The 144,179-nt window shown below is 38.7% G+C and overlaps 1 protein-coding gene, 1 long non-coding RNA gene and 2 other non-coding genes across 4 annotated transcripts in view; all 4 read left to right on the top strand.

Annotated features, from left to right (window-relative positions):
- LOC128737101 (homeobox protein six1b) overlaps window positions 1–66,448 on the top strand; it is a 69,860-nt gene extending 3,412 nt beyond the window's left edge. The window contains exons 2-7 of the mRNA XM_053831665.1: window positions 30,132–30,342; window positions 49,720–49,847; window positions 50,147–50,251; window positions 50,956–51,014; window positions 65,962–66,179; window positions 66,222–66,448. Of these exons, the coding sequence (XP_053687640.1) occupies window positions 30,132–30,342; window positions 49,720–49,847; window positions 50,147–50,251; window positions 50,956–51,014; window positions 65,962–66,179; window positions 66,222–66,448 (948 nt within the window). The remainder of the gene's footprint in view (window positions 1–30,131; window positions 30,343–49,719; window positions 49,848–50,146; window positions 50,252–50,955; window positions 51,015–65,961; window positions 66,180–66,221) is intronic.
- An 8,849-nt stretch (window positions 66,449–75,297) lies between these two features.
- LOC128739023 (U1 spliceosomal RNA) lies at window positions 75,298–75,461 on the top strand. Its single transcript, XR_008412167.1, has one exon. It is a non-coding gene; the product is annotated as a U1 spliceosomal RNA (small nuclear RNA).
- A 3,140-nt stretch (window positions 75,462–78,601) lies between these two features.
- On the top strand, window positions 78,602–78,765 carry LOC128739034 (U1 spliceosomal RNA). The gene has a single exon (XR_008412172.1). It is a non-coding gene; the product is annotated as a U1 spliceosomal RNA (small nuclear RNA).
- An 8,767-nt stretch (window positions 78,766–87,532) lies between these two features.
- Window positions 87,533–140,744, top strand: LOC128737038 (uncharacterized). The gene is made up of 3 exons (XR_008412021.1): window positions 87,533–87,759; window positions 88,317–88,703; window positions 140,665–140,744. It is a non-coding gene; the product is annotated as an uncharacterized LOC128737038 (long non-coding RNA).
- Window positions 140,745–144,179: the final 3,435 nt, after the last annotated feature.

The following is a 144,179-nucleotide window of genomic DNA, read 5'->3' as shown; positions in this document are numbered from 1 at the left end:
TGGAGCTCCTCGTCACAGCCACATTTACTAACGTGGAAGTTGTAAGATTCACGTTTACCACTTCTTCGTGGGCCATAGACGCACCAGCCTAGCCTAGTTTTTACTGCCACTGGAGCCGCGCTGTTGTCTTCTCGTATTTTGAGTGGGAGTGCTAGCCGTAAATTGTCAATGCCTATGAGAATCTTAGGCTTAGCATTCCAATAGCTGTCGATAGGGATGCCCGTTAGATGCGGATGTAATTTCACTGCTTCCTCTATTTGGAAACTTTGGTAAGGGAGTCCAAGATTGTCAACGGTCCTTGCATTGACTACCCTACTAGCACGGTTGTTACAAAGTTGTTGTGGTAACCGAAATATGACTAATTTCAGTCGTAATTCAGTTGCATCAACTAAATGTACCTATAGTGTGCTACTTGGGTAATTTGTGTCGCTGGCTCAGTCCAGTCCCAGCAATTTCGGAGTGATGAACAATTGCGCAGAATGAAACACGTTATTTTAACGAACAAGAAAAACGATGTATTTCGAACAAAGGTTTACATTGAACTGAATAAAAGTAAAGTTAAAAACGGAAACGTATTTTACTACTTTAGATTGGTACGCTTGAGACACGTTCTCGAACGATCAGGATCGAACGATCAAGGCGTCAGGATATATCGATACGGGGGGCGTACGAATGCTCGTTGATTACTTCATCACTCCTCCTCAACGGGCATCACGTTGTTCTATTCCTGAAGATAAGCCCAATCGATCACACAGCATATGCAGCCTTGTAGTACCAAGAGGTTTTGTCATCAAATCAGCTACATTCTCTTCCGAAGGACAGTACTTGAGTTGAATTTCCTTTCTATCATAGAGGTCCTTTACATAATACTGCCGGGTCTCGATATGCTTCGATCTCCTAGAACACCTTTCTGCACTAACAAAGCTAATACAGCCTCGATTATCCTCGTTGATAACTGTTGCTTCTTCAGGCTTCCCACCAAAGTCATCTAAAAGCTGACGCAGCCATGCTACTTCCTGGCAAGCCTCACTCAGAGCTACATATTCTGCCTCCATCGAAGATAAGGAAACACAATTTTGTTTACGGCTGCACCACGAAATTACTCCATTTCCGTATAAAAATGTAAATCCACTAGTAGATTTTCGCGTTGCTATATCGCCCGCCCAGTCTGCATCAACGTAACCGAGTAGGCGATCACTTTTTCCACCGAACGTCAGTTTCCAATTTCGTGTGGCATACAAAAATTTTATTACTCGTTTAGCAGCCGACCAGTCCGCTTCGGTTGGACCTGAAACCTTTTGTCCAAGGATGGACATACAGATTGAAATATCCGGACGACCATTTACTGCAACATATAGAAGCGCACCTACAAGACTCCGGTATTTTTCGATGTCTTCAAGTGGTTGGCTTTTTCCGGGATCCTTGAAATATCCAATGTCCATCGGAGTTTTAACAGATTTAGCATCAAGAAGTCCATATTTCTCCGCAAGATTGGTTATGTACCGCTGCAAGGTAATTGAATAAATTCCATTTTCGAAACCGATTTCCATTCAAACTTGGGACATGCAATACACCTGTAACTTTAATGTTATTCGGTTTTCCTTTGCCATCGATTGCCACTAGACGCTTAATTCCAGATCCGCACGAAGCAACACTTCTACCATCTGCTAAGGTTATGGCTACATTCCTTGAGCTCACCGATTCCAGCATTGAAGCATCGCCACACATGTGAGAGGTTGCTCCCGAGTCCAAACACCACGTCGTTTCACTACTCGTTTTGTTCGCGCTAACGGTAAAACACAATTCAGCCTCTTCGGTAACAACTTTTGCCTTTTCTTCCCTCACTTTTCGATCATTCAACAACTTTCGACAATCTCTTCTAAAGTGTCCTTCCTTCTTGCAGTAGTGACATGTTTTCTTCGACTTTGCCCCTTGCTTTTCAAAACTTCTTGCTTCAAACTTCACTTTTAACGCCTGATCACAACCAGAAGCACCTTCTTCGCGGCGTCGCCATTCATCTAACAACTTTCCCTTCACATATTCCAGATCCAGTTCATTATCCTTCCGGCTTTCTAAAGCAACAATCAACACGTCGTAAGACGACGGTAAACTCGAGAGAAGTATTGCTGCTTGCCAGAAGTCACTCAGCGAGTCACCCATAGCATCCAGCCGGTGTGAAAGCTCCACTACTTTCGCAATATGATCCGGCATGCTACCACCCTCCACCAACTGTAACCTCAACAGTTGTCGCAATGTATGGATCTTATTCACTAGAGAACTTCGATGATGATAGCTTTTCAAAGCTGCCCACATTTCAGCCGCAGTCGTAGCCCTCATGACGTGTGTAAGTTGGCTATTCTCCAAGGACAAGCCAATGATTGCTCGAGCCTTCGCATCTTTTGCCAACCAAGCAGCATCCGGATGTTCTGGTTTCTGGCAAGAAATCATCTCGAACAGCTCCTCCTTAATCAATATCAATTCCATGCGGAATTTCCATGTTGCATAATTGGCATCACCCAATTTTTCCACAACAAATTTCGCGTCCGCCATATTGAATAATTTTAAACCACGCTTTTACAAATTGTCCTTTAATAGTCCCGGTACACACACTATTCACGGTTCAACACAATGCAATTTCAAGCAATACGACTTAATTATGCTGGGCCCATAACCTGATGAACAATTGCGCAGAATGAAACACGTTATTTTAACGAACAAGAAAAACGATGTATTTCGAACAAAGGTTTACATTGAACTGAATAAAAGTAAAGTTAAAAACGGAAACGTATTTTACTACTTTAGATTGGTACGCTTGAGACACGTTCTCGAACGATCAGGATCGAACGATCAAAGCGTCAGGATATATCGATACGGGGGGCGTACGAATGCTCGTTGATTACTTCATCACGGAGGTTATCTGCTGTGACCCTTTTCCATTCGTGATGTATCACCAGCCCATCGCAGGCACAAGGGACGTGGAGTTCCGCTTACATCAAGCGACGTAGCTACATCGTTCTCGACCAACGTTATGTCCGATCCCTCGTCCAGGAATGCGAATGTATTGATCGACCCGCGCTTTCCGCATCCTGTACCACAGAAGCCATATAATCGCCGAAGATTTTCAGATCGACGCATTCGAAATCTCGTTTGTACTTCGCCCACGACATTCGTTGTTCCGGGGGAAGCTTCTCCACGAGTTCCTGTAATAAGGACGGATTCGATAAATGAGCGCGTTCATTCGCTGCTTCGATATAGTCACATAAGGTCTACAGCGCCATTCCAAATCAAATTCCAGAAGTCCTTCCAGTTTATCGGATTTAGGCGCTGGAATATCGCGAACATTACTTGAGGAACCGCTGCTAGCAGCACCAACCGATTTCGAACCATGTCTAAAGCTGGACCATGTGGGAGATAAGAATAATAATAATAATTAACGATGAATAAACATCATGAACTAGAAAAAAAAATAACAAAGCGATTCACATCGGTCTGCTCTAACAACACTGTCAATGCAACGTATTATAGTCCAATATGGCAACGGTGCGTCAGCTGCCGAGCGATGCTATATAAACGGACGTCATCCATGTGAATCCTCATTCTTGTGACGGATTTCGGAGAGGAAGGATCTCACCCTCATGGACCAGCAGCAGGCAGCGAAACCAGTGGCCCCTTTGAGGGTAAGACCACTGCTCAACCGAAGGAGGCAGAACCACACCGGCGGCGCGGTACTCTGGAGTGAGCAGCAAATCTGTCTCGGAGCACGACAATGGCGCAGTCGGTAGGATTGTAGGCACTGTCGTGCTCCGAGACAGATTTGCTGCTCACTCCAGAGTACCGCGCCGCCGGTGTGGTTCTGCCTCCTTCGGTTGAGCAGTGGTCTTACCCTCAAAGGGGCCACTGGTTTCGCTGCCTGCTGCTGGTCCATGAGGGTGAGATCCTTCCTCTCCGAAATCCGTCACAAGAATGAGGATTCACATGGATGACGTCCGTTTATATAGCATCGCTCGGCAGCTGACGCACCGTTGCCATATTGGACTATAATACGTTGCATTGACAGTGTTGTTAGAGCAGACCGATGTGAATCCTCATTCTTGTGACGGATTTCGGAGAGGAAGGATCTCACCCTCATGGACCAGCAGCAGGCAGCGAAACCAGTGGCCCCTTTGAGGGTAAGACCACTGCTCAACCGAAGGAGGCAGAACCACACCGGCGGCGCGGTACTCTGGAGTGAGCAGCAAATCTGTCTCGGAGCACGACAGACCAGTCAAGCATCGTTGTAGATGAAGCATGTTTTCAGCTTCCGAAAAACCACAAGCTTCAGTTGTATAGTGGTAATTCGAAATGAAGATCGGCCGCTCTGCGAGATCACCGGAGAATCGAGGCAATTCTTTTGCGAGAGACGGTCTAGCTTGCTGCTGTGTGGGAGAACTACTCATCCTTGAGGGGGAATACGCTTGGTTTTTTTTGTACACTTTTCTGAGTGACGAGGGGGCTGAGACCAATCAACCATCAACGTATTCAGTATATTCATTTATTTGATCAAAGGCTTGACGCTTACCTGGGGATTCCAAATTGTCTTGCAATGTTTCAATCGATGTGACTGTCTGACTCACCAAAGGCAAACCTGCTTGGCTTACCACTTCCCTCGATCGACTATCGGTAACAATTCTGGTCGTTCATGTTGATGCCAACCCTCTTCCGGTAGAGTTAGCACAGTTCGACGAGTTTTCGGGATAGCTCTTGTCTGCTTCTCCAAGCGCGGTTTGTTCGCCAGCATGTTTGGTAGCAGATCCTCTTCCGGGTTGCTTGCACTCTCCGGTTGATGTGGCACACCAGCGTCTGTTTTCGATTGAAAAACCTTCCAGAAAATTCCGACACACCTCCAGAGGGGTTTGCAGCGTTGACAGCTGCTCAGAGGTTGGTTTGGTGCGCCTCTCGCACTGCTCGACACGATTTTTGAGTTCCAGAAGGGCAGTTTATGAATCGGTGGGGGTATTTTTCATATTCTGTCGAACTTTTACTTCAAGTCTTCCTTAGATTTGACCTCCTTGAGATGCTTCCGTAGTGCGTGCTTCATAGTAGTCCAGTACTTTTGATGGACCATAGTTCCGGTGCCTTGGGCACGAAAGTGATTCCGGCCAGAAGATCGTAGGGCCCTCGTGTTGCTTCAACAGAGGAAGCAGACGCTATTTGAGGTAGGTCTGCACGTTTACAGTTCCGGTAGTCACGAACGGTGCACTCCGTTTGCCACATGAGCAGGTCTCTTGCTAAATCATGTATTTCTTGGCAAATTTTGAAAGTTTCTGCTCCCCTACTTCCTCCGGAATATTAAACTAGTGATGCGTGGTAAAGAACAGTAGCCCGGGAAGCTGCCGGAAGTACTCTATGATGAGATAATGAGGCTTCATCAGCATGTTATGAAACAGGTTTTGTTTTTTGGCCATTTGATCGGATTATCCAATTTTCAATCTTTTTGAAGCATTGGAAAGTTTAAACGTATACCTATCTTGTTGCCAAAGGAAGTATATGGTATTTGTTTAAAACACAAAAGTTATAGCAAAATTTCAAAGCATGGTTTTTGACATAGGACTACGTCTTACTGTAATAGGGTGGCATGCTGCGAAAACAAAAATGATCGTGACACGAAAAACTGATAGATTTTGAATGGTAATAGCTCAGTCAATTCAGAACGGATTTTGCTGGATTACATACCAATCGATTCACAAAACGTGTGCCTTTTCTGTGGTTTTCACGAAAAGATGGATCTTTACTGCAAACTGCTGGAATTTTTATGTAAAGTCAAACAATTTTCTAGAATTTACATGATCTTCCAGTCAAACACGTTTAAGACACATTCCAGCGTTACGGGACACAATTAGCACCCATTTTAGCTATGTGAAATGCTTCATGATTCACCAATTTTTTGGCAATTACCTTGTAAAATAATTGATTGAAGTCCATTTTATTTTCCACCTGATTGCCAGGGATTTGATGAAATAGGAACTGATTTGCATAGTAGGGATAGTGTCCCGTAACGCTACAGTTTCCGGGCCAGTGAATTTCCCACACTATTTTACCATTCGTAACGATTTGGAGCCTTCTGCACTTTGTACATATGCAGTCCCTCCCGGTCCTTGGCTCTCTGAAGGAATAACTTGGATAGATTCAACTTTTTGGCCACATCCCTGACCGAAGCATTGGGATTCCGCTTAAACGCTTTCACGACACATTTGTGATCATGATCACTTATAGAACTCTAGGTGTTTGCTTAAAATCAATTCGCGACATTGATTTTCAGGTGACGCCATTTTTTCCAGTTTTCAAAACATTAACAGCGATAAAAATACCCAAGAAACATTTATGTGCTGATTAAGCATTTTAGCAGCCATAATTATTCAGCCATTGCTGAATATGCATCGAATAAAATTTATGTAAACAATTCTACAATACTTGTTCAGCCGAAATTGGAGAACTTATACAACCTATTTCATTTGAGGCAGAAAAACACTTATTAAGCTGTTAAATCGCCTCTGTGCGCCTTGTTTCCAGCTTTGCGCAAATTGGTTATTTAAAAACGCGCAAAAGCCTCTATTAAGCTACATTACAGCTTCAAAGCAGTTACTAGCAAGCCCTAAGCTTGTCTTTGATGTTTAAGAGCTGAAAAAAGGTTTTTATTTCTAAAACTAAACCATAGTTCAGCCACAGGTTGAATAAACTCAGCTAAAAAACGTTTGATCAGCCTGAAATTAAGCTGCAATGGAGCTTAATAGAGGCTTTTGCGCGTTTTTTAAATAACCAATTTGCGCAATGCTATCAATTCTATTTTTAGAACGAGAAATAGTTTTGCAATGCTCTTTAGTCGCTTAATCAACATCTCATCAACCTTTATGCAGCCAAAAAATAATCTATTTTTAAATTTAAAAAAATGGAACGCGTCATATTTATTGGCGTCGTATGCTATATTTTTAATTTCGAATAACCTGAATTCGTATATGCAAGCTAATCATGTCCATTTTAATATTCGTATTATTATAATTTAATCAGAGACTTTGTAGGAAATCATTGGTTGACTCAAAATTCATCAAGCCCGCCATTATACTTTTTTCACTCACCTGGATTCGAACATACATCCTGTCGGTTGGAAGCCGTCGACGAACACATCTGAGATAATAAGACATATGATTAGCGCCGAGTTTTTAGCCGATGTAGTTTTACAAGTTTAAGTTTGTCAAGCGTAGAACAAACCTCGATTAAAATATATTTAAGTGCTGAAGAGTAGTTTCTTAAACCATGTTGGGCATCTGCTGTACAAGATTACTTTAGAAATATTTATTCAGCACATGTTAAGCATTCAATAAACCATTTGTACGAAAGTAATGTATTTCGCATTAACACATATAATCATTGTTCATTGATAATTGTTGTGGTAGTAAAGTAGTATTTTTTGAATTCTGCTTGCTACTTTGCCCATATTTTTTTATGTTGGAAGAAGTGAAATAGTAGCCGTAGCAGAAATAAGTGACATCGTAGTGTGTGGAATATTATTTTTCTCTGCTGCCGAAAACTGTGATCCGTCGTGTGCGAAAAAGAAGAGCAATCAGCACTAAGTAAAAAAGGAAACAAGTCAAGCGAGAGCATTTAGTTGTTTCGACCAGTAGTACCAGTGGAAAATTTCCTAAAAATGGTTATCAGAGTGAATATCAGAGGAATGTCGACAGCAAGCACATTTCCTGCAACGTAATCACTGAACCGGGCCAGGAGGCAGAGAAGGACTTCATGCAGAAAAACTCAGAACACAATACATGGTGCGACTATCGACAATCAGAACCCAAGACATCTTCTAGCTACTCTACATCTCAGCTGTTCAACGATGCGGAATATTGAGGCGATTATGATGATTTTGATTAGGTCAACGAGGTGGACAATCTGAAGGTATTTCTCAAGCACCCAAACCGCCAGCGGATAGCACTGAGGTGAGCGAAGATCAGCTGAAAAACGGTACTGGCGACGAGCAGGACCAGAGCCAGGTGACGGCGACGAAAATAAGACTGATGAGCGAATGAGGTTAAAATGGGCCTAATGTACATTTAAAGTATAAAGTGTGAAATATAAGGTGTCATTCAAGTTATTTGTGTTATTGTTTACCATCAAGCGCCTTGTATTCCACATTTGCTCTAAGTGGTGCTGCTGATACGTTTGTACGCCGATTATTCAACTCTTATTCCATAATTCCTCTTAGCAACGTTTGCGCAACATTCATTCCAATCTTATTCCACTCTTTCATCACACTTGCTCTCAGAAATGCTGCTGATACGTTTGCACAACGGCTATTCGACTCTTATTCCACACTTACATAACAACGTAACAACTGAGTTATAAAGCCCTAGACACAATGCATACGGATTTTACTACGTTGCGGAAATTTGACAGAAAACCCATGTAAAAACTGTCAAATTGCCGCAACGTAGTAAAATCCGTATGCATTGTGTTTGGGGCTTAAGCGTACAAAACGTATCCACTTTTCGTTATGTAGTAATTTATTTTTCGTATCATAAAGTGCATCCTAGGAACGTAATAAAATTAGATTTTTAAATATTTATAATAGCTTTACGTGATCCTACGTCAACAGGCGGCAGGGTCTCTGATGCAACCTTCCACTTCTTTCAATTTAAAAATAGATTATTTTTTGGTTCCATAAAGGTTGATGAGACGTTGATTAAGCGACTGAAAAAGCATTGCAAAACTATTTCTCGTTTTAAAAATAGAATTGACAGCATTGCGCAAATTGTTTTTTTTTAAAAACGCGCAAAAGCCTCTATTAAGCTCCATTCCCTCTTTGAAAGCAGCTACCCAAGCATCAATTTCAGGCTGATCAAACGCTTTTATAGCTGAATTTATTCATCTTGTGACTAAACTATGGTTTAGTTTTAGAAATGAAAACCTTTTTTCAGCTCTTAAACATCAAAATCTGCTGATTTTATCAAGCTTCGGGCTTGCTAATAGCTGCTTTTGAAGCTGCAATGGATCTTAATAGAGGCTTTTACGCGTTTTTAAATAACCAATTTGCGCAAAGCTGGAAACAAGGCGCACAAAGGTTGCAAAAAGGGCGATATAATTGCTTAACAAGTATTTTTTTCTGCCTCAAACGAAATAGGTTGTATAAGTTCTCCAATTTCGGCTGAATAAGTATTGTATAATTGTTTACGTAAATTTTATTCGATGCATATCCTGCTATGGCTGAATAATAATGACTGCTAAAATGTTTTATCAGCGCAAAAATCTCTTGGAAGAGCTTTTTTATTAAGATGACGAATCGTTTATTCAGCTAGTTTAGCACAATTATTGATAATATTGACGGGCTGTGGAGAAGTTGAAAATGCGCCTAATCTGCTTGTGACACTATTATGTGAAGCAGCTGATTTACAGCGCATTCGTTGGCTGCTTAAACACCTATAGAATACAGAGACCTTTGCTTAAATTTATTCAGCGCCTACCACCTGTATTCAGAGTTAAATCAGCTGTAATCAAATCAGTAGCAATTTAATTCAGCTTCGGTGTTTGTTGGGTATAGTGTAAACAATACACATTAAACTACTTCCACCCAAATTTTCAAGAGAAAATATCCAACGGATATTTTTCTACGGCGTTTTTTCTGTGATGCAATTTGATGTGGTACATTTTTTATGTCTGCGTACACTAGTGAGTGTATCTTGAAATCTCAATCAAATAAAAACATTCGGCGTAGCGGTGTTGAGTGCAGTAAACTCCATCTGAAACGATTGGAATTAGAATACTGTTGTTCATACTGTCAAAATTATATAAAAGGTAATTTGATCCAACCTAACTTGGTAATATTATCTTTCACCTTTTATATTATTCAAAATCGGGAAAAGTCATGGCCTTACTAAATCATTGTTTCAAAGTTGACATTTGTTTTTGACCTGCAGTAAAATTCTGTAGCCTAACGGGTGGCAACTAAAATTTTGAAATTTTTTCGAGGCCCAACTACAACAATAACAACAATAAACGACGTCAGAGAGAAATAAGAATGTGTATGTGTTAGCTCTCTCTTGGTTTTGCCAGTATTTCTTGCTTTGTTTATGCTTGCCAAGTTTTGTTTAAAACGGCATCAAAACAAGAAGTATTCCGCGAGTGCGTTGTACACTTCTATGAATTGCACAAAGTTTTCGGCAAAAAGTGTCGCTGGTTGATAAAAAATTATTCCGGTAAATGATATGTTTTGGACGAAAGTTACTTCACTCTTTCGAAGACACACATTCCCGGAAATGACCGATACTATTCCAAGGGATCAAGGGATCGGTCACGCGGCACAACCGTTTTTATGTTAGGCGACTTGAAACGAACCGAACTGTGCCGATTCTGTACCGAAAGTGCCGAACTGCAAGATTTGTTAAATTCGTTATAAACTGACAGATTTGGTAACCGTGCGAGATTATTTTGACAACTGGCTATGCTCCCATTTCATATGTAAAATTGAAGCGGAGGTGTGCCGCTTGATATCTCTGGAGTGCCGCGGCACAATGTGCTAAGGGTCCGACCGCTTGCCATGGATTGTTCTACTGCATCTCCGAACATAAAATACAAGTTTGAACATTAGTTTCAACATAAAGTGATGCTGTACATTGTCATTTCCGAGGAAGGTATTTCTAAGCCATGGTTCAAGCCCTCTGGTTTGACTATCAATCAAGATATGTAGGGTTTATTTTTAATTCCCGTCGTAGTAAGGAAAGCCATTCTAATTTTCATCATTTGTTGGATGGATTTAATGAAGACTCCAAAAGTTCTTGTGCTGATTTAACTCAAACACACTTACCCTCCGATCCGTGAACTTTAAAATCACTGAAAAGCGATTATTAAAGCATGTTATTGAAATTACGCAACTGACTTTATTTCTTAAATTCGTCGTACCGTTTTAAAATCTGTCCATCAAAATTTTTCATCGTCTGAACTAAAAATCACAACAATGTTTACGAAACTAACGCGCATGTATTTGTGTAGGACGGCATGACAAATGTTATTCTGCAAAATTTCTGCAGGTCAGGCAAGTTTTCCTGCCTGTAGAATAATGACAATGCCTTGCGTGAGTTATTTTCATTTATTAATGACGGAAAGTAAAATGATTAGTCGACATTTTCTTTTTCGTCGTACGAAAAACGTAAGAAATTTGGCTGGTAGGACTTCTTTAATGATAATAACTCGCGTAACTTTTCAAAAGGACCTAAGTAACATTGAGAGACTCTCTTTGGCGTCCCTCTCTTCAGATTATTATGGCGACATGTATGCATTCCAACAAAAAACTTCTTCACGTTTAGCTAGATAATGACGCTAGCAACCGATTCATGCAAAGCTGGTGTTTTAAAGTGTATTTGCATTGCCGTGGGAGGTGAAAGAGAAGAGGTACGAAGAGAATCTCTCATTGTTACTTAGGTCCTTTTGAAAAGTTACGCGAGATAAGCATTTAAATAGATCTCAGCTCACTTTGATTGATCGCGTATGATAGACAAAAAAACAACAAATTAAAATATTAAAGAATAACTAGTTTTGCATTGTGTGTCATAAAAATGCTAATATTTTTTAATAATTTGTGTTAGATAGGACGGGAATAGACAATTACGACGAAGCAACAACACACCCTACCAGAACGAATTTTTGAAGAAAATTTTGATTCCGTTTCTACAAAAACATACAGATGGACAATACGTGTTTTGGCCGGATAAAGCATCATCACATTACGCCAAAAAACACAATCGTTCCTAAATATCCATTCGATCCCATTTGTACTCAAAAAGCACAAACCCGACAAATCTACCTCAGTGTCGCCCAATCGAAGATTTCTTCGGGATTTTGAGCAATTGCAAACATTTGATTGATAGAATCAAGAGATGCATACGCAAAGTTGACAAGACGGCCGTACAACAACGGACAGCGTGCCTTTAATTTCAGTAAATCAGATCTTCTTCAAATATCGTTGCCTTTTTTGACAGCTTGAGAAATAAATCCCAAAATTTTATACTTGTCACCCGTTATATTTTTTGTTTTATCTTAGGAACCTCCCTAGTACTCAACAACAGTGCGTCTTTATATGTATTCAAATTCGAACCATTCAGAAGTTCAAACAACTCACTCGACTGTAGAAATAATGCACATAAATACAAACTATACAACGCAGTATGTGTCCATGTGTCAGCCAAATGATGAACATAATTTGGTTTGCATGTTTTGGCTGTTGTTGTTGTTTAGCTCGTTCGAATCACTCATTTTTGTCGGGTTTTCACTCTTCCGTGTTCGCTCTTATTCATCGACTAATTTATCGAAACTTTAAAGGTCTTTTGGTTCCTAAACAATCAGTCGATTCCATTCATCTTTGCTGTGGTATGGTAAGTGCAAGTTGTAGAAAGGAAAGGAGAAAACAGGAGACCTGTTGTAGGAAATGATGCTTTATTCTGCATTAGATCTCTTTTGTCGTCATAATAAGTAGTGAATAATGATCGAATTGACACTTCAGATGATTGAGGTGACTGTTGACAGTTGACGTGTGCTGAATAGGGCTTATCTCACACAATTTTTTATGAGTGATTTGATTACTATAATTACTTTTTATTATGGTTGTCCAAATTGTCCTAAAATATCACATAGAAAACTTTGACACTTTTGAACAAAAAAACGTAACTGTATCATAACTAAAGTGGCGTTGATTAACACATTCTCACTATGACGAAAATTAGATCTGAACCCAATGCTATTAATATAATTAATAGATGGTAATAGTTTCATGTTCTTAACATAATCGGTACGTAATTTGAAAACTTTATTACAGCAGAACTCTATAACTGCCGGCGGCAGAATATTTGCCCAAGTCGAAGATACCTCCGAAACATTACGAAGCTATTATGGAACTATTTTTATCGCCATTCGCACCGCGTAAATAGAGTAGCATCTCGTTGGAATTTACGCCGGCTGTTGGCTGGGTCGCTGCACCAGCAAAGGAAAAGCGAAGCAACCCAATCCACGGTGGAAATTAATTTCAATAATAACAATAATAATAATCCCAAAAATAAAAATAAAGTCGGCGAAGCGTAGAGAGCCGTCACCGTCATCATCGTCGTTCGTCGTCGTTGTTGTCGGTTGGATGATGAATTTTCTGTGCTGATGTGACGGCCGTGCGGGATGAGATGAGAGTTTGATTGAATGCTCGGAGTGAAATGTGTAACCCGATCCGGATCACCATTTGGCGATCGTCGACCCAGTTGTCTGCCGCTTTCCTTCGGATGTCGAGCAGGGCAGGATAGCTATCTCGTCGACCGTCCGCGGGCGACCGGCGGCGGGCGGGCGCGGCATCACATGGTAACGGTTCCGCTCTGGGCGCGCAGAGAGGGAAGCTGAACAAATGCACGTCATTCCGGTCAACTTCGTTAGAGTGGTGTACACAGTGGCTTTGTGTACCACACACATGCTTGCCTAACTGCGCTTTTGAGTAGTTTGCTTCTTTTTTGAAGTGCTCGCAGACGCTACGTCACAAAAGGGTTCCCGTTTTTCGCCTGCCTTCCGAACGGCTTTAACGGCTTAACTCCTTGTAGAGAATGAGGGAAAATGCCATGAATTGGAAAAAAGGATTCGAGTGGTAAACACGGTGAATATGGTCACGGCCTCTTTTCGAATGCTTTATTCTCACTATTTTGTACTTTACTTGTTACCGACATTTCTTTACCTCTGTTATGTTGTTGTTTTTTATGGTTTCGTATCCCGGAATTGGCCAGATCATAGGGTGGAGCTGAATTTCTGAATGAAACCACTCATTTGATGCGTTGTTAAAAAAATATTATGAGGCATTATATTTTACGTGTCGGTTATTATGAAATATGATCGTATTTTTTAAGAAAATGTAGAGGGTTAATTATCATAACATAATTTAAGAAGTATACTCAAGTGTGCTAAAGTGTTTCTAAGTCATATATTAAAGTACATTTACCCCTAAAGCAACAATCATCATGATTATTCACTTTGTGGGTCACCGCGTTGGACTGATGAGCCGTTTCGCAACAGAGTGCTTCATTGCATATTGTCCATTTTTGTCGAAACCGCCTTTAGTTGCAGACATTTTGAAAAAATGATACTTTTAAGCAGAATTTTTCCATGTTGAATTTTTGATCTGGAAGAGTCTGTTCCGCAACATAGTTGTTGCAATACTAAGGATCAGTATTCGTCTATCTTGAATTTCAAAACTACGATTTTTTCCAAACTGTTGCCTGATGTTTTCAAGTAACTATGGCAACGTATCACAAATGCTCAAGTGGCGACAGAAGAAACATGGAACAACGGATGCTACCCAACAAACACCGAAGCTGAATTAAAATGCTACTGATTTGGTCACAGCTGATTTAACTCTGAATACAGGTAGTAGACGCTGAATAAATTTAAGCAAAGGCCTCTGTATTCTATAAGTGATTAAACAGCCAACGAATGCGCTGTAAATCAGCTGCTTCACATAATAGTGTCACATGCAGATTAGGCGCATCTTCAACCTCTCTATAACCCGTCAATCAATTCTCAATAATTGTGCTATACTAGCTGAATAAACGATTTGTCATCTTCATAAACAGCCCTCCCATGAAACATTTATGCGCTGATTAAATATTTTAGCAGCCATATTATTCAGCCATAGCTGAATATGCATCGAATAAAATTTATATAAACAATTCTACAATACCTATTCAGCCGAAATTGGAGAACCTATACAACCTATCGCCCTTTATATAACCTCTGTGCGCCTTGTTTCCAGCTTTGCGCAAATTAGTTATTTAAAAATGCGTAAAAGCCTTTATTAAGCTCCATTGCAGCTTCGAAAGCAGCTATTAGCAAACCCGGAGCTTGATAAAATCACCAAATTTATATGTTTAAGAGCTGAAAAAAGGTTTTTATTTTTAAAACTAAGCCATAGTTCAGCCACAGGTGGAATAAATTCAGCTATAAAAGCGTTTGATCAGCCTGAAATAGTTACTTGGGTAGCTGCTTTCAGAGCTGCAATGGTGCTTAATAGAGGCTTTTGCGTGTTTTAAATGCGCAATGCTGTCAATTCTATTTTTAGACCAAGAAATAGTTTTGCAATGCTTTTTCAGTCGCCGACGAAAGTCGACGTCTCATCAACCTTTATGCAGCCAAAAAATAATCTATTTTTAAATTTCAAAAATGGAACGCGTCATATTTATTTTGCTTTCGAATAACTTGGATTCGTATATGCAAGCTAATTAAAAATGCATGTCGTCATCTTTTAAAAACTTTCCAATTTTATTGCTGATTGCAAGGAAAATTGTACCATTCAAAGTGCGAAATCGCTCATAAAAGAGCGATCCTGCATTAAAGCGTTTCGGTATCTTCGGCGCACTTTTCCGTTACATTCCAAGCAATAAGTGCACCGAAGAGACCGAAACGATTTAAGCCAAAATAGCACTTTTATGAGCGATTGCACACTTATTGATTGAACAATCTTCCTTGCAATTTATATTTATTCGTGACAGATGCGTATTTCTCCTACGACATGCAGGCTTCATCGTCTGTTTTCGACCAATCTTATACACTGGATCGTCTTTAACCAACTCGTAAACAGCAAGAGCAATTGCTGTTTACGAGTTGGTTTAAGGCGATTCAAGATGCATAAAGTAAGCACTCAAATAGTGTTTGACCAAGCGATGTTTAAGCTACTTTAAGTTTTTCCAAACCAGTTTTCCTCCAAAGCTGATAAATAAGCTTAATAGCGGATTTTCCATAAACATAGAACCGTTTTACGGTTGCTTAAAGGTGTTAAAGTGGCCTTATAAACCAGTAGACGCTTTCATTAGGCTCACAGCTTTCAAACTACTTTAAAGCTGCTTAAGGGTGTTAAACTAATACAAACTAGTACCAAGCTTTTATTCGGTTCGCAATTCGACTGGCGGCAAAAATATATGTCAGTTATTGACATTATCGACATTGTAAAGATATTTCCACTGTCTGTTCTGCAGATGCAGATGGGGAGGATCATACGATGAGTGCTTATGGATCAGAAGATGGCGATTCAATTCCCGAAAGACGACGACATACAATTTTAATTAGCTTGCATATACGAATTCAAATTATTCAAAATTTAAAACATAGCATACGACGCCATAGCAAAATAAATATGACGCTTTCCCTTTTTTAAATAAAAAAAGAGATTATTTTATGGCTGCATAAAGGTTGCTGAGACGTTGATTAAGCGACTGAAAAAGCATTGCAAAACTATTTCTCATTCTAAAAATAGAATTGACAGCATTGCGCAAATTGGTAATTTAAAAACACGCAAAACCCTCTATTAAGCTCCATTGAAGCTTTGAAAGCAGCTACCCAAGTAACAATTCCAGGTTGATCAAACGTTTTTTAGCTGAATGTATTCAACCTGTGGCTGAACTATGGTTTAGTATTAGAAATAAAAACTTTTTTTCAGTTCTTAAACATCAAAGTCAAGCTTCGGGCTTGCTAATATCTGCTTTGCAGCTGTAATGTAGCTTAATAGAGGCTTTTGGGCGTTTTTAAATAACCAATTTGCGCAAAGCTGGAACAAGGCGCATTCAGGCGATATAACTACTTAACAAGTGTTTTTCCGCCTCGAATAAAATAGGTTGTATAAGCACAGAGAACAGACAATTATGTTCATATAAAATATTACGCAAAAGGTGTGTAAGCTTTTAAACAAGACACTAGCGACATCTCTCTTAGGGTGCACCAGTTGCCCAACATCCACGTTGCCAAATTTATTTTATATGCTTGTCATAATCTACATAATCGAAACACTGGCACCTCCAATGTCAGTTACTGTAGCAACCGTAGCAACGGGTCGATTTTGTTTGTTATTTACCGAAAACGGCTAAACATTGAAAACAGAAATCAAAGCGCATTTTAAATTTTTCTCTTATTTTAGATTAGTATGGCCAAACAGGTATCGTATTTAAAGTTTTTCCACATTGAATCGAACCATTTCACCAGCATGACCCCACTGCAGAGGTACTAGATATGGATTTTTCATCTTTGAGCACCGAAAAATCAGTACTACCACAGAGAACAGACTACCAGGTAATCGACAAAAAGTGTGTAAAAGGTTTTTATGTAAACTACGAGTAATCCTTCAATAGAGCACCCCTCGAGCAGTAAGTGGCAAACTAAATCTTGATGTCGCTGCCATCGCTGCTATGTAACTCCAGCACAAAGTAATATTGATAAAGGTACATGGATATTTTTTGATGCGTTTGGCAAACTATTTCTGGAGGGCGCCACCGACAGCTTTTACACACAAAAATTCGATTACTTCCTTCGAGCCTGTTAATCTGTTCTCTGTGGTACTACTTCATCGAAGTCCGCTGTAGGACAAGCGTTTGGTTGTGATTCATTGACCTCAGAGGTGGCGACCACTAAAATCGCGGTATATTCTCGACATATATGCCAATGACTCGTAATTTATAATCAAAAGCACCCTTATCGCCATGAAATTCGTTTTAATTTCAATTAGCGAAAGTTATCTGCAAGCAATTCCGTTACACCCATCTGGTACGTTCGCAATCCGGTACAGATACACAGTTTCTACGAGGAATTAAAAACGAATTATTCAATAATTATTTACTATTTTTGATGAGTGATGTTTACCTTTATTTTGAGTCCGGTAGATTGGGTAAACAATACGTTAGTTGCTGTAGCAACTGTTAAAAGCTTTGGTGAAAATATGACGAAAGCTCAAATCAAATCGTTGACAGACATTAACAACCAAAGTCTATTATGTTAGTGATGTGAGCGCCACGTAGCGGGAGCATTACCACTTACTTTCGAAATGGTGGCTAAGCTTTTACACACGTTACGAGCTCATAGATGAATGTCTGTTCTCTGTGGTATAAGTTCTCCAATTTCGGCTGAATAAGTATTGTACAGTTGTTTACATAAATTTTATTCGATGCATATTCAGCTATGGCTGAATATGGCTATGGCTATGTTTCTTGGGATAGCAACATGTCGCATACCAAAGGTAAGTGTGATCACTCCTGACTTGGGCTGGTTCACAATCCCAGATGTTTCGGAGGCGAAAAATCCCTGGGTCATACCTTCCATCGCAAGTGGAAGTGAAGTGGAAGCAAATTCATGACGGGACGGCATTGGCGACGGTGGGCGGTGGTGTTGCGTAAAGTTTGCTACCCATCGCCTGCCGTAAAACCCGCGTACGTAGCTTTAAATGACGCGATCATGTTGCCAGCAGGCAGCAACACTCGTGAGTGATATATCAGCCTTATGACAGGTTAATTAGTGTTTATTCCCGAACGAAGCCAACGACTGACACGCAGTGAATTGTTTCAACCATCAGCTCTGCAGCTATGAATGCATATGGAATGCAACAAAAGTGCAGCAGCATACTTCGCTGAAGAATGCATACGGTTTTTACTGATGTTGTTGTTGTTGGTGTGTGTTTTAATATCAGTCAGCTAGCGACAACTGTCTAGGTGGAGTGAACTACCGAGGCGTCTGCAACTAAGGAGACTGCCATGGAAACGGGAAGTAACTACGTTCTGTACCAGATAGAGCTGCTTTTGCGTTTTTCTGACTGACGTTCTTCCTAGAAGTGCTACCAAAAATATGCACGGTTCGTGGTAATAGTCAACACATTCCATTACTTTACTCTACAGTTCGGTTTATTAAGGGGAAGAGGAAATGCCTATGTTACTGTTATTTATTTACTTCATACTCTCGGGAGAGTTGTTTAGACGCATATTGAAACGTTACAATTAACGTTCATTCATTTTGTCGAAACGAAATATGTTTCATTCTGCTGCTGCAGCATGCGATTATTTATGCTCTAGCGGGATTAGTTATGCAAGTGACCGAAAAAAAGTTGAAACATGTAATCGACTTGTTGAAAATAAACTTAAAATTGTTGAAAAAGTAAAATTATTCAAATTTGACGCCAATTGGACTTCCCCTCGATTGATGGATACACCCGTTTAAAGAAATCAAACCAAATTTAGCTATTTTGCTTACATCTCCGGAAATATTAGGTTCAGGAAGACCTATTTTCTACAAAAAACTGTCTTATGAATTCGAAAAATATATATTTTTTCAATTAGATTGTACCAATAGTTGCGGTAAGATTTCCTTTAATTGGTCTTGGTGTTGCTATAATTGTGCTATTGTACGCACTCAAAGAATCGTCTCGTCAAGTTTACGTGAAAACATAGGTGATTCTCATCCATCACACTTTTCATGTAACATTCACTAACCAGTTTATGTGCGATCCCGGTAGTTCATGTAAGTTGCTGTACAGAAGTTGATACATGATTTTTCACGTGGATGTGACGTGCCGATTTTTAGGGTGTATATTTTACTTACTGTAAAAACGGTAAAGCGAAATCACCATCAGCGTGCCCAGACATAGACAAAAGGTGGGGCACACGACCTTTTAGAAGAATGTTTCGACCTTGAAAAACGAGTAATCGTGGGATGGCGAATCAATTATTACTTACCACAAAAACCGACCTATTCTGTTTTAAGCTTCGGACTCTTGGGTGCAGTTGAACTTAAAATCAAAGATGAAAATAGATTAGAGTTCAGATGTGGAACTGTACTAGAGATTAAAGTTGAAATTAAACTTGATTTTGGTCTGATATGGACTTGAAGCTTTACTTCCAATTAACCTGAAAATTGCATTTGGAGTCATTTAAACTGCAAGTTTTTCTTTGAATTAGACATGAAATAATGCTTAAAACAAAACGTGAAGTTTTTATTTGGGATAAAATTTTTTATTTAAATTGTGATTGCAATTGGACTTGGGATTACATTTGAAATTATACCTGAAATTGGAATTCAATTTTGTATTAGAAATGGGACTTATGAAATCGGAATTTTAATTTGATTTAAAATTGAATTGAATATCCGATTTAATTATCCTTGAAATTGGATATACACTTTAAATTAGATAGGAAATTTTACTTAACTTTAGGATAGGCATTTTCGTCTTTTCTTTTCACAAGTTTTACCTCTTTTCTGTTCCGTTTTTTCTCTTTTACAGTCCGAAGTTTTTTCACTTTTTGTTCCATTTTTTCTCCTTTTCTATTTCGTTTCTTTTTTGGTTTTTGCTCGCACTTTTCTTTCTTTTTCTTCCGTTTTTCCTCTTTTTTTTAACGCTTTTCCTTTTGCTGTCACGTATTTCCTGTTTCATTGTTCCATTTTTCTTTGTTTTAAATCTTATTTTTTCTCATTTTCAATCCTGGTTTTGCTTGTAATTCACTCGATTTTTTGTTATTTTCTGTCCCGTTTTCGGTCTTTTCATTTGCCCTTTTCCTTTTTTCATTTTCAGTTTTCGTTTTTTGTAACTCTTTTCATCTCCTTTTTTGCTTGTGTTTCGTCTTCTTCTGTTCCCTTTTCCTCTTTTAGATGCCCCGTTTGACATTTTTTCCTATCACTTTTATTCTGTTTCAGCTCCGTCATTCCCATTTGCTCTTCGGTTTTTCCTTTTTATCTCCTGGTTTTCCTCTTTTTCTCTACCATTTTCCTTTTTTTTGAGGAAGTACGGGCTTTTTGTGAAGTTTTTGTGAAGAGCGAACATCGAAAATAGTTGACTATCCAGCTGGGACTTTTGAAAATTACTATTTCTTTTTTCCTGTACCATTTTCCCGTTTTCGTCCCATCTTTCTCTTTTTATATTCCATTTGACCTCTTTTCCCCGTTTCTTTTTGGTTTCTTTATCGGGTTTCTTTTTCTCGCTACCGTTGTGCCATTGCCAAACTTTGCTAGACAACTTTTTAAAAGTTTGTTCAAATAGTACGCGTTTTTTCGATTGTTATTCACAGGCCCAACATTGATTTACAACTACGAACAACATTAACGTCCGTAATACACTTATGTGAAAAAATAACATAGAATGTTGATAATACGTTCATTATTTTGTGGGACAACTATATAAATTTAGTTTTTATCATATAAACTATATTTCAAAAGCGATTATTTAATAAATGGAAGTACTCCAGGAGCATTTTAACTAACAATAAAACATTTACATAAAATAACAACTATATCTGGTACCTAAAATAATAAGTGATATTTTAATAGTAGTTGGTGACTGTTTCACAATTGCTTTGAGTGAATTCCGAGCTAAAGTTTTTAAAATGAATGATTTCAGTGAACTGTGTAATTTACTTTTTACATGGAAAACAGAAGTATAGCAAAATATAACGACTAATACAGTGTACAGTATGGTTGAGACAAGCGTTAACGCATTCACGCCTCTTACGCCGAGCACCCGGGTTCAAATCTCAACCCCGCAGAAGTCACGAATGACCCAAAACTGGTTAAAGTGACTCTAATCTACACAAACAAAAAAGTGGTAACTAGCGTTGAATGATTGTTTTAGATACATATCTATTTATATAAGAGGCTTATGTCTGTACCGAAAACCAGGTCTCTGACAAGACGTCATAAGAGGCTTCTCGGTAACTGACGCTTTCGTAGCAATGGGTTGTATTCTCAGTCACCTTACCGGTCGACTGCTGGACCGCTCGATTGCTCAACTGGTTGACTAGATTGCTCGACTGAACTGTTCGATTCGACTGCTCGACTCAACTGCTTGATTGGACAGATCGACTTGACTGCTTGACTGAACAGCTCGATTTAACTGCTCGATTCGACTGCTTGGCACATTTTCTTAGCTTACTACTCGACCCGACTGCTCGACTTAACTGCACGATTAAACTGCTCGACTGGACTGTTCGATTCGACTGCTCGACTGGACTGCTTGATTGGACTGCATGATTCATCTGCTCGAGTAGACTGCTCGACTCAACTGTTCGATTCGACGCTTGGCTCAACTGGTCGATTCAACTGCTTAATTCCACTGCTGGGCTGGACTACTCGACTCGACTGCCCGAATGAACTGCTTGACTCAACTACTCGATTGGACTATTCGAATCGGCTGCTCGACTCAACTGCTCAACCTGATTGCTCGATTAAACTTGTCGACTAGAGTACTCGATTTGATTGCTCGACTCGACTGACAGCTTGATTCAACAGCTCGACTTAGCCACTCAACCCGACTGGTCGACTCAACTGTTTGACTGTTTGTATCCAAAGAGGGCCGGTTCGACGGTATTCATTTCTCTTTTGGGTTCACTTATTTTCTGTATCATTTCCCTTTCTTGTCTCGTTTTTGCTCTTTCTCTCCCCTTCTTCCACCTTCTCTGTGGCGTTTCTTTCTTTTTCTGTACCGTTTGCCCTCCTTTTCCTCACGTTTTTCCTCTTTTCCTTTTCGGTTTTAGGTCACTTTAGCCTTGTTTCCTCTTTTTTTAACTTCTTTACCATTTTTTCGTTGTTTCTGTGTTCTGTTCTTCGTGTGTTCTGTTCTTCCTCTTACTTTATCATCGTTTTCTGTCACGTTTTTCTTTTACGTTCCTTTTTGTCTTCCGTTTTCATTTTTTCTCACAATTTGCTTCTTTTTTTGTTCTCGTTTTTTCTGGTCTCATAATTACTGTTTTTCTTTTCCTCTTTTTCTATCCCGTTTCTTCCGCTTTTGTGTTCATTTTATTTCTCGTTTTCCAAGTTTTCTTTATCTTTTTTTTTCTTCCAGCATTTTTTTCTGTTATCTTCCCCTTTTTCTATCCGGTCTCCTCTTTTAGACGTTTCCCTCTATTTTTCTTTCTTTTTGTTTTATGTGCTGTTTTCCACCCCATTCTGTCACGTTTCTTTCCGTTTGTTTTCTTTTGACGTAGGACTTCTTCTTCTTCTTCTTCAGCATAGAGTCGGGATGGCTCGTGCTGTTTCAAGCACTCGTCTCCATTCAACTCGGTAGTGGGCCACTCGTCGCTAATTTCCTAGTCGTCTCAGAAGTAGCAAATCGCTTTCGACCTGGTCGAACCATCGTGCACGTTGGGCCCCCCTGTTCCTGGTGCCGGTGGGGTTGTTGAAGAGGACTATTTTCGTCGCACTGTCGTCCGGCATCCTTACGACGTGTTCGGTCCACCGTAGCCTGCTGACTTTCACTAGATGTACGATGGGAGTCTCAGTTTGTACTCCGCCAAATATCGTCCGCAGCATTTTCCGCTCGAACACGGCAAGAGCGCGTATGTCCTCCGTGAGCAGCGTCACGGCTTCAAGTCCATAAAGAACTAAAGGTCTAATAAGGGTTTTGTACATTGTTAGCTTCGTGCGGCGGCGTACGCTTCCTGTTCGTAGCGTTTTACGAAGGGCAAAGTAGGCCTGATTTTCCGCTTGGAAGCGCCGCTGGATCTCCTTACTAGTGTTGTTGTCCGGGGTCACCAGCAATGCCAAATACACGAACTCCTCTACCACTTCTAGTTCATTGCCGTCAATGGTTGCCGTCCGTGGGAGACGCGCGTTTGTTTCCTTTGAGCCTCTTCCTTTCATGTATTTGGTCTTCGACCAAATTTTTAGCCCAATTCCCCTAGACTCCGCTTTCAATCTGGCGTAGATTGCCTCCGCCGTCGCAAAGTTCCTGGCTATGATATCGAAGTCATCTGCAAAGCCTAGAAGTTGACTTCCCTTGGTAAAAATCGTGCCTCTCGTTTCGATACCCGCTCGTCGGATCACCTCCTCAAGAGCGATGGTGAACAGTATGCAGGATAAACCGTCGCCTTGTCTCAACCCTCGCCGCGTCTCGAAGGGACTCGAGAGTGTCCCAGAGATGCGTACGAAACACATCACTCGATCCAATGTAGCTCTGATCAATCGTGTCAGTTTGTCCGGAAAACCGTGTTCGTGCATTATCTGCCATAGCTTGTCTCGATCGACTGTCTCGTATGCTGCTTTGAAATCAATAAAGATTTGATGCGTGGGCACGTTGTACTCACGACATTTCTGCAAGATCTGTCGGATAGTAAAAATTTAGTCTGTAGTTGCATGAGCCCCCATGAAAGCCGCCTGATAATTCCCTACGAAACCTTGTGCTATCGGTGACAACCGGTAGGATTTGGGAGAGTACCTTGTAGGCGGCGTTTACCAGCGTAATACCGCGATAGTTAGAGCAGTCTAGCCGATCACCCTTTTTGTAGATGGGACAAACCACTCCTTCCATCTATTCCTCCGGTAGCTTTTTCTGCTCCCAAATCCTCGAAATAACCCAGTGTAGAGCCTTTGCTAGCGTTTCTCCGCCATGTTAATAAAGCTCTGCCGGTAGGCGGACTAGGTCTTTGATTTCTATATTGGGGTGCAATTTAGAAAAATGAATAGCGAGAATATAACGAACAGTGGTTTTAGTTTGCTCGTTTATAGTCATCTCAATAGGTTCTAAAGATATTGGTATCATCGATAGGAAATTTTACTAGGAATCTATTCCAGTAGATTACATGTTTCCCTAACAAACTTTTAAATAATTGAAAATGTTAGGTATTATCTAACTAAAAATCCGCGCTCGGTGATTGGTCGGCATGAGTAGTAAGGTACCCCGGGGCAAGTGGGACCTACAAAATGCATAGTTCGGGTTTATTTGACTGTGTAATCTGTACCTATGATTATTTAGAAATTCTTTCAGCACAGAAACTCTTCAGTGGTATCACTTCGAAGGTTTAATTACGAAAAATCCCATGAAATGAAACTGGAGGACAGTTTTCAAAATCATGGCGATAGGTCTCACTTGTCTCATTTACCGGGGCAGGCGACTTCACAATTAAGATAAAACACAGATCGTGAGCAATGACGCTGTAATGCATTATTATAATGAAATATAGTTGAATATGTAGCTGTATCCAATTCTTGTGAGATGTTATTTATGATTAACTTTATTTCAAAACTTTACTGATATTAATATTATGTAATTGAAATGAAAATGTTCGGTAGTGCATCTAAAAAATGTATTAACACTGGAAGTTTTGCGCTGAAACACTTTATTTTTAATAGGTCCCACTTGCCCCGGGTGCCGACCCTCTGAAGTGCCGACCTTATTTCGACCCATTTATTGATTGCCGTTTGTCAAAATGAACAACTAGTTTTCGGGTGTAACTCGTTAATACACTCATTATGTTTACCTATTGTTAGAAAAACATGTACTGTTACGAAAGCCTGTGGCCAAAATATCATTTATAGAAAGGTGCGTCAAACTTACAGCGCAAATTGAGAATAGCGCTCAAATTTAAAGTCCAATTTTGGTGTTTGGAATGCCAATTATAAATAATCTATAATTTTAATGCATGCGTTTGAGTTGTATCTTTCATTTCTAGAAAGGTTCGGTTGGAGAAAATGAGGTTGACGAGAGTTATGAGCTCCGTTCACACTTACCTCGTATTCGCACTTGCCCCGGGGTACCTTACTGATTTGACCTTACTGATAATGATGTTTCCATACCACAAGCGGTACGTGTGTATACAGCTGTACTTGAATTTACACTCATTCCAGTTTTTACACTTGCATTTAATGGTTCTCGTTACATTTTGACGTAGGACTACGTCTTACGGCAAGTTTTGAGATAGGGTGTCATTCCAAAAAATCAAAAAATGCAAGCGTCACGAAAAATGAAAGATTTTGAGCGCTAATAGCTCAGCGGTTTTCCGATCGATTTTCAATATTCTTACACCAATCGATCGAAAAATCTTCTAAGAATTGACTCAAATGAGGAAAAGTATGGATTCTTGATGTTGAACTATTGAAAAATTGAAAATAATGAATCTATGTTTTACCAGAATTCTCGCTTCGTGATTGGTTGGAAGATTCTTTACGATGTCTAAACCTATACCAATTTGATATCTGTGCTTGGGAAGTAAGCCAAAACAAGTGACAAAGTTTCCTCATTTTAACAAGATTTCTTAACACCGCGATTAAACCTAGACCATTTTGATGTCTTTGTTTGGGAAGTACGCCAGAAAGAGTGACAAAGCCCCCTCGTGCCAACAGATTTCTTACGAACGCGATTAAACCTAGTTCAATTTGATGTCTGTGTTAGGGAAGTGTGCCAGAAAAAATGACAGAAGTACGTCGCCCCATCAGATCGCAAATTCTTTACTGCGAGACGAATAAACCTCGGCGAATTTGATATCTGTGTTGGAAAAATGCGCTACAGCTGTAGTGTTCGGTTATAATACGACTCTGTATGAATACGCATGCTTGCCGTTTCATTAGAAGTGTAGTGAAAAACTGTGCTATTAATAAAATAGGATTGAATTGGTGAAATCCCTTTAACGTGGGGAACCATGGGTAATAAAAACAATCTTTAATTTCAGTAAGGTAGCTGGAAAGTAATAGTTTGTGTTATTAATTTTGTTAAATTGTTTTCAAATGCAATCTTTTGAGAATTGAACGTATGCAATGCTACTACTTTGATAAATTTTACATACAACGCATGTAGCATGTATATATGTTGCATATAGCACGTATAGAGTAGGGCGGGGCATAAGTGCGATGTTTGAAGTTGTCATCAATTTTCGCGAGATATAAAGAAGAACAACAACAAAATATATTTTATAGTGATGCAGCTACTCAATGTCTTTACATTCAACTATAAATCATCTGGAATAATAGTGTTATTGAAAATAAATTCTTCATTCTTCTGAACAAGTGCCGATTCGCACTTTTACCCCACTAGCGGGGTAAAAGTTCGATTACCGCGGGGCAAAAGTGCGAAGCTCGAATCCATGAAATTAGCACAGCAGTAGCTAACAAAACCATATTACCGTCAATCTGTGGTATGTTTCGGTAAGGAATATTCTCAATTTACACCTTTCCTATTTTCCGCTGGTGTATTGCAGCCTCCGACAGATCGAAACTTTCCCAAACGTTTGTTTTATGTTTCATCAGCGGAAAAACATTGTTTTTCTTCGACCAACATCTGTAGAGCAGTTTTCTGCAGATCTTCCATTTCTACTATCTGTAATATAGTGCCAAAAGCTGTATATAAGTTATACATTTTTGCCCCGTCTGTGAATCGCACCTTTACTCCGCTAGGCGCTTGACGGGTTTTGATTAAATTATGGAAAAGCGAAACTGTTATTTTCTTGATTCAAATAGAATTTCGTTTCGAAACAAAAATATTTTTAGGTTGTTATAAAAATTTCGTTTGAAACAAACGAATTTTTTCGCTCCGTGATAAAACTAGAACTCCTTTCCCCGAACAACCCCGTTGAGAATCGCGGCTATAACGCTGACGGACGAACAGCGTCGCCCGCAGTACCTTGCAAGTCGCAAGGACTTGCATAGTGTCGTCGTCCCGTCAGTAAAATGAGTTAGATTCTCGATCCATGAATCGAACTTTTACCCCGTCAATAAATCGAACTTTTGCCCCGCTAGGCGCTTGACGGGGTTTGATTAAATTATGGAAAAGCAACATATATTTTGCAAATTCTTCTCACCGCAATTTCAAGAGAGATATCTGAGTGATGTAAAACGCTGCTACAATTTGTGAATAAGTAATATCCTCCTGTTGATATCGTATTTGCCGTACAACGAAATATTACATCAAAACCGTTCTAAAATAACTTTTACCCATAACTCAGCAACTATGATTCGTAAACAACAAATGTTTATGATGGATTTAAGCTGTCAAAGTACTCACCCATCCATGCCAATGTAGTCAATTTACTCGGAATCCGCACTGATAAATCATTGAATCGCACTTTTACCCGCATCGTACTTTTACCCCTCCTTACTCTATATGAAGAATCGAATGATTACAAGCATGAATACATGCTACTATCACTACAAAGAGACTTATGTAGTCCTGCGTCACCTATATATGCGGTCGTGTCTTGTACACAACCCCTCTGATTTTTTCCTTTATTTTTATTAAAAAAAAGGGTCACGGCCCCTTCGTCCCAACAGGTCGAAGGCTCATAACAACGTCCAGACTTATACTAATTTGATATCTGTGCTTGGGAAGTACGCCAGAGAAAGTGACAAAGTCCTCTCGTCCAAACAAAATTTCTTAGGACCGCTATAAACCTAATCCATTTTGATATTCTGAAAGTGAACAGTTGTAAAACAGTTAGCGACCAATCCTATTTTTCGCCCGATTGTATCCACATACTGCAAGAATTTATTCAGAACTGATGTCTACATGAATATGAATATATATGAAACAGGAGTTGAAAGAATATTCGTACTTGTGACGTGACGCGGTAATTTTCAAAGTCAAAAAGAATAAGCGACTGTCTGGTCCGAAATAGGTTTTGGGCGTTTAATTTGTTGCTTTACAATTAGCTGCATGCAGTTGTTTACATATTTTACATTGTATTACTGTAAAGTGCGGAATAACCGATAAATAGAGTGTGAAAAAGAGCTATTAATGTGCAATTGACGTTAGCTAATCGATGATATTTTACCTGTCATAATTTTAACGCGTTGCTCGTATGTTAGTTAAAAGGCAATTATATTTCAAATCAATCTGTCCCAATGAATGATGCTATATATCAACTATTTGCAAGAAAATTGACGAATGTGAACCACTGGTAAATGATAATCCAGATTATTAATGACAAATATTTTATGTTTTGAGCAAGATTATTAAACCAGCTAATATTCGTTTCCTGCTACTTACCTACAGTTACCCAAAGTCGCCAACCGCCAGACAAAGTATGATTGTGGCCTGATGAAACTCTTCGTGGAAGTACAAACGCTACGAATCGGATAAAACTGATATTCAGAGCACGGGCATTTAAGAAATTTAAATTTGTCGAATTGAACCAGCATCCGTAGTCCTGCGTTGGTCCCTCGTTCGTGCTATGGACATTCGTACCATTTTGATTTATCATCCAAAGTTTCCTACAACATTTATTGTTTTAAAAAGGTGGAAAAACGAGTTGATTCGCCGAGCCTACTCTGTTTTGTTGTGCATTTTCATCCAGTTGAACAAATATTTGATTAAATTGATTGTTTTAAGTTTTTGTGAAGTGAAGTAATCAATTAAGCTATGCATTTCGCGCTTGAAAAATCATCCCGAAAGCATTTTTGCAACACGAATTTTCTACCGCGGATCGTCTAGTCTAGTCAAAAAACGATTATTCATATTTCTCGTCCCTGGCTAGCACGATCATCAACGTTTCGGTCTAATAGATTCAAATGATTGCGCCCTGCCTGCCCATTTGCCACAGTCAATTCGAAAATAGCAAAGGTGAGATTTGATACGTTGTAGCATTTTCCTTTCTTTTGATCAACCAGCTGCGTGGTGCCACCGTCGCGACGGTAGCAATGGCCAAAAACCAAAAGAAGGAGTTGCTGGCTGGGCGTTATTTTGGATGATGGGTCGGTTGGATCACCGCAATTTGTGATCGTGAATATTTAGCAACAGCCGCGAAATCCCGGTGATGTATGGGACTTAAATTAATATTATTACATTGTAGCAAACCCCGTTGATCGGACGAACATAATGTATTTCACTCCTCTATTTATAAGTATGAATCGGCATCAAGTGATGCATGTGGCCGGTGTAGGAAATGTGACAAATTAATGCAGCCAAGCATGCAATTAGAGAATCTACAGTGCTACCTTCGTAATCTGGACTTGCGGGAAATTTGTCAGTAACCGCCAGCGTAAGGGCTCCTCCCAACATTCTGAGTTTATTTATATATGTAATGATGCTTCTTTGAATTTGATTACACTGACTCATGTTTAGTTTTGGCATCAAAGTTAAAAGCCGAATCGCAAAGAAATGTCAACAAACTCGGACTCGTAGGCATATGGTTTAACGTTTACCGCTGCCAAGTGTTGAATTGCATTAATCAAATAACCGCACATTTTCAAGTAACTTGCATATTTGTCGTCATCAGCGGGCGTTTTTTTCCGCCAATGTTCGCGGGTAATTTGAGAGTAAAATTGCTTTGCTGAGTTGGGCAACCGAACGGTGCGTTTTGAAGGAAGTGTACTGCAATGCTTTCGATGACCGATCGAAACGTCGCTTCGGTTCCACTAACTGTGCGACTTTTTCGAGGAAAAATATTTTCCCACAGTTTCGTTTCGACGTGCGGCGGGGTTTCACGTTTCTCAAACTGTCGAAGCGACAATTTACGTGGGGTTTGCGTACCACCGCATAATTGGCGCGTGAGAAACGCATGTTATTGAACTTTTCGTTGAAGTGTACTAACAAATAATAAATCAGAGCACTTTTCTTCTGTTTCTATTTCTGATGAATGTAGGTTTTGCAGCAGGCGGGAAACATCGAACGGCTCGGGAGGTTCCTGTGGTCACTGCCTCAGTGCGACAAGCTGCAGCTGAACGAGTCCGTGCTCAAAGCCAAAGCCGTGGTGGCGTTCCACCGGGGGAACTTCAAAGAGCTGTACCGGTTACTCGAGCACCACCAGTATGCACCGCACAACCATTCCAAACTGCAGGCCCTGTGGCTTAAAGGTGAGTCTAAATTTGGTCTAATTTTTTGGATCATTTACTTTATGTCGTATGAATATATGTGATCAATTTGTTCAGACCGTGCCTTTCGTATTTATCCGACTTATTGCAAGGCAGCAAGTGTGTTAAATATAGCTTTTCGAGAAAGAACTCTGGCATTATGTGACTTTTGTATATGATTTGCAGTGGTTGTTAACTTCGTCTTTAGCGCAGATCGACTGTAACATGAAATTGGCGAGACCGACTAAGTCACGTTCCGCTTCAAAATAATGTGATGTCATAGTTATTATATATTCTCACATTGCCTGAGTCTCTAGGAATACCGAACCAATTTTTACAGTAAAACATTGTATTTTGAAATTCTTTTATGAGTTTGGTTAACTTCTGTGACCGGTGGGGTTTAGCCGCACAAAATTTTCAATTCCTCCATGAGGAAATAAAGTAGAAAACTTGTAAAAATATAGTTTTGCAGCGAATTTTCATTGGGCCTTGAGGAAAAAATACAAGAAATTTATATTATTCTTTGTCTTTTCTGATAAACTTTCGAACTTCTCGCTGAATATCTCCCATCATTTTCTGTACAGTAACATTGCCAATCCACCCCTTTTCCATATCAGATGATATTTGTAATATTTTGTCACAACCGTTGGGTGCGCGGTTTGTTCCTAACTGTAGTTCTCTGCTGGCTACTCTTACATCGGGCATTCCGGCCACGTGCTCAGCCCACCGCAGCCCACCACATTGTGTTAGCTCGTGCTTCGTTTTGGGAGTGTTAATGGTACATCTAAATCTCGCTGTTTTCAATTTAAAAGACCTAAAGGCCTCTTCCACCGCTCTGCAGTTGATTCCAATGATATCGACGTCATCCGCAAAACTAACAAGCATGTGAAATTTAGTGATGAAAGTCTCGTTAGGCTCACGAGATGATAGTTGAATTTTGTTATTTTGACATTTGAATAAATATAGTACCTCTCCCTGGTTGGTGCAAATTCCTACTTTTTTCCTTTGTTTAGCCATAAACAATATAAGCAATTTACGTTATTTAGATGACCATTTGCTCAGCTCGGAGCATCCGTTTCTGATGATGACCATGGGCAGCCAATCGTTCATTTTTTTCGTTTTGAGAACAACTTGTAATGTCAAGTCTTGCCGCTTGGTTTGCGATTAATCCTGCCACTAGCGTACCCGGACATAAGCAATAAGCGGGGCACCCGATCTTTCAAAAGAACGTATTAACCGAGGAAAAAGGAGGTATCGTAGTAAGGCACATCTGCCCATACATGAAAAATTGGCTATTATTCCGAACTTTCGGGTGCAACTGGATTTAAAATCACAGTTGAAATTGGACCGACAATTAGACTTGGAACTGGACTAGAAATTAGTGGTGGAATTAGACTCGAAATTGAATTAACGACAAGGTCGTTAGAGTTCATTTATGACAGTCAGTATGGCACCGAATATTCTCTTCCCTTCTTCAGTGTACCAACATGCTCCCGTAGACTCGGGAAACCATCTCAAAAAAATAAAATAAGTACAACTAACCTGCTAGCCTTAATGAGATCATGCAACTCCAAGCACTAAACATTGCATTCTATAGGTTCTATTACTTTTCGGGGCATAAATTACACTAAATACTGAGATTTGTGCCCAATTAAAATTCAATCACTATATTTTCACTTTTTCGCCGTCGATATTTCATTATTTTTTTCGGCCGTTTCAGTCGTCACACCACACGCGAAACTTAACTTGAGACACAGAAAACTTTAATTTAGCACCCGAACAGTTATTTGGTAAGATATTATAATGATTTTACCCAAACTGTTCACTTGTATTGTTATGAAAAACTTTACTTCGTTTCGATTGCAATTCCGAATCCGCGACCGTCGTTGTTGTACGTTACCAAGGAAACGGGTGTATATGTGGAGTGATGCTATATTTACGTTGAGCATGAAATTGAACAACAATTTTCGTTATTAAATTAACGGTCGTAGAGTGTCGAAAATATGCTTCACTGATAATAAAAATCAGCGTGTACAGCATTTTATTTGATAGAATTACTGTCGGATCTCGTTCAACAGCAAAAATAGATACGCGATTCTACGTTTCATAATTTTTCATAACTTATTTTATTACTTACAACTAGCAACTCTGTTCCTGTCGTGAAAGTACTGAAACCACTAAAAATGCAACTGGACTCTGACGACCTTCACCTCACCTTAAAGTTTAGAGTAATGGGGACTGCAAGATTTACGTGGAATTAGAAAAGAAATCGGAACAAAAACAGAGTTTGCAGTTTTTATTGGAAATTAGAATGCAAATTGAAATTAAGAACGCAATTGAACTTAAAATCGGACTTGAAATCGGAAAAAATTGGATTTTAATTGGACTAGAGATAAGACTTAAACCTATGCTGCAGAATTTGGGTAATTTGAACTTGAAGTTTAACGTCAAATCGGATATGTACACGAAATTGGATACGTTGTCCTACTTGAAACCAGAATTGACGCTTTATCTTTTTTGTGCTCCGTTTTTTCTGTTTACCAGTTCCGTTTTTTCTCCTTTTCTATATCGTTTTTTAGGGTTTCGCTTTCCCTTTTCTTCCATTTTTTCTCTTTTTCTCTCGTTTTCCTTTATTCTGTTCCGTGTTCCCTGTTTTATTGTTGGTTTTCAATCGTTTTTGTTATATTGTTTCTCGTTTTCTCTCTCTTCTATTTCCCTTTGTTTTCGAATTTAAGTCTTCGTTTTTTTAACTCTTTTCCTTCTCGGCTTTCGTCTTCATCTGCACTGTTGTTCCTCTTTTTACTGCCGTTTTTGTCTTTTCTGTCACGTTTATTTTGTTTTAAGCTCCATTTTTTTATATTTCTCCCTAGTTTTTCTCTTTTTTCTCCCATTTTACAATTTTTCTCTTACGTTTTACCGTTTTATTTAAGCTGCTTTTCCTATTTTTCCTTTATAGTTTCTCTGTCCTCTTTTCAGATTTTTTGTTTGATCTTTCTTTTCTGTCCGTTCTTTCCTCTTCCTCTGTTCCTTTTTTTATTCTTATCCGGTCCCGTTTTTTCCGTCCTTTCTGCCCTTGAGTCCTAATTGTTCATTTTCGTGTTTTTCGTATTTTTTTTCTCATTTCCAGGTCCATTTTTCCTCTTCACTTGTTTGATTTTTTATCATTTTTTGTCCCGTTTCTACTTTTATCTTTTTCTCGGTTTCGATTTTCGTCTTTTCGCTATTCCATTTTTTGTTCGCTCCTGTTATGTTTTGTCTCTTGCTTTTCCACAGCTGTCAAATTTTTTTTCTTTTCTGATCGCTTTTTGTCTTCCGTTTTATTTTTTTCTGTCTCGTTTTTCCACTTTTTCTTTCGTTTTTCCTTTTTTCAACGCGTTGCTATCTCTTCCTCTGTTTCTTTTTTTCTTCTTTTCCCGTGTCCCGTTCCTCACCCTTCTCCAGAATCCTGATTGTGCTGTTCTGTTCTGTTTTTTGCATTTTTTCTTCCGTTTCTTCTCGTATTCAAGTCTATTTTTATCTCGTTCTGACCTGTTTTGACTTTTTTTTTCGGTCCCACTTTTCTACTTTTTGTTTTATTCCGTCCTGTTGTTCCTCTTACTAGGTCCTACCTTTCCTTGTTTTCTGTTACACTCTGTTTTTGTTTTCCGATCGCTTTTTGCTTCACATATTTTTCTTGTAGGGAACGAGTCGAGCTAGATGAATCAGCGTAAAACAAATCTAATGAAACTGAATTATTTACTTGAGTGTAACTGAAACCCCTTGCATAGGGAGAATACCGTCACACGAACGATAAGAGACAAGGAGAGAAATGAATCGTTCAATATGAGACTTACGCATACTGTGGCATGACATAGCATGCTTCAAGCAAGTGAGTTTTTGGACGAACGTAGACTTTGACGGACGTTGTTCCGTGAGGACTCGGTTGAAAAGGTTGAAAATAACCGACGGACACGACATTTCTGTCCTGATTACTTTTTTTTCTGTTCTGTTTTTAATGCCCTATATTTTCTTTTCTATCCTGTTTTCCTCTTTACTGTAAAGTTTATCTTATTTTTCTTCGATTTCTTTATAGTTTTTCTTACTTTTCTTCCGTTCTTCGTTCGTTCTCCTTCTGTCTTATTTTCCCTTCTTTTTACATCTTTTTCTGGAAAGCGGCAGGAGACGGACTATCTCTAAATACTAAAGTTTCTGAAGTTTTCGACTCTCTTTTTTAATTTCCTTTCCTTCTTGTGTTTCATCTTCGTCCGTTTTTCCTTTCTATGATGCCCCGTTTTTCCTTCTTTTCTGACACGTTTATTTTGAATTATTTTGGATCCCTTTGTTCCCTTCGCTTTCCGGTTTTCCTCTTTCGTCTCTTTCCTTTATACTTTTTTTGGTCCGTTTTACTTATTTTTCCTTTCTTCTTTTTCTGTACCATTTTCCCAATGCATTCCCATTCCATTCCCATTTTGTTCCATCTTTCTCTTTTGTCCTGTTCGATCTCTTTTTTGCTTATTCGTTGTCTATCTCTATCGACTTGTTACTCTCTCGCTTTTCATTTCGTCTCGTTTTTTTGTCCCGCCTTCCCTGTTTTTTCTCCCCTTTTCTCTTTGGGCTTGCCATCTCCTCTTTTTCTTCTTTTCCTGTCCCGTTTTCGCCCTTTTCAGCTTATTTTTCTCCTTCCTGCTCCATTTTTCGTCCTTTGCTTTCGTTTTTCCTCATTTTGGGCCTGTTTTTCCTTTATTGTACTTTCCTCTTTTGTTTTCTGTCCAATTGTTTTTTTTTGTTTCCATCTGTTCCTTTCTTCCTCTTATCACAAGATAACCTCCTTTTCAGTCGTGTTCTGTTTTTCGTTTTTACATTTTCTGCCTTTACTGTTGTTTCTCGATTTTTCTGCTCCAGATTTTCCTTCTTTTTATCTCGTTTTTCCTCTTTATTTGTTCCGTTTTTCTTCTTTTCTGTCCAATTTTTCCTTACTTTCTTCGTTTTGTCTATTGTTTTTCCTTTTTTTCATTCCTTTCGTCTGTTCTTTTTCGTTTTTCTTTTTTTTTCTGTCAAGTCTTCTCTTTTTTATCTCATTTCATTTTTTGCTTCCATTTTCTTATTTTCCACTTTTTTCTATTTTTACGCCCTGCGTTTTTCCTCTCATCCTGTTGCGATTTTTTGTCATGTTAATTTTTCTTATTTTGCTCACCCGTGTTTTCCCCTTTTGCTATTTCGTTTGTCCATTTTTTTACGATTTACACCGTGCTCTTTTCTGTGTTTTTCTCCACTGGTTCTAATTTCGATTCAAACTGCACTTCAAATTGTCTCAATCAAATTGAAACAGGACTTGAAAAACTAGACTTTGGAATTGAATTTGGATTTGACTTAAGGCTTAAATTAGGCTTGAAACTAAACTAAACTTTTTCACTGATTTCAGTACTTGTTGCCACTATCGTTTTGTTGAGAATAGAGTTGCTGGTAGTAGGTAATAAATCTGCTATGAACAATTATGAAACGTAGAATCGTGTATCTATTTTTGCTGTTGAATCAGATCCGACATTAATTCTATCACATAAAATGTTGTTTACGGTGAATTACGGTTAATAGCGAAAATAATTGGTCAATTTCACGCTCAAATGTTTACGTTAACTTTCGCGAGTGATTTGACGACTGAAACGGCTGAAAAAAATTAATGAAAAACCGACGGCGAAAAAGTGAAAATATAGTGATGAATATTAATTGGTCACTAATCTCAGTATTAATGACTGAAAAAGTAATAGAACTTATAGAATGCAATGTTAAGTGCTTCGAGTTGCCAGATCTTATTACGGCTAGCAGGTTAGTTAAACTAATTTTATGTTTTTGTGATGGTTTCCCGAATCTATGGGAGCATGTTGGTGCACTGAAGAAGGGAAGGGAAGGGAAGAGTGATATTCGGTGCCATGCTGACTGCCATAAATGGACTCTGCCGAGCTTGTCGTTAAAGGAAAACAGTTTTTTTTGTCTTTAAAACCTTCTAAATAACATATAATGTAAAATTAACTTTGTAAATGTACCGAAAGCAGTTGTTTTGCCAATTATTTTTGACTTTAGGTAATGGCACAAACACTGCGCTTTCGGTTTGTGATATTTTCCGCACTCAATGAGTGGAGAAAACCTTGATGTCAGATTACATAGCGAGAAGATAATGGGGGATTACCTACGAATGGCCGAAACACAAATGGCCGAATCACGAATGGCCGAAACACAAATGGCCGAAATAACGAATGGCATAATATATCAAAAGGCCGAATCACGAATGGCCGAATCACAAATGGCCGAAACACGAATGGCCGAATGTCATATTCGACCGAAAATATTCATAGCCTTCAACCTGCGCAAACGTTGGGTGCATGCTGTCCTTACTCGCTGCCGCTCGTTCGGACTTAACTAAGGGATAATCCCTAATAGACAGTAAACCTAGCAAAATGCATCCACCTAAATAGTAGTGGTTTCTGCGGGGGGGCTGCCCCCCTGCAGTGGCCGGCGCTTCCGACGGCGGGTCACCGGCGCACACTCGCGGCCTACGGCCGTCTCGCCCTGAATCATCTAGGAAACCTTGGTTACTAACACGGTAAATACATCTCGCACCTTATAATGAAGATGTATTTATAATCAAGAAATATGAGGTAAAAACCAGTATAAAAATTATCTTTCGTAGATATGTGCTTATATTATAATGGTAATCTTATTCTTACTGTCATGGATTTTCATAAGAAGTAAATGCAGTAAACTACAAGTTTATTACCCTATTACTAAAGCGGCCGAAATATTTCATTCAATATCCCGCCGTGTCCATCTTTGTTGACCGCACATAGCAAACCCAACAGTTGTTTCCATTGTTGTTGAACACGCTTTGCTTTCCGCACGGTAGTTGGTAGTTGTCTTGTGAAAACTGAGTGCATCCGGCGATTCATCCGATGTTGCTGGTTTCAACAACGAAGAAAGTGCACCTGTCGTTAAAATTGTGTTGTCGCAGAGAGAAAAACCGATGATTTCCATTGATGGGATACTATTCAATAAAAACAAGCAGAAGCGGGATGCTTCTTATGCTTATTTCATTTCACACAAAATATAATAAAACAATTAAATATACGCGGACTAAAACAACATTACTCGACCAACACAGACATATTCATGGCGGTAAAACAGCTGCAGGTTTGTTGATAAGGTATTTTTATTTATCTGGAGTTTTTATAATGCAATAAAAATTCCAGGCTTTGTCTTTTCTGCCGCAAAATCGGATACAGGAGGCGTACGACGCGATGGAAGGAACGATGCCTGAAGAATTGGAGAATTTCCTTACATATTTTCGAAATACTTACATAAGTGGGAGGTACCGGAACAACAGGCCATTGTTTCACCCCACTCTGTGGTCAAATTTTAAGCCTGTCACAACCATTGTTGGTTCCCATCACCTGTCAATGACCAGAATCATCACAAAGCTGCGGGTGGAGCAAAAGGCGATAGAGCGGAACATCCTTAGAATTCTTCAGGGGGATGTTCCGAATTCGCGCCGAGAAATAGACAAAAAAATCTACTCGAAATGTGTTAATGCTCACAAAATGAGCAGCAAAAATTTTGTTGACGCAGTTGCGCTTTTATTAAGCGCTAAACAAAGGCGTTCGTAAAGCATGTTTTGTTTGTTTAATAGTAGTAGTTTGTTTTTTGTTCGATTAAAGTTATTTGTTAACTACTTGCCAATTCATGGTTTTTTATTGAGTAGTTATTTAGGCATTCCGAAAAATTTCGGCCTTTCGTGATTCGGCCATTCGTGATTCGGCCATTCGTGATTCGGCCTTTCGTGATTCGGCCTTCTGTGACTGTTATTGAAATTCGGCCATTTGGATTTCGGCCATTCGTGATTCGGCCATTTGTGTTTCGGCCATTCGCTACCAGCCCATAATGGGAGATGTGAGAAACACGTGCACGATGTGAATATGAAAATTAATTAAATGAAAACCTTATGTTTGGTGTGATACACTGCATGCGTACTTCCATCATGCAGTTATAGTGAAGCTAAACCGATGTTGCCAATGGCAACCCGTGGCAGCTGGCATTCATTTGTGACTTCTTGTGGAATGATGCTTACGAGTGTTTAACAGGGATCTAAAACAAACACTCGTTTTTTCCGTGAAGGCAATCGTATGTACCGGCGGCGGAGGATTGACTTCGATCGGTCACAGCCAAAGAGTGAGCAAAGGATTCAAACAAACCGAAAGGAAGTATACACTTGTTGGTCATCCTGAACCAACAACAACTTCGTTTTTTGTTGTGTTTTGAATATACATGACTATGAGTAGAAATTATCATCTTCGCTATTTGTTCAGAATATTTCCTTCAACTTGGAATGTTTCTTTTTATTATTTAAATGCTGTATAATTTAGCACCGAAACACTCTTATCTAAAACATATTTGAGCTATTTTGTTGAACCTTTTTTTGTGGTTTAGAAGAAGCGCGAGAGCGCTCGCAATCTTCCTGCTGTGTCGTGTGTGTTGCTCGATTCCTCCCTCGTTGAGGTTAAATTTATTGCCATACAAAGTGACAAGCAAACAGGAGGCTGCGTGTTACGACGACTGGTCGAGGAGCTGTGTGTGTTCAAAATCGTTCGGATTTGTGGTCCGGCGACTCGGATTTCGTTTTCCTGGTCACCAACCACGGGCCTTTCGATGACGGATACTATCGGACCGGTTCGATCTCGAAGAAAGGGCAAAAGAAAATGTGTGACTATAACAATGTTGGCAGGTATAATTCAAACTATCAAAACGACATTCATTCGAGCACGGCTGACTGGTTGCTATGTTGGCGTTTGGTTGTTTATTTTGGAGCCAAATTGTTTCTTTACGGTCCAACCTCTGGCTGGCCAGTTCGGTAGGAGATTCCCCATCTAGCTTATCTAGTTAAAAGAAGAGAAAAAATAGGAATCGTTGGAATGAAAGGTGAGTGTCAACGAAGTTGTGAAACAGTGGAGTGATCATATTTATTTGAATATAAAAATTATGGCCTTTTATATTGATATTACGCGCCTATAAACGATAATCGAAAGGACATATGCGCAGAGAAGAGTTATTTGAATAGAAAGTCTATAAATACAGATTACAGTTTTCACATTGAGAAATGGCTAGTTGCAATTAGCATTGCACACGAGATAGTTCTGAAAGTTAGTTCTTAATTATTTCATTGTTAGAATAATTGGATACTTATTCCGACATTCAAAACCTCACAGAAAGTACAGATAAAAATCACAATCAGATCTCCCCATAATTGACAGCTGCCTGTGGACAAAGACGCGTGCGTCCTCGAATTCCCAAATAATTACGGCTGCCGGGGTGGCCAAGCTTAGATGAACTTTTTGATAACGAGCTCAACCAACCAACGAATCCACCAACCAACCAACCAACCAACCAAGATAACTAGTGCGGGAACTAACAACAACAACAGCACCAGTAATCATAATCGTAAAAGCACGACAATCATAACGATCTGGGAGATTCTCGAGAATCGGACAGGTTCTCATGTTCTTGGTGTTTTCGTCACCGACGTCGTTTTTTCACCCTGCAAAGGTAAATGCAAGCATTTTTGGTGTAGCTCGAGCCTATAGATGGTCTGAATCATTTATGGCACGTTATGCCAACATAAGTGCCATCGCCCCTGCTGCGGGTGACGGGATATCATTGCCGATGCTGAGTCAGATTTTGGTTCTGCGGTCTCAGCCGGCGCAACGGGTGACAACATATCCATGGCTGGCGGCAGACAACCGGACAGTGACAATGCTTCACCAGCTGGGGTCTCGGCGCGTTCTTGTATGCTTACGGATAGGGTTTTGGTCGGACAGAGGTGTACGGTGGGGACGCGAAGAGCACGTTGTACTGGGTATCCGATATCAATTTCATTTCATTACTCGTTTTGATAAACGTGCGGAATCTACTCGCTTTTGTATAAACGACTGTCTCAGTGATGCTTGCCTGGAATAAAATTGTTCTGGTGGTCCACGATGCGTCACGAGTGCGAGGGATGGATGGATGCTGCGCTGCCTGTGTGCCTCCGCTTCTGTGTTTATGTATGCCTGGCCTGTATGTATATGCACGCAGATCCTACGGCCGTGATGTTACAACCGAAACCCTCGGATCAGCTGAAAATGTGTAGACGCGTTGTGTGGTGCCCGGATCAGATTCGTTTTTATGGGACAGGCACGGTTTGTTGACAGTGAAAGGCTGCACCCGTCGGCTCTTGGCTCCTCGGCTGTGCAAGCGCTGCTATATGTAGTGTAGAAGCTGTTCGCTGGTTATTTAGAAAACAAACATAACTTTATTTTAATTGTACACGGCAACAGGCACGAAAAGTTTCCAGTAATTGTAGAAAAGTGTTAAGTCACAGCTCAAAATAACTTGAACTTGATGAATTTGGCGACCAAAGAGAGATCTTTTTTTGCAAGTCGCCTAGTAACTACGATTGCAAACTAGAGAAATACAATTATCTTTTGGCCACCATGGTAGATCAATTTTCTGGGTGCTGAAATTGGTGTGAATACTACCATTGCCCGCGCCCAGTTAGCTTCGTAGGTACTTACCTACTTACTTCTAGCAGCATAGAGCCGGGGTGGCTCTTGTCGTATCAAGAATTTCTCTTCACTGTACACGGTCCTGAGCTACTCGTCGTCAATTCGTTGAGCGTCTCGACACACGCAATCAACCTGGTCGAGCCATCTAGCACAGTCGTCCGGTATCTTTGCGACGTGACCGTCCCACCAACTTTCGCCAGGTGTACGATGGGAATCTCTCCAAATTGTGCCTACAACTCGTGGTTCATACGCCTGCGCTAATCTCCGCTTACCGTTTGTACTCTGCCAAAAATAGTCTGCAACACCTTTCGTTCAAATACAGCAAGTGCATGTATGTCTTCCGTAAACAAAGTTACTGTCTCAAGCCCGTAGGGAACTACGAATCTGATTAGCGTTTTGTACATCGTCAGGTTTGTGTGGCGGTGAATGCTCCTTGATCGAAGCGTTTTGCGGAGGGTTGAGTAGGCTCGATTTCTAACTTGAATGCGTCGTCGTTGAATCTCCTAACTCGTATTATTGCCGGCGGTGACCAGAGGTCCCAAATATATGAACTCATGAAGCACTTCCAGTCAATGTTGCTATTCATCGATAAAAGTACTGATTCGATTCGAAACACACTCAAAGGTGATTCCACTACGTCAAATTCTCTGGCAATGCTTTTCTAGCTGAGAATTATTTAATGAGAGTGAGAGAAAAGCGAATTACCACTCACTCTTTTTCATGCAATGATTTGATCGCTAGTGATGCCAATCAAAAACGAATACCTCGCATTTGACTCATCGCGATGAGTAGCTATGATTTATCAATTTGGGAAAACAGGCAAAAGCGCTATCGGATATTGAATTATACCGTCAAAAAAACATGTACCTAACATTTATGTTGGTTTTTCAGTTCGACTATTAGCACCTGAGATACTTGGAATATACATTTTTGCGACATAATACATAAATACACTTCAAAACATCAACGTTCTTCTACACCCAGAAGACTTTTAATCTCATAAAATTATTTTAACATGCTAGGTATTCATAATTTTTCAACATTCACGTTGAGTGCGGCATAAATCTTTTTTTTCGTGACAATGACAAGCACCAGAATCAAATTTTGAATAGTAGCCGACGATATTTTGATTATCAGCCTTCATCGTTAGTCACACAAGAAGATGTATTATTTTTCATAGCTTCGAACCTTCGAGGCACCAATTAATAATAATAATATTGCACCAGGTTTGCATTTCATTGAAACTAAATCTTGAAACCATTTTGTTTGTCTGTGTGCCGCTTGAAGTTATTGGTTGTGTATGGCGTTGCAAGTACAGTCACCCCAATATTATGGGCCACCCAGTATTATGGGCCAGTCCATACTTTACGTTAGTTTCATACGTAACAAATTAGTATTTAACTATCGAGTATGAGTTCAATAGATAGAAGCAACATTCCGCTGCATGCTTGATAGCAATACACTTAGTTCAAATGCGTTAATTTTCTTAATTTTTCGATAGTTGTCAGTTGGCTCCAATCGACTGTCGATTTGTTGTTATTTTTGCGGTTGTTATAAAAAGTCGGTTGTGAATTATAAGCTGAAAAGCGGCGAAAATTTGTGTCTCTGAGCATAAAATGAACGGAAATCGAGGGAATAGGTATGTATTCATTGAATTACGGTGACACCGCCTAGAAAAAATCATTTTCCACTTTAATATACACTCAAGTACTTTTTTTACACAGTTTGTTTTTTCGATTATTAAGAACGGGACAACGTAAGGACCATTTATTTATTTCTCAATACATTTGGGAGCGGCCCGACATTCGTTACGTAGTTTGTAAATGGTTCCTAAGTTGTACCGTTCTTGAGTAATCGAAAAAAACAAACCGTGTAAAAAAAGACTTGAGTGTACGAAATTAAACAATGGCCCATAATACTGGGAGCAAAATTGACTTTTCCCAGTATTATGGGTCAAGCATATAGATCAACAGTATTCGCTGTTTTTGACTATAATTGTAATTTGTTTTCAGTAAAACGAAAAAACGTGCACAGAAAATCAGTATACAGAAATCGAAGCTCTATGATTCTGATATATTGCATCACGCTTTTGATCCAGCAAGACAAACCGAAAAACTTCGGGAAGTTGCAAGGGATCACAATCTACCGTACAGTACAGTTCCGCGTTATTTTTGGAAACCACCCAAAACTAATAATCCAGGATCAAATACTTTTCTTCTTCCTGAACTTACTTACTGTACTTAGTTGGCTTGCTGTTCTAAGATAAAGCCTGATGAACAAAGTTTCTCCAATGCACTCGGTTGTGGGCCAACGCTCATTAATTTCTCAGACTCGCTCCGCCTAATCTAACCATCTTGCTCGCTGCGTCCTTATTCCTACCGGATGTGAGCCAAATACCATCTTTTTAGGGTAGTTGTCCGGCATTCTTGCAACATGCCCTGTCTATCGTATCCATTTAGCTTAGGCCGCCTTTTGCATACTTGGTTTGCCATAGAGACCATCACTTTGATGAAGCCCTCTGCGGGACTCGAATGAACTTGACATTCCACTCGAAATCCGAACACAGCGCTGAGTACCATCCATCATACATTGAGTCAGTTTAATGAGTTTCCCGAAGAAGAAGCTAAAATTGAATCTAAACTCAACTCACTCAGACAGTTGCTGAGTGCAGTACAAGATTCAACAAGATCCCTAAATCGCGGGGCGCGCGCGTGCGTGCGATTTTCTCGAAATAAAACCTATGTTGTTTTACTGACCCATAATACTGGGAATATTGACCCATAATTCTGACCAGGTTTAAAAGTGGCCCATAATACTGGGAATGGAATATGCTCACATTTTGTTGTTCTGCAAAAAAGTGTGTAATTTTTGAGCAAGATTGCCTACAGAACATCAAACTATGGTATATTTATAACCAATTAAGTTATAAATAATCTACCCTAACCTAACCCTAACCTACCCTACCCTAACCCTAACCCTAACCCTACCCTAACCAATTAAGTTATAAATAATCTGTAAATTATTTAAATCTGTGTTTCTACCGATAATTTTGTAGCAGCATCATGCTTAACTGGCCCGTAATACTGGGATGACTGTATATGTTGACGTTTGACAAGTTCATAATTATTATAGGTCATACGAATAACGTTTTATATTTGAACGAGCAATATTTCTTTTGTAATTTTCCAAAAAATATGTTTGTTTACGTTTCATCGCAAATACATTCTCGGTTGGATGACAGCGATTAACGATGATTAGCGATGAGTGTGAGACAGAGATACCGAGCGAGTATTTTCGAGCGTAATCAATTCATATTTTGCTCACCAGTTTTTGCGTCGGCGATTCATCGCGAGCAATCTGGATACGATAGAGTTGCCAGTTGATAAGATTTAAATCGCTGATGAGCAGGTGATGAGTATAGTTACTATATATATAGTTCGGCGGATAGAAAATCGGGAGCCAAATAAACGTCAAAAGCGGAGCCAAAAGCTTTTCAAAATCCAAAATGCAGGAGCAATGTTAAAAAAACACACTTTATTTTCATAGAACTAGTCATTTTCAACACCCGCCAGTGATTATTTCTCGTAAAAACCTGCACATTTCACCATAATTTTAAATTTAATTTCATAAATCAGGGATGCCAATTCGCCTGGTTTTCTATCCGCCGAACTATATATATAGTAACTATAGTGATGAGCCTTCATCGTGATGAAAATTTGCAACATTGCTTCCAGTTCATCGTCGTCGATAGTAAATGTCCGTGGGAGGCGGAAGTTGTTTTCTCTGGAGTCTCTTCTGACTATATACTCTTACAGCAGCCCTCTGCGCGATGCATATTGCTCACTCAATAGCTATTATAAAGGGTGTCAAACATCAAATTGCACCATGGAAGAAATGCTCTAGAAAACTACCCATTGGGTATTTTCTCTTGAAAATTTGGGTAGAAGTAGTTTAGAGTGTATTATTTACACCGTATTTTTATCGCGGTCAGTTTTTCGAAAATTGGAAAAAAGTGGTGCTCCCGAACCGAAAAGCAACGTCGCGAATTTATTTTGCGCAAGCACCTGGAAGATCCTCAACTCTCTCATCATGGATTATGGGACTTACGTCAAGGCGGACTTCCGGCAGCTTCCGGGGCTACTGTTCTTCACCGTCCAGTACAAGTTTGATGTTCCGGAGGAAGTAAGGAAGCAGAAACTTTCGAAGTTTGCCAAGAAATACATGATTTGGTAAGCGATCTGCTCAAGTGGCAAACAGAGTGTGTCGTTCGAGACTACCGGAACTGTAAACGGACAGATCTACCTCAAGGAGTGTCTACAGAAGTATCTGCTTCCTCTGTCGAAGCGACACGAGGGCAGGCTTCATTCTCGGTTTTTTGCTCAGTAGAGGCTCATTTGACTACAGCGCCTCAAGTAAACAGAATTCGAAAAAGTAGTGTAAAGCCAAGTGAGCGCTCTTTTTGCTACCAACGGGGTAGCAGCCCCATAGCGCCGTAAATACAAAAGATAGAACTATACTTTCTTCAACAATAATGTAGAAAATAATTAAAATTGAAAAGGATCGGTCAATTAGGTAATTTTCTACGGCATTTTTGCCGTGGTGCAATTTGATGTGGGGCACCCTTTAGCAAAAATAATTGCAGTGCGGGTTTATACAGCAAACACCCGGGTGATATCACAATAGATGCTGGTCGCAGTGATGAGTCCATACAGGAAAAAATAGAACACTGTAGAACTGATGTAACTTCGATTACGAGATCGAAGCGTCCACTCTCGTGCGGCCTAATTTTCTTACACATGGGTACTCGTTCTAACTGAGTAGAATCGAGAGCGAAGATGAAGAAGAAAAGAAAAAGTAATGCAAAATCTGTATCCCAGTGTGCCACTAGCCCTCACGGGTAGCTGGTAGTTTACGAGTTGTTTGATTCAGCAGTGGGCTACACAGAAAGACGACATGAGGCTGTGCGTTTGCGAGTGAGTAGGTAGCAGAATGTCTACACACAGCAACGGCAGCTGTTTGTCTTACGCTTGCTCCGCTTTTTATCCTTTTCTATTCAGTTTGTACTTATTTTTTCGTTTTTCCTCCTTTTCTCTGGCTTTTTTTTTATATCTCGTTTGTTCAGCTTTTGTTACGTTTTCCCCCTGCTCTACTTTTTTATCTTTGAGAGCAGCGAAGACTACTTCTGATCCATCGGTAATCCGTCTATGGTCTAAATTTACTCACATTTTCATAAGAATTTGTAGGCTCGTACAACGTACGTACTGTTTGGATCAAGAAAGCTTAATTTTTGAATAAGGTAAATATTCAGGAAAACCGAATAATCACAAAAATTTTATCGTTAGAAGATTAGAAATTAACAAACAAGAAAAAAATATTTCAAAAAATTTCCTTTTTTCGGAAATTTTCTTAAAAATTGGAAAAATTGGAAATTTTCTTAAAATTGGATAGATTCAATATTAATAGGACAATGCCGTTAGCGTCGGGCCGCTGTTATGCTCGGCCCATCACGATTTGACAGTTTTAGTACCTCGTACTATCTATTTACAATTACAAGCATTGTAAAACTTCTTACTCTGGCAGTAAGCTTTTCACAATATTGTAAGTTTCAATCGTGTATTCAAAACACGCATACTTAGTTCAGTGTCGTACACTGAGAAAACTTTTCGTATAGTTTCTATGTGTCCCACACATAGATTTTTGCAATGTGCCCAGTTAATGTACTTTTTATGCCAAACAGCTATAATTTATGGGTACGCGAAACTTTTGCACATACTATTCATATGCGTATATTTTTTATGTGTATTTCTGGGAGGATTGTGTTTATATGCGGCTCATGATTATTATAGGTAATTTCATATGGAAATTTACTATTAGTTATGTGCAGAATATTTTGAGTGTAATCTTACAGTTAGTGAAATTTTCTGTATCATTACATAAAATGCAATTATCGAGATAAATTCTGAAAATGTATTAAGCTGTTGTGCTCCATACGAAGACCATAGAAAAATCTCGTCCAGTAAGGTGTTTGGGTAAGGTAATGTGAAATGTGAAGGGAATCAAAAATCACGAACGCACAAGAGACAAAGGTATTGTCCCTACTTAAAAATGTTGCGATTACGAAAATGTATGATGAAAGTTTGTCACTATTGCATGGAAGTTAGGACAACAACAAGTTATCATAGCTGTTTATTATGGATACAGATATTTCATGGCAACCATGTTATTGCCTGTGAAAAAGACACACTGCTGTATGCAATACGTATTGTACGCAACAAAAACAATCCTAATCATGCCACACTGTGTCGGCAGCGGCAGTGTTTGGTAGTTGCCAAGGTAACATTTTACGCCAGACTTTAGATCAAAGCAAGCTAGTCATTTTCTTGAAGTTTTTGCTGTTTGTCCCTTTTGTTCAAGTTGCTGATCATGTATTGTCTTTAACCAGCCGATTTGCGACAAAGACAGATTTTATTGTCAACCTGCATCACCAATAATAAGCGCTTGTAAGAGCGAGTGTGTATCAAAATATATTTTCACCAAAAGTTATCCTTCTCATTGGTGTGAAGGGACATGTATTTGTCCTATTATTTTGTTATCGTGATTCGTTCTGGAGGGAGAGAATAACTGGTTTATCGATATTAGTTTTTGTAAAGGTCCAAACCAATGGACCAAAAGACGGCCCAACCACGACGACATTCCCCCACTTATATGGGAAACCATTCTTTTAATGTCTCTATATAGAGTTTCAATACGTATTTTCTGGATTTTCGGCGGTATTAAGTGACTCTACTTTGACAATGTTTTTTGTCTTCGCGTAACTTAAGCATTTTTCAAGCAAACAGTTCGAGATTTTCCAGAAATATTCTTAGACTTTTGCAACGACGTATTTAGATTTCCGAAATTCCTTTCGAAACGAAAGTTTTATACGATTACCAAAAGACGACCCGGACTTTAAACTGGATCTGAAATCGGTCTTTAAGTTGAACTTGCAAACATTTAAAATCGGACATGAAATTCAAAGTTGGACTTAAAATCCAAGTCTAAATTGGACTTCAAACTAGACTTGGTAATGGACATGAAATTGAATTTGAAGTAGGAATTGAAATTGGATCTTACTAAAACAACTTGGGCGTTACGGAGCAAGAGGAGTCGCTAATGATTTGATAAAAAGCTATTTAACAAATCGGAAATATTTTGTAGGCATAAACAATGTTCATAATACTTTGCGCCCGATTAACATTGGAGTTCCGCAAGGAAGCAATACAAGTTCTCTTTTATTCTTAATATTCATCAATGACATGGGAAATTCAAAGCTTCAAGATATAATAAACCTTTTTACTGATGATACTGCATTGTTCTATCCACTCAATAATATTCAGTATATTGTAGAGCATATCGACTCGGATTTATTAACTGTGTGTGTGTGCAAAACCTGTATATCTCCCACTGTCCGGCAGTGATATTATGAAAAAAAAAGCTAACTGCATTGATGGTTAGTCTATGCAATTATCTTAGTTTCGGGTTATAGATGGCGTTAGCTCTACAAACTATCCAAAGACCCATGAAGAATGACTGAGTACTTGCAGCGCATTCCGGAATCATTTTCTAATCAGCTATTATACTATTATACTTATACTATTGCATTCGGACTTTCAACTCGTTTGGTATGTTATTACCAAAAGAGTCGACCCGTATATAGTGGCATGTAGAAAAATTCGACTTGAAACGATCTTACCAAATTGCTGATTGGGTCCATATTACATTTTCTTACTTATCGCGTCATTTGAGTTTTCATCAGTGCGTCTAATATCCAAAAATTAAATTAATCTTTCCATCTGATATCCGTGTACATTATTTAAACTTATTAAGGACGATTTTCTACTGTATAGGTGCTTGATGAGGTAAAACGAAACAAATAATAAAATTAACATATTAGGTTTACCCGATAACTAGGCTCAACCGTCTGCCCATAATCTCAGCTTTAAGATCAGGCATCCGGGAACCACGCAGCATCGCACCTCCTAGCTTAGCTACTCAATAGAGTATTACCGGGTATGGTCGCGTGGAGGCGCTAGGGAGGAACTTGGGCTGGCGAAAGCTGCTACGTTGGACGCTTTCTCGTTTGCCTACCCCATTTCATACCCCATATCGACTCGGATTTATTAACTCTATTCTGAATTTGTTAACGATAATCAACGCTCTTTAAACCTGTCAAAAACAGAATACATGATTTTTCACTCGTCGCTTGAAAAATCTCTCGACATCCAGAAAAATATTCATGAAGTTTAGTCGGCACATTTAGTGTTAAAGTCAGTGTGCCCCAGCCTGCGTCGTCAGCGTCAATTTGACAGTTAACCCGTGGAAAAATTGTCAATTGTCATTTCCATTTAGGTAAAGTTTTTAAGGGCTTGCCAGCTTTAACTTGCTGTATTCGTTTTTATAATATTGTTTATACTCTTGATACTGAAACTCAAGATCATTTTCGAATAGGTACGAAGCGCACCCTTTGCATTGAAAAGTGACTTTAATTTATCTCTGTCCTATCTGTCGCCTAGGTTAGTAGTCAAATTTCTGTTTAAGAAAATCAGAATCTTTGTTTACTAATAATGCTAAATATTGAAAAATAACATCTTTCCATTCGTGATTGATCATAAAAGGTGTACCAGTGGCCGCCGACCAGCGGCGGGAGATTCTTCTAGGTTTTGTCAGCTGAATGATTTTATATACCATCAATTTCCATAAATCTTATCTCAACTCCATCCAATGCCTTCATATTCAAATTATCACTAATAACCTTTTTATAACCCCTCACTTCCAGCGCACTACGTGGAGGCGGAAAAGCTACGCGGCCGGCCTTTGGGAGCCGTCGGCAAGTATCGCGTCCGCCGCAAGTTTCCGCTACCTCGGACGATATGGGACGGCGAGGAAACCAGCTACTGTTTCAAGGTACGTCGTCAGGTGCCGCTTCCTATTGTTAGTCAGCGCACAAAAGCCGGATCGAAATCAATCTCCGAATTGCTGTTCGGCTTTCCTCGGATTTGCTTCTCTGCTATGTTTCCTACTCTAAAAATAATCCTGGTAAAAGCAACTTGACGGTGAAATCTTATTAATCGCATTCCGATTAGGTTAAAAAAAAACTGAAACCCACTCAAGCGGAGCACTTTTTCCTTTTGTGATTGAAATGTACCTCATTTGAAGAACCATGTTTTTTTTCTTTTTCTCTTTGCGCCCGCGCTATCTTCCAGGAGAAATCAAGATCGGTCCTGCGAGATTGGTACACACACAATCCGTATCCTTCGCCAAGGGAGAAACGGGAACTAGCCGAAGCTACCGGATTAACAACCACGCAGGTAAGGTTCCACCGATATGGCGTTATCAACGGGGTTTTTTCTTCTTCTTTCGCAAAGGCACTGTGCCTATCGACAACGACGACGGCGAAGGCCCGCTGGCTGATGGGATAACGTCGATGGTAGTCATCGAGGTGGAAAATCCTTTTGTTTTCCTTTGTTCGGCGGCGGTCCATCCGACCGACCGACCGACCGAACGCCCGCCCGGCTTCAGTAAACCCGGGAGGGGAAAAAGTTGTCCAATTCTGGATGGATGGATTACTGTGGGCTGTTCGCTGTTGTTGTTGATTCGCTTCGTTCGTTGCTCTTTTCCGGACGCTACTCGCGGAGATCTCCGGTTGAAACTAGGTTGATTGAAATTTGATACTTTGTTTTCTGGCATTTTTTTTCCTTTACTCTTTATTGTAAGCGTAATTCAAAGGATCCTAATGAAGCGTATATTGATTCTTCTGAAAGAGATCATTCGAAGAGGACTTTCTCTGCCTGTTTTTGTTCTGTTAATGTGATCATGCTTATATCCAAGTATCGTTAATTTTTTTTGTATAAACCTTAGATAAGTAAGGTTATTGTTCTACGTTGTTAGGTTTCCAATTAATTTTATCATAACGGGTAGGTTCCCTAAAGATCGTAAAACAAAATACGGAATTTATTTCTTTTCTTTATCTGTAATAAAGAAGTTCAAACTGATTTCTCTGTAATTATTTTAGGTTTCCAATTGGTTCAAAAACCGACGGCAGCGGGACCGAGCGGCAGACCACAATAAAGAGTAAGTACAATTGCCAAGTAAAGTAAAGAAGACGACTACCACACAGTTCAGTTAAAACATTGACAACGACAGAAACTGAAATGGAAACATAACTCAATTCAATTCCGGTGTCATTTGTCAGAGCTTCAAATAGCGTCAATTGGAACAATGAAATATTGCCGCTAATTGAAAGCATTGTCTTCGGCGTGTAACCGAGGAAAGGCGCACACTGACGGAAGTCCTTGTTCATTAGCAGGCACCGCTCGGAGGGCCCCTTTCCGGGTTCCGCTTTTGGCGTAACGATACAAATCTAATCAAGGTGATATCTTATGCCCTACTCTATATAATGCATGCCGTCACTATAAGTGACTGTGAAAGCCCTGAATACGAAGTATTTGTGCCGAAAAGAATTTATTGTTTGGGATGTCGTCCATCCCGAAGAAGCTAAAATGCTGAGGCTTATTTTTGGAACGGTTGCTCCCTCGGCTCATGCCTTGCTTCGGCGGCTACTTCCTTTACGGCATGGTAGGTATGAGTATGGGTAGCAAGCAGCAGCGCCAGGGGCAGCATACTGGAATGGGAGATAAATAATATGTAAATAAAAATATCAAATTTCAGCCACCACAATATGGATTTTCACTCACTCGTTTGGCGCTGTGCTTCGGCAGCACACATTCACAGTTTGTGTGTATGTACGGTATGGTTAGATTTGTGCGTTAAGGTTGCCTCTTGCCTGGGTAGTAGAGTTATTAGAACGGTTTCCTTAAGAGCTAGTCAGCTGAACCAAGTCTTCTTACCATCAATACATTGGCTTTATTTTTCCCTTGAACCAAACTGGGAAAACTTTAAAGCAGCCGTATAGTGGAAGACTTCCTTTTTATTTGAGTCGATCAATTTTGATGTGAACATTGCAGTTTGTCAGTTTTCAATAGGTTCTTTAGGTAAATTTACTTTTGGGAGAAAAAAACCCTGAATGTAAAATACGAAAAAAATCTGAAAATGAAGCACGGAAGCAAAAAACTAACTAACTTCGAAGCTCATTTTATAGTACAGCATTTATTGTTCATATTCTTATTATTATTCATACCATCACAGCCACAATTCAGGACTTCTAAAAGTAATTTTCAATATTCTTATTTATAGAAATACTTCAAATCATTTTCTTATCAGTATTAGTATTTGCAAATCACAAGTAATATTTAGCAAATATGAATAAATTTATTCATATAAAGCTTACTTTACTTTTCTTAATTTTTTGGCAACAATCCGCTTAACGAATCTGGGCCGAATTTAGCAGTCTTCTCCACGCTCTGTGGTCTTGGACTGCCACTCTCCAGTCGCCTCCAATCTGCACCTTTATATACTTGGTGCGCCTGCACTACACTACTTCTTCTAATATGACGTATAAGAGCTCGCGTACAGAGATGCAAACTACGGGACCTAGGTTGGTTACGTAATCCATAGAAAGCCCTGTTGGCAGCCACTATCCGCCTTTTTACTTCACGACTCGCAAGTCACTAGCGTACCAAGATAAATAAATTCGTCGATCACTTCAAAGATATCTCGATCTATCACCACTTAAGCTCCAACACCCGAAGGGTTACCGCGCTCCCTACCAGCCACTATGTATTTCGTTTTGGCAGGGTTTATCATAGGTTCTATCCTCGCAGCTTCCTTCTTAAGATGCGTGCATGCACAGCTCTACGGCTCCGGTGCCCTTCGAGTGGTTTCTTCCAATGCAATGCTGAATAGCAAATTTGATAACCCGTCGACCGTGCTTCAAACCGTCTAACGTCACAAACAAGATCGATGCCTCACCCGCAAATCTGACGCTTGGTTTTGAACCATCAAGGGTAGCACGTATCAGCATAATCAGTCTGGTTGGAAACCCATTTTAAAGCATAATCGGACACAGCTCATATCATTTAACTGAATCGTACGCCGCCTTGAAGTCTATAAACAAATGGAGAGCCTGCATTTACCGAGGATTTGTCTCAAGGTGAACATTTGATCCGTCGTGGAGCGTTCCTTTCAAAGCCGGCACTGGTATTTGCCAGCAAAGGTTTCCTGACACGGCCTCAGAGAATTTTGTATGCAGAATTGAGGAGAGTAATGCCCTGATACCTAATTGCTGCATTCGAGATGATGGCCCTTTATGTAAATGGGCATATGAGATCTTCCAACCAGTTCGTTGGTAGTTCCTGCTTAGTCCGTACCTTTCCTTTAGCATAACCTGATGGATTGCACAACACAGCCGTTCGCTCCCGACTTTCAAAAGTTCGGTAGAGATGCCATCCTTTTCAGCTGCTGTGCAGTTTTCAGCTCTTTAGCTGCCTTTTTAGCCTCGTCCAAAGTTGGACGATCAATCGTTATCCTATTACTGTTGACCGCTTCATCTTGTTCACCATTCAACAATACGTCGAAATGTTGTTTCCATCGCTTGGCCGTCACCGATCTTTCGGTAATCAGGTTCCCCTCCTTGTTGCTGCACCTAACAGAAGTTAGCATGGTCCGAATTAAAGAAGCTCAGGCTGTAGTTAAAGAATTTGCCCTTAATCCTCAACACGCATCGATGGTCATTAATGGACCTCCACCTAATCCGACTCCATTTGCCATCTTGGGTATAGCTGGTGAGGTTTCATAAGTCAGCCGCTTGCTCCGGATCAGTCACTGTTGTACGTCGCCCCTAATCTGCAATCCAGTCGCGTACTTAGTAAGGAAACGACGATCCGTTAAGTGGTATCATTGTCTGCACTGAGGACCCCTTCGGGGTCTACTTTATGCCTGTAAAAAAAATTAAAAACTAAATATAAAATTTGCGGTATGCGGTACCTTTTGTTTCTGTTTTTTTCAGGACTTTTCGGGAGAATAACTTTTCTTCTCGGAGTATTCCTCGAGTTTCACTCACTGTTTGTTTTTATAAACCTTCACTGTTTGTTTTTATAAACCTCAACAATTAACTTTCTTTTGAATTTTAACTTGAAAAAGAAAAACAACAATATTATCTACAATCACAATATAATTTAAAATTAAACTTACATTCACAATCACCGTCGTGAACTTCTATGTACTTCTCGCTTGCAAGAAAGAATGAAGGCACTTGACTTTCGTCATTCGCGTTTTGCCATTATTTTTGCGTATTTCTTTCATCTTTTATTTTTCGTTGATTGGTTATTTTGTATTTCGTCTTTAATGTTTCATTTGTTTTGTTTTACTAAGTGTACTTCGTCGCTTTTTGCTGTCATACATCGATCTTCTTGTCGCGTTTTTTTTGTTTTAATTTGATTATAGTCATTTTAACAGCTTGGGTTATTCGTAATTTCCTTACCACTACACCGTGTTGACTCGTCGTTTTTTTTGTTCTGTTAACGGTTGTTGGTTATTTTTCGTTACTTTGGACATGTGGAATTCTGTCATCGTCTTTTTGTCTCTTTTCGACAATTTTTCTGTCATTTTTTATTGCTTTTTGTGTCGTTTTTGGTTTGATGGCGTCGTCATTAGTATAGCCTGTCACTGTTTTACTGACTTTTAATTGTCTCTTCAAAACCTTCAGCCAAAGGCTAAATCTATGTTTTTTGTCGCAGTTTTGGCAGTCTATTCGTCGTATTTTTGCCATCTTTTTATCACTGGACCATTGACTTTTAATCACATTTTCGTCAACAAGCTGTTATCTTTCGCCGTCTCTTCACTGTCTTTTCTATGTATTTTAGTCACCTTTCCACCGTTTCCTGAAGGCTTAAATGTCCAATAGTATTTTATTTATAGTATTGTGCGTAAAAAGAGCACATTGAACATCAACACATATAGAACTAGGATTCCTTCTATTTGATTATAAAGAACAACCTTATTCGCTTGAGTTGAGTTCTATGGCACTACAGAAATCATATTAAGGAACTGCAAAAATGTGGGAAAAATAGAATGAAAATATTTTGCCATTTTTCCGTACTCCAACAAGGAAAACATCAGTGTTACTATAAATGTAAAAATCACTACGATCAGAAAGCGAAAGCAGAGAAGTGAAGAATTTCATGCCATTAACGGGAAATTAGCAGTCAGCAGCTTTTCGTCGAATTTCGGAAGCAGTTTTTGGGCCCAAAACAGGGGTATCAATAATATATTCACTGCATTCTTCTTGCCAATCTGAATACAGAGAATATATTTTCATGTACAAAATTTTTGTTTCAAACAAAGAAAAACTGCTTTTAACATTCACAGAATCAATGACGTCTAATTGCACCTTAACGCATATAATGATGAAAATTTCTATCTGCCGTCAAAGTGAAAAATGCCAGTTCTTATTGACAGCATGACAGCATTAAAGCAAATCTTTCATTTTTAATACACTTCTCATTAAAGTAAACTATTTTGTTCGCTTTTTTCTCTCAGAAAGAATAAAGTTAGGCATTTCGGGATATTATTCATTGCATGTAGCGTACTCGTACTTTCTGTCACTAAATGAAACTTTCAATCTCGTCTGTAAAGTTTATGAAAATCCGTAGATTTCAGCACTTGATCCGTAGGTCCGTCGAAAATTCCTAAATCCGTAGAACTACGGATAAATCCGTAGATCTGGTATTACTAAATAGCCATCCCGCATGTGTGACCGCTCCGTCCAAAAGACTTCGAGTGTTATTACTCACACAGTTGATAGCTTATCCGGAGCTGGTTACTAGCACTGAGCGATATCCACCTCAGAGAAAACTTTCTCCTGTAAATCATCCCTCCGTCCAAAGACTTAGTAGGGTCATACACACAGTCGACAGCGTAGTCAGAGGTGGACTTAGGGTTTAAGGATTAAGGAAATTCAAGCAGGTTGAGATCTTAAATTGGCAACACGAATTTCACATAATATTTGTAACAAAAAGATTACAGGGGTGATGGAGAGCCCTCTTGATATTCTCAACAGGTATACAAACCCCACCATCTTCTAGTTTCTTCTTCTTCAGCATAGAACCGGGGTGACTCGTGCTTTTTGAAGCACTCGTCTCCAGTCAACTCGGTCTTGGGCCACTCGTCGCCAATTTCGTAGTCGTCTCAGAAGTCGTAAATCGCTTTCGACCTGATCGAGCCATCGTACACGTTGGGCCCCCCTGTTCCTGGTGCGGTGGGGTTGTTGAAGAGGACTATTTTCGTCGCACTGTCGCCCGGCATCCTTACGACATGTCTGGCCCACCGTAGTCTGCTAACTTTCGCTAGATGTACGATGGGAGTCTCCCCAAGCAGTGCCTGTAGCTCGTGATTCATACGCCTCCGCCACTCTCTGCTTTCAGCATTTTCCGCTCGAACACGGGAAGGGTGCGTATGTCCTCCGTGAGCAGCGTCACGGCTTCAAGTCCATAAAGAACTACCGGTCTAATAAGGGTTTTTTACAATGTTAGCTTCGTGCGGCGCCGTTTGCTTCCTGATCGTAGCGTCTTACGAAGGGCAAAGTAGGCCCGATTTCCCGCTTGGATGCGCCGCTGAATCTCCTTACTAGCGTTGTTGTCCGCGGTCACCAGCGATCCCAAATACACGAACTCGTCTACCACTTCTAGTTCGTCGCCGTCAACAGTTACCGTCCGTGGGAGATGCGCGTTTGTTTCCTTTGAGCCTCTTCCTTTCATGTATTTGGTCTTTAACGCATTTATGTTTAGCCCAATTCTCCTAGACTCCGCTTTCAGTCTGGCGTGGCGATATCGAAGTCATCTGCAAAGCCTAGAAGTTGGCTACCCTTGGTAAAAATCGTGCCTCTCGTTTCGATGTCTGCTCGTCGGATCACCCCCTCAAGAGCGATGTTGAACAGCATGCAGGATAAACCGACTCGAGAGTGTCCCAGAGATGCGTACGAAACACATCACTCGATCCAATGTAGTTCTGATTAGTCGCGTCAGTTTGTCCGGAAAACCGTGTTGGTGCATTATCTGCAATAGCTTGTCTCGATCGACTGTACCGTATGCTGCTTTGAAATCAATAAAGACGTGATGCGTAGGCACGTTGTGCTCCCGACATTTCTGCAAGATCTGTCGGATAGTAAAAATTTGATCGGTAGTTGCGCGAGCCCCCATGAAACCCGACTTATAATTCCCTACGAATCCTTGTTTTATCGGTGACAACCGACTTAACAGGATCCGGGAGGCCTACAAGGTACTAGGCGGCGTTTACCAGCGTAATACCGCGATAGTTGCAACAGTCTAGCCGATCACCCTTTTTGTAGATGGGACAAACCACTCCTTCCATCCATTCCTCCGGTAGCTTTTCCTCCTCCCAAATCCTCGAAATAACCCAGTTTAGAGCCTTTGCTAACGTTTCCATCTTTATAAAGCTCTTTCGGTAGGCGGTCCTTCCCAGCGGCTTTATTGGTCTTCAGCAGCTCGATTTCTCGTTTGACTTCTTGGTCAGGTGCTAGGACATTACTATCTTCCATGGGCGCTCCTAGGTTAATTTCCGTTCCTCCTCCTTCTGCGACTTCGCCATTGAGGTGTTCATCGAAGAACTGCTTCCATCTGATACACCACTAGTTGAAAATTCTTGTCGTCTTCAGCTTGTTTTTGAAGGATTCCGTCTGACGTTTCAAGAAAGTGGAATAGTTCGACGACCTCGGTGAATGTTCGTTGGAGTCTGGTGATTCGTTCGTTGCTACCGTATTGGCTACTGTGGAATAATAAATTGATTAAGCTACGTTGACGTAACGGCCGTTCGAGCGTGTTGAACTGAAAACGTGATAGCAGGGCGAGGCTGTAAATATCGCTTTTTAGAATTTTGGCCTCAAATGTGGTCTGGGAAATTTTACGACGTGTAAGTAATGTGCTTAAATAAATCAGTTGATTAGTTGACCGATCTGGATACGAACGCAAATTATTGGCGTCTCTCCACGGTAGTTACGCGGTAATTGTTACGCGTAGAGTTGTAGAGTGTCAATTTGTTGGTGGTTCTCCATGGTGTTAAGGCATTTTGAGGTAAACTCTAGTAGATTTGTGTTAGCCGAGCGACTGGCACAGACACCGTGCTGATTTACCGAGATATATCGCTTACACCTAAAGAACAGGTAATCATGATAGACAATCAGCTATAACAATTTGGAAGCACCACAAAACGACGTAATTCCTCGATAATTCACCATGTTGGCTTGTCTTGTTGAAAATCAGGGAAAGCAGTTTCGGCAACTCGAAACAATACTTTTTCATGATTACAGATAGTATGCAATGGATGAACGCAAAAACGGATAACGGATAAAGGATAACCGATGCTTTTACGTTTTGAGTTCACGAAATTTCGAACGATTTTGGGCCCACCGAAAAAATTAATAGAAAACAAGTTCCAACGAATTACATAACAATGAAATCTAGGTGAAATTAAATTGATTTGCCTCACAAAAGTCAAAAAATTCCTTCGCCGTATTAAAAACCTGCAGCAGAATAATAATGAATGGTAGTGAAGAGCATAACCACTTTAACATGACATTCTAACAAGTTAAAGCAGTTCCCGCGATAATTTGGTTTATCACGATCGAGAATAACTCAATTACTCACCATAAATCATATGCGGGCATGAGGATGGAAATTGTTATTCCATTATCGAACCCACGACCGGTCGTTAATAGGCGTGAATTTGTCTATTTCGTCACCCTATTCAGGAATTTTCCTTCGCACGCAGCGCACTCCACCTACTGCTGAAACAGCAGCTATCACTCATCAACCATCATCGTCACCGAACCGACTTCTTCTCCCCCTTTCATACTCGTACTCGTACTACTCAGGCTCAGCTCAGGTCACCCTCTGCTGTTTGTCGCTGGTCGTATATGTATGGACGGAATAAATTCCTGATCCGTCCACAGCAGCAGGGGTGTGGCAGGGAACCGTGGAGCGACACCACACCAAATGCCCCGCAGCTCGGCCACAAAACCATCCAACTTTTTTTTTCGCTCCTTCCTTGTTTATACTACAACAACTTCTATTGCTCGTTAAGCTGTGTCGTTTGTCCGTTACTGCCTAGCCGTAACCTCACTTTTACGCTGCGGCCGTCCGCGATTCCAGAGAATGCTAAAATTTGTACAACCGCCCCAATCCGCTATCGCGCTTCTCGCCCACCGTTCGACCGAAGGCCCAAAGTTTGCTGCTCGAGTGTACAGCTCGGTTGATATTTGATATCCCATTAAAGCAGCTGAACGGTGCGAGTGTACCGCTCCGCTTTGGGCCTCTGCATGGCCGGGCCAAACAGACGGAAAGTCTCTCCCGCAAAATGTTGCCTGCTGCTGCGACTGCGAGTGTGAGCAGGACGGCCGGCGGCCCACTGCTGGTTAACATTTTCCCCCTACCAGCAGCGTAGTTGATGGTTACCAATGCAAGCAGCACCATTACAAGCTCGCCCATTGCTGAGTGAAGGAGATTGGGTGGTACTCACAGCACAGTCACTCATCATGTGTTGCTAACGCCGCGCGTGTTTGTGTTGCTAAGGAATGATGTTTAAATTGGCGAATGCATTGCAGTTAGGTACCTACTACCTCCATTCGTGTTGAGCATAACACAAACAACATCCGTTTGCTTGCTTGCACGTGCTACCAATAATTATCATATTGCACGGTTGTTACAACCACCACATGCTGGGTGGTATCATTCTAATTCGAACATCATAATTTATGTAATGAATTGTGTGGAGAGAAGGTCTCGGTTAGCAGCATTCGTTAGCCATTGCAAAGTCCTGAATAAGGGTGGTTCCAATTTTTTTTATTGGGTACATTCTCCACTGGTACAAATACAATATGGTTCCAATTATATCAGCCCCTCAGTGAATTTTGAGCTGATATATTTTCCATGCAAAAATCTACGAAGAAAAAGACAAAAGCGAAATAAAATTATATGGACCGATTTTCGGAAATTCCATTGTTCGAATTTCCATTTCTGTTTCGTGCTAGAAGTGAGCTAACACTCGTACACTAATTTTTCGATTTTTTCAGGCTGTAGAGTCCACAGACAATTGCTTATATAAAAAATTGACTCATGTCCTGCAATTTTTTTGTCCCCCGATTTTTCAAACCTATTTTCACATGACACCAGGCTTGGCATACACTTTTCGCTTTGATTTTGCTCTTTTGATTACTGCTCCTCAGCCAAGCAGAATTTGAAAAAGTGGTGTATGGGACATTTGTACAGCTTGTAATTATCTATAATATTGCTGAAGAAAGTGAAGTTTTATCTTCAGTATTTACGGCGCTGCAGGGCAGCAATGCTGTTGGTAGTAAAAAGAGCGCACTTTTTGCTACCAAGAGGGTAGCAGCCTTATAGCGCCATAAATACAAAATGCACAGTAATGCTTAATTCAGCAATATTATAGATATTAACAAGTTCTACAAACGCCCCATACATCAGTTTTTAAAATTTTGCTTGGTTGAGATACAGTAATCAAAAGAGCAAAATCGGAGCGAAAAGTGTATGCCAAGCCTGCATGACACAAAACAAAAACTTAAAAAATGGGGGTGACAAAAACTTAAAAAATAATTTGCAATGGCCTAATTGGAAAACTGGTATAATCGGTATAAACTGGTATAATTTTTTTGTTCAATTTACTAATAAATTATGTTTTAACTTTTTGCATTATTAGGGTGGTCATGTCTCCACACATTAGGGTGATTAAAAAAAAGTTTTAAATGCGTACCAAACATACGATGTCTTTATAAAAGTTGTAGAACATACTCAAATAAGTAACTTTGTCGAAAATAGTAACTATCTATCTCTTATGGTTGTCGAAATATATTGATTTGTTTTTAAAAAGCACTTAAAATTCTATTTGTGTCAATAATCATAATAATCTTTCGAGGATACAATCAGATACAGGTAATTGATGCTTGCTTTTACAGGATTTTTGTTGTACTTTTATATGTGAGTTGTTTGGTCTGGCACCATTTGCCACCTTGAGAAATATTTGAGCTCAAAGAAGTACTATTTTTCATCGAAATAGTTTAATATCGAAAAATTTTAAAAGTAGCGTACAACGATGTTCCACCAAAACGTGAATTTCAGTAAGATAAACAATTTTCTAGAACACTATGAACACGAAAAAATTGACCAAAATATTTTATAGACAAAAAACTGTCTTTAAGGGTTTGTCCATAGATTTATATGAGATATGAGATAGAGATATGGTTGTAATGTCTTTGACAACTTGCTGTTTGCTGAACGCTCGAATATCTACGAAAATATTTTTTGTATTTCACTTTTAAGGGGATTAATCACATAATCATTGCTGTCAAACGAAGGTTTTTTTTATACCAAGAAATATTGCAGGCGAAAAATCTCGCAATGCGGCGTAATTTCACGCGATCGAGTATTTTGCTGTTTGGATTGGACCACTGTGCATCAACCTGGTCCATAAAGGGTTAAAACGTCTGAAACACTTATTTGGCTGTTCATATGACCTCAAAGGAATCATTAAATAACTCAACAAGAACAATCAAAAGAATTATTTTTGGGGCTGATATAATCGGAAAAAGCTGATATAATCGGGGGCTGATATTATTGGAATCATACGGTACATCATTTCTGGCTTAAACTTTTAAACCATAGTACCGATTTTGATGATTTTAATAGCAAATGAAAGATATGTTTTGGGCAAATTTTTCAGCAAAAACGCCAAACTAAGGTATTAAATAGTAAAAATATTTTCCAATGTGTGGGCAAGAGATCCCAATTGTTTTATGTGATTTTCCTGCAAGGTTGAGATAGTAGAAAATTTTGAATTGTTTATTTTTGGAGGTTTAGGTTACCATTTCATTACCAAAAAATGATTTAGAGAAAAAAAAATACAAATGATGGTTTTTAGGACAAATTGATGATATTGGGACAACAAAATGATGATTTTGTATCGATAAAATGATGATTTTGACGCTAAACGATGATTGTTGGACAAAATGACGTTTTTGCAACTAAACGATGATTTTGGGAAACAATGATTTTGGGACTAAATGATGATTTTGGGACAAAATGATGAGTTTAGAAAGAGAGAGAAGAGGAAAGAGCAGAGAACGTCCCATGCTGCTCTCCAGAAAAAGAAGTAAAGTTGAGACAGGAGAAGAGAAAAAAACTGAAAAGAGCACAAAGGAGAACGTGACAAAATACGGACAAATGGAATTGAATAAGCATAAGCATAAGCATAGTATACCGCCCGTGTGCTGCTACCCCGTTATTGACCAGAACCGATGAAAATTGCAAAATGATGGCTGGAAAAAGCATGCTTGGGACAACACACTATTCCTCATTGCCCTACCTTTTCAGGTCCCTGCATACTGATCAATACCGACGCCGGATATTCGAAAGTTTTCTTGTTGTCAGTAATTACGAAAATTAAGATCACAAATGCACCTTTTTGTAAATTTAATAAATTTAATATAATGTAATGGTACTACATAAACAACCGTGATTTGTTAATTTATATCGAAAAATACAAGATTCACAGTGGCTTGAAATCCACCTGAAAATAAAAATCAGGCGAAATAAAACATGCCAATACAGTCCCTAAGTTGATAAGCATTTCCTCTTACCAACGCTAATATGCAGAGATATAGAGACACGCTTAGACAAACGGAATTGAATAAGAAGAGAAACACTAGAGAGAGAAAAAGAATGTAATCTTCATGCCAGAAAAAGAACAACGAATAAAGAACGTGGCAGAATGAGAAGGAAAACGGAATATCAAAAGGAAAAAGATGTGTCAAAGAAGAAATGGGCGATTAAAAGAGGCAAATCGGGGTAAACAGCAAACGCCGAAAACTGAAAAAAGAAGGAAAAGACGGAAAAAGCATTAAGAAAACAAGGGTCGAGAAAGAAAATTAGAATAAACTGGACAGAAAAGGAGAAAAAACGGGATGGAAAAGGAGGAAAAGAAACGGAGAATACAGGAGTAGGAAAATGAAGAAACGAGCAGAGAAAAGCGGAACGAGGAAAACCGGGACAGAATAAGAAAAAAATGGAGAAAAAATGAAAAGATAAATAATAGATAAAAGAAAACGATAAACAAAGAAAAGATAAACAGAAAAGGATGAAAAGAAGGACATAATAAGAGGAAGAATGGAATGGAGGTAAACGAGATAGAAGAGTAAATAGAATAAACGGGATAGAAGAGGAGTTTAAAAGCGAAAAGAGATGAAAACCGGGACCGAAAACGAGGAATACCAAAAGAAAAATGCCAAATAGCGGAACACAGCAAGATCAGGATGCAGGAAAAGGAAAATCAGGACGAGGAAAAATCGAAAACCAAAAGAGAGAAAGAGGGAAAATGAGACAAGAAATGGAACAGAAAACAAGAGACAACAAAAGGACAAAAATCAGAAACTGATAGAAGAAAAACGAAAACGGGAAAAAGGCCAAGAAGGATAAAAAATGGAAAAATGGGGCAGAAAAAGAAGAAGAGAAAAACGGTTAATGAAAAAGGTAAAATGGTAGGGAAAAGAAGGAAAACCATAAAGAAGTAAAGGAGGAGAAAGAAGGAAAGTTGAGACAGGAGAAGAAAAAAACTGAAAAGAGCAAAAAGGAAAACGTGACAAAATATGGACAAACGGGACATAAAATTAAAAGAAATGGGACAGAAAAAGTGGCAAAAAACGAGGACACTTTACAGTAAACGATGAAGAACTAAAAAATTAGAGAGATTAGAAGAAACGAGAAAAAGAAAATGAGATTACGGGAGTAAGAAAATGGATATGCGAGAAGAGACGGAACGAAGAAAACTGGGACAGTAAAAAATAGAATAAAAGACAAAGAAAAACAGAATAAAAGACAAAGAAAAACAGAACGTGGCAGAAAAAGAAGAAAAGAAGGATATAATAGGAGGAAGATAGATAAGAAGCGAAAAGAGACACAAAACGAGGAACGAAAAAGTCGAAACGGTACGGAAAATGACAGGAAACGAGGAGAACCGAAGAAAAAAAACGTAAAACAGAACGGAGGAAAATCGAAACGCAGGAACAAGGCGATAAAACGGAAAAGGCGATAAATAATAGCAGAAAAAAGAAAAACGAGAGAGAGAAAAAGAGGGAAAACGGCACAAGAAATGACGGAACAGAAAACAAGAACTAAACTAAAACTAAAAGGAAAAAGAAGAGAGAAACCGATAGAGGAAACCAGGAAAACGAGAAAAAAAGTCATGCGGGACAAAGAGTGGAAAAATGAGCAGAAAATAAGAAATCGGACTGAAGGAAAAGGTAAAACGGTAGAGAAACAAAGAAAAAACGAGAAAGAAAAGAAGGACAAACTGAACATAAACAAAGAAATGGGAATGAAAAGGAAAAGGATTATGGAGAAACAAGAAAAGAAAAACAAGAAAATGGAGAAAAAACGGAAGAAAAAGGGACTAAACTTAAAAGAAAACAACGTGACAGAAAATGAAGAAATGCAGGACATAATACGAGGAAGAACGAAACAGACAAAAGCGAGAAAAATAATAGAAAATGAGTTTAAAAGTGAAAAGAGACGAAGATCGGGACCGAAACAAAAGAAAAAAGGTAAAACGAGACAGAAATTGTCAAAAAACGAGACATGAAAAGAGGAACAACTGGCCTGAAAACGAGACAAAATTCTTTCGTTTTTAGGCGGAAAATACAACATAAGAAAGAGGTGAAAAAACGAGAACGAGAAATGCAGCGAAACGGAATATGTAAGGAGGAAACAGTAGAAAAAGGTAAAATGGTGGAGAAAAAAAAGAAAACTAGATAATAAAGGGAATACGGAACAAGAAGTAAGAGAAACCAAACGTGAAACGACGGAGGAAACGAAGAAAATGAGGTTAAACATTATGTCAAGAAGATGGGACAAAAAGAGTAGAAATTAAAAACAGGAGAGCGAATTAAAGAAAAAGTAAAACGGAACAGAAAAGACGAGAAACAGACAGGGAAGAAAGGAAGCAAAAACCAGAACAGAAGGAAAAACGAGGCATCAAAATGGGGAAAAACGGAGCAAACAAAGACGAAACACGAGAATGAAAGGAGATTAAAGGGGTTATAAAAAGACGAAAACTGGAAACATGAAAAAGGAAAAAGAGAAAGGTCGGAATACGAGTAAGAAAATAACAAAAACGAGCGAAAACATGAAGAAAAACAGGACAGAAAATTAGAAATAAATTGCCCGGAAACGAAGAAAAACGGAACAATGAAGCAGGAAATATGGGACAGAAAAAAAGAAAAACGGAAAGAAAGTGAGAGCAAATACCAAGAAAACGGTACAGAAGAACAGAAAAAATAGAACAAACAGTTGAAAAATGTGACAGGAAAAGAGAAAAAACGAACCAGAAAAGGAGTAAACCTTGTGAGAGAAGTTAAGACAAAAAATGTCAATTCCAATTTCAAGTAAAACTTTGTGTCTAATTTCGCGACTATGTCCGGTTTGAAGTAAAAATTTTAGTTCACATTATTCCAAATTCAAGTCTAATTTAATTTTAATTTTAGGTTCAATTTTAAGTCAAATTTGAACTGTAATTTCTAGTCCAATTTCAACTTTGATTTTATATCCAATTGCACCTGACAGTGCGGAAGTTTTCAACCCAATCGGCCGCTATTTTTGTGATAAGTTATAATAGATTCGCTAAATTCTACGATTACTTCATTTTGCCAGGCCAGGCCAAAACATTCTTCCGAAAGGTCGCGTGCCCCACCTTTTATTTAAGCCTAAATTGTGCAAAAAAAGAATAGAGGGAAACACAGAAAGACATGCAAACCCAAGCAACAATGTGAGTTTTATTGTACTCTTAAGCGGGTTTTAATCGCCAATTTTGATATTATATGCCATCATAGGAGTATAATAAAACCCAATTTGTTACTTGGGAAGGTTTGGCAGTCGTTTTTCTTATTTTACATTTGGGTTTGGGTTTTAACGAATTTCTATCTGTGGGTAGAACGTCTTCTTTCGGCAATTAAGTTAATCTCCTAAAACTGTTTTGATTCGATTGAAACAATATTCCATTGCCAGTAGTCAGTTTTATTTAATACCATTTTCCAATTTTCCAGGACCGGTGAGTCTGACAAACAGCACCTGGACTCTTCGAGCGATTCGGACATGGACGGACCCAGTCTGGGAATGCCGGGACCAACGGGCGGATCCCAGCACGGCATGGGAGCTGCAACCGCTCAGGGAATGCATCTTGGTTCCGGACTGGGAATGCCACTCGGTGGCATGCCCGGCAGTGGAGGCCCCCTTTCCGGACCGCCGGGTTCGATTCCAGGCGGTCACGGAAATGGTGGTGGTGGCGGTGGCGGCGTCGGTGGAGGCAGCAGTGGAGGCCTAGGTGGGCTCGGAGTAGCCGACCATCATCAACCGCAGCCCCTCTCGACGCGGAATAGTAATCTAATGAACATTTCGACTGGTGGTAGCAAAGCGGGACTCGGTCAACTGTCGTCCAGCTCGCTGACGGCGGCCTACTCGCACCTCTGGGATCGAACCAACGTGATGGGGTCGATGCCGATCTACGACATCGGCGAGTATCAGCATTTATGATTTTGAATGAAAGGGACCGACCGGAGCAAAGTCTGTGATACGCTTTGCGATCAGCGTGGAACTTTTAGCGGAGGGAACTGAGGATTGCCCCAGCGAACGGAGCGTCTGTTCTGAACGATAGATTGTTCAGCAGATTTCGAGATTTCTAGGCCATTTATCATGACGTGCAATTTAGCATTGAAATTTAATCGATATTTCAATGCATCATGATGTCATTAATGGAAGTCGTTTAAGAGACAACGTGTACTTTTGTAAATTTTGTTTGATATGCTTGGACTAAACAAAAACAACCCTAACCTAAACCGTTTTCTTTTCCGAATAGGTATTAGCTTCTATGAATAATCACTGTGGCATAGTAAAGTTTGTCACTAAATCTTGGATTTCGTTGTAAATTTTATTACTTCGGAAGAGGGCAAATTTCTGAACAGATTTGATGACAATTAAATTGGTCCTTTACAAAAAACTTCGCAACTTTCGAAAAACCTCTGAAATGTCTTCACAGTAAGTTAAATATTTACGTCTTTGAAGATAGGTATGTTTGATTTCAAATTTAATTTTTCACTTCTAACATGCTTTATCGAGTTTTAGTAGGACTTGCCATCTTTTATTGAAAATTTACCTGGTTTTAAGACGATATTTGTGATGTGCCTAAATACACAAGTATTACAATCATCTTATAGCAGAAAGAAATAATCTAACTTGTCTTAAATACTTTTAGTTTAATTTTTCTTGGCCTGTAGTAGAAACAATTTTAAAGGTTTGTCTGGTGTTTAGGTCATTTTTGTAAATATTCCCATTGGTATCACACGTAACGCTTCGGTCACCCTTCTGTAGTTAATAAATTTTCTTATACAGTAAACTGTTTCTGTGCATAATAGACTTTGTTTTAGAATTGGTAATCCACAGGTTTAGAGTGTGGCTGCAATTTTATAATGACTAGGCTGCTTATTATAAATACATTATATAGATATTTCAAATAGAAAGTTTAAATTTATGTCACCAAGCGATAGTACTCTGATTCTCTTGCTAGGATAGCGATACCGTAGTTTTACACAATTTTGTTATCTTAGAATTATAAATCCCTGGTCTGAAGTCTTTAGATGAAAATATTAGCGTTTAAATTAAATTCTAATGTATAATGCAATAATCTAATCAAAAGAATCATCTAATTATGTCCTTGGCATTGAAAGTTGATTAAATGACCCATCGTAGAACTGTAAAAGAATGCCGTTCCCTCACGACGAGACAAATGATGCCTATAAATTAGAGACTGAGAAAAACTTCCATTTTATGAAGACACATTCTAATTAGTGGTTATTGTTAGCATCGAGCATGCCCTTATTTCTCCTACATAGTTCTACCGTTATGTTTGAAGTTTCCCGGCTTGCTGTGCGCAAATCATTTTGACACTTTCCAGTTCACTCTCGGTTACGTATAGGGAAAAAGCCTATACAAATCAAACCCCAACCCTTCAGTTCCTGTTTACAAAGGATATCCCGCTGACAGTGCGGACGTTGTTTGAATTAATGAAAATTAGTGCTAGCGTAGGATATTTCTTCCTGGTGAACGGAATACGCTCTCATAATTGGTAAGTAGGTACACAACAAAAGGGATTATCGGCAGTACTTTGGGGCGGATAAAACTAACAAATCTTAGCCACATCTACGCGGACAGGTTGTGCCTTCAATGTTATTATTACTTTTATTATTTACCGACGCCTTCGAAATAATAAGATAAGGGAAGATACACGACAGCAGCAGCGAAAACCGTGGGAATTGTTCGCTGCCACGTGTCAGTGTCAAAATAATGAGATTAATTTTTGCATCCATATTTCCGTTGTGTAGCAACGGTTGGATATTTGTTTTATGGCTGAGGTTGAGATTATACTCAAGTAGAGGTGATTTGGAGAGCAACGCGTGGAAAGAATCTGAATGCAAAAGTTAACAAACTGAGTGAGTTTCTTCACTCACTCTTACTCGCTTTGCATTTTGGACTTGAGTTCTTTTTACGTGTTATTTTTTATCTGTTGCATTCATGCCTTGGATGATTGCGTTATTTTCACAGAATTGTTGCAACGAAGACCTTGTTTTGAGTAAATGTTAAGGCTTATATGATACATTGAATGAAGTAATCCGGTAGACATAGAGGTCGGTTTTAGCTATTCTTGTTTATCGTACAAATGGAAAGCAAAAGAACCATGCTGCAATGATTATTATTCTTATCTTTTTCTTATCTTATTAATACCATCACAGCCACAATAAAGGATTCCTGGAAATAATTTTAATTATTTCTTCTTCCTCATCTTCTTCAGCAGCATAGGGCCGGGGTGGCTCGGGCTGTTTCAAGTACTCGTCTCCATTCAACTCGGTCTTGGGCCACTCGTCGCCAATTTCCTAGTCATCTCAGAAGTCGCAAATCGCTTTCGACCTGGTCGAGCCATCGTACACGTGGGCCCCCCTGTTCCTCGTGCCGATGGGGTTGTTCAAGAGGACTATTTTTGTTGCACTGTTGTCCGGCATCCTCATGACGTGTCCGGCCCACCGTAGCCTGCTAAATTTCGCTACATGTACGATGGGAGTCCCCCATCAAGCAGTGCCTGTAGCTCGTGATTCATACGCCTCCGTCACTCTCCGCTTTCAGTTTGTACTCCGCCAAAAATCGTCCGCAGCACTTTCCGCTCGAACACGGCAGGGGCGCGTATGTCTTCCGTGAGTAGTGTCACGGCTTCAAATCCATAAAGAACTACCGGTCCAATAAGGGTTTTGTACATGGTTAGCTTTGTGCGGCGGCGTACGCTTCCTGATCGTAGCATTTTACGAAGGGCAAGGTAGGCCCGATTTCCCGCTTGGATGCGCCGTATTTCTTTCATCTATTTGGTCTTCGACGCATTTATTTTTAGCCCAATTCTGCTAGACTCCGCTTTTAGTGTGGCGTAGATTGCCTCCGCCGTCGCAAAGTTCCTGGCTATGATATCGAAGTCATCTGCAAAGCCTAGAAGTTGGCTGCCCTTGGTAAAAATTGTGCCTCTCGTTTCGATGCCCGCTCGTCGGATCACCCTCTCACGAGCGATGTTGAACAGCAAGCAGGATAAACCGTCACCTTGTCTCAACCCTCGCCGCGTCTCGAAGGGACTCGAGAGTGTTCCAGAGATGCGTACGAAACACATCACTCGATCCAATGTAGCTCTGATCAGTCGCGTCAGTTTGTCCGGAAAACCGTGTTCGTGCATTATCTGCCATAGCTTGTCTCGATCGACTGTATCGTATACTGCTTTGAAATCAATAAAGATGTGATGCGTGGGAACGTTGTACTCCCGACATTTCTGCAAGGTCTGTCGGATAGTAAAAACATAAAAATTTGGTCCGTAGTTGCGCGAGCCCCCATGAAACTCGCCTGATAATTCCCTATGAAACTTTGTGCTATCGGTGACAACCGGCGTAACAAGATCTGGGAGAGTATCTTGTAGGCGGCGTTTACCAGCGTAATACCACGATAGTTGCAGCAGTCTAGCCGATCACCCTTTTTATAAATGGGACAAACCACTCCTTCCATCCATTCCTCCGGTAGCTTTTCCTCCTCCCAAATACTCGAAATAATCCAGTGTAAAGCCTTTGCTAGCGTTTCTACGCCATGTTTATAAAGCTCTGTCGGTAGGCGGTCCTTCCCAGCGGCTTTCTTGGTCTTCAGCAGCCCGATTTCTCGTTTGACTTCTTGGAGATCAGGTGCTAGGATATCACTATCTTCCATGGGCGCTCCTAGGTTAATTTCCGTTCCGCCTGTTTCTGCGATTTCGCCATTGAGGTGTTCATCGAAGAACTGCTTCCATCTGTCGACCACCTCGCGCTCGTTTGTAATTAGATTCCCTCCCTCGTCCATACATATGTCAGGTTTCGGTGTGTAGCCCTTCCGATTTGGTTCACCTTCTCATAAAACTTGTGCGTGTCATTAGCTCGAAATATTTGCTCTAATTCTTCACGATCACTGTCCTCCTTTTGGCGCTTTTCCTCCTCAGGATCGTGGTCAACTGGTTCCTAGCTCGTCGGTATTTGGCCAGGTTCTCTCTAGTGGCAATACTTAGATAATTTTTCCAAGCAGTTTTTTCCTTTCCACCGCTTGTTGGCATTCCCCATCAAACCAACCATTTTGTGTACTCCGAGGTTCAATACCTAGTGCCGTGGTAGCGGCCTCTCCGATGACCGAGTGTATTCAGCCCCAACCGTCTTCGAGGTTTGAAGCATCTAACTCCTCGGAAGAAGGCAGTGCCTCATTCAGTACTCGCGCATAGTTCTCGGCAGCTTGCGGGTTATCTAGCTGCCTGATGTTCAGCCGCTACTAGGTAATGGTCGGCCCTCTATGAGAACGTGGTCAATTTGGTTCATTGTACGTTGGTCAGGTGATCTCCAGGTGGCTTTGTGGATATTCTTGCGCGGGAAAAAGGTGCTTCGGATCACCAGGCCTCGGGAAACTGCGAAGTTTATACATCGTTGGCCGTTATCGTTTGTGTCGGTGTGCATATGGGGTCCTACCACCGGTCTATACATTTCTTCCCTACCGACCTGGGCGTTCATATCCCCGATGACGATCTTGATGCCTCGTGACGAGCAGCTGTCGTACGTTGCCTCCAGCCTCGCGTAGAACGCTTCTTTCTCATCGTCAAGTCAACCTTCGTGCAGGCTGTGCACGTTAATGATGCTATAATTGAAGAAACGGCCCTTTATCCTCAATACACACATTCTCTCGTTGATCGCCTTCCAATCTATCACGCGATCCTACATTCCGCCCAACACTACAAAGCCCGTTCCCGGCATTTATTTCTTCGTTCGTTCTATTAGATTCCGCCATTGAACAGCATTTTTATTGAATTTGCGACACTTTTAAGACCTCTTCGAAGGCAAGGTTTTGGGAGCTCCTGGGGCAGGACATCATAAACCACAAAAGTCGAGCGTAAATATAGACTAGCAATTTGGTCGCCGCCATCAACTCCGTCAGCCTAATTTGTTTGTCACTACTTTCAACGCACTTTTTCTATATCTGCTGCTGTCGGCCGGTCACGAAACAACTCTTCATTAGCTTGATTATCGATTGACGATCGTACGACACCAAAAATCCGTTTTATTGAATAAATTTTCCACAAATTGCATTAAAAATTTGACATCGAAACCGACCACACGCACTGCTTACTGCGATCTATCCCGTGCTGGAATGGTTACCATTTGTACTAAACTGGTCTGAGAGCTGCTTTAGGAGCGTCTTCGAGAATATATTTGCAGTACTGGACAGAGTTCGCCCATGCCCATGCCCAACTAACATACTTGTTATAAAACAGCAAAGCTAACTTTCAAATGACTAATTTGAGTCATAAATAAGTTGATATAACTAAAAATGCTCACTGGCGTGCCCAGATGTGAACAGAAGGTGGGGCACCCGACCTTTCAGAAGAACGATTTGGCCTGCAAAACGGAGAAATCGTAGGATGGCAAATCAATTATTTCTTATCATAAAACTGTCTACCGATTAGGTTGAAAACTCTGAACTTTCGCTGGAATTGGATTTAAAATGAAAATGAATTGGACTGGAAATCAGACTTGGAACTGGTCTTGAAATTAAAAGTGAAATTAACGTGAAATTGAACTTGGCAAAGGACTTGAAGCAGAATTTGAAGTTTTATTTGAAATTGGAAATGAATTTAACTTGGAATTGGGTTTTAAATTAAAGTTTGAATTTGATTTGTAATTGGCTTTAAATTTAAGCCCAAAATTGAACTTGAAAATTGGAAGTAAATTAGACATAAATTGGACTAGAGATTAGACTTGGAATTACACTTGCAATTAGACTTCAAATTGGACTTGAAATCAAAACACTGACTGAAAACTAAACACTCTTTTCCAGTTCGATTTTTCACATTTTTCCTTTTTTATCTTAACTCTTTGGTTTTCCCTCGTTTTTAGGCCCATTATCCCTCTTTTCATGTCGATTTACGACATTTTTCTTTTTTCGACTTTTTTCTTATTTTTCGATCCCGTGCTTTCGCTTTTCTATCTCGTTTTTCGTTTTGGTACGATCCATTCTTCCACGTATTATGTACTACTTTTCCTCCTTTTCCGTCACGTTCTGTTTTTTCAATCCCATTTGATTTCAGATTTCATTTTTTGTTTTTGTTTTGCCCTGTTCCATTTCCCTGCTCCCGTATTTTCTCTTTTTCAATCCCGTTTTTCTCCTTTTTTGTCCCATTTTTTCTTTTCTGTCAATAAAGATAAATTATTTTATTTTTCGTTGCCTTCTTTATTGTTTTTCCTTCTTTTGTTTTATTTTTTTCCTTTTTTCGGTCTTCGAAAAAGTCCAGTCTACTCCTTTTTTCCTCCCGCTATCAACATCCACTTTTTTCACTTGTTATATCTCGTTTCTCTCTCATTCTGTCACGCAGAAAAGGATAAAATGCAGGACATAGAGTAAAACGAGTAAAAAGCGAAAAACGACAAAATGCGGGATCGAAAAAGACGAAACGGGTCAGAAAATGTAAGCAAAAGAGAAAAAATGGGCCTGAAAACGAGGACACGAGGAAGAAATGATGAAAACGGAACAGGGAAAAATCCGAAAATGAGTGAAACAAAAGGAAAAATAAGAAAGGTAAAACGAGACAAGAACTAGAACAATGAGGGGAAAAGAGACAAGAAATAGAATAAGAATACGAAAAAAACCAAAAGGGAAGAAGAGCGAGAGAAAATAGAAAGCCGATAGCGGAACAAGGATAAAATAAAATGAAACGGAATTCAAAAGGAGAAAGGTGGGACAAAAATGGGAAAGTGGGACAGAAAAAATAACGGACTGAGAAAAGGTATACGGAGGAGAAAACAATGCAAAACGATAACGAGGAAAGGAGAAAAGGCGGGATAGACGGAGAAAGATTTTGGAGAAACAGAAAATATAAAAAACGGAAAGAAAGAAAATGGAAACGGAGAAAACAGCAAAGGAAACCCATAACCATAGAAAAGAAGTAAAAACGAAAACAGTCGAAAATAAGGAAAAACGTGACAGAAAAGAAACCGAATACAGAAGACGAGACGAGGAAAAACAGAAGTAAAGACATGAAACGGAACAGTGGAAAATCAGGATGCAGGAAACAGACGAAAAGGAAATGGCACAGAAAATGAAAAGAAAAACAGCGGGGCAGTGGAAAAAAGAGGGAACGCATGACAAGAAAGGAAGTGCGGAACAGAAAACAAGAGAAGCCAAAAGGGAAAATAAGAATAGCGAGAGAGGCAGAAAAAAGAAAACAGATAGAGGAAACGAGGAATAAGAAGTCAAACAAGGTGTAAAAGGGGAAAGCTGAGGCCTAGAGAAAAACGTAAAATGGAAGAGCAAAGAAGAAAAATTAGAGAAAAGAAGGTATAGAAGGGATAGAACAGGAGGAAAAGAACTAATAGAGAAAAGGGGCAAGAGTGGGGCAAAGAGGTCAGTTGGGATCGGGATATAAAAGGACAAGGGTGACACAAAAAACGGGAAATGAGACAGAAAAAGAAACAAAGAAAGCGAAATAAAGAGGCAAAAAACAAAAACAATGTGACAGAAAAGAAGGCAAAATGAGTCATCAAAAAGAGGAATAACGGGACAGACGAAGACGAAAAATGAGAATGAAAGTAAATTAAATAAGTTAGGAAAAAAACGAAAACTGGAAATGAAAAAAGGGAATATTAGATTAAAAATGTCGGAATACGCGAAAGAATTTAGAAAAAAAAAAAACAAGTGAAAACATTAAGAAAAGCAGGACTGTAAATAAGGAAAAATGGACCAGGAAACGAAGAAAAACGCAACAATGAAACAGGAAACACGGGACAGAAGAAAACGAAAACAAAAGAAATCAGGAAGAAAAGTGAGAACAAAAACTAAGAAAAGGAAAGGAGAAAAAACGGAACAAAAACTGGCAAAACGGAACAGAGAAATTTAAGTCTAATCCAATTTTAAGCCCCTATTATAAATAAAGGTAATTCTCCGCTTTGGTTCAATATTTAGCGGTTTTTGAGTGCCTTGTCTGTAGTGTTAAGTCAGATCGAACCGAGTGAGATAGTTTTGATTTCGAGAAAAACGCATCAACTAGTAGATTAACTAGAACGAATAAAATAATCAAAGCCAGAAATACGTATGTCTGCATTCTTTGGCAAAAATAGTATTTATATTTATATTTCCTTCGCTCTTAAATGGTTCTACCTGGTTGAAACCTACTCAAAATCTGAGTACACTTGTACACCTTAAGGGCATTTTGAGTAGTTTCAACCTAGCTTTAACTAAATCCGACCTTTTTACAGGTAGAATCATTTAAGAGTGTTGGGTAGTTGGTATTTTCTCCATCCTGGTAACACTGCATAGTTGCTTGCAATGTTGCAAGCAAGTGTAGCGGGGCGAAACACGAAACCTCCTATGAAATCAGATTCAAAGCTTGTCGTTTGAGCTTTCAAGTTTGAAAGCTTTTTAAATGAAGCGACACTGCTAGATGAGGGAAAGTGTAAGCAAAGCACGGGGGACGGGTACCGTTATCCACTCTGATGGTAGCTGCCTGTGCGATGCCTGGTAGTGAGGGAGTATCAAAATTTTACGTTACAATGTAATGAACAATAAATTTTTTTTGTTGCTATTCTGTCTAATCCATAGCTATCAATACTCATAAAAACACATACATTTGTGCATTAAAATTTTGTTACGTTTTGTTTTAATAACCCTTTCAAGTTTTCGGACAAGCGGCATGCAGGCTAAATTGCCTTTTTGTATCTTTATCGCTGTTAGCTTTACTCTGGCAATCGCTAGCGTACGGCGTCCGCTGCTCGGGTCGAGACTGCCGGCAACCTCAGCTAAGCATACTTACCTGGCATAGGGGTTACCGTGATCAGAAAGGCGGTTCCCCCAGGGTGAGGCCCTTCCATTGCACTTCGGCTGGGTTGACCCCTGCGATTATTCCTCATGTGAATAACTCGTATGCGCAATTTTTGGTAGCCGGGACGTGCGTTCGCGCACATCCCGATCCCTAATTAATCATAAAAGTGCAGTGAAATGCATCGACGATTACTCGAATAATCGAGCGATTACCGGACATCACTAGGCAAACGCAATACGCCAAAATGATATGCTTTATTTCGTATTCATTATGATATGATATCCTCTATCCGGTCCGGAGAGCCAACCCAGCCAGCTGCCAGCTTGCCACGAGCGATAATGGTGGTTGGTGGTACATTACTACTTGTCCAAAAATTACAATTATTCGATTACCCATTAATCGGTGAGCGTTGTCTGCATTAATCGATTAATTCAACTATCCGTACTAGTAGTCTTCGTAGTCGAATAATTCAATAATGATTATTGTTAATAATTATTTGAACTATTCGATTAATTCAACTGCTACGTGCTGGCAGTACTCCATGAAAAATTATTCGAATATTACTTGTGTTGTCGAACGATTAACGGACACAACTTTCTGAAGGGTACAGTACAGTTCGGTATTGGCCTTTCAATGCAGGCACGGTTACTATGGAAGCCACTAAGATTGTTTGGTGGTTTAGTGGCAAAATGTAAACATTGTTTAGTTTTCGCAGACCAGTCGAAGAGGCATTTAGTTAAAGGGTACCAAATTTTTGGGCCTTTGTGGCTATCACTTCCTGAAATAACTTTTACATTGGGTCAATCGTCAATGTGACAATATTTCAGCAAAGAATAGCTCTGAAGCACTAAAAGCTAAGGCCGTCTATTCACGGCCCTACCCGTTGGAGGGTTAATTTCTACTGTCTTTTTGATAAGAAACTAAGGGAAGTATTAAAAATATATTATCAACTTAATTATAGATGTTCATGAGAAATAAAAAAAATTGTTGCAGTAGAAAGACCTGCCATTAATTCAGGCTTTTACAGGTAGAACAGTCCTCAACAGCTATGATTGTAGATAAACCTGGCGGGGCTTCTGGAGAATTACAAAATTTTCTGCACCAACCAGTTGTTGACCCTATAGCGCGCGAGTATTTAACTCGACTGGTCACATCTGTACCATCCGAGCGACTTTTTTCTAAAACCGGAAAAACGCACGAGAACAGATATAGGATGAATCCAGAAGGCCGCAACGTATGGCTCGGCTCACTTTCGTGAGTTCTTTGAGCGACGACATGCTACGACTGAATGCTACGACGAAGCTATTGGCGCTAAAGAAGCATTGACATTTTTGGTGACCGGATTCCAGCATCAATGGAAACTGTCCATTGGATATTTTCTCATCAGTAGCCTAAGCGCCGATGAGAAAAAAGAAATTATAACAACTGTGCTAATAAATCTCCATACGACAGGAGTGCTCGTGGCAGCATTGACATTTGATGGCACAAAAATAATCCTCGCAACAGCTGATTTGTTGGAATGGAACCTTGGACCCAATGTTTTAACGCTTAGAACAAGTTTCAGCCATCCATGTGTTGACTACGATGTATTTACTATTTACATTACTGGATATCGTCCACATGCTGAAACTTGTTAGAAATACGCTACAATAGAAAGGAGCACTTTTCATGCATTCTGGTGTCGTCAAGTGGAAATTTATAGAAAACCTCAATTCTTTTCAAAAGCAGTCCGGTATTAGATTAGCCACTAAATTACCTAACAAACATAGCTATTTCGAAAACTCCAAAATGAAAGTCATCCTCGCTACGGAGCACGGAGGTCCTAAGTTCAGCACTCGGTCGCCTGAGGCTCGAATATAGGGCTTTCAAAGATTGTTCTGTTACAGTGGAGTTTCTGGAAATATTCAACGACTTATTTGATATTTTTAACAGCATAGACGAAGATGCGGAATATTTTCAGCAACCACTTCCCGAAAAAAAGATTTGACTTATATTATCTTGCATTCGACTAGCATAGTTCAATATATTAAGCAAATCAAATTAGTTGATGGCACAGCGATACTGAAGTCAAGAAGCCGAGCTGGCTGGATTCTTAGGATTCATCGTGGCACTACAATCGTTCAAAACACTCTTTAGACTGTACTGCGAGGAAGACTCGATCGTAGACAGCCCACACTCGTATAGCTTCTGCTAGGACCACGTTGAAATGCTCTTTGGTGATATTAGGTCTAAGGCAGCATATAAACGCATGCGCCGATTTCCAACGCAAATCAAAGTTTGATTTGATAGTTCACTTAAAACTGAACTGGAAATCTGACTTCTAATTGGACATGAAATAGTGCACGCAAAATAATCCACACGTCCTTTCCACGTGAAAAATCACGTAAATTTCTCTACAGGGAGAACCATCAAAATCTGTTCTAAATTGGAAGAGCTATCAAAATCTATTTCATTCTTTCGTGACGCTGGCTTCAATCCAAATTTTGGATTGGCACCCTGCGGTAAGACGTAGTTCTACGTCAAAAAGCCAGAATTCGAACGTGTGTTAACTCGTTAGAGGGTTAAATCGGTTACATCAACCAGCAACCTGCGGAATATCGCTAATTAACACGGTTTAGATTTTAGAACCATAAACGAACTTTTCTGCTGCTCTGCTAGATGCATTTGACTTTGGAGTTCATGAATTTAAATATGTTCTTTAGGCTTTTTGATAACTTCACAGAAGAATAAAATCGGTGCTTGAAGCTTGAACGACTGCTTTGTCTTTCATTTCATCCATAATATTGATTGACAATGACAAGTGTTGTTAGCAAGCAGGCTTGCTATTGATTGATACATTGAATGCCAGCTAGCGCTTTGAATAAATGAATAAAATGTAATATCAACTATGAATTTTCAATATCAGGGTTAGATTGCAGTCCTAAGGGTTTAGGTAGCGATCGAAATTGACAATTGTAATTGTGTTGTATAGTAATTTCTGTGTAGGATTACTGAATATTAAAAAACAACACATTATTAGTGATGCTAAAAAATCTTTAGTTTGGCTCACGAAAATTGATCATAACGAAGCTGATAAAAATAACACAAAGAAATATTAAAATTTAAAACAGAAATTGCCAAATGATCGAAACAGATGTTTGAGAAAGGCGCCGAAAACTTTCGTCCTGTTTTTCGTATCGCTTCTGTGGCTGGAGGTCGGCGCTTTCTTGCGAGCTTTTCTCCTCTAGCAATCGCTAGCGTACCTCGGTCGATGCTGGCCTCGACCCGACTGGCAACCTCAGCAAAGCATACTTACCTGGCATAGGGGTTACCGTGATCAGAAAGGCGGTTCCCCCAGGGTGAGGCCCTTCCATTGCACTTCGGTTGGGTTGACCCCTGCGATTATTCCTCATGTGAATAACTCGTATGCGCAATTTTTGGTAGCCGGGACGTGCGTACGCGCACATCCCGACCCCCTAATCTTCTGACAATAAATAATAAGTTACTATTTATAACTATATTAAACAACGTGTATAGTAACTTCTACTTAAAGCAAGGCTGCTTTTGCTTTATGCATGTCAAATGTCAATTACTCGTTAGAAAGTCCTCAAAATAAAAACGTGTTTGCTCACTTGCTCAGCAAACTTTGCTGATTACTAATTTTGAGGAATAATCTATACCTATAAAGAAGGATTTCTGTCTGTCTGTCTGTCTGTCTGTCTGTCTGTCTGTCTGTCTGTCCTGTGTTCCTTATAGAATCAAAAACTACTGAACCAATCGGCGTGAAAATTTGCATGTAGAGGTTTTTGGGGCCAGGAAAGGTTTTAGTGATGGTTAGAGACCCCTCCCCCCACTAAGAGGGGGGGCTCCCATACAAATGAAACACAAATTTCTGCATAACTCGAGAACTAATCAAGCAAATAGAACCAAATTTGGCATGTGGGTGTTTTCGGTGACAAGAATTTATTCTAGGATAATTCGAGACCCCTCCCCTCTTTATAAGGGGAATTATAACTCCTCTCCCCTTTAAGAGGGGGGGTTTCCATACAAATTTCCTCATAACTCGAGAACTAATCAAGCAAATGGAACCAAATTTGGCATGTGAAGGTTTTCGAGGGCAAGAAAATTTTCTATGTTGAATTAGGACCCCTCCTCACTTTAAAAGGGGGGGGTCCTGTACAAATGAAATACAAATTTCCTCATAACTCGAGAACTAATCAAGCAAATGGAACCAAATTTGGCATGTGTGTGTTTTTGAAGACAAAATTTTTTTCTATGATGAATTGGGACCCCTCCCCACTTTAAGAGGGGGGGGGGGGGCTCCTATACAAACGAAATACAAATTTCCTTATAACTCGAGAGCTAATCCAGCAAATGGAACCAAATTTGGCATGTAGGTGTTTTTGGAGGCAAGAATGTTTTCTATGATGAATAAGAACCTCTCCCCACTTTAGGAGGAGGGGCTCCTATACAAATGAAATACAAATTTCCTCATAACTCGAGAACTAATCAAGCAAATAGAACCAAATTTGGCATGTGGGTGTTTTCGGTGACAAGAATTTATTCTATGGAAAATTGAGACCCCTCCCTCTTTATAAGGGGAATTGTAACTCCTCTCCCCTTTAAGAGGGAGGGCTTCCATACAAATTTCCTCATAACTCGAGAACTAATCAAGCAAATGGAACCAACTTTGGCATGTGAAGGTTTTCGAGGGCAAGAAAATTTTCTACGGTGAATTAGGACCCCTCCCCACTCTAAGAGGGGGGGCTCCTGTACAAATGAAATACAAATTTCCTCCTAACTCGAGAACTAATCAAGCAAATAGAACAACATTTGGCATGTGGGTGTTTTTTTTGGTGACAAGAATTTATTCTATGGTGAATTGAGACCCCTCCCCTCTTTGTAAGAGGAATTATAACTCCTCTCCCCTTTAAGAGGGGGGACTTCCATACAAATTTCCTCATAACTCGAGAACTAATCAAGCAAATGCAACCAAATTTGGCATGTGAAGGTTTTCGAGGGCAAGAAAATTTTCTATGGTGAATTAGGACCCCTCCCCACTTTAAGAGGAGGGGCTCCTGTACAAATGAATTACAAATTTCCTCATAACTGGAGAACTAATCAAGCGAATTGAACCAAATTTGGCATGTGTGTGTTTTTGGAGACAATTTTTTTTTCAATGATGAATTGGGACCCCTCCCCACTTTAGGAGGGGGGGTCCTATACAAACGAAATACAAATTTCCTCATAACTCGAGAACTAATCCAGCAAATGGAACCAAATTTGGCGTGTAGGTGTTTTTGGAGGCAAGAATTTTTTCTGTGATGAATTAGGACCTCTTCCCACATTAGGAGGGGGGGCTCCAATACAAATGAAATACAAATTTCCCCATAACTCGAGAACTAATCAAGCAAATAGAACCAAATTCGGCATGTGGAGGTTTTTGGAGGCAAAAATATTTTCTACGGTGAATTAGGATCCTTCCACACTTCAAGAGGGGGGGCTTCTACACAAATGAAATACAAATTTCCTCATAATTCGAGAACTAATCATGCAAATGGAACCATATTTGGCATGTGGGTGTTTTTGGAGGCAACCATTTTTCCCATGATGAATTAGGACTTCTTACCTTTTTAGGAGGGGGGGGGGCTCCCATTCAAACGAAATACAAATTTGCTCATAACTTTAGAACTAATCAAGCAAATGGAACCAAATTTGGCATGTGAGAGTTTTAGATGGCAGAATTTTTTTTCTGTGGTGTATTACGACCCCTTTCCCTTTTAAGAGGGTGGGCTCCCATACAAATGAAATACAAATTTCCTTATAATTTGAGTACTAATCAAGCAAATGGAACCAAATTTAGCATGTAGGAGATTTTTGAGTCTTGAATTTATTGTATGATAGTTAGAGACCTCTCACCCCTGTGGTATGGGGATATGGACTCTCATACAAATAAAACAGAAATTTTTGCGAAACTCAAAAACTAATCCAACTCGAGAAATTCGAGACTCTTCCATAAAACATTAATCAATAACAAGACCACAAAAACTATCTATAGTAACACTAGATCATTCAGGACGAGCCGGTCGCGAGTGTTGCCGGTGACCCGCCGTCGGAAGCGCCGCCCACTGGGGGGCTTGCAAAACTCGAGAAGTGACAAAGATCATCCGAGATTCATGATTTATGTACAACACAGGTTAATTGTGGCAATACGAAGTTTGTCGGGTCAGCTAGTTTTTAATATAAACTGATAACAACCATAATAAAGTTATTATATTACCAATGTTTTACAATTCAAGAATTTAGTATTAAGAACACAGAAAAAAGAATTTTTATTCGCAAGAATCATTCTTCAAATCGTATTTTGTCTCGATTTGCTGTGAAAAAGTTTTTTTTTTCAACAACAACCAGCTTATACTTTGAAGGAAAGCTACAAAGAAACATAGGATAAACTTGGTACCTGGTAGCACTGGCTCCAGGTGGTGCCAGATCTACGGATTTAGGAATGTTCGACGGACTTACGAATCAAGTGCTTGTATCGGTGGTTTTTCATAAACTTCAAGAATTAGAAAGGAAGGATTTACTTTAATGCGTCGATGCTGTCAATTGTCAATTGGAAGTTTCAATTTTCACTTCTATGGCAAATAGAATTTTTCACCATTATATGCATTAATGGCATGATATTCTTCACTCTCAGGTTTTGAGCCGGGCTTCCGGCTCGGTTGAACGTAGTACATTCAAATCAATACTAATACTGACAATTTTCTGGTTAAAGTACGGGAGAAAAGTGAAATGTTTTCGTTTTCGCACATATCAACAGTTCCTAATAAGATCTCTCTATCATTCGATAGAACTTTACTATTGTCTGTTTGAAAAGACAACGACAAGTGCGGCGAAAAGATGACGAAAAAGTAATGACAGGATAGTGCAAATACGATAAAAGATTGACGGAAATACAATGAAAAACGATGATAATAGGTCGGAAATAACACGAAAATACGATGGAAGTATAACCAAAATACGACAAAGAGATGACAAAAAGCTGACGAATACGAAGAAAATGCAACAATAAGATGACGAAAGAACGATAAGAAAACCGGAAATAGACGACAAAAATACGACCAAGAGGCGAGAAAAAGATAATAAAAAGACGACGAAAACTTGGCGAAAAGGTAATGACAAACTGGTGAAAAGGTCATTGGAAAAGACGTAAGACTATAAAAAAGCGATTAAATATGACAACAAATCGCTGAAAAGAGACGAAGAAACTAAGTAAAAATGACGAAAATACTATAAAAACACGTGTTTTGACAAAAAAGAAACAAAAAATTTGGCAAAAAATACTAGAGAAAGATGTTAAAAAGACGGCGAAAATGCGTCCAAAAGTCAACAATAAGCTGACGAAAAGAAGCCAGAACTGCGACAACAGATGACCAAAAGCTTAGGTTAGCTCAGCTTAGCTTAGGTAGACTGCGATAAAACATGACCAAAAACCTACAAAAAAAAACAAAAACACGGCACGTTTGAAAGTATCAAAAAGGCGTCGAAAAAAAGCCAAAACCAGACGTCAAAAAACGACGAACAGAGGACAAAAATACGTCGAAATAATGGCAAAATCCTTGACCTTGAAAATCCGACAGAAATATGGCTGAGAGATGACAAGAAGACGACTTATACAAAGACAAAACAAAACAAAGGTGAAAAGGTATCGAACAGCAGCTATAAGCTGACGAAAAAGTGGTAACGAGTAGGCGAAAAGACGTTGAAAGACGGTAAAGTACAAGGAAATGACGCCGAAAAAACGCCAGAACAGCAGCTAAAAATTCAAAAAATTGATGCAAAAAAGGCGATTCAAAAAGAGACGATAAAAAACGGTAAAACGGAGACAAAAAACGATTAAAAAGATGATAGAAAGACGAAGAAAAAGCGACGAGAAGACAGTAAAAGTGAAATGATGTTCTAGTCTGGATAATATGCCGATGAAAATATGCCAAAAAAGTGACGAAAAAACAACGAACAAATGGCGGAACCACGACAAAAAACGATGAAAAATATCAACCAAATCACGACGGAAAGACGCAAAAATGACAAGAAAAAAACCACACAAACGGCAAAAAGCCACCGAAATTTTGTCGCTTTTTCGGTCAAAATCAGAAGACAAAGAACGAAAGCGTGTAGGGCGCTATATCTCTGCATATTAGCGTTGATAGGAGGAAATGCTTATCAACTTAGGGACTATATTGGCTTGTTTCATTATGCCTGATTTTCGCTTTCATGTATGAATTCAAATTTTTCACGAGGTTTTCGAGTCACTTTAAATCTCGCATGTGCATAATATTTTTAGATATAAATTATTAAATTATGGTTGATTGTGTAGTACCGTTACCATTATACTAAATTTACAAAAATATGTGATCTTCATTTTCGTGGTACAAGAAAATTTTCGAATATCTAGGTTAGTCTCATACTTACATCTCAAGCCTCTTTATACACTTTTTTGCGATTTTAGAATTACCGCGGGTTAAGCGCGTAGGGCACTATATCTCTACATAGGGTAAAGAACTAGTTTTAAGCAGTCTAAGCGGGTCACTGATTGTTTTACCTTATAACAAGCGATGGGTTGACTAAGTGGGGAATATCAGCATACCAATCTTCTTGCTATCTTTAGTTCTTCAAGCTGTTACCATTGGAAGACACTATTGTTGAGCTAAACTTTTGATTTTTCGCTTTAAAAGTTGGAGCGGCGGAACTAATTTTGAACAGACCGAACCCATTTTCACCCGCAAGGTGCTTTTTTAAGCAATCCTGAAATCTGAATTTTTTTACATCCCCTTAAAAAATCCCTCGAACTTTTCCCCCTTTTCAGTAAGTTCGCGTTCCTATCCGCGACCTACTAATCGGCATCTGATGCGTAATCGGCATAGCGTATCGGCATAGATGCGTAAAATGCCATCTGTCTAAATTGTTTATCGGGGCATACACTCACCGCACCGTTCGGCAAACGGTATTCGTCGTCTCTTTTATTCTCTGGTGTTCTTATGGGAAACTGCGAGCTTGGCGTCTCACTCGCTGTTCATAAGGATGGTGGGAGAACAAAAGAGGTAAACATATAGCAGTACAAACGATCCGACTCAGAACAGTGTTGTCAAAGCAAATAACATTGAAACACATCGTTGCTTTATTAAATCACTGAGAAAATCTTCGAAAATTATTGAAAAAGCTGTCTTTTGCGTTGTTTTTAATAAAGAAAAATTAATTATGAACATACATTTCTCTTGAAAGTATTGAACGGTTTCACCATAGGAGGTTTCAGTTAATTTCAAACCTATAATTATTTCCAGAACCGAAACAGTGTCTTGGAAACATGATAGTTCATCAGTTATGCTGCAGCTGCTGCTAGTGGTGAACAGGTTCCGTCAATTCAGAATTTGTTTTCAGTTTTGTTGGAAAATAATAAAACTTTCTGCTAGTGACAAAGCCTTAGATAATAGAATAAAAGATAGTGAATAATATGGTATGTGACAATTGAGTGCTTGACTTTTAGAATGGTTGTAATCAGTGCTGAAAAATGTGATGGATTCGTTAGTAGCGAGGTGGCCTTCAGCAGCTGAAAAATGTACGTTTTTGGACAACAATTTTTAATTCATCATATTTCTTGTCGGAAACCCAATAAATTGTGTTTGTGTGAATCAAATGTATGGTTAAGTGATTTGTGAAGATGATCCTATCAAAAGATTTTGAAAATATGAATAAAAAAGTGCATTTTCGGCTCATTTATGTTCAACTGATTAAAATAGGTGACACTGTCAACTGTCAACTGTCAAACTGTCAACTGACTCCCACTTTCTTTCTATTCCGGTTACATGCTACCGGCGACTGTAAGGCACATTACACTACAGACAAATCCTCTAAAATGCTGCCACAACCCCCTTCCCCCCACCGCATTTTTAGAAGGCAGGACCGACCGGCCGGTTTTTGTTATTTTCAGACAACCCTAGAAACCCTAGTTTGACGTGAGACGTCAAACTCGGAGTTTCCCATAAGAACACCAGAGAATAAAAGAGACGACGAATACCGTTTGCCGAACGGTGCGGTGAGTGTATGCCCCGATAAACAATTTAGACAGATGGCATTTTACGCATCTATGCTGATACGATATGCCGATTACGCATCAGATACCGATTAGTAGGTCGCGGATAGGAACGCGAACTTACTGAATAGGGGGAAAAGTTCGAGGGATTTTTAAGGGGACGTAAAAAAATTCAGATTTCAAGATTGCTTAAAAAAGCACCTTGCGGGTGAAAATGGGTTCGGTCTGTTCAAAATTAGTTCCGCCGCTCCAACTTTTAAAGCGAAAAATCAAAAGTTTAGCTCAACAATAGTGTCTTCCAATGGTAACAGCTTGAAGAACTAAAGATAGCAAGAAGATTGGTATGCTGATATTCCCCACTTAATCAACCCATCGCTTGTAATAAGGTAAAACAATCAGTGACCCGCTTAGACTGCTTAAAACTAGTTCTTTACCCTATTATCACTGCAAAACTAGCTATGGTCAATGATCCACTGTTCAGGATTGCTAATAAATTTATCAGAAAATTTAACAAACCAGGCAAAAAGTACAAATCCGGCTTCATACGTCGGAAAACCGGCCTTTTTGCCGGACTGACCGGCCACCGGCTTTGCAAGTGAAAAACCGGTCTGGCCGACCAAAAACCGGCCACTTGGCAACCTTAGTTTGCGTTAATGTGTAATGTTTCGAATGTTCAATTCGCACGATTGTGAAAAAGTATTCTGAGCCAGTACCTTCAGCAAATTATGGCCGCAAACCACTATAAAAGTTTGATTCCATTTAGTTAAGTTCCACTTCAGCTGATCTGCAAAATTAAACAATGTTTACATTTTTACACTCGAATAACAAACAATCATGAATGTATCCATAGTAACTCCGTCAGGGCGAACTCGACGCTCCTCCAATGAATGTCAAAAGATTATGCCCACTTGTGCTCAATATCCGCCATTATCGCTCGTGGAAAGCTGGATAGCAGAAAAAAAAAAGATAACAAAAAACAAAAAAACGAAGAAAAATTACGACAGAAGCCGGCAAAATGATGACGCAAAGACGCCAAAACAGCGACAAAAATGGCAAAAAATTGTCAGCAACAAACCAACAAATACAGAAAACACGACAAAATAAAAATTCAAGCGTCAAAAAACCGGTAAAATGTACAAAAAAAAAAAGAAAATAAGATATAAGAACGACTGAAAGGCAACAAATAGACAACCAATGGACGAAAAACCGGCAGCGAAAAAGTTGATAAAAATAAAATACGAAACATGACAAGAATACTAAGAATAAATGCAGAAAAGACGAATAAACGACAGCTAAACAACGACAATGAATGCTAAAACAGACTACCAACGTAGAACGAAAAGACGCTATTTAGAAGCAACCAAACTCGCAAAAAAAAACAACAAATCGCTGGAAAGTGACAAAAAAACGATGCAAAGATGCCACAACGGCAGATATCAAAAAGAACGAACGAACAAACACGAAATGTAATTAATGATGATAGATGAAAAAACATAGATGAAATATCAATAACGAAAATCGAGTTTAATTTAAAAAGGTACTAATTTCCTTCAAATACAATTAAGGACAACACCAATAAAACTTTGTGAATACATTTTGTGATGAAGAGTGATCACACATTCAGACGGAAAGAAGCGGAGTTCGTCTGTGTTAAAAGAAACTCTAGAAACTCTTTACAGCAAAACAAACAATTCTACAAACCTGCAAATGAAGCACAAAGGTCGGTTAAATTTTTATTTAAACTAAAATTGGGTTAAATTTCGCTTCTTCAAGGATTTTGAAACGAAAGTGTTGATCCTTTCTCCGGTAATAAAAATACGGATTTTTCCTCAGCAAAGTCTGGCAACGCTGGGCGTGTACGGCGTTTACTTTCTCCCTCTCTACTCACATTGAGAGAGCAAACGCGCGCGCGAGAAGCGTCTGCTGCGACTCTGCGAGCGAGCAATCGAATGAACACTTTTAATCGACGAATGAATTCGGTGATGATCACTCGTATGCACATACCGCCTTGTGCTGAAGCTGATGGTTGCGGATTCGCGCGACGACCGCACCGTTTAGTTTAGTTCGAATTTTCCTTCCGCGCGGTTTGGATGTTTGATTGCGCGCGCGCCCGATTGCGATTAGTGCCGGAACACGCAAAGGTTCACAATCCATTTTCCTATTATCATCATCGTCGTTGGGATTATAGTTTTTCAGGCATTATTTGTGGTGTTTGTTGTGGTGGCAGTTCAAAACGATTTCACACCCCAACCCCAAGCGGGCGGCCGGGTTGGACTCAATTAATTGTGTGGAGAATTGGGGATAGGATAATTACAGTTATTGATGTGCCGCTGCTACGACAAGGTGCCACGCCACGCACAGTGCGGGCAGTGTTTGGTGGGTGGTGTGTTGGTGGTGAATCTACTGTCCGACATTAATAACTGTCGCCCCAGTGAGCGACGGGCACTAGTTTTTATATTGTGGCCATTTATACATAGTCTGTTGCATACCTATAGGATTCTTTTGTGTAACCGCGAAAACAAATTAATTCTAGTATGCAGATTTCAGTCGCTAGCTGGTCTTGAAAGGTGTGCGCGTGAGGTGTAACTCCGGCTCTAGCGGGTGTACCCGTTCTACTAGATTATGACCACCTCTCGAGAGTTTTCTAGTGTGATATTTTACGTTTTCAAGTGTTTTATTATTAGAAATCCTAACTAGTGAGCGGCTTGAATGCCAAGATCGTATCATGCTTGCAAGGAAGCAAAAGCAAAATTATTCGCAATTTCACTATCGTTTGAAATTTTAGTTTCTAGTGCTTGCCGTGTGTTTGTGTATGAAATACATTCCGAAGATTTTCGAAATTGCAGGATTAATTCATCACCCAGTGATAAAGTTCAGCGATTGATTCTATTGCTTCTTCTCAGTATCTGATATCTAGTTTGCTTTATTTTCAGTTTCGTCTTTCTATTTAGCATCGCTTTGTGTTGTTCTATTTGAATAATTTATGACCGAAATAAATTGCATAAAATCAGAAACGGCGACAACAACGACGACGTAAAGGGGGAAAACTGTGCTAGCACGAAAAGCAGCAAAGAAAACGCCGTTGGATAGTAGTGAAGTGAATTTTCTGTGTTCGCTGGTGAACCAACCAAGTGAGTGAGTGATTCTACTGCCTACGGTGCTGCCTGCGGTGGTGAAATTCACTAGAAGCCAAAAAAAAAGGGAACGCAACGCACCGAAACCAAGGCAACGCGACAAACGGACGGACAACAACATGTGTCAAGATCGAGTAATTAAGCTGCTGATATTCGGCTTTATCGCCGGACTGTTGCTGCAGGAATGTAAGTAGGATCGGTTCATCATCATTTTTGTCTCAGTTTTCCGCGCCCGATTTTGGCGTTGTCTGTTTTCTCCCCACCACCCATCGCGGTGTGTTTATGGATTCCATATGGTTCTGCTGGTGCTGGGGAGCCACACTCGCGGGATGAGTAGCAAAGTTACTGCGATGAGTCATGATTGTGCGGCTGTATTTGCACAAAGGATGACTGGATGAATGTGAGCTCTGGGGCTTAGGTCGGGGTTGGAATATTCTTGATTAGAACTGTACTGTTGATGTTTTACTGGCGATTTTAGCCGAAGTTACAATTTACTGAATTTGAACTTACATACTTTGTTATCATTTACATTTAATTTACATCGGGTTTCACGATTTAAGGATATTTTTATGACACATTTTGTCAGTAGATTATGGCTACTTTTTTTTTTATTAAACTTCGTATGGTCAAAGTTTACTCAAAAGTTGAAAATTTCATCAAATAGTTCTAAATCTTAATGGAAAAATGTTAAAACTTTACCACAAATATATGCCATAGGTATTTTGGGATTTTCCTCGCTTCAAAAGGAACGCTTACCATAGTCACTCACTGTCCGCTCTAATAACTGTCAAAAGCGTAAGTGCAGTGACAAAACCATTTTCCTCGTTCGCCTTTTCTCGACTAGGCTTTTGGCTTCTGCCCCATGAGGTGTTTTACGGCAGGTAAAAGAGATGTTTTTGAACTTTTAAAGATCATTTTTAAGTCCTTGCGGGATGCCAGTCAGAAAATTTAGCAAACAAATTGGTTGATGTTAAGTAGTCAGATCGAACCAAGTGACAAAATTATGAATTCGAGAAAAACGAATTCAAAGTTTGCTACTCTGTGCTGTTTGTTTGTAGCTTTCAATCGTTCGAAATAATCTCATATCACTGGATGTTTGCAACATTTATATAATCTGACTAGATTGAAATAAATGTAGCTTAAAAAATCTTGGTCCTGCAGGGACGAACTGGTCCACCGGGCAACCAGGGATGTGCCCCCTCCTACATTCCTCATTCATCCTACAGATTTTAAGTTATAGGGTTGATTATATAGAATGCCCCCGGTTATGAATCAGGTTTTGTTTTTTGGCCATAGCTTTTGATCGGATCATCCAATTTTAAATCTTTTTGAAGCATTAGAAAGTATAAACGTTTACCTATCTTTTTGCCAAAGGAAGCATATGATTTTTGTTTGAAACACAAAAGTTCTAGTAAAATTTCAAAACATGGTTTTCTGTGGCTAAAAGAAAAGTGGCCCCGGTTGTGAAACACCTCGGGAAATCTTTTGAAAAGAAAAGAAAATATAGAAATATCGTAGGAAAATCAAAAACTAAAATCTTTTATTCATGGAAAATACTAAAAATACAAAATCATTTCTTCGTTTAATCATCTAAATCTGAATCGCAATGAATGCATGTAAAAAAGCAAGCAATCATATTGGCGCATTTCGAATACACTGACCTGTTACATGTGTTACAAGGAATTGAGTTTTTACTAAACCCAATTGAATCCTGCTGCCATAAAAACTCATAATGCCCTAATTGAAGTAATGTACGATCATTGAAGTATAAAATAATTGATTTTTTAGATCTTTTACAACCGGAAAACTCGACTCTCGAGTCAATTATTTCACCTAAAATTTGTCTGTGTGATGAAATAGAGGTCCAAAACTTAGCTTATATACCTTTACCCGAGCTTTTTTATCCCATTTGGCACACAAAATAATCAATTGCAAAACATACGAAAAAACTTTTTTGGGTGTTTTTTCAAACACTTTTCCTACAAAGCATTGTAAATGTTGAAGTTTGACTGTTCTTTGCTCAAAAGTTATATTACTATGAGACTAGACGTTGGTAGTAAGGCCATTACAAATATTTTGAAAAGTTTTTGTCCCTCCGATGTTGGGCCACTGGCCACTGGGGGGGGCGGATAAAAAAACAATGTGAATTTTTTAATCGGGCAAAAAATATGGACTTTGGGCATTCTTATTTTAAGTTTAAACGTGAAAACCAAATCTATTCTTGCTTTATAATATATACGATGTTAATTTCCATGCAAAAATCTACGAAAAAAAGACAAAAACGAAAGAAAAATTTTTTGGCCGATTTTCGGAAATTCCACTGTTTGAATTTCCATTTCTATTTCATGCTAGAAGTGTTAACTCAACTCGTACACTCATTTTTCAAGTTTTTCAGGCTGTAGAGCCCACAGACAATTGATTTTATAAAAATATTTAACTTATATCCTACAAATTATTTTTTTTGCCCCCCGATTTTTCAAACCAATTTCCAAGGGGGGGGGGTGACAAAAACTTTTAAATTAATTTGCAATGGCCTAACTTGACTAGGATAATAAAAACGTTAAAAATTACGGGTGTTTCACAACCGGGGCCGTTTCACAACAGGGGACAATCCCCTACATGTGAAATTTCAAGTACCAATTAAGATGATTTAACGACAAGGTCGTCAGAGTCCATTTATGGCACTCAGTACGGCACCGAATATCACCCTTGCCTTCCCTTTTTCAGTGTATCAACATGCTCCCATAGACTCGGGAAATCACCACAAAAAATAAAATTAGTTCAACTAACCTGCTAGCCGTAATAAGATCTTGCAACTCGAAGCACTAAACTTTGCATTCTATAGGTTCTAATACTTTTTGGGGCATAAATTACACTAAATACTGAGTTTTCTGCCCAATTAAAATTCATCACTATATTTTCACTTCTTCGCCGTCGATTGTTCAGTAATTTTTTTCGGTCGTTCCGGTCGTCACATCACTCGCGTAATTTAACTTGAGACACAGAAAACTGTAAATTCACCACCCGAACAATTATTTGGCAAGATATTATAATGATTTTGCCCAAACTGTTCACTTCAATTGATATGAAAAACTTTACTTGGTTTCGTTTGCAATTCTGAATCCGCGACCGTCGTTGTTGTATGTTACCAAGGAAACGGGTGTATATCTGGAGTGATGCCATATTTACGTTGAGCATGAAATTGATCAATAATTTTCGCTATTAAATTAACGTTCGTAGAGTGTCGAAAATATAGTTATAAAATTCCCTGATAATAAAATTCACCGTAAACAGCATTTTATGTGTTAGAATTACTGTCGGATTTCGTTCAACAGCAAAACACAGCTTGAGAAAAAGAAAAAAGTACAAGGGTCCATGCCTAGTGGCATTGGCGCAGGCTTGACGTAGGACTACGAATGTAGAGCAATTCGTCTCCCAATGCTAAAGCCGGTAATTTTTGTACGAATTGCATAAATGGATGCCCAAGTTGCGCATTAAAGGATTGTGTTCTTACATGTGAGCAATTCATAATTTCAACTCTTCAGCTAATTTAAATGGTGGACCTGAAAAGGTCCGTTTGTTAATCTCGAATTCTCAAATTTTTGACTCGTGTTGTCCATTGTCTAGTTTCGTCCATCAAATAGGTTATTGGTGTGTGGATTAATGCTGGCAATACTGTTTATAGGACAAACGCTACTCATAGGATCTGTAATCAAGATAGACTTTTATGCTTATGATGTTATGTTTATTTATTTATTTATTTATTTGACTGATGTTAGGCTCTGCCCATTGTTTATGATGTTATGTTATGAAGCTAGCTGCCTGCCGATGTGTCGCCAACAAAAGCCGCTGACCGACTGACGATGCGCACCGTCAAGCAGGCAATGCATAGTGGGGATTTGTTTAGAAAAAAAGTCCTTTATCTCTATATCTCAAAATGCCGCTGGGCTAGAAGCAATCTTTTGGATTTGGATTTGGATCTTTCAAAAGAAAGATATTTTTATAAAGATACCAATGGTGTGATGCTTGTTTACGACACGCATCTGTTTCCAGCAGTTTTTGCCAAAAGAAGGGCATTTTTCCCTACTTTTCTCGACATGAAGAGATGTAAAAGTCCATATCTCCGGATTCCGCTGAGATAAAATTGATCTGTTTTCGCCATAAACAAGCTATCATCAAAAGGAATGGTAACGACATGGTATTTGTTTACGACACGTGGTTGTGTCTTGATGTTTTGGCCAAATAAACGGAATTTTACCCTAGTTTTATTAATGATTACCGATAAAAGTGAATATCTCTGGATTCCTCTGGGACAAATTAAATATTTTTTCACCAAAAGAAAGTTACATTTATATGCTGTCGAACCGCTCGGTGTTTGTTCACAGTTCCTGTTGGTATTTTGTAGTTTTGGGTAAAATGACTAATTTTGCCGCAAACATATACCCTGTTATTGGAAACTACATAAGATTAACTTTCTTGTGGTGAAAAAAGATCGGTTTTATCCCAGCGGATTTCAGAGATATTGATCAATACATCTCTGTACTCCTAAAAAGTAGGGTAAAATCCCCTTCATTTGGCCAAAACTACTAGAAACAGGCGCGTGCCGTGAGCAAGGACTACTCCATTGGAAACCCCATAAAAATACCTTTCTTTTGATATCAAAAGATTGACTATAGCCCAGCGGCATTTGGAGATATTGAGATAAAGAACTTTTTTTTCTAAAAAATCCCCACTGTGCAATGTTTTAAATACAACCTTTAAAATTATGCCACGTATGTGACTCGAAAGCTGCCTGCCGGATGTGTCGCCAATGAAAGCCACTAACCGAAGGACGATGCGCACCGTAAGATAAGCAATGTTTCAAATAAAACCTTTAAAATGATGCCACGGATGCGACTCGAAAGCTGCATGCCCGATGTGTCGCAAGCTAGCTGCTTTCCGATGAGTCACCAACGAAAGTCGCTGACCGAATGACGATGCGCAGCAAAAGGCATAGCCAGTGTTGCCACATATTCATCTGTACTGGAAGGTACAAAAATCTTTTTCATCTGCACTTTTGCTTTCAAAAATCTGTACCACTAAGTTTAGGAAAACCTGATTTGTTTGCTTTAAAAAAATACAAAAATCGCAAATTACTGATTTCTATGATGATATTCGTACATATTCTTCATTATTCTTGCTAAACTTAAATATAGACTCGTTTTGTTTTGTTTGCATCCATGTCAAGAGGTGCTTCTCTTGATTTCGAGTAACAAAACTGAACGAAAAAAATGACTTTTTGATATCCCAAAATATCTGTACCTATCCGTACTTTATGACCAAAATCTGTAATCTGTACCGTACAGAATCTGTACCAAACAATCGGAAAAATCTGGACTTTTCCAGATAAATCTGTACATTTGGCAACACTGGGCATAGCAGCCAAAACAGAACTGCCATAAATACAGACATTTTTGCATGCATAAATTTGGAACCCTATCGTTTGCTTCGAAGAATTTCTCGATCTAATCTTTCAAATAACATAAATAGTTTATGGAGTATTTTAAAAATCAGGAACATTAGTAGAGCCAGAAATCACAGCAACTAAAATAATTGGTGGGTCCCAATATAAGCATGACATTTTTTCAATTATTAAACGTCTGTTAGGCAAACGATGACACCCCATCAGCCATATATACGTTTGCCATACGGACGGTTGCCATACAGAAGAATGCCATAATGTATGTTTGCCATAATAGACGGGAGCCATACAGACGAATGCCATAATGGACGGGAGCCATAATGTACGTTTGCCATAATTCATATTTTTGGTATGGAGGCCCAGAACTACACTTCGACCTGTTCAAAGCTTAAAGGACCAGCGCGACCAAGTTGCAAGAGGCCTAATTGATATAGCTGAAAAAAAGCGGCTTTGCCGCTTTTCATTTTATAAAGGGTAACGGAAAACGGAAAACGAATTGACCTAGACAGATGTGATTTCTCCCCCCCGCAGAAATCTGGCCTGGCCTGAATATTCTAGGAAACGTTGAATATATGGATTATGGCAAACGTACATTATGGCTTCCGTCCATTATGGCATCCGTCTGTATGGCTCCCGTCCATTATGGCAAACATACATTATGGCATTCGTCTATATGGCATTCGTACGTATGGCAACCGTCCGTATGGCTATCGTATTTATGGCTCTCGTCCCGTCACCCTTTGGTATAGATATAGATAGATTTCCAGCTTCAATCCAATATTTTTTCGTAAAAGTTCATGGAATACCAAAAACATTTAAATCACCAAACAAAAACTACGTTAATTGCACTATCGCTTTTAAGTTAGCAAAGAAGAGGGCTGAGAGGAGAAAATTCAAGGCACAAGCGGCACCCGATTTTAATGCAAAGCTACATGCGGAGCTGAAGAAACGCTTAAGGAAACTCTACGAGAGTTTTCCGACGATTGTATCGTTGTGGATAATAAAACTTTCTCGTAATAATCTTTCTCGTTTGACAAGCAATTGGCAGCTGTGGACTGGACCGTGACACTTTCGTAACTTCTGGAACTATAAATTAGAGAATTTGGCAACTAGCACATTTGTAGTCCAACTTGGTAAACTGTCACTGTTCAAGTTTGTTCAAATAGTGATACAATGGCAATGGCGTGCGTCACTGTGGAATTCAGTAAATACCCTAGCTAGCTGATAAGCTAGTGTCTTTTGCTTTCATTTTATCATTTATGGTCTTCAGTACTTTTATTCATACGAATATCCTCCTTAATCTAAAGCTGTCAAAAGTTAGTGTTAATGACTGTTAATTTAATGAAAATAAACAAATAACTTTTTTGTGTTAGGAAATATAGACATGGTTTTTTCGGCAAAGTTCTAAATATTGTAAAAACAAGCAACTTTCTCGTAGAAATAAAATTTCTATCTTCATTAAGTGCTGAACTCTAGGGCATATTGTTCAAAACTTCTTTAAAAATTAGTTTTTCATACTTAGCTTTTGTTAGTTGCATTTTACAAGAATACAATGTTCTAGGCAATTATCAAAGCTCTCAAAATTCATATTTTTGCAGAATACCGCAAATCTCTTGGACCTTTACTTGCTGAGTTATCGCATACTCAAGCTTTAAATTTCCATAGCTTCACGAGCCCTTGGGGTAAAATGGGGCAACCGGATTTATGAAATCAGCGTTTCATCTTAAAGCTTAAGTCGAGTACTATAAACTTGTATGGGTTCCGATTGTCCCTAACCACCCAAATGAGAGTACGGCATGCATACGTTTTAAGTTTGTTAGTTGCATTTTACAAGAGTATATGGTTCTAGGCGATTATTGAAGTTCTCAAAATACACGTTTTTGCAGAAGATTGCAAATCTCTAGGGCCTTCCATTCCAAAGTTATCGCTCTTGGCTCGTGAAGTTAGGAAAAAATAAAGCTTAAATAAGCGATAACTTTGTAAGGAAAGGTCCTAGAGATTTGCAACCTTCTGAAAAAACATGTGTTTTGAGTCTTTCAATAATCGCCTAGAACCTTATACTTTTGTAAAATGCAACTAACAAAAGCTAAATATGAAAAACTTATTTTCAAAGAATTTCCAAGGAAAATGCTCTATAGCTCTGCACTCGATAGAGATAGAAATATCTTTTCTTTAGCAAAATTGTTTACTTTTATATTTTCTATAACTTTGCCGAAGAAACCATATGTCTATCTACGTACACAAAAAAATGGACGTGTATCGAGCCATTAGCAAATGCGAAACATATAAAACGTATGCTTGCCGTACTCTCATTTGGGTGGCTGGGGACAAGCGGAACCCATACAAGTTTATAGTACTCAAGTTAAGCTTTAAGATAAAGTGCTGATTTGGGCTCGTGAAGCTATGGAAATTTAAAGCTTGAATAACTCAGCAAGTAAAGGTCCAAAAGATTTTCGGTCTTCTGCAAAAACGTGTATTTTGAGAGTTTCGATAATTGCCTAGAGCATTGTATTCTTGTAAAATGCAACTAACAAAAGCTAAGTATGAAAAACCTATTTTTAAAGAAGTTTTAAAGAATATGCCCTATAGTCGAGCACTTGATAAAGATAGAAATTTTATGTTTTCAGCAAAGTTGCTTGTTTTCACAATATTTACAATTTTGCTGAAGAAACTATATCTATATTTCCTAACACAAAAAAGTTATTTTTCTATTTTCATTACAGTAAGCGATGACGAACTTTTAACAGTTTCAGATTAAGGGGGATATTCATACGAACAAAAGTGCTGATAAAATGATAAAAGGAAAGCAAAATACAGTAGGAAAAAAGTTCCGTTTTTCGCCCTTTTGGACCACTGTGCGTCGCCTTCTTCTACTTTCTCCATGATTCACGTGCATAAGTAAATTAATTGCGTTGTGATTCTTACGCTACGACTGCATTTCAACGAAACTTTTCATAACGTTTAGCAAAATATTGACGCTAGCAACCGATTCGTGCAAAGCTGATGCTTTAAAGTACATTTGCATTGTCGTGGCAAGCGAAAGAGAAGAGTCACAAAGACGATCTCTTATTGTTACTTAGGTCCTTTTGAAAAGTTACGCGAGTTATCTCCTAAACCTACTATATCCTAGTGCAAACAGTTTCTTATGCTCAGCATATTCATAGATGGATGACCGACGGATTTAGAGGGAAACCCTTCTCCCGCTGCTCTCCAGAAAAAAATGCAAATAAGAAAAATGAGGCAGAAAAAAAAAAAAAACGAAACGAGCACGAAGGAAAACGTGACAGAAACTGGACAAACGAGGTAGAAATAGTGAAAAAAGGCGAGAAAGAAAGAGAATAAAAACACGCATGTAGACAAGTAAAACGAAAGAAAAACCGTAACAGCATGAGAGGAAAAGAGTTATGAAAGGGAATAAAAAGTGAAAATGGAGGAAGCGTGAGGAAAAAAAAATGGAAAACGAGTAGATTAGATAGAAACAAATGAAGAACGGAAGAGAAAAGAACAAAAAATATAAAAAAACGTTCGTTCATATAAAAAATGTTCACCGAAATTCAGCGAAATTAACCACAGAGTTAACTGTAGTTTAATGGTAATCTACCATAAAATTTCGTACGATTTCGATGAATATTGATAAACACGAAATTTCGCGAAATCTCGCACAGCTTGAATCACAACTCAGAAAAAGGTCGAAAAATGGAACAGGAAAACGATCAAAAAGGAACAGAGAAAGAGGAAACAATGTACAGAAAAAAAAAGAAAAAATGACGACGCCATAAAGAGAATACGAAACAGGAAACATGAGAAACTTAAAGAAAACAGAAGTATAGCGAAAGAGGAAAAAGAAAACCAACAGAGGAAGTGTGGAAAACTGGGTCGAACGAAAGATAAAAGTAGAAACGTAGTTCCAGAAAACGGGAAAATGGGATGAACAAAAAAGGAAAAGAAGGTGGTAAATCGAAAGAAAAACGTCATAAAATGGGTGATAAAAATGGAAGACTACAGAAGAAAGGGAAGCCAGGTGCTCAAAAAAGGATAACTGCGACAGAAAAGATGGCATCAAAAAGAAGAAGAACGGAACAGATGAAGGCGACAAGCGAGAAGGAAAGGAGAGAAAGGGCAAATATTTAAAACAAAAAAACAACACAAGCGAAAAGACAGTAACCGAAAAAGAAAATAACAAAAAGCGTTTTTTAAATATAAAAATCTCCGAAACTAATTCGAATTGTTACCCAGTTTTCCTAAAAGTAAAAAACGGAGAAGCCCTATAGCTCCCTGAGCTGGACCGATTAGTTTCAAACGCCCCGTGAGCAATACAATAGCTTGTTTACAGAAAAGTAGTACAATGTCAATTACCTATGCAGCCAGACATTTGGTTGAATTCTTTTAAACCCGTTTTTCTCATACAGCATTACATGTATGCAGCAGGAATAATAAACGATATCCCGCGGATAATGCAAATGAATGACAAGAATAAATAACAGAAAATGTATAAAAGAAAACAACATTTCACGCCACCATCGTCAAACACCGATCGAATGAAATGAAATGATCATCTCACTCCGTCGTTCGCTGCTGCCTCGCTGCCGATGGGAAACAAATGCAAAGGAATAGGCGAATATCGCGCACATGTGGCAGCTGTGTTGAAATAAGATACAACCAAACGTAGCAAAAGGGTTCTTCCTCCCGTCCGTCCGTCACATCAGACCAGCAGCAGCAATGCTGATTTGTGCAATTTCTTGAGCCATAGGTTGTGTGGCACCAGAGCTCGAAAGGAATTCTTCAACCACGACCGCCCATCGGATCGCAGGTTTTGGATGAATAGAATTTCCATTAACCCATTCCGGACCTTAATCCGTACGCCACGGGGGGGGGAGGGGTTGGGGGTGGTATGCAACGAGGACGCACATACATAGTTTCTCGGTGCCATTTGAAGCCCGGGGTTTTGTTGTGACAGTCGCACGCGGATCGGTAAGATCGGCCGGCTGATGTTGTCGTGGTGCGCATTTCGGCAAGCTGCAACGAAAGACGATCTATTTATAATATGAGTTTCGAGATTCTCGGGAGGAGGAAGGTGGACATTTAGGTTAGGAATTCACCTCGAAACCTTGAGCAACCTGTCGCAACGGACAGCCGGCGCATGGCGGGCGGCGAGGTGGCAATAATGACTGTACTGGTGTACCCTAGGTTGGACCTACGTAAAATCTAGCACAGCATAGAATGAATAAACCACACTGACATTTTTGACAGTATCTTATTTTTGTTGATTTGTTAGGCAGTTTACTGCGATTATACTATTGCTGAGCTGACCGAAAAGTACTCAGGTATTTTCCACTGTGCGTTGTTTAATTGTCAACTAACATGAGTTTATTGGTGGCATAGCAACGAGTTGCCCAATACAACTAACTTGAACGTGGGTAAATATGTTGTTTACTGTTTCATGTGAATGTTTGTGAGTGTACTATTCCTCTAATCAGCAATGTAGCTTCTGCTGAACGTACAAATTCGTACATATTACGCTAAATAGTGTATGTAGTCGATGTGTGCCATCAACGGGTTATCTGTTTGTACTGCGCTTTACCGAGATATTGTTGGACTGACAAAATATGTAGAAACAAAAAATAAAAACTATCGTCTGGTTGCATAAGCATAACGTTCGTTTGAGTAGAGTGCATTGAGATAAGATAAAGGGATACAAACTACTCGGATGCAGAGATGCCAGACCTACGTATTTATCCGTAGTTCTACGGACCTACGAATCAAATGTTCGTATTTACGGATTTTCATAAACTTTACGGAAACATCAGCTTTAAGGTTTACGGTAAAGGTTTACGTACATATATGCATGCTAATAAATCGTATTTAATGCGCAAAACTGGCTTAACCGTACTAGTTTGAAGGGGATATACGTGATTAGGGGTAAATATACGCGTTTCATCGACATAAGTTATTATTTACGATAATATCCGATTAATCTCCGTACTGCTATACAATTCTGTGCTGAATATCCTATGTACGTTAGTTTTTATCATTATATACGACTGAAAATCAACTTGGGCGCACTTTATTTAGCTTTGGTTACGATTTCGAATTTGTTAAGTGTTATTACGATACGATAATTTTCATATATTGCTGTACGATCGTAGTAAATTTACATTAATGGTAATGTTTATATTTTGGAGTACGGTAAAAAGGTGTTGCGTATTGACGACAACAATGCGACGAAAAAATTACGAAAATGTGATGCAAAGTTGACGAAAAAACAATAAAAATACGGCGAAAATTAAATGAGAATACAATAGAATTACTCAAAAACAAAACTAAAAAGGAAACACGACAACAAAATGTCATGTTAAGTCAAAAAGCCATTGAAACATGCTAAGAAACAGACGAAAAAATGTCGAATATACTACAGAAAGAGGACGAAACAACAATAGAAAGATAGTAAACTTTTTGTTTGATAACAAACAGAATGACGAAAAATGGCAAAAAAGTGACGAAAAGCAACTGAAAAGATGGTGAAATGACGACTAGAGACGATTAAAAACAAAACAAATAAAACACTACGGATAGACGATGAATAAATGCCAAAACAGCAACGAAAATGATGACAAAAACCGACGAAATAACGTAAAAAACTGACAATCATTACGACAAAAATACCATGAAAACACATCAAAACTACAACAGAGAGGTGACAAAAAGTATCGATGCATTTGGAGGCAGTCTGTCTCCTGTTGTCCTCCAGAAAAGGAAGCAAAAGGAGGAACAGTGACACAGAAGAGGATGAAACGAAAAAGAACATGAACGTAAATGTGACAAACGAAAACTGGACAAACGGGAGAGAAAATGAAAAACAGGCGAGAAAGAACAAGAATTGAAACTGTTATGTAAAAAGAAAAACGAAAGTTAAAACTTTACAGAAAGGGAGGAAAAACGGAACATTAAAAAAGAGAAAAAGAAGTAGAAATACAGACGATGGGAGGGAAAACGAAGCAAGAAACGACTAGACTGAATAGAAATAGGCGAAGAACGAAAAACGGAAAAAAGAAAACCATAAAAAACGAAGAAAACGTGAAAGAAATGAGGATAAACTGAACTAAAAAGGAGAAAATGGAACAAAAAAGAGAAAATAAGCAAAAGAAAAGGAAGAATAGAAAAGGAGGAAAAGAAAAGGAGGTAAAGAAAATTAGGAAAACAAAACGGAGAAAAATCGGGAGATGGAGAAAAAGAGGCAAAACGGGACAGAAAAAGAAATTAAATTAAATGAAATCAAAAGGGTTCGAAAAAGAAAAACAGAACGTGACAGAAATGGAGAAAAAAAAACACAACAGGATAAAAAAGCAGAATTGTACGAAAAAAAACAAACCGAAACGTGTCAGAAAATGAAAGAAAACAAGTCAGGAAAAAAGGAAAAACGGACCAAAAAACAAGGAAAAACGGAAAAGAAAACTCAGAAAAAACGGAAAAGAAAAGGTCGAAAAACCAAACAGGGATAGATAGATAGATAGATAGATATATAGATAGATAGATATATAGATAGATAGATATATAGATAGATAGATATATAGATAGATAGATATATAGATAGATAGATATATAGATAGATAGATATATAGATAGATAGATATATAGATAGATAGATATATAGATAGATAGATATATAGATAGATAGATATATAGATAGATAGATATATAGATAGATAGATATATAGATAGATAGATATATAGATAGATAGATATATAGATAGATAGATATATAGATAGATAGATATATAGATAGATAGATATATAGATAGATAGATAGATATATAGATAGATAGATATATAGATAGATAGATATATAGATAGATAGATAGATAGATAGATAGATAGATAGATAGATAGATAGATAGATAGATAGATAGATAGATAGATAGATAGATAGATAGATAGATAGATAGATAGATAGATAGATAGATAGATAGATAGATAGATAGATAGATAGATAGATAGATAGATAGATAGATAGATAGATAGATAGATAGATAGATAGATAGATAGATAGATAGATAGATAGATAGATAGATAGATAGATAGATAGATAGATAGATAGATAGATAGATAGATAGATAGATAGATAGATAGATAGATAGATAGATAGATAGATAGATAGATAGATAGATAGATAGATAGATAGATAGATAGATAGATAGATAGATAGATAGATAGATAGATAGATAGATAGATAGATAGATAGATAGATAGATAGATAGATAGATAGATAGATAGATAGATAGATAGATAGATAGATAGATAGATAGATAGATAGATAGATAGATAGATAGATAGATAGATAGATAGATAGATAGATAGATAGATAGATAGATAGATAGATAGATAGATAGATAGATAGATAGATAGATAGATAGATAGATAGATAGATAGATAGATAGATAGATAGATAGATAGATAGATAGATAGATAGATAGATAGATAGATAGATAGATAGATAGATAGATAGATAGATAGATAGATAGATAGATAGATAGATAGATAGATAGATAGATAGATAGATAGATAGATAGATAGATAGATAGATAGATAGATAGATAGATAGATAGATAGATAGATAGATAGATAGATAGATAGATAGATAGATAGATAGATAGATAGATAGATAGATAGATAGATAGATAGATAGATAGATAGATAGATAGATAGATAGATAGATAGAAGAGATAGAAGATAGAGATAGAAGGGAACAGAAGAATAGCGAGAGAGGAATCGAGGAAAACCAACAGAGGATACGAGGAAAACAGCAAAACGGGAAAGAGGAGACAAATACAATTTCAAAAATACGATACGATACGATAGATGACGAAAAGACACTAATAATACAACAAAACTACATCAGAGAGGTGACAACAAGACGATAAATACGAAGAAAAGACAACAAAGGGATGATAAAAAGCCAGCGGAACGGCGTCGTAATGACACCAATAACAGTAAGATTTCTCTTATTTTTCGTTTACAGTTATCGTCTCTTTTCAACTCTTTTTGCTTCCTTTTCTTCTCGGTTTTCGTCTTCGTCTGTACCATTTTTACTCTTTTTGCTGCCGTTTTCTCGTCTTTTCCGTCACTTTTATTCTGTTTTAGGTTCCCTTTTTCCCTTTCTCTTCGGTTTTCCGAAGATGGTTTTAGGTTTTTTTCGTTTTACCTTTTTATTAAACCCTTTTATCCCGTTTTTTGTCCCATTTTTTCTCCTTTTACAATCCATTTAACCCGTTTTACTCGTTTCCAGTATCGGTTTTTCTCTCTTGCTATTCTTTTTCCTCTTTAGATTTCTCTTGTATTCTGTTCTGTATCCTTTTCTTGTCTCATTTTCTCCCTTTTTCTCTTTCTCGTTTTTTCTCTGTGTTGTTTCCTCTTTCTCTGTTCCTTGTACCTGTTTTTTGTCTTAAGTCTTCCGTTTTTTCTCATTTCTAGGCCCGTTTTCCGTCTATTCCTGTCTGGTTTTTTTAAACATTTTCTATCCCGTTTCGATTTTTCCTTATTTTTCGATCATATGCTTTTGTTTTTCCATCCCGGTTTTCGTTGTGGTTTCGTCCTTCCTCTTGTTATATGTCTTACTTTTCGTCTTTTTCTGTCATGTGGTTTTATTAATTCTATATAAGTTTCTATTTTTCCTCCTGTTTTTTCTGTCCCGTTTGTGTGATTTTGTAACGTTTTCCTTCAGACAGATGAAAAGATGGTTTGTTCCCTCTAGTTTTCCTGTTTTCTGTTTGATTGTTCCCTTTTCTTTTGTTTTCTTCCCATTTGTTAATTTTCAGTCTTGTTTTTCTTACGTTTTAAACTCGTTTTATGTTATTTTCTTTTCCGTTTTTCGTCATTTCTCTTCTCTTTTTCCTTTTTTTTTGCGTTTACCGTTTTCGTCTATTTCCAACTCTTTTTGTTCCTTTTCCTTCTCGTTTGTTGTCTTCGTCTATTTCGTTTTCCCTCTTTTGGATGACCCGTTATTCCCTCTTTTCTGTCGCGTTTATTCTGTTTTCTGGTACTTTTTATTCCATTTTTTTGCGGTTTTCCATTTTTTCCGTTTTACGCCCTTTTTACTTTCGTTTCATTCCATTAATAAATGGTTTTCTGTCCCATTTTTTTCCTTTTTTAAACCGTTGACCCTTTTTTCCTGTTTTGTTCGTTTTCTGTATAGGTTTCATTGTTTCTCTCTCGCTATACTTTTTCTCCTTTTCATTTCTCTTGTATTCTGTTCTGTATTCTCATTTTTGCCTCGTTTTCTCTCTCTCTCTCTTACTGTTTTCCTCATTTCCTGTCTCGTTTTTCGCATTTTACCACTTTTTTGTCTTTAGTCCTCCATCGTTTTTTGGCCTTTCCTCTTTTACTGTTTCGTTTTTTAACGGGATAGAACCGTTTCGATTTTTTCTTATTTTTCGATCATATACATTCGTTTTTCTATCACGGTTTTCATTAAGGTTCCTTCCTTCCTCTTATTGTATGTCCTATTTTTCCTCTTTTTATGTCACGTAGTTTTATTAATCCCATTTAAGTTTCTATTTTTCTCCTGTGTTTTTTTCTATCCCGTTTGGGAAATTTTGTAACGTTTTCCTTCGTGTTCTTTTCCATTTTTTCTCCTGTCTCATTTTGCCTTTTACGTTTTTTTGTCTGTTAAACCGTTGTACAATGGGCAAAAACGAACTCGTAATCCCAAGCGTTAGAAACCGTTGGTTTGGAATCTTACAAGATACTTATTCTTATGTAAAAAATGCGGGAAATCGATTGGTGGTGGTTTCATCCTGTGCAGACTTCGGGAAGTGATCCATTTTGCCCTATTTTCCTTAAAAATCATGATAAAAGCTAATTAAACAGTATAGAAACTTATTTGCCGCCCGTGAAACGAACTCAAATAGCTTCCAAATTTTGTCAAAACATCAAAAGAATCAAATCCCATCCATTCCATACTGTGCGAAATACAGGTATAGTCCATTTTGCCCAACTCACCCCTAAATACATAGTAAAACCTAATTAGAGCGATTAAAACTAATTCAAAGACAGGGGGATAAACTCGAATAGTACCAGTTTACTCGAAAGACATTAGGAGAGTTGTTTGTCATCGATTTAGTAGTGTGATGAATTCACAATCGGTCCGTTTTGCCTGATTCTCTCCTAGATCTACAAAAACACGTTCATTTGCTGTTGCGTAAAAAATTGTAATTTTTCAACGATGGTGTCGTTGGAGAAGTTTATCAATATAATACAGCGCATCTTTTCAAACTATCAAGGTAATCTCATATTCATCTATCAGGGTGATACAAACTTTTGTTTTTTTGAATTCGTCCAAATTTTTTTTTTTTATTCAGAAAAATTTTAGAACACACTAAAATGAGCAACTTTTCTTAATATAGTCACTATCTATCTTTCGCTAGTTGCGAGATATAATGATTTATTTACAAAGTACACTTAAAAATCAATTCTGTACAATAACTCCGCATCCAATTAATTTCTCTGAAGTTATTCAGTATGATAAAATACACATTTGTTTAGAAGATTGTTTTTGCCTTTGAGTTAGTTTTAATTGCTTTAATTAAGTTATCTATGTACATGGGGGTGAAATGGGCAAAATGGACTATTCTTGCATTTCGCACAGTATGAAATGGATGGAATTTGATTCTTCTGTTGTTTTGGCAAAATTTGGAAGCTATTTGAGTTCGTTTCACGGGCGGCATATAAGTTTTTGTACTGTTTAATTAGCTTTTATCATGATTTTTGGAGAAAATAGAGTAAAATGGACCACTTCCCGAAGTCTGCGCAGGATGAAACCATCACCAATCGATTTCCCGCATTTTTTTACATAAGAATAGGTATCTTGTAAGATTCCAAACCAGCGGCTTCTAATACTTGGGATTACGAGCTCGTTTTTGCCCATTGTGCGATGGTCTATCGTTATTGACAAACAAGAAAAGAATATTTAAAAAAAATTCACGTGATAGAACATAAGTTTCCGAATTGGACTTGAAATTGAGATTGGAATTGCACTTGAAATTGTATTTGGATTGTCTTTTTATATATTTTTGTCACAAAACTGTCTTTTTATATATTTTTGTATGCATGATAGAGAATTTAAAGTTCGATTCCTTACTGGAAAGAGTTTTCTAGGTTTACAGAACTGGTTATGTAAACTGAACTATATTCTTTCAATAATTTCATAGCAGCAATGCGCTCTAATTTTGACCAAACTTCTCCACTCTCAGTTTCGTATGAGAATTAACATGGAATTTTATAAAAAAAAGCACTTTCTACGGTGAACCACGACCCAAACGGATTTCACAAAATTATTTCCTCTCTAGAAAGCATATGGCAGCAGTGGTGGACGTCATCGTTGGCGTAGACCTTGCGACGATCATCTCATCAACACGCCACCGTGGTGCTCGACTCGCCCGGTGCAGTACAGCCGACGGAACGTCCAAGGGAAGGCATGGCGGCACGGGTGGAGAACGAGAACCTCTACTCCACACAGTCCACACTTGTGATAGATACTTTTAAGCACAGCATCCCAGCACAGAACGGCCCCTGGTGGGTGTAGTGTGTATTATGAAATAGTATCATATTTTTATCTCAATTGCAAGGGGAACGCCGCGCGGATGCGATGATGCGCGGCTGATGTTGACTTGTGCTGGCCTTCCGTCGGCCGTTATGATGATGATGATGCGTTTCTGCTGTTTCGGAATGTCTGTTTTTGAGGTTCTTGATGGGTGCGTTTTCTTTCTCTTTTTGGGGCTCCCGGATGAGGATGGTGGTAGGTCGGGTAGGAAATTGCTCCGTTCGGAACTAATCTGTAATTAGTGGCGATCTCGTCTCGTCTTTTTTTTTTGGTTGGATGATCGCTACACTGTGAGCTAGCCATTTGTTTTTTGTTGTTTTAAATTGACTTGTACCTTGGTTGGATATCGAATTTGGTCTTGAGATTTTCCATACTTTTCACCGACCGAGAACAAGAAATAAATTTTTCGGTAATAAAAATACCTCTACTTACCAGTTCTACTTCATAATGCATTACAATGGTCCACCCGAATTTAGTGTGCCAACCTATAAACCCGCCAGCGGAAAACACATTCGAAATTCTATTAGAAATGAATATTTAATTCATACGGAACGTTTGAATATGGCTTTACACAGCCCAGCATAAGGCAGAGCACTGTATAAGCACATTTCCACACCATCATAGTCAAGTTCCATTTTCTTCACGCTGGGTGAACAATGCTACTGGTTGTTGCACAAGGACCGCCGCTGAAATCACCCATCGGCCAACAGCGAGGGCCGAGGGGCGACGCAGAGAAACTACGCCTTGGCGGAGACATCCTGGCGGCGCCAAAGTTATTTAATGCTTATACTGTTCGCTTGGCATTCGCCCGGCATCCTTCCAACCAAGAGTATGTGTTTTTATACATATGTATGGTAGTATGCGCCGGAGCTTCATTTCGCCGTTCGTCCTTTGTCCTTGTACGTTTGGCGTAGTTCAAGTGGACAATATCGAGCAGCTTTGTAGGCTAGTAGTGTTTCGCCGTTTCGCCGAAAGCCGGTTATGGCGAGCACAAACATGAAATGGGACGGTTTCGAGAGGGCGATATTGTGGTTAGTTTTGTGCATTCGCAGTTTTTCAGCCTTCGAACTTGAATGGGACAGTTTATTCCTAGTGGGTTTCTAGCCGCGGGTCCGCTTTGTCTAGCAGTTTCGTTTTTTTTTCTCGGGTTCAAGAATTAATTATAAGGGAAATCTATCAATGGGAAAAATTGTACGTTTGCCAAACTGTCAAGCAAGCACTAATTACTACGGCGAAGGAAAATTATTATTCAGCTGAAATATTTTGAGGCCACAAATCTTATTAAATCATTATTTTTGTTTGGTTTTTCATCTTTTATCTTTTTAAAATGCACACTGCTTGAGTGTGCAGTGTGCATTTTAGAAAGATGAAAGATGAAAAACCAAACAAAAATAATGATTTAATAAGAAATAAGAAATTATTTGGGAATTACAAACAATTAGACGCAGCTTCACTTTTGTTCAAGTGCTGGTCTAGAGCGGTTTAGCCGCGTAACCGTGATTTTATTGAACAACTTCAAAGTTAGGTTCATTTAGCATGTTTATAGAATAGTCACGAGTGCAAGAAAAGATACCGTGCAGGATCACCCTCTCAAGAAAGAGCGATGTTTAACAACATGCTGGATTGACCATCACCTGGCCCTCTCAACCCTCGCTGCGTCTCAAAGGGACTCGAGAGTGTCTCTGAGATGCGCACGAAACGCATCACCACTCCGTCAGTTTATCCGGAAAACCGTGTTCGTGCATTATCTGCCCTAGCTGGTCTCGATCGACTGTATCGTATGCTGCTTTGAAATCACTAAAGATGTGATGCGTGGGCACGTTGTACTCCCGGCATTTCTGCATGATCGGTCGTATGGTGAAAATTTGGGCCCCTATGAAGTCCTTATGATAATTCCCTACGAAATCTTATGCTATCGGTGACAGCCGGCGTAACAGGATCCGGGGGGGAGAGTACCTTGTAGGCGGTGTTTACCAGCGTTATGCCGCGATGGTTTCGGCTGTCACTGCAGGGCCGTTCACCTTATTTGTAGATGGGACAAACCACTCTTTACATCCATTCCGCCTGTAGTTTCTCCTCCTTCCAAATCTTGGAAACAGTTCAGTGAGAGCCGTTGCCAGCGTTTCTCGACCATGTTCAAAAAGCTCTGCCGGTAGACGATTCTTACCAGCGGCTTTGTTGGTCTTCAGCAACCCGATTTCTCGTTTGACTTCTTAGACATTAGGTGCTGGGAAATTACAATCTTCCATGGGCACTTCAAGGTTGACTTCGGTATAGTACGGTATAATCTAAAGGGACTGAAGCAACTGGATGTCGTCGAAAACTATGCGTTGTCTCTTCAAGCCGCTCTGTCGGAAGAGAGTGAGCTGGATGTAGCCCCTCTTGAGTTCTATTGGAGTACCGTAAAAACAGCCATTCACAGCGCAGCGGAGAACGTTTTAGGCCGTGTGACACCGAATCGACGTAACGAATCGTTTGACGAGGAATGCCAGCAGATATTGGATAAGAGGAACGTAGCGTGGGTACAAAGGCTGCGTAAAGTCACCCCATTCTGAGGAGACAGTTTACCCGACTCTTCCAGGAGAAGAAGGACTGCGAAGAACTCGTGCAGTTGTACCGCTTTCACGATACACGGAAGTTTTATCAGAGACTCAACGAATCTCGCAAAGGCTTTGTGTCGCGGGCCGAAATATGCAGTGATAAAGATGAAGGTATCTTAACTGACGACCGTGCGGTGATCGAAAGGTGGAACCAGCACTACGATGAACACCTGAGTGGTGTGAACGACTAACGAAGGAGTGGAAAGACTAGGATATTTGCTACATCTACACGAAAGGCGATAAGCTTGATTGAGAGAACTACGAGCGATCACTATTCTGAATGCCGCCTACAAAGTGCTTTCCCAAGTCACCTTCCATCGACTGTCATCAATAGCCAATAGATTCGTGGGAAGTTATCAGGTCGGCTTCATGGAGGGTCGGCCTGCTACGGAACAAATCTTCACCCTGCGGCAGAACCTTCAGAAACGCCGCGAATTCGTCTGTTCATTGATTTGTATAAACCGAAAAGTACCATGGAAAATTCTGGACGAAAACGGCTTTCTGCGGAAGCCTACTAGACTTATCATGACTGCGATGGATGGGATCCAGTGCTGTGTAAGAATCTCGGGTGAATTGTCAGACCAATTTGAAACTCGCAGGGGGCTTCGACAATGAGATGATCTTTCCTGCCTGCTATATAACATACGGGGCACGGTCTTCAACAAATCCAGTCATTTTGTCTGCTTTGCTGACGTCGTGGATGCTGTCGGCAGTACATTTGAAGCGGTGGAAGATCAGTACACCAGACTAAAATGCAAAGCAGAGAAGATTGGGTTGAAGATAAATACGTCTAAAACGAAGTAGGGGAATTATGTATAACGTGCCCCCAGTGGCCAATGTGCCCCCCCTTCGTTTTTCGCTAAACAAGCGAAATTAAAATGCAAAACCACCCAGAAACCATAGTATTTGGTGGAACTAGCCTACTATGCAAGTATGACAGTTGTCACATGCTGTAAAAACAAAACAAAAATAAATTTGTTTTTGAGCAGCTTCCGATGTAACTTTTGGCGTCATTTCCATAAGCTATTTTCTTGTCAAAATCTGTAAATAACCGGTTGTTGCGATTCGATTGCGTAAAGTGAACTTCAAAATGACATCCCTGCTAAAAATAACGGTATGAAACGCTTGATTTGCTTAAGCATTTAATATTGTTTCAAATAAGTAAAAGCAGGCCAATATGCCCCACTTGCGGTGGTGCAATTTGCCCCCCCTTGCAAATGTGGCTATAAACATAGGTAAACAGATCTAACTTGAAGCCAATTGCCATTATTTAATTCAATTAGTATTGTAGAGCAACCGTGGTGGGAATAATTTATTACCAACGTCCAAATTCTAGGTAATTCAACTACCCGGTACAAAACGCCACAGCTGCGTATAATGTGCCCCATGCAGAAAAGAAAAAGTGCACCAGAAGGCCGAAACTAGGTTTATTTTACATAAAATAACGATATTTTGCAAAACAAAGGAAATAGTTTTACTTTCTACAAAATAGAGTTGGTCTGTCACTGGTAGAAATACTCAAATTACCGCATTGGGCATATTATACCGCAGGTGGGGCATTTTACCCCGCGCAGACGAGAAACACAACATTTAGGTGCTTTTATTAAATAATTCCTAGCATGTTTATTCCACAATACTAAATGAAATAAACAATTGCAATTGGTTGTCAGCTTAAGTACCAACATATACACGTAGTTGTAACGTTAATTTGGGGAAGTATAACGGAGATATATCCATTTATTCTTAGGGGGGGCACATTATACACTTTTCCCCTAAATGCTGGCGGGCGGGACTGAGCGCGAAACCCTGTTGTAATCGACGGGGATGAGTTTGATGTAGTCGAAAAGTTCATATTCTTTGGTTTACTGACAACAGAGGATAGCAACACCAGTCGTGAGAATAAAAGGCCTATTCTGCCCATCGGAAGCATAGTTGACGTAAAAACCAATTTCACCAAAATCTACTTTTTCGTTGCAACACATGCTTTACTATATGATACACAAAATACACATAAAAATAAACATGTTTTGTTTGAAAAGACTGCGGCAATAATGGAAAAACCATTTGACATAAGTGCCACTTCTATGCAATAATGACGTCTCTCCCTACAGTTTGCCATCCATACAAAGAAATATCCACAATTGAACAAATTTTCCGTTATACACTGCCTGTGATTCGTGATGTCATAACTATCAACAGGATCACTCTTGAATTTGAATTCTTAATATTAACCCTTCTAAGGTATACATCATTTTTAGATTCCGAAAATCAGGTTTCATTCTCGGTTTTTTACTCAGTAGATGTTCATCTGACTGCAGAGCCTCAACTAAACAGAATTCGAAAGTGTTTAGTGTAAAGGGCAATTTTAGAGCTAATTATTATCTACATTATTGGTGCAGAAAGTATAGTTTTATCTTTTGTATTTATGGCGCTATGTGTTGCTACCAACCCCAGGGCATCTACTTCCTGAAACCGCCACAAAATGAGGTGGCGCTACAGGCGTTTTGCTTTTAATACGCAGCATTCACACGACAGTGAAGTGATGCGATCAAGCCAACAAAGCATAATCACGTAGAAGTGAAGAATTTTACATAAATCTCAATAACAATTCATCGATAAAAATAATTTACTTTCAACTAACAGAAAACGTCGCCTTTAGGACAAGAAATAAATGATAATATAGCGAAAATTACGTCTGGCGCTGCAGAAATAACGTGTGAATCGTTCTTTTACACGCACACTAGTGATCCGATACGTATAAAAGTGATCCAGTGATCCAGCTATGTTGGCTTCACCTATTTTGTTCGCAAACGTCAAAGTTGCCACCGTGGTGGTTGCTACCCCGTTGGTAGCCAAATGAGCGCTCTTTTTGCTGCTAACGGGGTAACAGCCTCATAGCGCCGTAAATACAAAAGATAGAATTATACTTTCTTCAACAATAATGTAGATAATAATTAGCTCTACAATTGCCCTTTACACTACTTTTTCGAATTCTTTTAGTTGAGGTGCTGCAGTCAGATGAGCATCTACTGAGCAAAAAACCGAGAATGAAGCCTGCCCACAATTTGCTAAAATGGCCGTAACTTTTTTATCTTTCAACATTTTTTTCACTAAATTAGGTTTGGGAATCTTCCCGAAAATCTTTTCTACTTTCGTAATGTCTAAAAATCATAGCCATATGTTTCACAATTCCGGATTAGTTCCGGTGTTCCTTGGGGGACCGCGACATAGGTTTTTTAGATAATATGGCTTGTGAACCCCGATTAGGTCCTGCATCTCAACATTAGCATCATTTTAGGCTTATATAAAAAAATTTCGTGAATATTAGACTAAGTGGGAAATAATTAAACGTAATTTCAAACACGATGAACGAACATAAATGTATCTTTTAATATTACGTTTTTTATAAACTAACAAACTTAAATTGAAGTGTATATACAATAATGTGATTTTTGATCAAAAGTTTATTATATTATTCATTGTCTGTTTTATGCCTCATATCGACGTAAACAGATGGATGGAATACTTAGCTTCAACAGTCTAATGCTGGTATGTTCCATTTTCAAATTTTATTGTTATTCAAGTTGTTATTATTTTCTACAAATCAGGATGAAAGACAAAAACTATTTGTTCAATATATAATATAATATAGTAGCAGAGAAAAACTGACGTATTGATTGCTACTGTTACAGAGAATACAGCTGATATGAGCTATGAACGCAGCAGCCCAAGGTTAGTCAAGAGAGGTTTTCTAATGTTCAAATTTGTTTTTCACCCCCGCTGGGTTACCCTTGACGATCACCGAAATTTTCAAAGCGGAAACTGTTGAATCTATAAACAACGTCGATGGTTGCTAACCAATCGTTCCGCGCACTTCTGTTCTACAAACTGTGAAAACTAGATCACCTATTTTAACTCACCTTGGCAGCAACCTAGTTTTTACGCCAAACTATGCGAATAAACGTTTTTCAAAACGACTGATTATTCGCAAAAGCTGGCGAAGGCGTTTTTCAGATAAAATAAACTTGCATTGAATTACAAAACCTTGTCGGCCGATTTCTTATAAATAAGGCCATTACAAATATTTTATAAAGTTTTTGTCCTTCCGGTGTTCGGCCACTGAAGGGGAGGGGACGAAAAAAAAACAAAGTGAATTTTTTAATCGAGCAAAAAAAAAAGGGTTCAAGCATTTTTATTTAAAGTTTAAACGTGAAAACCGAATCTATTCTTGGTTATAATATATACGTTATTATTTTCTATGTAAAAATCTACGAAAAAAAGACAAGAATGAAGGAAAATTTTTTTGGACGATTTTCGGAAATTCCATTGTTTGAATTTCCATTTTTGCTTCGTGCTAGAAGCGTTAACTCAACTTGTAAACTCATTTTTCGAGTTTTTCAGACTGTAGAGCCCACAGACAATTGATTTTATAAAAAAAAATTTGACTCATTTTTCAAGCCCCCGATTTTTCAAGCCAGTTTCCAAGGGGGTGGGGCGGGGTGACAAAAGCTTTGAAAATGATTTGCAATGGCCTAATCGTCATTAAAATGACAGAATATTTAGTTGAAAATGTTAACAGATACGGCTATTTATCTTAAAACAATATAAACGCTTTTTCCCAACAGCGATGGTGATGGTTGTTACGTCAACTATGCATCCATGAACAGATGAGAAGTCGCATACGCCATGTTTTGCAGAAGCTTAAATCTGACTTTTAATAACTAGGCCATTGCAAATATTTTGTCATCCCCCCTTTTAAATTAGCTTGAAAAATCGAGGGGCAAAAAATAATTTGTGAGATATAAATTATTTTTTTTAATAAAGTCAATTGTCTGTGGGCTTACAGCCTGAAGAACTCGAAAAATGAGTACCGTGAACGTACCATATTCTGCGCAGTTAAGACATTTTTATGATTCTTCCGCTATTCTAAGTATTCTAGCTTTACATTAACAACGTGGATAGCAGCAACGTGTAGTGCTACGGTCTATAATATCTGGTAAAAAATATGGGAATTATTAGTCGACCAACAATTGAGTATATTTTTCGTTTTGTAAACTTATCCATGGTGCCTAATTCTGCGCACTTTCTTGCCCATATTCCTAATTCTGCGCATGTTTGCTCCTAATTCTGCGCACCCAAAAAGTGAAAATAAATACTCCTGACATGCTGTTTATGTCTTTATACGCTAAAAGCACACCAAAAAATCCGGCATTAGCCATTACCATAACTAGATCTCCTTCTTGTGCTGTTCGGGTGGCAAAGGAATATTGTTATCATTTTGATTGCTTCATTTTAAATATTTTATTCTCGATAACGTGAAGGGCGACTTTACTCGGGTTTTCTGCATACTGAACATTACACGACTAATAATAAAAATTGTGCCTTCTTATAGACACCACTACCCCACTCTCTGACAGCTCCATGAGGTTGGACATAAAAAAAGACTTGGTTCCATGAATCGTAGGTTTCATCTGTTCAGGTCACATCTGTTATTTTGTCTAATTAACTGGATCATTGCACCTGTTTTTCCTGTATGTACACTGATGGTCTTACGTCCACTAACTGTATTATGGTGCTGCAATGATCCAGTTAATTAGACAAAATAACAGATGTGCGACAAAAACAATTTTAACGACAAGTAATTTATACGAGACACAGATACTTGACAAAGAGCAGACAGTATTCAATCCCTGAAGAAGACTGAAATAAACAATTGAAACGTAGGAAAGATTACAAAATCTGTTCGACTATCAATAGACTGACAGCCAATTAAAACGAGAATAGAAAATAATAACGTAAATATGAAAAGCAAAAATATATTTGGTTTTCACGTTTATACTAAATAAAAATGCTTACAACGCAAATTTTTTTTGCTCGATTAAAAAAATCTCTGTTTTTTGTACACCTTCTCTTGATTCCAACTTTAAGTTAAGTGACAATGGAAAATTTTAAAGAAAAGTTGTAAAATTATGTGCTGTCACATAATTTTTTTTCTTGTTTGTCAACTTCTAATCTTTTAATAATGTAATTTCCATGATAATATTTTTTGAGTTATGACAGAAAAACTCGGTTTCCCAGAATATTTTAGTAGATCTAAGGGTAGTCCATCTACTGCTGCTCTCCAGGAAAAGAAGCAAAAAAGGGAATATGAGACAGTAGGACATGCCAAAAGCTGTAGAAAGAGGAATAACGCAAAAGAGAAAAGAATAAAAACTGGCACGAAAAAAAAAAGAAAAACGTTGTAGAATGCGAGGGAAAACGAGACATAGATAGAGAAAAACGTTGAAAAGAACAAGAAAAAATAAGGAGACTGAACAGAAAAGCACAAAGAACGGCAGAGAAAAGATGAAAATTAAGAGAAAAGAAGGAATAACTCTAAAATAAACAAAGAAAATAAGAAAGAAATCGAGGATAAGCTGGATAGAAATAGTGAATCAATGGGACAAAAGGGGAGAAGAAACGAGATAGGAGGAAAAGAAAAGGAGAAAATACGGGAGCAGGAGAATGGAGAAACGAGAAGAGAAAATGTGGAAAACGGAACAAAAAAGAAAAAAAATGGGAAAAAAATGAAAACAGAAGACAAAAGGGATAAAATTAAAATGAGAAACAGAACGTGACAGAAAAGGAGGAAAAGCACGCGAGAACAACAGACGAATGAAAAAAAAGAACGAAGAATGAACGAAAAACGTTAAAAGGATAATGGGAAAAGGAGCTAGAGAACGAAATAAGACGGAAACCGAGAAGAAAAAAGTCGAATCGGGATAGAAAGTGATAAAGAACGAGATAGGAAATGAGAAACAACAGGGAACAACGGAAAAGAGAATATTCAGGAGTCAGGAAAAGGGCAAAGAACGAGACAGCCAAAGTAGAGAAAAGGAACAGTGAAAGAGGGAACAGCGGACAGAAAACAGGAAAAACGAAAGGGACAACCAGACAAGGTAAGAAGAATAACGAGACAGAAAATAGAAATCAGATCAAAGTAGCGAGAAAAACAGGAAAAAGGGGCCAAATAAAATATAAATGGATAAATATGGGACAAAAATCAGAGGGGTTGTGTACAAGACACGATCGCATATATAGGTGGCGCAGGACTACGTAAGTCTCTTTGTAGTGATAGTAGCATGTATTCATGCTTGTAATCATTCGATTCTTCATGTATACATGCTATATTCAACATATATACATGCTATATGCGTTGTATGTAACATTTATCAAAGTAGTAACATCGCATACGTTCAGTTCTCAAAAGATTGTGCATTTGAAAACAATTTAACAAAATCAAGAACACAAACTATTGCTTTCCTGCTACCTTATTGCAATTTAGGATTGTTTTTATTATCCATGGTTTCCCACGTTGAAGGGATTTTACCAATTCAATCCTATTTTATCAATAGCACATCTTTTCACTACACTTCTAATGAAACGGCAAGCATGCGTATTCATACAGAATCGTATTATAACCGAACACTACAGCTGTAGCACATTTTTCCAACACAGATATCAAATTCGCCGAGGTTTAATCGTCACGCAGTAAATAATTTGCGATCTGTTGGGACAACGAACTTGTGTCATTTTTTCTGGCACACTTCCCTAACACAGACATCAGATTGGACTAGGTTTAATCGCGTTCGTAAGAAATCTGTTGGCACGAGCGGGCTTTGTCACTTTCTCTGGCGTACTTCCCAAGCAAGGACATCAAAATGGTCTAGGTTGAACCGCGGTGTTAAGAAATCTTGTTGAAATGAAGAAACTTTGTCACTTGTTTTTGCCTACTTACCAAGCATAGACATCAAATTGGTATAGGTTTAGACCATCTTAAAGAATCTTCCAACCAATCACGAAGCGAGAATTCTGGTAAAACATAGGTTCATTATTTTCAATTTTTCAATAGTTCAACATCAAGAATCCATACTTTTCTTCATTTGGGTCAATTTTTAGAAGATTTTCCGATCGATTGGTGTAAGAATATTGAAAATCGATCGGAAAACCGCTGAGCTATTAGCGCTCAAAACCTTTCATTTTTCGTGACGCTCGCATTTTTCGATTTTTTGGAATGACACCCTATCTCAAAACTTGCCGTAAGACGTAGTCCTACGTCAAAAACGTGAAAATGGAACAGAAAAAGAAGAAATGAAAAACAGGAAATCAGACAAAAAAGTGTTTTGAATAAAAACGAAAAACAAGCGATAAAAAAGGAGAACTGGAGTAGAAAGGGAAAAAGGAAGCCAAAGAACGAATTTCAACAAGGGAAAAACGGCACAGACGAGAAGGACACAAAACGAGAAGGAAATGGGATAAAAATATAGAAATGAGAAACGAAAAATAGGAAAAAAAGGAAAAAAAATAGATTGAAACCCAGAAAGAAAATAGCAAAAACGTGTGGAGAGCATGAGAAAAACAGGACAGGACAGAAACGAAAGAGAAAAAGGAAAAACGGATGGAAAGTGAGAACAAATACCAAGAAAACAGTACAAAAAAGGAGCAAAAACGGAACAAAAGGAGAAAACGGCACTCAAATAGAGAAAAAGTGGGATAAGAAGAGGTAAAACGTGTGAGAGAATAAGATGACAAATGCCAATTTTAATTTCAAGTATAACTTCGTGTCCAAGTCCGGTTTTAAGTAAAATTTCAGGTTTAAATCAGTCCAAATTCAATTTTAATTTACTGTTAGATGTCAAGCTCAATTTCAAGTTTTCAGCCCAATCGGCCAGTGTTTTTGAGAGCTAATAGCAGCCGGGCTTTTGGTCTAAATGCCATAAGTTCATCCCCGAGGGTGCGGAGTATCACTTAACCTTTATTAGCAAAGATACTCCTAACGAAACAAATTTACAATTAATAAGAAACGGTTGGTACGAGACGTCCCTGTTTCTTCTTCCCCTGTTAAAAATAATTTGAAATATTTCTATGATTATAAATAATTAAAATTATTTTCAGGAATCCTTTATTGTGGCTGCGTTGGTATTAATAAGAATAAGAAAAAGAATCGGCCAGTGTTTTTGAGACATTGATTCGCCATTGTACTATTCTTCCGTTTTTCCAGGCCAAAAAATCTTCTGAAAGTTCGGGAGCCCCATCTTTTGCCTGTGTCTGAGCACGCTAGTGGATACTGCTCATACTTTCCCGTGTTAATCCAATGTGTTCGTCAAAACTTCATTGATGAAACGACCACACAAACGATTGCACGAGATTTAGAAGCACGATTTTGATAACTCCTACAATTTCACAAATCCGGGCTGGATTTAAGCTGTGCTTTGAACATTTAATATTTCAAAGGTGTTAACTCGTTTTATCAGCCTAGCTGAATGAACTAAATATTCCACGATTCATCGAACGAAACCAGGTCACGCGTGATTCCAAATTCTACTATGCGGTTTACGAAAGCTGTCATCGTAATAAATTCCAGAGGTAATCACAAGCGATAACGAGACAATCGAGCTCGGGCCGGGCTACTACGTTCCATCCGCTCAGCTGTTGTTGCTGCTGTGTGACGTACTACAGGGTTGTGCAGCTGACTTATACCATACGTCAGTAACAGGGGAGAATCATCGATTGGATAACGTACGACGTACGGTTGAAAGCTTGAAAGCAACATCGAAACCTTATGGAGAATTTCCACAAACCAATCGTTTGACTGACTGTCTGGAAAGGGTGTCATCCCGATTGTGACTGTATACGCATAAAGCAATGAGTTCATACAGACACGCACACGTCCCGGCCGGCGGTGTTCGTCAGCTAGCGTGGTTTATTTTCATCGAAGATGGGTTGGGTGTGCGCGACAACAAGTACCGAGGCTTAGATATATTAATTTATTTAATGTATTTCACTAATAAAAAGAAATTAAGACTCAATTATCCATTGGAGTATTATATATATCGCACATGTGTGCGCTAGGGCTCTCGTACTTGCTGGGCAAGAGTTTGCTTGATGGGTGCGCGCATCAATCGTCATTACAACACCAACACTGTATACGGACACGTCCCTCATCGACAGCAGAGTTCACGATAATCGCCGCGGAAGCGTGTCCAATTTGCTCCCCGGCCCCCAAACTTCACCCACAGGCATCACACCAATTTGCGAGCTGCGTTCCGAGAATGATGGGTCGCTGAACTCCGCCGGGAGGTTGCCAAAACGGTTCCGAATCCATTTGGTCGCGCTTTGATGCGTTCCTATTGTTCGCAATACATATATTGTTATGAAGACCGGCGTATGTTGTCATAATTAAGCAGTTAAGCGTTCCGTTTTGGAAAACGAGAGCACACACGAGAGATCATGAGCGATGATAGCAATTTATTTTGGTATTAGAAAAACTAAATCACAACCAGCGATTGTTGTCGTCGTTGATAGCAAAACATTTGAGCTGTACGAAAAAATGTTAGTAAACGAAACCGTTTTATTTCTAAGCTCAAGTTCTCACTCTAATTGCTTGTGATGGCAATTCACCGGAAGTATTTCTCCTTTCTGCTCCTGTGCTATGGTTTACTTTTGCAAATTGCAAAAATAGTTTCCAGTAACTTCTCCGTTGGCTTATTTTTCTTTTAATCCTTAATCAGGCTAGCAGGCCGTAAACAACAAGCTGTAATTTTCGATTTCACGCTCCTGTGAGCAAATCGGAAAGACGGAAACTATTGCAAGCTTCTTATCCTTTCAACGACTAACTGTCTCCTCTTCAACAATCTATTGGAGTAGTTTTCAACGGTGAGTGCGGACGGAGACTTGAAGAAGTGGACGGAGGGCTCTCTGTGTGCCGGAATAACTAGGGCGAATCGTGCCAGTGTCGAGCATCCTAAGATTATGTATGCAGAAAAACCACTTACCCACATAGGCAGACTCACTTCAATGCCATCGCTTCTTCGTGGGTTGCATCACAGGAATCACCACACACAGGAAGGGCGGCACTGTTTAACGCGTAACAAACATAAAACTGCGAACTTATATAATCGACCGAGACACTCTGGAATGAGGAAGCTGTGAGAACGAGAAGATTTTACATTCCATTCACGTTGTTGTGTATCTGTTAGCTGAAGTAATTTGAGCCTTAATCGTTTGCCGTTCGTGCGAAACTATGTTGGGATCGGTTCCATTAGCTGTCTTGCAGAATTGAAGTTCTTCACGTTCAAAAATGTGCAAATGCAATGCACTTCTTTACCTGCTACCACTTTCCCGTCCCGTCTGTCAGTTTCCTTTTTCTTCGACAGCAGAGCAGAACATGAATGAAAGTTAAACCAGTCAGTCAGAGATCCAGCCGAACGAACGATGAAACGATCTGATCACATCTCGTCCGAATGCTCTTTTCCCTGCTTGCGTCCAATTCAATTTATTCGATTGCCTCTTTAGCCTCTTCAACACCCCTTCCTAAGGCTGCACCAGTCTTTTCCTGTGTATCCTTCACGTCTTCGTCTTTCATTCATATGCACTTCCCGTTTATGTACATGTTTTCATATAAACGGAGCACCCATCCCATAACAGCAGTGCAGAAGAGGAGATACACACGCGAGTTCATATAATTTATTGAACAATGAATCTCTTTCTCGATCTCACCCGATAAACATCAAAAGGAGAATTGCATTTCACTCACTCAGTTCAGAACTAGGTTTGTTGGACTGCCGGCCGGAGTGAATGTAGCGGGGGAAAGAAAAACTAAAATGTACAGGCCCGCCGAGCACAGTGACTGTGAGGCGGACGAAATATTATGTGTTGTTTGATATGAAAGTGTTTCTTTCTCTTGATTTAAATTTTAAATGTTTACTACACACTAGGTTAATTGATTCCCAAGCATGGTTGTTTCATTAAACTGTAAAATTATTGAACGAACTGTAAAATTATTCGAAACTAGATGTAGCAAAAAAGATTACGATTATACAATGTGACTATTTGCTATAGCCACATTCAAGTTTTAAATTCATTTTCGAAATCATATTCATTGGCGTGCCCAGGTCGACGAATACTGGAGCATGTGCCCCACATTCTCTATAAAATTTAATGTAAAACGAAACAATTCCCTAATGTGTAACCTGAAAACAGAGTCTTTAGTTTACTCGCTCGGTATTTTTGCGTTAATTGACTTTAAATTAAAGTTGCAATTGGATTAGAAATGAGAATTGGAACTGGGTTAGAAACTAGCGTTGAAATTGGGCATGAAATCGGACTTGACACAGGACATTACATTAGGTTTGAATTTTGACTAATGAGAACTCGAAGCTTTATTTCAAACTGAAATGAAAATTGGACTTAAAATTGAATTTGAAATTGAACTTAAATATGAAGTAATTTGAACTGGAAGTTTTGCTTGAAAATAGACTTCGGACTGAAAAGAGAATTTTTTTATTTGAAATTGAAATTGTACATGAACAAATTCAAGTTAATCTGTTCGAAATTCGGAAGTATCGGAAGTGAATTGGATTTAAATTGGACTTGATATTAGATATTACAATTATATTTGAAATTGGACCTAAAATCGGACATGAAACTAGACATTAAATTAGACTTTAATTTTAGACGAGAATTTTTTTTTCTTTTCCAATCCCGTTTTTTCACTTTTTGTTCTGTTTGTTCTTCCTTTCTGTACCGTTTTCTTGGTTTTTGCTCTCACTTTTTTTTCTTATTCCTTTCGTGTTTTACTTTGTTTTTGCTTCACTGTATTTCCTCTTGTTTTTCGCTCAATTCTTTTTATTTTCTTTCCCATTTTTCAGCTCTCCTCTTCTCTTTTTCCATTTTAAGTTTCTAATTTTCTTCTATTTCTAATACTACTTTTTGTTTTTCATCTTCGTCTATTCCGTCTTTCCGTTTTTAGATGATTCGTTTTCCATCCCCTTCTGTCACGTTTATTCTGTTTTAAGCTTCAGTTTTTTCGTTGCCTTCCAGCTTTCCTTTTTTATCACTCGTTTTTCGTCTTTATCTCTGCTATTTTTTTTCTTTTTCTGTCCCATTTTCTCATCCTATTTCCATTTCTCAGCTGCTTTTTTTTGTCCTTTTTGTTCATTCTTTTTTACCTTTTATATCCCGTTGGACCTCTTTTTCTAGAAGCTCTCATTTCCTCTATCGGTTTCATGTTTTCTTTCTCGTAATACTTCTTTTCCCTTTTGGTTTCTCTTATTTGCTGTTCCGGTTTGCTTTTCTTGTTTCGTTTTTCCTGTTATTTTTTCCTTTTTTCCCCTTTTTCTGTACCGTTGTGTCGTTTTACTTGCTTTTCTCTCTGGTTTCCCCTTTTTCTTGTCCGCTGTTTCCTTTTTCTCTTCATTTCCTGTTTCGTGTTTTGCCCTTTTCAGTCCTAATATTCCTCTTGTTTTGCCCTTCTTTGTTCTATTTGTCGTCTTTTTTCTTCCATTTTCTAGCCCGTTTTTCGCTTTTTTTCCTCTTTTCCAGTCTCGTTTTTTTTTGTTTTCTGTCACGTTCTGTTTTTCGCTTTATCCCGTTTGTTTTCTTTTATCACCCGAATGGAGAGTCATTTTCCTCGTTTTAAGTTCTCGTTTCTCAGTTTTCCTGCTCCCGGAATTTCCCCTATTGTATTTCTTTTTTTCTATTCATTTTTTCCATTTTTGTGCTGTTTTTGAGTGATTTTCGCTGAAACGGGGCCACTACTGACACGATGTCTTCAAATATTGGAACTTTTGCGCTTAATTGGTTGAAAATGGTTAAAAAATAAGAATTACACTTTTGATACCTCGAAATAGTGGACCCCTCGCTCGCCAAGGGGCCTAACAGGTTCAAAAAAAGTTGAATTTTGAGCAAACCTTAAGATCTATATCATGTCACATTTCATAAATCTGCCATGAAACAACTAACAAATGGCCCGGTTCTGTAAAGAAGAAGAACAGGACTTTCAAATGGAGTAAATTTTTTTTAGTGGCCATCTTGGATTTGGTCGCCATATTGGGTTTTCTCAAAAAATCGCCGTTTTCACCATGAGCCCCCCAACCGATTTTCATTTTAAGATCACTATTGGAAAGCTGAGAAAAAATGCTACAAGAAGCATTCATAAAATTAGGTGTACAAGGGCATTACCTGAATAAAACAACCAGTTATTTGTAGCAAGGTTCACAATTTTCATATTATTATTGTGATATTTACAAAATTTGCTGTGAAACAAACTACAAACGACACGGTAATGTAAAGAAGAGAGATAAGGCTTATAAACAAAGTGACAAAAAATTGGCGGCCATTTTAGATTTGGCCGCCATGTTGGATTTTATCAAGAAATCACCGTTTTCGCCATGATCCTTCCATTGATTTTAATTTCAAGACCACCATCGGAAAGCTGAGAAAAAATTCTATAACAAACATTCATCAAATTACATATGTAGTGGCATTAAATAAACGAAACGATTCGGACCTGAATAAATAGATCTATTTAAAGGGTCGTTAATAAAAAAGAAACGATTAATTATCTGTATCAAGGTTTACAACTCTCATATAATGGAATATCTTGCTACAGAAAATTTATTGTTTTATTTAGTTAATGCCATTGCACACCTAACTTGATGAATGTTTCTTGTAGCATTTTTTCTCTGCTCAGCTGGTCTTGAAATTGAAATCGGTTGGGGGAATCATGGCGAAAGCGGCGATTTTTTGATAAAATCCAACATGGCGGCCAAATCCAAGATGGCTACCAATTTTTTCCACTTTGTTTATAAGCCTTATCTCTCCTCTTTACATTACCGTGTCGTTTGTAGTTTGTTTCACAGCAAATTTTGTAAATATCACAATAATTATATGAAAATTGTGAACCTTGCTACAAATAACTGGTTGTTTTATTCAGTTAATGCCATTGCATACCTAATTTTATGAATGTTTATTGTAGCATTTTTTCTCAGCTTTCCAATTATGGTCGTAAACAACAGTTGGGGGGCTCATGGTGAAAACGGCGATTTTTTATAAAATCCAATATGGCGACCAAATACAAGATGGCCGCAAAAAAAATTTACTCCATTCGAAAGTCCTGTTCTTCTTCTTTACAGAACCGGGCCATTTGTTAGTTGTTTCATGGCAAATTTATGAAATATCACATGATATAGATCTAGAGGTTTACTCAAAATTCAACTTTTTTGAACCTGTTAGGCCCCTTGGCGAACGAGGGGTCCACTATTTCGAAGTATCAAAGGTGTAATTCTTATTTTTTAACCATTTTCAACCAATTAAGCGCAAAAGTTTCAATATTTGAACAGCTCGTGTCAGTAGTGGCCCCGTTTCAGCGAGAATTACTCTTTTTCTTCTTTTCTGTCCAGTTTGCCATCATTTTCATCATTTTTCCGTCTTGTTTCTCATTTTCTCTTCCATTCTCTTCTCTCCATGCCCTTTTTTGTCTCGTTTGCCCATTTCTCTCCCATTTTCTTCTCTTCCACTTTTTTTGTTCTTTTTACGCCCCTCCCATTTCCCTCCCATTGTGTCACGAGTTTTCATTAGTTTTTTTTTCATGCCAATTTTTCTTCTTTTTCTTCCTCGCCTTTTTCCTCTTTTTCTATTTCGTTTGTTCAGTTTTTGTCACGTTTTCTCCGTACCCTTTTCCGTTTTTTTCACCAGGAGCAGCAAAAGACGGACTTCCTTTGGAGCCATCGCACAGTGGTCAAATTTTGAAAAAACGCGGACATTAGCAATTGGGTAAAAAATGCGTTATTTTTCAAGGGTGGTGTCTTCGGAGAAGTTTAATAACAAAATATAGCCCATCTTTCTGCACTATTATGGTGACCGTGAATTCACCTACTAGGATGATACGAACTTTTGTTTTTTTAAATAAATTACAAAAAAAAAAATTCTTAGAAAAGTTGCAGAACATACTAAAATAAGCAATTTTGCTGAATATAGTAACTATCTATCTCTTACCGGTTGCGAAATATAATGATGTGCCAAAAAGGAGCACTTAAAAATCAATTATGCTCAATAACTTTGCACACAATTTTTTTATTGCTTTCAAATGTTCTACAAAGTTATTCAGTATGCTAAAATACATATTTTCACTGAAGTTTCACAGTTTTTCACGAAGATGCCTATTTAATGAGTTATAAAAATTTTTATCAAAAAATAACACATTTTCAATTGATTTTTCCGAGATTCCTTTGGAGTGCTCCTGATGGAAATATTTTTTTATAGATAAAACAAAGTACTTTCACCTAATGGTTGTCTGGTTTGTGTGAAGCTGCCGGAAATTGAAACTTTTTTTTTTTGAATATTGCAAATTTTTTTCATTTATTTATAACTTACTAGCTGACCCGACAAACTTCGTATTGCCACAAATTAACCTGTGTTGTACATAAATCATGAATCTCGGATGATCTTTGTCACAATCTCAAGTTTTGCAAGCCCCCCAGTGGGCGGCGCTTCCGACGGCGAGTCACCGGCAACACTCGCGACCGTCTCGTCCTGAATGATCTAGTGTTACTATAGATAGTTTTTGTGGTCTTGTATTGACTAATGTTTTATGGAAGAGTCTCGAATTTCTCGAGTTCGATTAGTTTTTGAGTTTCGCAAAAATTTCTGTTTTATTTGTATGAGAGTCCACATCCCCCTACCACAGGGGTGAGAGGTCTCTAACTATCGTAAAATAAATTCAAGACTCCAAAATCTCCCACATGCCAAATTTGGTTCCATTCGATTGATTAGTTCTCGAGATAAGAGGAAATTTGCATTTCATTTGTATGGAAGCCCACCCTCTTAAAGGGGAGATGGGCCATAACTCGCTTTCTAAAGAAGAGAGGGGTCTCAATTCACCATACAAAAAAATCTTGCGTCCAAAACCACTTACATGTCAAATTTGGTTCCATTTGCTTGATTAGTTCTCGAGTTATGAGGAAATTTGTTTTTCATTTGTATAGGAGCCCCCCCCCCCCCCCTCTTAAAGTTGGGAAATCCATAGAAAATATACCATAGAAAATATTCTTGCCTACAAAAACACCCACATGATAAATTTGGTTCCATTTGCTTGATTAGTTCTAGAGTTATGAGGAAATTTGTATTTCGTTTGTATGAGAGCCCCCCCTCTTAAAAAGGTAAGGGGTCCTAATTCATCATAGAAAAAATGGTTGCCTCCAAAAACACCCACATGCCAAATATGGCTCCATTTGCTTGATTAGTTCTCGAATTATGAGGAAATTTGTATTTCATTTGTGTAGAAGCACCCCCTCTTAAAGTTGGGAGGGGTCCTAATTCACCATAGAAAATATTTTTGCCTCCAAAAACCTCCACATGCCCAATTTGGTTCTATTTGCTTGATTAGTTCTCGAGTTATGAGGAAATTTGAATTTCATTTGTATAGAAGCCCCCCCTCCTAAAGTAGGTAGGGGTCCCGATCCATCATAGAAAAAATTTTTGTCTCCAAAAACACCCACGTGCCAAATTTGGTTCCATTTGCTTGATTAGTTCTCGAGTTATGAGGAAATTTGTATTTCGTTTGTATAGGAGCCCCCCCTCTTAAAGTGGGGAGGGGTTCTAATTCACTATAGAATATATTCATGTCCTAGAAAACTGGCACATGCCAAATTTGGTTCCATTTGCTTGATTAAATCTCGAGTTGTGAGGAAATTTGCATTTCCTTTGTATAGGAGCCCCCCTTCCTAAAGTGGGGAGGGGTTTCAATTCATCATAGAAAAAAATAATGTCTCCAAAAACACCCACATGCCAAATTTTGTTCCATTTGCTTGATTAGTTCTCGAGTTATGAGGTAATTTGTATTTCGTTTGTATAGGAGCCCCCCCTCTTAAAGTTGGGAGGGGTCCTAATTCACCATAGAAAATATTCTTGCCCTCGAAATTTTTCACATGCTAAATTTGGTTCCATTTGCTTGATTAGTTCTTCAGTTATGAGGAAATTTGTATTTCATGTGTATAGGATCCCCCCCTCCTAAAACGGGTAGGGGTCCCAATTCATCATAGAAAAAATTTTTGTCTCCAAAAACACTCACATGCCAAATTTGGTTCCATTTGCTTAATTACTTCTCGAGTTATGAGGAAAATTGTGTTTCTTTGGTACAGGAGCCCCCCCTCTTAAAGTGGGGAGGGGTCCTAATTTACTATAGAAAATATTATTGCCCTCGAAAACCTTCACATGCCAAATTTGGTTCCATTTGCGTGATTAGTTCTCGAGTTCTGAGGAAATTTGTATGGAAGCCCCCCCTTTTAAAGAGGAGAGGTGTTATAATTCCCCTTATAAAGAGGGGAGGGGTCTCAATTTACCATAGAATAAATTCTTGTCACCTAAAACACCCACATGCCAAATTTTGTTCTATTTGCTTGATTAGTTGTCGAGTTATGGAGAAATTTGTGTTTCATTTGTATCGGAGCCCCCCCTCTTAATGGGGGGAGGGGTTTCTAACCATCACTAAAACCTTTCCTGGCCCCAAAAAACCTCTACATGCATATTTTCATGCCGATTGGTTCAGTAGTTTTCGATTCTATAAGGAACATACGGACAGACAGACAGACAGACAGACAGACAGACAGACAGACAGACAGACAGACAGAAATCCTTATTTATAGGTATAGATTAAATATGCGTCCTAGCGATAAACAGTCTTCAGCGAAAATGTGTATTTTAGCATATTGAATGTATGTATGTATTGAATATGTAAAGGGGTGCAGCAGTTGTACAAGTTGCTCGATTTCCGAAAGGGAGAATAAGGTGGCCATTAAAAAGGGGGAGGTTCAAAAACGTAAAAAAAGGCTTTGTGTCGATTTATAGGCATTACCGGCAGGAAGACAGATTTACAAGTGGCTGGGGGACAACAGAAGGGGAACTGACAAAAGAGTAGACACATTCAAATAAAGAAAAAGGGTTTTGTTTCTTGCAAGTGACTGAGAGGCAAAGGGACCCCGAGTAAGATCGGGCATTCAGCTAAATGCCCGATCTTACTCGGGTTCTCCTTGACATAATGGAATCAGCGCACAGAGGAGTAACTAGGGCAAAAAGCTGGCCAAAATTATTTTCTTATGTATTAGGTAATATTTCGCTCGAATATGAAGTGAAAAGTAAAAATAGTTAATTTTGTAACAAACTGGTGCCATTACTAGTCATTTCAATTCACTTATCAGTGCAGATTCTGCTTTTCTTCTAGTCACTATTTTGCAGCCTTCTCCAAAACCTACAAATGCATGAGCAAACAGTATAATCAATATATATAGAATGCCAGTGTCGCTGGTGTTTCATGGATATTTTGGTGGCAAACATGTTGCTGATTCGTGTCTTGGATACGGGAACAACATTGTCAGATTATCCAATAGAATATTTTCCTGCCGACGAAATACCCCAAAACGACCAAATCGGGTGATTTATCCTACGTGGTTTACGGAAAAGCAGAAAGATTTTTCATTGGGTTGCCTTTTTAGTTTGACAATCAGATTCCCGTTTCGAATCGATCACTCACACATATGCGCATACAATGTAAATACATAATTTTCAAATGGGCGATGTTTACCACGAGCACTGCAGACACACTGGCTATACATGGATTCTACTGAGCAAACCAATAAGTATCTTGTTTGTCTCTGATTCATATAAAAAAAATGATATTGGTTAATACCAAATTGTTGATAGTGGAGTAGACTGATTCTTCGACGCTAAATCAACGCAGATGTCTTCTCTGTGATATAAAACCTCTGTTATGAAATTTGTCAAATAACAATCACGCCATACATACTATAACATACTTTACCGTCTTTACTCAACTAACATTTTTCCTACTATTTTTGTCAGCGAATTTTGTTGAATGGGAATGTTGATTCAATTAGTAACACATCTGGAGAACAGGCCTCATAATCTCTAGACATGTAGTAGGGCTAATGTGCCCATTGTATTCAAGGTGAATTATCTTGCACAAAAGATAGTACGCAACTAGATGCGAATTGTCGAAATTTCCTTGAAAACAGTGTGAAACATATAATTTTCAAAAGGGTCGCAAATGCCAGTCCGGACGTTTCCGGATGAGCTTTACGTACCGATTTGTTCAGAATACCACAAAGATTCATTCCTCCATAGAATATATGACCAGATTCTGCAAGATTTGATAACTTTTTTACCATTGAAAAAGCACAAAATTGCAAAAAATAGTTGTTCGACAAAACTATTGAAAACAAGTCATATTTTCAAAATTTTAAATTTTCTTCCTACAAACCAGTTAGAATTACTTATGATGAACCTATGTTTTGATAAATATCCTGTATTAATCTTTTTGTTTATTTCTGATGGAATCCGTTTCCTGATGCTTGATGATTTAACAAAAAAATGTTTCAAATATTGTCAATGTTTGTACACCTGCCAAAACTTACAGGTATGTTTCTACGTGTTTTGACTAAGAGTACTTTGTGCAGCATCTATTTAAGCATACAAAAAAATATATATTATATTAGAAGACCGAAAAAAATGTTTTTCTTATTTTGGCCAGCTTTTTGCCCTAGTTACTCCTCTGTGCAGCGCTGGGGGGCTGATAAATGGGGTGGCGGTATCTGCCCTATTAACACAGTAATTACACTGCAGTTGTGGCAACTGATATATAACTAATTTCATTTAGACCATTATTTCATTTAGACCATTATGGTCGGTTGGAATTAAGATAAATAAATAATAATAATAATAATAATAATAATAATTCGGGGGTCTTAAAGGAACCTGTGAATGTTTTGTTTCATAGACAAATCAGCGCAGGGGGGGTTGACAAAACAGGGAGGCGGAAGGAAGGTTCAAATGGGTAAAGGGGTGCGTTTTTCTTACATTTGGAGCGATAACAGCTGTACATGAGGCTGGACGACAAGAGAAGATTTCTGAAAGGAAGAAATAGGGAAGGCATTAACAAAGAGGAGGTTCAAAAACGTAAAAAAGGCTTTGTGTCGATTTATAGAGATTACCGAAAAGAAGACAGATTTACACGTGGCTGGGTGACAACAGGGGGCAGCTAACAAAGGTTAGATACATTCGAATAAGGAAAAAGTGTTTTGTTTCTTGCATTATGAAAATTTTCGTTACAATAACAGATGTATAAGTGACTGAGAGATAAAGGGCCCCGAGTAAGATAGGGCAATCAGCTAGTTAAATTAGTACAAAGCTAAACTTAATTGACTTTCCACTTTCCCCTTGATTGCGACCGCTCATCCAAGATTAAATAATATTTATTTCATTCATTATGTCGTAAAACTTTTACTCAATCTTGTTCGAGTATTTCCTGTTCATTTTTGTTAAATGTGAAATTAAATTTAGTTCTGTCATGTTTATTTCAAATTTTTCTCACACTTTCTCTTATTTAAAATTTGACACTGTTAATTTATGTCTCGATATTTTCATCTATAACCCAGCCCAGTTAGCTTCAAGGTACGATGCTGGTCTAACAAGCTAGTCGTCGTATGTTCGAATCTCGGCTAGGCGGTGCTTGCTAGTTAGAGTCAATAGGATCGTTGCACTGGCCCCGTAATTTTCCTGTACTCTAACAGCCGGCTGCGAAGTCTGTCGATAAAGAAGGGTTATGTCTAAAGACGGTATAAACCCATGGCTTTGCTTTTATTTTCATCTATCCTCTCAGTTTTATTACTAATGTTAAATCGGATATCCGTCCTGCGAAGCCCGCACTCGTGTACTCTAATTTTCTCACACGAGCACATTCGTTCTAACGAACAGACTGGCATGAGCATTTCTTTCGGATTTCTTTCGGATTTCTTTTTATTTTTTCATACCCTGCGACGAGTTTTTGCATGTGTGTATTCAGCTGTCAGCCACGGTCGTCCCGCTCGGTTGTTTTATTGCAACCCAAGCAGTTGATACCGATCGCTCGCGGGTCCCTAACTCTTACTCGCCTGTGTAAGCGAGGGCGTGAGATAAAAAAGAAAAGAAGCAGTCATATATCCTAGTGTCATATAGTCATATAGAAGCAGTCATATATCGCACTCTTTCGCAGGCACAGCGCGTGAGCGGGCTATGCAGAAAGACGCACCGCGGCTATGTGTTTCCGAAAGTAGGTAGGTAGCAGAATGTATGCACACAGCACCAGCAGTTGTTTGTCGTACGCTTGCGTCAGTGGAGTAAGATTTTTTGGTGCTTTAAAATGTTCTACATAGTTATTCAGTGTATTAAAATACACATTTTCTCTAAAGACTGTTTGTTGCTAAGATGCATATTCAATGAGCTATGAAATATTTAAGAAAAAAATTTGCGCTATTAAAATTTTTTTTGTCAATTTCGGGCAACTGCGCGCAAACCAAACAACTTTTATAGGAAAGCTCTATATTTTGTTTTTTTTTTAAACCAGCAACAGAGCAAAGGAAAAGCATAAAATGGCTTGAAATAACAAATAAAATAGAATTAATAGTGATTTCATTGGTCGTCAATTGATCCGTAACCGGACCACTGTGCGGCCAAGAAAGTTTGCATCTAGCAAGCGGGGCGCGGTGGTTTTCTGTGGACATGCTTCAAGAGCATGCTTGTTCATATTTTTCAACGATTATTCGACTCTATCGACGATGGAGTGTAGGTACATAAACAGTTCGGACTGTCAGTTCAATCGTTGCTAGGGAGGGGCCACCCCATGAAAAAATAATCAATTGCCATCATCACGTTTAATTGAATTCGAATCGTGATGATATAAGCGGACAGAGCTCAGCTAGCTGTGTGTCCAGAAGAAAGGCTATTTATGCGTGAAGAACAAACACAAAGAGTGTTCGGAAGTGAACTAAATTCAGTTATGTTATTGAATTTACACAGATTTGATCGTTGCGACTGTTCCTCCCACTGGGTTTAGTAAAATGAATTAAAAACACCACAAAATAGGTATCACCAATAAACCTTTACAATGAGTAGGTTTGAGTACAGGGGAAATTACCTTTGAATGGTTTTCATTCGAGGAAGAAAGGAATAGCGAATAACGATTCTATTCAAAACTTTTAAAGGTGATCTTAATGCATCGTAAAATGTTCATCTAATGGAGTAGAGTTTCAGTTTAATCAATGTTTAATTAATTTCAATCGATTATTCGCGTTTGTTTTTCTGTCCTATTCTTAAACTGTTAAAAACGGAAGAAGTATCATATCAGATAAAGGCGTAACACCACCAAAACAAAAAAAGAAAGAGTAACAATTTTTCCTCACAGTCAAAAAACAAATTGGATAATTGCGAGAGTAAACATAAGCACGAGAATGGGCGTCTCGGTTGGTCTACCCCCCTCGAAACGCTCCCCTATGTAATTAAACCACTTGACTCAACTCAAGCTCGCGGTCTATCATTATCATTATGATGATCGTTATCAGGGCAGCTTCCCGAATGATATGATTATATGGTATGTTGCTATGTACTTAACTCTTCGGTATGTAAACAAATAATAAAATGACATTCCTCTAGATATTTGGTACGTCACGTGACAGGTGCGTCTTGTATTCCTAACAACTAGTTGTGGTCTCGTTTTGTACGTCGTTTAAATTGAGGAACCCACGTATTTCGTATTATTCTCTCTATAAGGTTACGATTAGCACAATAGCAGCGCTAATCGTGAGACCTTGTGTCGTGTCGAAACGATTTTATGGTTGTTCCCCGCGGAAGATTTCCGATCTGGGTTGCGTCATTTGATCGCGCACATTATTGTCATCGACGACGACGGTTAAGGTATTCGATCATTTTAATTACTCCGCTCAACACATTAACATACGTTTTCACATTATAAACAGAACATATGTCTGGGGTTTGGTGCGTTTGTTCTAATTTTGAATTTATGAAAATTAGGTAACTGACTCCCAGACCGAGCAGCAGCTCTCCACTAGCTGTGGTAATGATTTGAACTCTATGCCGTGCGCAATATAGCATACCGAACGATAGACGGACTGTTCGAGCCTGTTGAATATTTATAGTAAAATTAGCATTAATTTGTGCTTGCGTTAATGCTGTGCGCCCTGTCAAGTTCAACTGCTAGCGCACCTTAGCTGCTGACTGGCAGCAAGCAGCCAGACACACAGAAAACTGTGGTCGATGACATTTTTCTGACGCGCTAAAGTGTTTACATGGCATTTTATTCACCAGAATTCCTCGGTCTGGTATTGTGTTTTCAAGTAATTCATGCATTTCATCATATCGTCGCGCCGGGCGGGGAACGTGATAATTTCATTTATATTGGCCACTGCCTCCGTTATTGGTAGCTTTGATCATAAACCATAACGAAACGCCCCTAGTTGCTTCCCGGTTTTGACAGATGTTTGAAATTATACCTGAAAATGGACTCTTGAACTAAGTTTCAAATTAAATGACGTTGATCGGGGACTGTTTTGTTATGCCTTCAGTTCAGAATTGCACCAGTCTATACCATTCCAAAAAAAACTGAGGTTCTCATATGAATAACAAATTTGGTTTACAGCTCAATATTTTTTAGAGGAAAAGCGTTGTAAATTAAGATAAAATCAGGTTTTATATTAGGAATACTGAACAGTTAGGGTTTGATTCAAACTTCGCTACACCTCTGTAACCTTTATTCAAACTTTGAACTTTCGTTCCTCTCAATTTAAAGCTCTGGTACCGTTCTACAATTCGTTCTTTGACGTGAAACGTCTATCTCTTTTAGCTTCGTTGCAATTTAATTTTGAATGCATCGTTTTGGGTGTTGAATTAGAATCTGAAATCTGCGCGAATTCATACATCATGCATAGTACACTAGATCACCGCGTGCGACAGACACGGTCTGACACGTAGGGAAAACAACAACGAAACAGACTTCACGGGTCTCTCTAGGACATTTTTAATAATCGCTGCCGCATGAAAATGTATTTTCCGGACGAACTCGCGGACATTCACTTTTACTATGGCGTCGCTAATTGTTAAGCAACGAAAGCCCACCGAGGAGTATGGTTCTAGATTTTCCGACCGTCGACAACCTAATGCAAGCAAGTGTGTAAACAAAAATCCAGAAGTGTTCATTTTGTTACACACCGATTCAAATTCAGGAACTTTTACGACAACGCACCGTCGCTTCCGAGAAGAAAAGTTGTTTTCAACAAAGCTTCGAGAAGGCAGTATCAGCAAGTGCTTCAGTGCTTGGCCATAAAATTTTGCAGATTGAATGACATGATCTCAAGACAAGCATAAGCCAAGTTGCGGCACAGCCCCGTGTCAAACTGGAACATATGGAGCGTGTGGTAAAAGTGCATCCTTCCTACACTACAGGTTCAATAACTGCTGCCTGCGGATCAGCCTGAAGCAAAGCCTTGGCGAACATACGACGACTGGCTTGTTAGATTAACATCGTACCTCGAAGCTAAATAACTGGGCGGATGACCCTAAACGGCTTGAATGTTGCAGGATTATGCAAGAAAAAGTGCCGGTGAACCCTCAATATATGAAAAACATTGTTGCTGCTGTTGACATTGTTAATACGTGTCAGATCGTGTCCGTCGCACGCGGTGATCTAGTGTGCCATGCGTGATGTATGAATTCTTGCTGTTTTCAGATACAAATTCAAAATTAGACTTGGAATTGCAATTCAAATTGTACTAGAAGTTGAAATCAGAACTTGAACATAATTTAGAATTTAAATTTGACCTAAAATTGAACTTAAATTTGTATATTAAACTAGACTTCAAATTGGACTTAAAATCGGACATACACTTGGACTGGAATTGAACGTAGCATTAGTGACGTTACTACCCAAGTAATAATTTCAAGTTTTATTAGTTCGTATAGTGGTTTTCATGACCAGTCTAATAAAACCGCTAATATAACTATGAGCTCTACCAGAACTTTCTGATGACCGCTATAAAACACTGCTTTCTGACCAAGTGGCCCACTCCTAAGAATGTTTTCATAACCGCTATAAGAATCAGGTTATATGTTCAAGTAGTCGTATCACGCTCTGCTGAAAGCAGCAATAAAACCGGTTAAGCTTTCGCTGCTTGACAGCCATCGCCATAATTTAGAAAAGCTTTTCGCTCCCCGCTTTTCTGGCAAAAGCTAAATAAGTTCGCTAGGTTTGTCAAGTTGAAAATATATCAGTGAGCAGAAAAGTTCAAATTTTACTGACAGGTCGTTCTGAACGATTTGGTTTATAGCGATCAGAATAAAATATCCCATAGAATATTTATTAAATTTTAAGCAATTTCGTTGGTTTGCATGATATAATCGATAAAATAAGCGTGCCACTGAAATTTTGAAATTTTCGATAACTGGTTGTTTTAACAAATTGAAAATATTCAGTTAGTCTAGTCAATCTCAATTTCTAGCAAAATCATTTTAGTTGCTTCCTCTGACAGGAAAATGATTGATAATAACTTTCTTTCTGCAAAACACTTTGCTTTGATGAATTTTTGTTTAGCTCGCAAACAAAATACTAGAATATGGCAATATGGCTTCGCATAAAAAAGGATTTTAGTTTTGAACTTTGGTATTCTTCATAATAGCAGCAAAAAACTGTTTGGTCAGGGTGTTATTGTTTTAATAGTTCTATAAAACTACCAGATTTATTGCGGTTTGACAAGTAGCCGCGATAAGATCAATTTTGATTGGTGCGCCATTTTGTATTGCTACGCCACACTTATGCTAAGTTTATAAGAGACGTGGCGCAGCCAACAAGTTTTAACGTGGTAATATAAGCAACCACAATAAATTTGTTTTATTAACAGTTTTATTATGGTTTTTTCGTTAGTTATAAGTGTGTTTGGACTCGTATCCTCTTGGTATTGTGCAATACAGCAATAAACTCAGAGGTAGTGATTAATATTGCAATAAAACCTTTATAAAATTCAAGTAAAACCAAGTGGCTTTAGAATTAATACTTGGGTAGACTTGAACAGACACGAATTTTTATTTGGCATCAGGATTGATATTTTATGACTTACTCTCACGCTTTACCTGTTTACTGTTCCTGTCCCAAGATTTCTGTTTCATTGTTCAGCTCTGTTTTTCTTGTTGTTTTTCACTCATTTTTTCGTATGTTTTCTCCCGTTTTCCGTCTTTTCTGTTCCCTTTCTCCTCTTCTCGTTTCCAGTGCTCGTCTCTTTCAAACTCTTTTTATCTCCTTCTTTTCTCGATTTTCGTCTTCATCTATTGCGTCTTTTCGTTGTTATGTGCCTCATTTTTTCTTTTCTTTTCTTTTTCCGTCATTCCCTGTTCTGTTTTGCCTTTTTTCGGCTCGTTTTTCATGCTATTTTTTCTTCTACTTTACTTTACTTGCTTTAAAGACCGACAATCCATATTAGCGGATCCTAGCCGAATGTATTAGTGATTTCCAGGATTCTCGGTTTTGGGCTGCCAGTCTCCAGTCACTCTGCACTCCTGCTGGGCGTGCATCTTCCTCGATCGCACACACCCAACGAGTGCGTGGTCTACCTCGAAACCGACGACCTCGCCCAGGTTCTCTGCTGAACACTATTTTCGCTGACCTGTCTTCTGGCATTCGGGCTACATGTCCAGCCCACTGTAACCGCCGGCGACTGATCAGCTGCACAATGTCATCATATTCGAGGTGCACCTCGTACAACTTGTGGTACATGCACATGGTCTACGCCATTCGCCGTTTTTCGTCTTGCCGCCAAGTACAGGCCGCAAATTTTTTCGTTCAAATACCCCAAGTATACACCGATCTGCTTCTCTCAACGTCCATGGCTCATGACCGTAGAGGGCAACCGGCAATATTAATGTTTTGGACATAACTAATTTTGAACGCGTCCGCAAACTTCGTGACTTTAGCTGGCTACGGACTGCGTAGAAAGCCCTATTTCCAATTCCCTCCATCTATTTCCAGATTCAACATCATTCAGATTTCCACGCTCTCTGCCAGCAACCATGTACTTCGTTTTGTCAGTGTTTATGATCAGTTCGGTTCTCACAGATTCTTTTTTGAAAGGCACAAATGCATCTACAATAGCTCTACGATCAACACCAACAATGTCGATATTATCCGCAAAGCCTAGGACCATGTGCGATTTAGTGGTGATGGTTCCATTCCTTTGCACGCCTGCTTTTCGAATCGCCCCTTCAAGTAGGTTAAAAAGTGCCTTGCCTTGTTCCAATCCGTCTAACGTTACGAATGCATCTGATATTTCACCATCTATTCTGACGCTTGAATTTGATTTGTCTAGCGTTGAACGACACAGTTTAAATAGTTTGCTCGGAAAGCCATGTTCAAGCATTATCTGCCTTAATTTACATTTCTTTTCACTGAATCGTACGCTACCTTAAAATCCACAAACAGATGGGGAGTCCGTTAGTTGTATCCCCGAAATTTGTCAAGGAAATTAGAAGTGTTATGTCCCGAGTTACTACAATCGAGTCGGTGTCGCTTCTTGTATATCGAGGAAATGAGACCGTCAAGCCAGTCTGAAGGCATTTCTTCTTCCATCCATGAGTAATTCTCGCTAAAACGGGGCCACTACTGACACGAGGTCTTCAAATATTGGAACTCCTGCGCTTAATTGGTTGAAAATGGTTAAAAGATAAGAATTACACTTTTGATACCTCGAAATAGTGGACCCCTCGTGCGCCAAGGGTTCTAACCGGTTCAAGAAAAGTTGAATTTTGAGCAAACCTTGAGATCTATATCATATGGTATTTCATAAATTTGCCATTAAACAACTAACAAATGGCCCGGTTCTGTAAAGAAGAAGAACAGGGCTTTCATATGGAGTAAATTTTTTTCTGGCGGTTATCTTGGATTTGGTCGCCATATTGGATTTTATCAAACAATCGCCGTTTTCACCATGAGGCCCCCAACCGATTTTCATTTTAAGGCCACCATTGCAAAGCTGAGGAAAAATGTTATAAGAAACATCCCTCGCCTCTTTCAGAAGTTCAGCCGGAATTTCGTCCTTCCGTTTTGAAGCTTTTCCGTTTTGAAGCTCTTTTATCACCTCTTTAACTTCAACTAGCGTGGGTGGCTCTACAGCTTGACCATCTTAATCTTTTTTCTTCTGATTTCCCTTGTTTTTTGATCATTTTTTCTCTTTTTCTTTGGATTTTTTCAAATGTTTCTGTCACGTCTTCCTTCTATTTGTCACGTTTTCCCTGCCTTTGCTCTGTTTTTCTTTACTTTTGCCCACTATTTACTCTTTCGCTTCCTTTCTTTTTTCGTTTTTCGCACTTTTCTTCTTAACTTTTCTGTTTTTCCTCTTATTTTTCTCTTTCCTGTTCCGTTTTTCGTGCTTTTTGTTGTTCCGTTTTACCTTATTTTCAGGCCCGTTTTTCCTCATTTCGTTAACTCCTGTTCTATTTTTCCGTTTTCGTTTGTTCCGTCCTACCTCTTGTTATGTCGTGCTTTTCCTCCTTCTATATCACGTTCTATTTTTCTTATTCGTTTTATGCCATTTGTCCTTTGTTTTTAAATTTTATCTCCATATTCCTCTTTTTTGGTTTCGTTTCTTAATTCTCCTGTTCTCGTATTTCCTCCTTTTCTCTCCTTCTTTCCTGTCCCGTCTTCCTTCTATTCTATTTTGTCTCATTTTCTCTCTTTTACTCTCCTGTTTTTCCTTTCTTCCACCCGCTATTTCCTCTAGCTCTTCCTTTACTCTCCCGCTTTTCGCAATTTTTAATCCTAATTTACCTCTTGCTTTTACCTCTTCTCGGTTCCGTTTATTGTGTTTTTTCTTCTTCCTTTTTAACTCATTTTCAGGCCTGATTTTCCTCTTTTTCCGTCTTGCTTTTGGTTTCCCAAAGTTTGGTTTAGCTCCTTTTATATTTTTTTCCATTTTCGTTTGCTCCCTTCTACCTTTTATTATGTCCTGCTTTCCCTCCGTCCCACCGCACAGTAGTCCAAAAGTACGAAAAGTGGAACTTTTTTCCTAGTGTTTTTTGTTTTAAATTTATCATTTATGGTCTTCAGCACTTTTGTTTGCATGAATATCCCTCTTAATCTAAAACTGTGCTTACTATAATGAAAATAAAAAAATAACTTTTTTGTGTTAGGAAATATAGACATAGTTTCTTCGGCAAAGCTGTAAATATTGTAAAAACAAGCAACTTTGCTGAAGAAATAAAATTTCTATCTTTATCGAGTGCTGAACTATATGGCATATTCTTTAAAACTTCTTTAAAAATTGGTTTTCCGTACTGAGCTTTTGTTAGTTGCATTTTACAAGAATACAATGTTCTAGGCAATTATCGAAACTCTCAAAATACACGTTTTTGCAGAAGACCGCAAATCTCTTGGACCTTTATTCATACAATATTCCTACAAACAAAAGTGCTGAAGACCATAAATGATAAAATGAAAGCAAAAGGCACTAGGAAAAAAGTTCCACTTTCCGTACTTCTGGACTACTGTGCACCGTTTTCATAGTTTATCTCCATTTTCCTCCTTTTTTCTGGTTTCTTAATTTTTCTGCTTCCGTATTTTATCCTCTTCTTTTTCACGTTTTCTACACCGGTTTGCCGGCTTTTTTGTTCCGTCTTTTCTCCTTTTCTATAACTTTTTGTCGGCTTTTTTGTTTCGTGCTCCTTGCACCTTGCCGAATTTTTTTTCTCCAGGACCAGCAGGAGACAGGAGGGAAAAATAATGAATAATGTAATGTTCCGATTTTGTCAGTCCCATGTTGAATTTTGGGCTGACAAAATGGGGAAACTGACAAAATCTGAAAAAAAAAATTTGAATTTTTTTTTCAAAATTCTAGACTTAAGACCTTGCAATATCGAAGACTTCTACTAAAAACTAAATTTTAACCCTCAATTGGTCAACCGAAATCTCAATGAACCGTGCACAGCACACTGGTGCAGAACCTTTTTTGGTGCGCATCAGCTTTGAGCTGGAAAACTTGGTTTTAGGTCTATGGAATCTTTGGAAGAGTTTCTTAAAATCAAAAGTTCTATCATCCAGCGGAATTCAAATTTTGATTAATCCCCCTAAAAGCATAATAAAAAATTTATTTTTCTTCAGTTTCAATATACCACATTAATGTATTCTTTAGTTTTACAGCATATTATTACAAGAAATATTGCTGAAGACAGTAACCTTCTATCTCTTCAGCAAAGATAGAAAATCCAATTTCTCATAAATGAAAAATCTTTAAAATCTGTTTTTCCATTTTAGCTGTTTTTGTAATTGTTGTTTGACTTTTTTCTGTTTTAGAAAGTTATACAAATAGTAAAAATACACAACATTGCTGAATACAGTACACCTCTATCCTTGCTTGTTTAGGAACTATAGAACTTTTACTATAAAAATACCCTAATTTTGACCCGGAATAACTCGCAAGAAGGCATCGTTTTATTCAAAAACTCTCCCCAGCGAATCAGAATAGTTTCAAGCTGGCTGAAAAGTATTATAAATCATGTTTAAAAGCACAAAAGTTAAGCAAAATTTATAGGCTGACAAAATCGGGAGCTAACAAAATCGGAACATTACTGTATTCATACGTTACTGTATCTTATCCGCACCGGTACTAAAGCCTGTTGTAAGAAAAATAAAGTAAATGGAAAAGTTCCACCTTTCTTAATTGATGGGATCATTATTACTATAAGGAGTACAATTTAAATGACACATCTGGCTCATAGCCAGAATCTTTAAATTATATTATTTTTAAACACACTCATTAACACATTTTCTATTTTCTCTTTTCCTTACAGGTAAGTGGCTTGTTTGAAACTACGTCGAGTATTTTGTTTATGGCTCAAAGAAACTGAAAATAGCGTAGCTGAGGGTAATGTACCAAATTACGTAATAAACATTAACCATTTATTCACTCAGTTAAAAGAGTGATAAACAGGGTAATGAAGCTATTTGAAATTAAACATATTACTCACGAATCGGATTAAAAACTCACCCACGAGGTTTTCGGTTCCCAACGACCTACACCCCATGCCATACATGCCAGCCAGCCAGCGCTGCTAAGTTTAGTGATTCCAGAAAGGCATCAGTTTGGCATAAATTTGGACACTTTTATGCTAGTTTTTCGTTTCCTGATCGTGCTTTCCAAGGCTATCAATGTGCGCTCGAAAAGAGAAACAGCTCATTACTCAAACCAAGCACGCTGTCCGTCCTCAATAGCCTTCCTCGCACTTGGCTCGGCTCGGTGTGTTGCCACGTACACAACCCTGTAATAAAGTCACTGACGATGCGAGGATTATGCTAATCATACAAAAAAAAACTCTACGCTGCTAAATATGTGTGCCAGAATGAGAAACACTACGACGGACGGCGAGACTGCTCTTGCGCGGCGGAGTATTCCTTACTGACAAAGCAGCAGCAGAAGGCGAGCCTTCTTTTGCGCGCTTGGTGGATGTCGGGTCGGGTCGGGAATGAAAATAGATAATCATGTGATAAACACATTTTATTTACCCGCGGTTGGTGTCGCGTTCACAATTATTTCGCTGCGTGAACGCGAAAAGCACATGAGTTTACTATATAGTACGTATACGACCGCATGTAGGTATTTATGCAAGTGAAACGAGATTCACCGTCCGTCGATCAACGATGGTTTTACAAAAGCAAAAAAAAAAGCTGTATGGCGGCATTTCACTGTATGTATTGATGTGCACAGTGAATAAATTATGTCGTTTTAAGCTATTTTACGGTCCCACCCCGTGCATCATAATCCGTCGGAAAATGCGCAGGAGTGGGCGTCATTGTGACGGACGGCAGCGGCGCGGTGCGTCGCTTGACCTTGACAGTTGCGCTTACATGTTGCGTCTGACGTCATGTGCCAACCGTCCGTCGTCAAGTGACAATTTCAACGACTAATTATTGTGAAAATAAGCGTTTCTCTGTTGTTTGCGAAGTTCGCTATGGCAACGCAATGTTTGTTAACAGTAATTGTGTGTGTCGAATATTTCGAGTGGATACACATGGAATGCTTGTTTAATGCTAGAATGCTAAACAGTGAAAAAATGTTTCATAATGAAACCGGTTCGAAAATATGCTTAATAATGTTAACATAATTCGCCGGGTCTTCAAAACGAGAACCGGATTCTGCGAGATATTTCGTTTTTTTTGTGCACCTCATGTGGGAAGCCGAACATTAGAAAAGGAATTTTCGACGCTGGACTCCTGATGCTAATCCCGGGTAATAATGATAGGTAAACGCGGATACGAGCAATGAAAAATGATTTTGCAACTCATAAATATCATCACTTGATTCACTTCCTCGATTCACCAGCCTCCCACCCGGTGCGGGGGCACAACATGCCCGGCGATGATTGAGCAATCATTGAAACCATCCAATCCAAACATTAAACGATCAACGGTACAATTTATAGATCCGAATGCTAGCAGTAAAATCGTCCGGTGTAAACACATAGCTAATAGCTAATAGCTGACCGTGCTAGGTTTACGCCGGAAAATCGTACACACATGGGAAATGGCCAATTTTAATCAGTCCGGTCCGGTGACGGCCGGCGGTGGCGGTGACCGAAACAAAAGAGAACAAGAAAAAAAAAGTTCCGTGGATGCTGTGCTATTTTTGAACAAATTGATGAAACTTTACTGAGAGACATCGCCAGATGAATAAACGATGTTAGATTTTTTTGGTTTTGGTTTGTTGAACCACGATCTAGTTGAGGAACGGCTAGTTCCGAACTTGCCCTCGTTTTAAACCAGTTCTTTCAAGCAAACAACTTGTTCGGATGAAATGAACACAATTTTTTTTTAGGATCAACTGATTTCTGGCACCACATGCGAGTAAGCGATCGAAATTATTATGATTGACAGGTGGACTAATGTGTCGAAATATCATTACATCATCCGCTAATATCTTTTGCCGACTTGTTACGTCTTGTTTACAAAAGTTCGCGTCTTGTTGAGAATACTTTTAAGAGATCCACTGTTAACATCCTACAAGCAGCTGTAGGCGCGATAACTTAATTTCACATTCAAGAATCTAAACTATACCTACTTATATATCTGTAAACAATGTTTTTTTTTCATTTCACAAAACCGGATTATTGTTTTGACTCTATCATCATCACACACAGAGGAGAGTGATAGTTTGGGATCATCTTGTCAAGCTTGCAAATAACTATAATAAAATCGGAGCAAACTGGCCAGAGTCAATATATCAAATTAAGTAGATATTTCCCATTTGGGCGGCACGCAAATATATCTTGCTTAGTGAAAGCCATGAGCATAGATTTAAAACTCTTTGGGAACAAGAGGCCGAAAAGTTACTATTTCATCCGGTTGACCTTTTATTCTATTTGCTATGTGTTTTGTTGACTTTTCATTGTGTCAATTTTCTGTTGGACTGTTCATCTTGTCAATTTTTTGTCCGTGGACCTTATGTTCGACCTTGTAGCACGCATTTGTTTTCACAACTATCCTTATTATAGAGGGCTTAACCCTCTAATATTTTTGAAAAAATCAATGACTTTTTATTTTGTAGCTTTTCTCGCTTATTTGGATATCAATTTTATATTCAGTCGATCAGATATGGATGAAAAAAATCATGATCTTAAGTAATTCAGTGCACAATGGGCAACAACGAGCTCAAAGGGGTTTCCAGTAAGGCGTAAAAGTGTGTAGTAATCAGAGATTACTTTTGTAATCACTTACAAACTAATCAGGTAATCAATGGTAATTATTAGAGTAATCAATGATAATCTTAAGTAATCATTGGTAATCGCGATTAATTTATAGTAAGCACAAGAGATTGATTACTGGTAATCAGAGGTAATCAGTAAAGTAATCAAAAGTAACTTTTTTCAAAGGTGCGTAGTAATCATTGCTGTTGGAAACCCCTTGTCATAATCCCAAGAATTACAAGCCGCTGGTTTGAAATCTTACAAGATACTTACTCCTATGTAAAAAAATGCAGGAAATCGATTGATGAGGGTTTCATCCTGCGCAGACTTCGGGAAGTGGTCCATTTAGCCCTATTTTCCCCAAAAAGCTTTTATTAAACAGTATGAAAACTTATTTGTTGCCCACGAAATGAACTCAAATAGCTTCCAAACGTTGTCAAAACATCTTAAGAATCGAATTCCATCCATTCCATACCATGCGAAATGCAAGAAAAGTCCATTTTGCCCAGTTCACCCCTAAATCCATAGTAAATCCTCATTAGAGCGATTAAAACTAATTCAAAGACAGAGGAATAAACTCGAACAGCACCAATTCATTCGAAAGACTTCAGGAGAGTTGAATGTCG

This window comes from Sabethes cyaneus, chromosome 2, assembly GCF_943734655.1.
Source record: "Sabethes cyaneus chromosome 2, idSabCyanKW18_F2, whole genome shotgun sequence".
NCBI lineage: Eukaryota > Metazoa > Arthropoda > Insecta > Diptera > Culicidae > Sabethes > Sabethes cyaneus.
This window is presented reverse-complemented; position numbering and strand designations above follow the sequence as displayed.